Source organism: Elephas maximus, chromosome 4 (genome assembly GCF_024166365.1).
Source record: "Elephas maximus indicus isolate mEleMax1 chromosome 4, mEleMax1 primary haplotype, whole genome shotgun sequence".
Lineage (NCBI taxonomy): Eukaryota > Metazoa > Chordata > Mammalia > Proboscidea > Elephantidae > Elephas > Elephas maximus.
The window spans coordinates 28274196-28418374 of NC_064822.1; the positions used below are offsets into that span (position 1 = coordinate 28274196).

Below are 144179 nucleotides of genomic sequence, written 5' to 3' on the forward strand. Positions count from 1 at the left end.
CATAAGACTCATATAAGGTATACTATAATGTATTATGGAAACCGTGGTGGCATAGTGATGTTAAGAGCTACAGCTGCTAACCAAAAGGTCAGCAGTTCAAATCTACCAGATGTTCCTTGGAAACTCTATCAGGCAGTTCTACTCTGTCTTATAGGGTTGCTGTCAGTCAGAATCAACTCGACTGCAGTGGGTTTGGTTTTTTTGGTATAATGTATTATATAAGATATATATTGTAAAAAAAGAACCAAATGGAAATTCTGAAGCTGAAAGTACAATATCTGAAATAAACTTTAATAGATTTGAGATGCAGAAGAATCACTGAACATGATGAATCAACAAATATTAACCAATGTAAAGAACAGGGAGAAAAAAAAGATTGATGAAAAATGAATAGAGACTCAAGAGACCAGAATAACATCAAATGTTCCAAACACATGTGTAATAGAACTTCCAGAAGAACAGTGCAAGGGGGGCAGGGGAGAACTGAAGAAATAATGCCCCAAATTTGATGAAAAACATTACATTTATAGCACAAAGAAACTCAAAAAACCTCAAGTAGGGAAAACAGAGCAAGCCACACCTAAACACATCATAGTCAAACTGCTAAAAGGCAAGGCTGAGAAAAATAACCTACTACATACAGGATACCAATAATACAATTAACAGCTAACTCCTGACTGAAAACGATGGAAGCCAGAAGACAATGGGATGACACATTCAAAGTGATGAAGGAAAAAAAAAACCACCCATCAACCAGGAATAATACACCCAGCAAAACTATTCTTTAAAAACAAAGGCAAAATAAAGACATCCCCAAATAAACAAAGACTGAGAGAGAAGACGGTATAAAGCAATAATTATACCACTGTATGCTTACAATCACACAGATGATGCAGGACCAGGCAACATTCTGACCTATATGTACAACAGACCTATTTCTGTTGTACATAGGTCGCCATGAATCAGAGTCAACTAGATGGAATCTATCTTTCTATCCATCCATCCACACACCCTTCAGCTTATAGCATGTGTGGGTGTAAATATATGAAAGTAACACAAAGAGAGGAAAAGAAATACGTAAGAATGAAGTCCTACATTTTACCAGAATTAAGTCTGTAATTTTTAAGTAAATTGTGATAAAATGCATATTGTCATTCCTTGAGAAACCACTAAGACATAACTCAAAAAAAGAGAAAAATAATAGAGGGATTAAAATGGTATCCAATAAAGTATTTAACAAAAAAGGCAGCAAAGGAGGAACAAAGGAATAAAAAAAAAAAGATGTGAGACAAACAGAAAATAGCAAAATGGCAGATATAAATTCAATTATACCAATAAATATGAATGAACTAAACACCCACCCAAATGTCAGAGATTGTCAGACTGGATTAAAAAGCAAGACCCATCTGACAAAAACTTGTATCCAGAATAGACAATCTTTTACAAATTAATAAGAAAAAGACAAAAATCTCAAGTTAAAAAATGGGCAAAAGATTTGAATAGACATTTCTCCAAAGCAGATATACAAATGGCCAATAAGCACAAGAAAAGATGCTCAACATCATTAGTCACCAGGGAAATGCAAATGAAACCCACAATGAGAGATCATTTCGCCCTCACTAGAATGGACATAATCAAGGAGACAGACTGTAATACGTATCGTGCAGGATGTGATGAAGCTGGAACCCTCATACATTGCTAGTGAGAATGTAAAATGGTATGGATGTTTTGAAAATAGTTCGCTGGTTTCTTAAAAAGTTAAACATAAACTTACCATATAACTCAGCATTTCATGCCTAGAAATCCACCCAAGAGAAATGACTTGTACACCAATGTTTATAGCAGCATTATTCTTAACAGCCTAAATCTGAAAACAATTCAAATGTCCATCAACGAGTGATTGGATAAACAGATGTGGTATGTACAAACGATGGAATACTTATTCAGCAATAAGAAAAATGAAATAATGATACATGCTACAACATATGAACCTCGAAATCATTTCGTTAACTGAAAAGAAGCCAGATGCAAAAGAGAACACATTGTTTGATTCTATTTACATGAAACATCCTGAAAAGGCAAATTTACAGAGAAGGAAATCAGATCCGTGTTGCCTGGGGTTTGGGGTGGGAGCAGGAATGGACTGCAAACTAACATAAGAGAACCTTTTAGAGCAATGTTAATGTTCTAAAGATGGACTGATTGCACAAAAATCTCTGAATTGTGCATTAACAATAAATTTTATAATATGTAAATTATACTTAAATCTGTAAAAAAAATTTTGAAAAAGTCCATTAGATAAGATAGAGAAGACTCAATGTCAAATCCATATGTATATGTGTGTCTATGTGCATAGAGAGACAGGCGAGAGGAAGAAATGAGGCACGTGAAAATAATGTAATAAGCTCCTTCCAACTAGTCTAAATTCTTCAATGAAAACCATATACAGCTTAAAAGTTATTAGAAAATTGTAGGCAGTTTTAATAAAACCACTTCAAGAATATAATTTGGCTGTAAAGCCAATACAATATGCTCTAAAATAATATTTCTATTGAGTTAAATAAAAATTCACCTGTAAATCCTGTAAGAGCACACTCATATTCACAACACTTGAACTAAAAAACAAACAGGCCTTTCCATTTCAAACACAGGGTAACTCAAAAGTTCACTTTGAAGGGGACTGGGTTTTTCACTTAATTTTGCTTTTGATACCAAGCATAATTATAGTTACACAGAATTTGAGGTTTGTTATTTGCTTATTTAACAAAATACTGCTGTTCTAAAATGTTTCATTAGTCATAGTGATAGTAATATTTAAAAAAGAATATGAAAACGCATGGCACATTTTTAAAGGTTATAATCATTTAAATTTTGATTTGTATCTGTATGTCTACAATTCTCTACTCTTAGTTTTAAAAAAGACCATTTTATGTGTGGTCAATCTGGAGCATAATTAAGGGCATCTTAATGAAGTTTCAACTCACGTAGGCAATAATATGGTTTACCAACAGCCAAACTGCATTTCTTTATCGAAGACAAATGATACTATCAAGAGATAAAGATAATCCTTCAATTATCTTCGATTTTAGCTTGCAAATTAAAGTACGTCCCGGGAGCTAAAGGCACAGAGTTACTCACATCTAACAGAACAACCAACCATTGACTCATTACTTATTTTCAACTTAATAACTGATTGGCAACTCTCAAATGAGCTGTTTTCAATCCTGATAGTTCTTTATTTTCTTTAAAACATTTGCTATGTGTTGCTAATTTGCACTAGGTGTCATCATGAGAATAACCAAAATCAGATAAACGTGACAAAAGATCGACAAAGTGTTTCACACCCTTGAATTATACCAAGTCAAGGAGGAAAAAGTGTTGCATAAAGAGACTACTAAAATGCTACTTAGACTCTTGCAATAAAAAGAGCTATGCATTCATATCAAGACAGCTATCATCTCACTTCCAACTTCTTCCCCTCAAGAACAATTTGAATCTCTTTGGCATCCAAAGTCTCATAGGTTAGTAAAGCTTCTGCTAGATTCTTATGCTCTTTTGCATGAGTTTTCAAGATATGTTTTGCTCGCTCGTATGAGTCCTGAAAGAGAAAAGCAGATACGTAAGCAGCAGAAAAGTTAGGGGAAATAAAAATCATAGTCAATAGGAAAAGAAGTAAAACTTTTATGTACCCTAAAAAATGTGTAATCTGTTATTAATTAAAGATAAAGGCATTTAAACGCTTGGTACCAAAGATAAAGCTTTCATACTTTCAAATGTTCTATTTTTAACCTTACATCGATCACATTCATAGGTAACAATTGAGACCTCTTAGACAAAAAAGCTACTTTTAGAAATAGAAGCATATATTGTACTTACCTGCTTTTTAATGTAAGACCTACAAAAATAGAAATCTATTTCTCTACTCAATATATATGGTAAAAAAGACAGGTAGCAGGCTCCTTTGACTACTTGAGATTTTATCAATTTACTCCATTTAAAACCGCCAGAAGAGACTTACCTTTCCATCCTTTTACTTGGTAACCCACTCATTGACCCATTTCTGACAACTTTAACAGCATTATTATAGATGATCCTCGTTTCTATATACCTGATTTTTTCACAACCCACCTTAAATTAGTCAAACACTTCAACTGCCTTTCAAAAAATGAGTCTGGATTACTTATCAGCCCATGAGTAACAGTACTACTAACGGTTCATTTCTGACAACGTCTCAACCTTTCTCTAAACAATGTCTACGCCACCATCTGAATATCTAACCTGCACTTCCACCTTTATAAAACTGGGTGGAATTGGCAAAATAATTCTATTATGAAATCATTCTGCATCCCACTTTGAAATGTGGCGTCTGGGGTCTTAAATGCTAACAAGCGGCCATCTAAGATGCATCAATTGGTCTCAACTCACCTGGAACAAAGGAAAATGAAGAACACCAAGGCCACACGACAACTAAGAGCCCAAGAGACAGAAAGGGCCACATGAACCAGAGACCTACATCATCCTGAGACCAGAAGAACTAGTTGGTGCCTGGCCACAATCGATGACTGCCCTGACAGGGAGCACAACAGAGGACCCCTGAGAGAGCAGGAGATCAGTGGGATACAGACCCCAAATTCTCATAAAAAGACCAAACTTAATGGTCTGACTGAGACTAGAGCAATCCCGGCGGCCATGGTCCCCAGACCTTCTGTTGGCACAGGACAGGAACCATCCCCGAAGACAACTCATCAGGCATGAAAGGGACTGGACAGTGGGTAGGAGAGAGATGCTGGTGAAGAGAGGGCTAATTATATCAGGTGGACACTGGAGATTGTGTTGGCAACTCTTGTCTGGAGGGGGGATGGGAGGATAGAGAGAGAGAGAAGCCGGCAAGGAGAGACTGAAAGGGCTGACTCAAGAGGGGGAGAGCAAGTGGGAGTAGGGAGTGAGATGTATATAAACTTATACGTGACAGACTGATTGGATTTGTAAACGTTCACTTGAAGCTTAATAAAAGTTAATAAAAAAAAAAAAAAACTGGGTGGAAAAGGTAAAAACAAATTTACCAACAGCAAGAAGCATATGTCAAATAAATATAATTATTAAAACCAGAATTAGATATTCTGAACATGTCTTTATGTTAAACTGTGAAATAATGAAGAAAATATATAAACTACATCATGGAATATTAACATTATAGCTAAAACTCAAGGTAAATTAGGAATCTAAAAACCTTTTTTACTCCCCTTGAATGAAAACTGTGTTTTACAATATACTTGTTTTATAGACTACTATTAAGTTTTTATTCTTTTGAATTTCATATACATTTGAACCTAAGATGTTACTAACTGGTAATCAACTCTCCTTAGTAACAATGAAGTTTGCCACCTAGTGGGAAAAACAGCACCTACTGCCTTTCCAATCTATCCTTGAAAAGGAAAAGGATCCAATTTTTGCTATTATTTTTGAGTTTTCAGAATCTGTATTCTAGCCAAGAATAAGTACTTCCTGTGCTGGAGTTCTAGAGTATCTACGATCGTTTACATATAATGACATAAACAGTGAGGGAAAGAAAATGAAGATTCTGGGGAGGCAAACAGACCTCTTCTTCTGAAACACCTTCTTAATTTTTCCATTACACAAACTTTCTATATCCCTAACTACTCCAAGCATTCCTTCTACCTCCTTGAGTTAATAAAATCCTGCTCTCTTGTGTGGGGACTGCTTTCCATGAACCCTCTCAAAACCAAACAAAAAACCCATTGTCATCAAGTTAACTTTGACTTGTGGAGACCCCATGTGTTACAGAGTAGAACAGCTCTATAGGGTTTTCTTGGCTCAAATCTTTATGGAAAGGTGTACTGGTGGTGCAACAGTTAAGCACTCAGCTGCTAACAGAAAGGCTGGTGGTTCAAATTTACCCAGTGATCTGCTCCTATAAAGACTACAGTCAAGAAAATGCTATGGGGCCAGTTCTGCTCTGTCACATGGGGTTGCTGTGAGTCAAAATCAATTCATGGCAACTAACAACGATCTTTATGGAAACAGGTTGCCAGGCCTTTCTTCCGTGGTGCCACTGGGTGGGTTTGAACCACCAATTTTTTGGTTAGTAGGCAAAGGCAAACTACTTGCATTTGCCAACAGTGGTTATTTGTCCCCTCTTATCCCAGATACTTCATGGTAAACAGGTGAGTTCTTTGTTCCCATCTCCACTTCCAGACCATTTCTAGGAGGCGGGGCCAAGATGGCTAACTAGGTAGAAGCTACCTCGGATCACTCTTGCAACAAAGACTCAGAAAAACAAGTGAATTGATCACATACATGACAATCTATGAACCCTGACCATCAAACACAGATCTTAAGAGTTGACCTGAGTGACAGAGACTGAGAACGAACAACCACAGGGAAGCAGCGACTGTTTTCGGAGCCTGGAGCCAGTGTCCCAGTCAGAAAACCTTGGCGCTGGGCTTTGGACTGGGCACAGGAGAGCTCAGCACGGCATCCTGAGACGGCGCAAACACGGGGCACAGCCCTAGCTCCCTGAAGTGACCCCAGGGGAAGCCCAGCCAGTGCACGCAGGCAGCGCAGTGATGCGGCTGACAGGAGAAGTCACTGGGAGGCAGCGACTGGTTTTGGAGCCGGGAGTGTGGCATCCCAGCCGGGGAACCTTGGTGCTGGGTTTTGGACTGGGAGAAGAGGAACTAACCATGGCTTCTGAGACAGCGCAAGCACGGGACGGGATGTGGGCCTGACCCTCAGGGGCAATGTCTACCCAGCCAGCGCACACAGTCGACACGCCCTCCTCGGGAATCTCAGATAAAACAGTCATCCCAAGCAAGATAAGTAACTTTGTCTATATTCCGGGGTGCTACTCTCTCCTATTTATCTGAACCCTCCCCTCCCCTTCCCAGGTGGCTTCATTAACATTGGAATTTCCTGAACCAGAGAGTGAACTGTGCTTTTTCTTTCTTTTTTTTTTTTTTTTTGGTCTTTTCCTAACCCATTCTCCTGGCCTGAGAGAAGCAGCTACAAAAAACCCAGGGACCAAAAATCCTTCCCTAATTGGACTAAAAATACAGAACCAGCTCCAGCCAAGCATATGTGATCCAGAGTCTTGGGCTTTCATCCCTACAGGGAACAAGGTGGCTATTATAATGCAAAGGCATTTCTGATAGGGATCTGACTGTAATTGTTTTAGTGGATTACTGGAAAGACAAGTTTGCCAGGTCTGATATCTCTGCTTATTCAACAGGGCTCTCACTGACCCACAACAGGGAACTGAGGGCTGAAGCTCCCCCCAGACCACCTAGCCTCCTGCCTTAGGGGTCTAAGGAGGGTGACACCTACCAATCTGTAGAGGTACATGCATTGGGTGCCTAAGGTACAGCTGCAGAGCCCACCCACCAAAGTGCTTTAGGAATAGAGGCACACCTACCTCACTGGTACTTGGGGGAAGCCTGTCAACATCCTGCCCGCTCCCCCGCCCAACGGAGTGTGAACCCCTGCTGCGACTAGAATCTGGTGCACACAACTATCACCACTACTCCTCTAGGTGGATAGGTGACAGTCTGCACCACACACTTGATGACCCAAAATCAGATTCTACTCAAGAATAGTGAATGGCCTCTTAGGCTTATATATCTGGTAACAGCCCAAACCAGCTGGTAATAGGACATAAGTGATTCAAGGGCTACAACAATCAAGACAGCACAACCTAGTAGCCCATTTACATATATTGAAAGAAAACAAAACAAGACTCAGTGAGCAAATATAGAGTAAATCACTACAATATCTTAGTGATGGCTCGGAGACAGCAGTCGATATCAAACCACATAAAGAAGCAGACCGTGATTGCTTCTACAACTCCCCAAACTAAAGAATCAAAATCTTTCCCAAATGAAGATACAATCCTGGAATTGCCAGATGCAGAATATAAAAAACTAATTTACAGAATGCTTCAAGACATCAGACCATTTCTACCCTATCCTCTTGTATAAAGCACTAGTCCTTTGAGATCCATACCAGTTAACTATATCCCTACCCACCCTCCTTCATTGTGTCATCTAACAAATACTCTAACACACTCCTCATTCACTAAAGGTTTCTGGCACTCAACTCGGTCTTCCTTTTCCATCCTGAGTCTGCCTTCATGGATGGATAACTTCAACATCCACACAGAACATACATCTAACCTCTCCACTAAGCTCGAGAATCCACTATCTCCCAACTTGAAATATTCAAAGGCACCTCAAATTCAACATGTAGAAAAATGAACTCATGATCTACTTACTTCTCAGTCTTAGCTTCCAGTGTTCTCTCTCTCAATGAATGGTACAACCAACTATATAGTTGCATGAAGCAGAAATCTAGAAATCAGCATTAACTGCTCTCTCATTCCACACACCCAAACCATCACAAAGACACTGATTCTACTACCTCAGGCTCTTGAACCCTTTCAAGTTTCCTCATTTCTACTTTCACTACCTCAATCCAAGCATCCATAACGTCATGCTTGTATTACTCAAGTAGCCTACTGATCTCAACGAAGCTACTCTTACACATTCCTTTATGCTCTTTTGGACACTGCAACCAAAGGGGCCTTTGTATTCTGTATTCCCAAAATATACACACTGCTGGGCATAATGCAAATAATCAATATTTGCTGAATAAATAAATGACAGAATGGGAAAACAAGAGACAGAGAGACTCAAGAAACAACATTCCCCATTCTAAAACCTCTTATGGTTTTGCAGCGAAAGCAGAATGGAATTCTTTTAGTCACAGAGATAAACTGGTCTTAGCCATGGACAGCATTAAAATTTGCTCCACAACCAGGGGTTCTCTAATAACATACTTAAATCATGTTTGAAATGGTGTACCTATTATCTTTATCATATATAGTGGCATTTCTTATGAACAGAAAGCCTACATTTATTATCATTTTATAAATATTCAATTATTTAGTCACATTCTATCTAAATGAATTAAAAAAACATACAAAATATTATCATTACCCTTAGAAGGATTCTTATTTCTTGTTCAATAGCAGATTGAGTTTCTGGACTCAGTTTTCCTGTATCATTGTAGGTCATAACTCCAAGCTAAAAACAAAGGGAAGGAAGTATTCAACAGAAAACCCCAAAAGCACTAATAAGGGTAACAGAAAGTACTATCCTACATATTAAAAAAAGACCTGTTGCCTTCAAGTTGATTCCGACTCATAGCGACCCTATAGGACAGAGTAGAACTGCCTCATAGGGTTTCCAAGGACCACCTCGTGGATTCAAACTGCCAACCTTTTGGTTAGCTGCCATAGCACTTAACCACTATGCCACCAGGGTTTCCATTGTACATATAAGGAAACAAATACCATGAGCGGGAAGATGAAATTCAATATAAAAATGAATGTCTTCAGGGCAAAGAATTTTCATCATTCTTCTAAAAATATAAAGACTAAGATTAAAATAGTTAAAGTATGAGCAAGACAGAAAATTACAGTCACTTAGAGTCAGGTTCTGAGTAGCTTCTTAGACAGTCTTGAAAGGTCTTCCAAGTTCAGAAGTCCACAATTCAGATACAGAATTGGTGCATGGAGTCACAGTGATAAGGTGGGAACAGGAAACATACGGAAAGGGGAAGCAGAGCTCAGCAAGTAGGCACTTTTATGCCATATGAAAAGGCTAAAGAATGTATTTTCTTTTATCAGTTTGGTTGGCTCATGAGGTAATAACTGTTACTTTCTGGGCAGCTAGAATCCAAAAAGAAAGCCACCTTTCTCTTCCTCAGAGAATAAAACTTAGAACAATGCTTATAATAAACTTTTCAAATCCATTTGAAATGAGACAAAGGAAAAAGGTTTATAATGAGAAACCCCTCTGACAAAGAGGCAACTGGCAGAGCATCATAGCACAAACATCTGATATATAAGAAGAATTAAAATTAGCTATTTACCTTTTCACTCATTCCAAATTTGGTAACCATTCGCTTTGCTATTTTAGTTGCATTATCAAAATCACTGGAAGCCCCTAAGATAAAAGAATATACATAGAATTCAACTAAAAAAAATACACTTAAATCAGCAAACACAATCTGAACTAAAGCCATTCTGTACAGTCAACCTGTTGTAATATGGTCAGTTCCAAATATGAGCTCCTCTGCCACTCTTCCTCCCATACTGACATCCATTTGTGCAAGTAGCTGGGCTCTCGTTTCATTCCATCTGTCATTTTCAGGCAACAGAGACACCTAGACAATCGAAAAATAATCAGATAAAAACCAAAAAAAAGAAATTAGAGTTCTGAAATAGGTTACAAAACATAATTATTTAGCTCTCACTACAGTACTGAATACCATGGTGCTAAAACCCCAAAGACATTTAATGGAGATGGTCATCAGGTAACGGATGATAAAACCAGCAATTCATAAAGAAAAATTCTTTATAAAGCAAAAGTGTATTTCACAAATAACAGGTGGATAATGCTGCAATACAACTGCTTTATTCCCAGTTGCCCAAAAATGTTAAGCAGGTCTATAAGTAGAAAGACACAGTATGAGAACAGAACATGTACTAAATATGAACGACCTTAGAAAACCTACTGAACTACTCATTATGACACATAATTTTTTCGTCTAGGGGAGAATAGGAATTAGATATTTAAGAATTTCAGTTTCTATCATTCCTGGATTAAATTTTGCAATACAAATATCCAAGCACTAACCAGGCCCGACCCTGCTTAGCTTCTGAGATCAGATGAGATCGGGCGTGTTCAGGGTGGTATGGCCGTAGACAACCCTGGTGGCATAGTAGTTAAGTGCTAGAGCTGCTAACCGAGAGGTCGGCAGTTCGAATCCACCAGGTGCTCCTTGGAAACTCTATGGGGCAGTTCTGCTCTGTTCTATAGGGTCACTATGAGTTGGAATCGACTTGACGGCAATGGGTTTGGTTTGTTTTGGAAACCCTGCTGGCGTAGCAGTTAAGTGCTACGGCTGCTAACCAAAGGGTCGGCAGTTTGAATCCGCCAGGCGCTCCTTGGAAACTCTGTGGGGGCAGTTCTACTCTGTCCTGTAGGGTCACTATGAGTCAGAACTGACTCGACAGCACTGGGTTTTTGGGTTTTAATGCAAATATATGATAACAGAATTATAATAAAAAAATTCCTTTTGAGCACATAAATTTCACAAGTGTCTCTGATTTCAAGAAATAGAGGAAATATCAAAAACTTAAGTTGATGAGTTTTCTTTAAAAATGTTTTAATCAGTAATTCCCAACATAAACTACACTTGCTACACTTCCTACATTTGTTCTTTTCAGAAAGCGAAGAAAAAACTACAAAACTCTTACGTGTCCAAGTGTTGGGCCTCGTGGCATGATCGTGGCTTTGTTGATAGGCATTGCGTCCTTAGTGTAATATGCAATGATAGCATGGCCAGATTCATGATATGCAGTGATGGTTTTGTTCTTGTTATCAATTTCCACACTTCTACGTTCAGGGCCTGAAGATAAACATTTGAGTAAAATGATGCATTAGAAAGGATTTAAATGAAAGAAGCCCATTTCCCTTAAAAATCAATGTTAGAGTAACATGACTTAATCTTATTAATAAATATCCTGACAACAACATTTTCTTTAAAAAAAAAAAAAAAAGAGAATTCACTCTAGAACACAAGCAAACCCTAATGTTTTTTTCAATAAAAAACCAAAATTGTCAAAAATCGTCATCCTCGTCCTTATGTCAAAAGGGAAAGCTTAATTCTAATACTAAAAAATAAACTTCCAATTTAATATGAATGTCATAATTAACCTGTTGTGAAGTCAATCCAAAATTAAATGCTGAGAAGAAATAAAATTCACTCTCCTTTTATTGGCAATACAGGACAAGAGGAAATGCATGGATCTTTCCATACCCTCTGTAATCACATAAGCTACTGGAATATATTTGCTCTGTAAGAGGCCAAATTGTACTGATATCTTCAAGTTTCCACGCCTTCCTTTTTTATTGTTCTCTCTCTTCAGGAGGAAGAAAGGTCTTCTAAGACAAATCTAACGAATGTGCTATAAAACTGAGTTCTACATGGCTGACAAGATGGGCTATTGTGAATAAAATAAGTGTTAATGCTTATTGGTGTTTGACTTTCAAATTGGGAATTTGTAAAAGTATTCAGTACAAACCTTGAATACCCAGAGACTGAAGTTTTAGAGTAAGATTATATTCAACAAAGCCACAGGTTTCAACTGCCTGGATCTGCATAATGACAATATTAAGGCAGACAAACAAAAAAAACCTACCCATTAGAATTTTATCTTTGGAAAACTCTAGTTCCTTCATGGTAACCATTTCTTTTCCATCAACAGCTGCTTTTAATGCAGCTTGGTTCACAAGATTCTCCAGTTCCGCTCCAGAAAAGCCAACAGTACCTCGAGCTATGATTTCTGGATCAACAGCTATGTAAAAAAGAGAACACACAGTCTAAAACAGAACCCAAGGGTGGTAGTTTTTTTTGCTTAATAAAGACAGTAAAATAATTAATACTTGATTCTGAAGGATGTTAACAGAAAGTGCTTCACCATGTAAAGAACTCACAATCCCAAGGAAAAAAGAAAAGAACTATTCTGAACTATAATTCAAAATATTTATTTTAATAAAAGGTCAACAATAAACTTTTACTAAAATTCTCAGAGGAGGTGAAAGCCAATTAAATAGTTTTGTAAAAAAACAAAGAAACATAGAATTGCCCAAATATGAAACATAAACCTTTAAATACGGCTTTATTGTTTTTTATTTTATGAGCCTAACCACAAACTGAAAAAGCAAACTCACAGACAAGAATCTGCTCTATGAATTCCATCTTGAAATGTTTTGAACATAAAAGCTTCTCTCAAGATTAGCGTTAGAGAAAATATATATGGTTTTCTGAACTCATTCAGCTATCTTTGAAAATACTGCAGCTTTAATAGTTTTGTTTATTATCAAAGGTTTTGTTTACTACCAAAGTGGGTCCATAATTATAATGTTTTTATAATTTGCTTTTCCCACCTTTAGGTCCAAACTGGCTATATCAAGAACTACTATTTCTGGAGCATTTTCTGTTATTTTACATTATTCTTCAAAAACATTCTTATGTATATTCATCTTGAAATCTATGACCTTTCTGAATAAAGAAAGCTTTCTTTGGAATTAAGGTTCAAAATGATAGAATTTCCTGGGTACAAAATAATTAAGGAATGAACTTTTTTTTTTTAATGGACATATAAACCAACTGGTATTTTAAACATTTATTAAGTAAGGAACACAAACAGGGTGGATGGATATTTTATAATGTTTGCACTATAAAATTAGACTTACACTGATCAAACTTTATTTTGTTGAGATACCATTTCAAAATTTCTGTCCGACCTTTTACATCTGGCCTTGGAACTGTAACTTGCATGTCAAAACGACCAGGACGTATTAAGGCACTAAATGAAGAACACACACACAAAATATAAATAAATAAGCTATTTATGGTGAAGTTCAAGTTCAACAGGACTGACTCTATAAAGAGATGATGGTAAGACATTAGCTCGAAGCCAGAGAGTAGACGGCCAACCATCTGTCAGTGGAGGCTTGTGTGTTGCTATGCTGTGGAAGAGGTTTCAGCTGAGCTTTTGACTAAAGCAAACTAAAAAGAAAGCCCTGGCAATTTACTTCTGAAAATCTGCCAATGAAAACTTTATGGGTCACAACGGTCCAGTCCTGTTGTGTATGGGAGCTATCGTGAATCAGGAGATCCCTGACTCCATGGCAGCTAACAACCGAGGCCAGAAGTTTTGAACACAAACGTTCAGAGAGTTTCCTTTAAAACATGGCTCAAATAACAGCCATAATAACCTGAAGGTAAAATAAACATTCACGTGGATCTATGTTTGCATCTACGTAACAAACACCCTCAGAAACAAAAGCATGTGAGGAGGTCCACCAAGGAACAAACGAGTTAATAGTAGTCTATTATGAGAGCTACAAGGAGCCCTGGTGGTGCAGCCGGTAACTGTTTGGCTGCTAACCAAAGGTGAGTATAAGAATCTACCAGCCACTCTGGGGGAGAAAGATGTGGCAGTCTGCTTCCGTAAAGACTACACAGCCTTGGAAACCCTATGGGGCAGTTCTACCTGTAATACGGGGTCATTATAATGCAGGATCAACTTGATGGCAACGTGTTTGTTTTTACGAGCATTACATGCCCATCTCAACTGTTAAGTGCAAAATGTTATACTAGAATCTTAGGCAAAGACAACTACTAGATTAAATAAAAATACGAGTAACTTATTAGTCTATAATAAAAACAATAGCACTTTAATACAAATTTTAATTTAAAGATAATTTTAACACTGCAGCAAATTTTATTTAAAAAATGCTCTCCACCAAAAATAAATTTTTGAAATATTTAAGAAAAGTTATCAAAGTCTTTTTTAGTTTTATTGAGATATAATTAACATGTCAAAGAGTCACTCATTTAAAGTGTACAATTCAGAAGTTTTCATTACGTTCAGAGTTGTACACTCTACTCAGTTGTTTATCATTAACCTTCTTAACAGCCAAGAACAGGAATTGATATTTTTATGTCCAAAAGAATAAGACATTTCTAATTGTTTTTAAAAAGTAACAAAATGCTAGGCTAGTACAGTTCAATAAACTGCTAACAATGAATCACCAAAACATCTGTGATTACGGGCCTTCGCAATACTTATTGTACTTTAGAAGAGATGAATTAACATAAAAGGCTTGGGCATAAATGAATATAAAATATATCTGACTCATTTTAGAATACTTTCATCGCCCCAAAAATATCCATTAGCAGTCACGCTCCATTCTCCCCAGATCCTGGCAACCACTAATCTATGTTCTGTCTCCATGAATTTGTCTATTGTGGACATTCCATATAAATGGAATCATAAAATATGTGATCTTTTGTGACTGGCTCTTTCTCTTGGTATAGTATTTTCAAGATTCATCCACACTGTAGCATACTTCAGTACTTTACAAAAATCTTTTACTACTTACTTATCTAATGCTTCTGGGAAGTTTGTGGCTCCTATGATGATAACACCTTCATTGGGTTTAAAACTATTAAAAAATTAAAAAGAGAACTTTTAAAAAAATTGCTCATTAAAGCACAGCACACAAACACTCTACTCGAAGTTGTTTATCATCATTAACCTTCATAATAGCCAAGAACAGGATATGTCCAAGAGAATAAGACATCTCTAATTGTTTTTAAAAAGTAACAAAATGCTAGGCTAGTGCAGTTCAATAAAACTGCTAACAATGAATCACCAAAACATCTGTGATTACAGGCCTTCACAATACTTATTCTACTTTAGAAGAGATGAATTAGCACAAAAAGCTTGGGCATAAATGAATATAAAATAAACCCAACTCGTTTTTGGAAAACTAATTTTAAGTCTACCAATTCCAATTTTTTTGCTCCTATACTTTTAATTTGGTTCTATAATGTCTTCTAGGACTTCATGATACATTTCTGATCCATTCGAATTAACCCCACCATTTGCTTTTTGTATTATGAAAACTCATGCAAGCCTTAAATCTATTGCAGTAGTCACAAATTATGTAGGAACCAGTATCCTCCTGTTACTTCTTCAAATAGACTACTAGCCTCAGCTTGAATCACTGCTTCCTGGTGATATGTATAATAAATGAGACAAGAGGTGCTATGGACTGAATCCTGTCCCCCAAAAACATGTTGTAAATCCTAAGTCCTATGCCTCTAGTTATAATCCCATTTGGGAATGGGTTGTCTTTGTTATGTTAATGAAGCAGGATTAGTGTAGGATGTATCTTGAGTCCATCTCTTTTGAGATATAAGGGAGATTAAACAAGCGAGCAGCGCAGAGATGAGGGAAGACAGAGACCATTTCACATGAAGATCGACCGGGGGCAGAAATTCAGAGACACAGACCTTCCTCCACAGCCAGCAGAGAGAGAAAGCCTTCTCCTAGAGCTGGCACCCTGAATTTGGGCTTTTAGTCTCCTAACTGTGAGAAAATAAACTTGTTTGTTAAAGCCACCCACTTGTGGTATTTCTGTTATAGCAGCACTAGATAACTAAGACAATAGGTAAATGGCACAAATTAAATAAAGGAGCTAATACATCAAATACCCAAAGTCATGGCAACAACAGAGTACTGAGAGAAAAGCTCGCCTTGATTTCTCGACTGATGTACTTACTCTGTTACCTACATAACACTTTTCATATATGTAGAATGTTTTCAAATGCTTTTGGAAGCAATTGCTTACATATACCAAATGCTGGGAGGTATCTGTTACTAATTCTAAACAATTGTTCAAATAAGATAAATTTTAACTTAAAAAAAAAAAAAAATTCAGAAGACGCAGGACCAAGATGGTGAACTAGTCAGAGGCTTCCATTGATCCCTCTTACAACAAAGACCCAAAAAAACAAGTGAATTGATTATATATATGACAAGTTAGGAACCTTGAGCCAAAAAAAGGCAAAATCAAGGAATCGGTCTGAGTGAGAGAGAGAGACAGTGCAGAAGGAGCGACATGTTGCCACGCCCACACAGCGGCTCAGCTCTGATTCCTTGGTGCGTTCCTTGGTGTGAAGACAGTGGGGCTCATGGTAGTTTCCTGAGACATGGCAGCTTCAGAGAAAGAAGGCAAGCAGAGTGCCATACCCATGACCCTGTGGCATTTATACAGCAGAGCTGGCTGTGGTGTTTAGGGAAAGAAGGCAAGTGTAGGACACAGCCCTAACCCTTTGGGGCAATCTCGGCAGAGACCCAGCCAGTACACACAGGCTACACAAGCCCTCGGCACAAGATAAGTGATTTTGTCTCATTTACTGCAGAGCTCCTTTTTTGAAAGAATTCGCTCCTATCTATCTGATCCCTCCTCCCTCTGCCCCAGCCAGCTTCATTAGCAGTTGATTTTCCTGGGCTTGAGATATGACCTGCTGCACTCCCTGAGCCACTCCCCTGTCCTTGGAAAAGGAACAAATTAATAAACGGGAAAAATACTCTGCCGACTCCCCTAATCTGGAAGCTCAGAGCAGAAGTGATCCAGTGCAGGCACAAGTGATCCACAGACTTTGTCTTTCACCCCTGCATGGATCTAGGTGGCTATTATATTGCAAGGGTGAATCTACTTGAGGTCTAACTGTAAATGTTTTAGCTGTACGGGGGAGAGGCAGGTTTTCGAGGTCTGGTACCGTTCTGCCTATTAAACAGGGCCTTTTTTTTTTACCTACCCACAGCAGGGGCCTGAGGACTGGAGGCTCCATCCACGCTACCTAGCCACCTGGGAAAGGGGTCCAAGGATAGTGGTACCTACCAGTCCTTGCATGTGTAAGCATTGGGTGCCTAAGGTACAGCTGCAGAACCCATCCACCAGAGCGCTCTACAGAACAGAGACACTCCTTCCTCACAGACACTTGGGGGAAGGCTGTCACCCTCCTGCCTTCCTCAGAGTGTGACCCCCTGCTGCTACCAAAAACCAGTGCATACACCCATCACTACTGCTCCTCTAAGATAGTAGGAGAGAGCCTACACCACACACTAGGTGACCGACTATCAGGACACCTGAGCTGAATCTATACAAGAATAGTGAATGGACTCACAGACTCACAGGCTCATATACCTGGCAACGGGTTTGGCAATCTGGTAACAGGACATTACTGCTTCAAAGGCTCCAATAATCAAGTTAGTTCACTCTAGTAGCCTATCTGGGTATATGGAAACAAAACAAAGCAAGACTCTAGGACATAGTGAGCAAACATAAAATAAATGCAGTAACTTATAGGTGACTCAGAGACAACAGTCTATATCAAACCACATAAAGAAGCAGACCATGATTGCTTCAACAAACTCCCAAAACAGAGAATCAAGGACTTTCCTGGATGAAGATGTTCTTGGAATTACCAGATATACAATACAAAAGACTAACATACAGAACTATTCAAGACATCAGGAATGAGATCAGGCAACACACACAAAAAGCCAAGGAACACACAGATAAAGCTGTTGAAGAAATTTAAAAAATTATTCAAGAACATAATGAAAAATTTAATAAACCGCAAGAATGCACAGAGAGATAACAATCAGAAATTCAGAAGATTAACAATAAAATTATAGAATTAGATCACTCAATAGAAAGTCCGAGGAGCAGAATTGAGGAAGTGGAATGCAGAATTTGAAAGAATGAAAACACTTGGCAACATTATATTTGAAGAAAAATCAAATTAAACAATTAAAAAAAATGAAGAAACCCTAAGAATCATGTGGGACTCTATCAAGAAGCATAACTTGCGAGTAACTGGATACCAGAACAGGGAAGGATGACAGAAAAGAGAGAGAGAATTGTTGAAGGTTTTTGGCAGAAGACTTCCGACATCGTGAAAAGGATATCTACCCAAGATGCTCATTGAACACTATACAAGGTAGATTCCAAAAGAAAGTTATCAAGACATATTATAATGAAACTTGCCAAAACCAAAGATAAAGAGAAAATTTTAAGAGCAGCCAGGGATAAGTGAAAAGCCACCTACAAAGGAGACTCAGTAAGTTCGGACTACTTGGTAGAAACCATGCAGGCAAGAAGGCAGTGGGATGACTTATACAAACTGTTGAAGGAGATAAAGTGCTAGCCAAGAATCATGTATCTGGCAAAACTGTCTCTCAAATATGAAGGGGAAATTAAGACATTTACAGATAAACAGAAGCTTAAAGAATTTGCAAAAACCAAACCAAAACTATAAGAAATACTACAGGGAATTCTCTGGTTAGAAAATGAATAATATGAAATATGAACTCAACACTAGAACACAGAACAGAGCAACTAGATATCAACTCAGAAAGGGAAATCACAAAAATAAATCAGGATAAAAAAACGTTCAAAACAGGGAATCAGTGATGTCATTATGTAAAAATGACATTAAATTAATAAAAAGGGACTAAATAAAGTAGGCATAGATCTTCCATATAGAGAGGAGATCAAGGCGATATAGGTAGATACAAGTTAGGTTTAAACTTAGAAAAATAGGGGTAAGTATTAAGGTAACCGCAAAGAAGACTAACAATCCTACACTTCAAAATAAAAAACAAGATGAACATAAAGACTCAGCAAAAACAAATTTGACCACAATGAAAAAGAGGAACACACAATTTACAAAGAAAAACTTCTCAGCACAAAAAAGTGGAAGACAGAAACTATCAACAACACACACAAAAAAAGCATCAAAATGACAGCGCTAAACTCATACCTATCTATAATCACACTGAATGTAAATGGACTAAATGCACCAATAAAGAGAAAGAGAGTTGCAGAACTGATAAAAAACATGATTCGGCCATATGCAGCCTACAAGAGACATACCTTAAAGACACAAGCTAAAATTCAAAGGATGGAAAGAAATATATCAAGCAAACAACAATAAAAAAAAAGAGGAGTAGCAATGTTAACTTCTGACTATAGACTTTAAAGTTAAATCACCACAACGGATAAGGAAGGACACTATACAATGATTAAAGGGACAATATACCAAGAGGATATTACCATATTAAATATTTATGCACCCGATGACAGGGCTTCAAGATACCTAAAACAAACTCTAACAGCATTGAAAAGTGAGACACATAGCTCCACAATAATAGCAGGAGCCTTCAACACACCACTTTCAGTGAAGGACAGAAAATCCGGAAAGAAGCTCAGCAAAGACTCAGAAGAGCTAAATGTCACAATTAAACAACTTCGTCTCACAGACATACACAGAGCACTCCACCCAACAGCATCCAAGTATACTTTCTTTTCCAATGCACATGGAACATTCTCCAAAACAGACCACATATTAGGCCATAAAGCAAGCCTCAAAAGAATCCAAAACATCGAAATAGTACAAAGCATCTGACCATAAAGCCATAAAACTAGAAGTCAATAACAAATATCAAGGAAAAGAAATCAAACACATGGAAACTGAACAACACTTTGCTCAAAAACGACTGGATTACAGAACAAACTAAGGATGGAATAAAGAAATTCATAGAATCCAATGAGAATGAAAACACTTCCTGTTAGAGCCTTTGGGACACAGCGAAGGCAGTGCTCAGAGGTCAATTTATATCAATAAATATACATATACAAAAAGAAGAAAGGGCCAAAATCAAAGAATTATCCCTACAACTTGAACAAATAGAAAGAGTAGCACAAGAAACCCTCAGACACCACAAGAAAGCAAATAATAAAAATTAGATCAAAATTAAATGAAATAGGAAACAAAAATAATTGAAAGAGCGAAGACCAAAAGCTAATTCTTTGAGCAGATTAAGAAAATTGATAAACCACTGGCCAGACTGACAAAAGAAAAAGAGGACAGGAAGTAAATAACCCAAATAAGAAATGAGATGGGCGATATCAAAACAGACCCAAGTGAAATTAAAACAATCATAACACAGTACTATGAAAAATTGTACTCAAATTTGAAAACCTAGAGGAAATGCACAAATTTCTAGAAGCACACCACCTACCTAAACTAACACAAACAGAGACAGAACAACTAAATAAACCTATAACAAAAGAAGAGATGGAAAAAGCAATCAAAAAACTCCCAACAAAGAAAAGCCCTGGCCCTGGCGGCTTCACTGGAGAATTCTACCAAACATTCAGAGAAGAGTTAACACCACTACTACTAAAGGTATTTCAGAGCACAGAAAACGAAGGAAAGCTCCCAAACTCATTCTGTGATGCCAGCATAACCCTGATACCAAAACCAGGTAAAGAGTCCACAAAAAAAGAAAATTACAGACCAATATCCCTCATGAACTTAGGCAAAAAAAATCCTCAACAAAATTCTAGCCAATAGAATTCAACAACGTATCAAAAAAATAATTCACCATGACCAAGAAGGATTCATACCAGGTATGCAGGGATGATGTAACATTATAAAAACAATCAATGTAATCCATCACACAAAAGAACCACATGATCTCATCAACTGATGCAGAAAAGGCATTTGACAAAGTGCAACACCCATTCATGATAAAAACTAGGAATAAAATAATAGGAATAGAAGGAAATTCCGAAACATTATAAAGGGCACTTATACAAAGCCAACAGCCAACATCATCCTAATTGGAGACAGACTGAAACCATTCCCATTGAGAACAGGAACTAGACAGGGATGCCCTTTATCACTACTCTTATTCAACACTGTGCTGGAAGTCCTAGCCAGAGCTATTAGGCTAGATAAAGAAATAAAAGGCATCCCAATTGGCAAAAAACCAAAAACCAAACCCAGTGCCGTCGAGTCTATTCTGACTCATGGTGACCCTACAGGACAGAGTAGAACCGCTCCATAGAGTTTCCAAGGAACGCCTGGTGGATTCGAACTGCCGACCCTTTGGTTAGCAGCCATAGCACTTAACCACTACACCACCAGGGTTTCCCCCAATGGGCAAAGAAGTAAAAATATTTCTGTTTGCAGATGACATGATCTTATACACAGAAAAACCCTGAAGAATCCTTAAGAAAACTACTGAAACTAATAGAAGAGTTCAGCAGAGTATCAGGATACATGACAAACATACATAAATCAGTTCCATTCCTCTATATCAACAAAGAGAGTGACGAAAAGGAAATCACAAAATCAGTACCATTTATAATAGCCCCTAAGAAGATAAACTACTTAGGAATAAATCTAACCAGAGAAGTAAAAGACTTATACAAAGAAAACTACAAGACACTACTGCAAGAAACCAAAAGAGACCTACACAAGTGGAAAAACATACCTTGCTCGTGGATAGGAAGACTCAACATTGTAAAAATGTCTATTCTGCCCAAAGCGATCTATAGATACAATGCAATCCCATTTCAAATACCAGTGACATTTTTTAATGAGATGGAGAAACAAATCTCCAACTTCAAATGGAAGAGAAAGAGGCCCCGGGTAAGTAAAGTATTACTGAAAAAGAACAACAAAGTGGGAGGCCTCATTCTACCTGATTTTAGAAGCTATTATACCGCCACAGTAGTCAAAACAGCCTGGAACTGGTACAACAACAGACGCATAGACCAATGGAACAGAATTGAGAATCCAGACATAAATCCATCCACATATGAGCAGCTGATATTTGACAAAGACTCCAAGTCTGTTAAATGAGGAAAAGACAGTCTCTTTAACAAATGATGCTGCCATAACCGGATATCCATCTGCAAAAAATGAAACAAGACCCATACCTCACACCACTCACAAAAACCAACTCAAAATGGATCAAAGGCTAATTATAAAATCTAAAACGATAAAGTTCATGGAAGAAAAAATAGGAACAACATTAGGATCCCTAATACATGGCATAAAAAGTATACAAAACATTATCAGAACTACACAAACAGCAAAACAGGAATTAGATAACTGGGAACTCCTAAAAGTCAAACACCTATGCTCATCTAAAAACTTCACCAAAAGAGTGAAAAGATTACCTACAGATTGGGAAAAAGTTTTTAGCTATGACATTTCCAATTAGCAGCTGATCTCTAAAATCTACATGTTAGTGAAAAAACTCAACAACAAAAAGACAAATAACCCAATTAAAAAATAGGCAAAGGATATGAACAGACACTTCACTAAAGAGGACATTCAGGTGGCTAACAGATACATGAGGAACCATTCCAACAAGGTTGGCATTAATCCAAAAAACATAAAATAATAAATGATGGAGAGGTTGTGGAGAGACTGGAACACTTATACACTGCTGGTGGGAATGTCAAATGGTACAACCGCTTTGGAAATCGATTTGGTGCTTCCTTAAAAAGCTAGAAATAGAAGTACCATACAGTCCAGCAATCCCACTCCTTGGAATATATCCTAGAGAAGTAAGAGCCTTTACACGAACAGATATATGCACACCCATGTTCACTGCAGTACTGTTTACAATAGCAAAAAGATGGAAACAATCAAGGTGTCCATCAACAGCTGAATGAATAAATAAATAATGGTGTATTCACACAATGGAATATTATGCATCGATAAAGAACAACGATGAATCTGTGAAACATTTCATAACATGGAAGAATCTGGAAGGCATTATGCTGAGTGAAATTAGTCAGTTGCAAAAGGATAAATATTGTATGAGACCACTATTATAAGAACTCAAGAAACAGTTTAAATAAAGAAGAAAATATTCTTTGATGGTTAAGAAAGGGGCGAGGGAGAGAGGGAGGGAGAGGGGGATTTACTAATTAGATAGTAGACAAGAACTAATTTAGGTGAAGGGAAGGACAACAGACAATATAGGAGAGGTCAGCGCAACTGGACCAAACCAAAAGCAAAGAAGTTTCCTGAATAAAGCAAATGCTTCGAAGGTCAGCGTAGCCGGGACAGGGGTTCAGGGACCATGGTTTCACGGGACATCTAGGTCAACTGGCATAATAAAAACTATTAAGAAAACATTCTGCATCCCATTTTGGAGAGTGGCATCTGGGGTCTTAAATGCCAGTAAGCGGCCATCTAAGATGCAACAACTGGCCTCAACCACATACAGCAAAGGAGAATGAAGAACACCAAAGACACAAGGTAAGTGTAAGCCCAAGAGTCAGAATAGGCCACGTTAATCACAGACTACATCAGCCTGAGACCTGAAGAACTAGATGGTGCCTGGCTACAAGTGACGACTGCCATGACGGAGAACAACAGAGAATCCATGAAGGAGCAGAAGAACAGTAGGATGCAGACCCCAAATTCTCGTAAAAAGACCAGACTTAATGGTCTAACTGAGAATCGAGGGACCCTGGAGGTCATGGTCCCCAGACCTTCTGTTCGCCCAAGACAGGAACCATTTCCAAAGGCAACTTTTCAGACAGGGATTGGACCGGACTATAAGACAGAAAATGATACTGGTGAAGAGTGGGCTTCTTAGACTAAGCAGATACACGAGACTATGTGGGCAGGTCCTGTCTGGAGGGGAGATGTGAAGGCTGAGGGGGATAGAAGCTGGCTGAATGGACAAGGAAACACAGGGTGGAGAGAAGGAATGGGCTGTCTCATTAGGGCGAGAACAACTAGGAGTATACAGCAAGGTGTATATAAGGTTTGTATGAGAGACTGACTTGATTTGTAAACTTTCACTTAAAGCACAATAAAAATTTAAAAAAATCACCAAAATCTACAGATAAAAGAAGGCTGTCAATTACCCATCCATTTCAGCAAGAAGTTGATTTATAGTCTGCCTTGAATATGGATGCATTGGAGATTCAATTCTCTTCCCGCCAACAGAATCTAACTCATCAATAAATATAACACAAGGAGCATTTGCTTTTGCTTCCCCTAAGAAAACAGAAAAGATTCAAATAAGAAAGAAATCAACACTTTATGAACAAAAAACACAATATGGACAATTATCAAAAGCCAACAAAAAATTATAAAAGAGAAAACACATAAGAGAGATCATTTTTTAGAAGTGATTTAAGGGCATACAACAACAAAACAAATCCTAAAAAGAATAATATAAAATAAAAACAATTGAGTATTCATTCTTCTTAGTTATGCAAATTCCATATACAGTCAGATTTGAGGCTAATTATTCCTTAATTACATACTGTAGAACTGATGAATAAAATGAAAAACACTAAGAGCTTTTCAGCAACTCCCAACCTCATACAGCACTTCCCTAGCTCCACTGAGTGTTCTATTTAGAGAAACAGTACAGGTCTGTTTCAGCACACACAATAAGGTATCTTAAAACAAAACCCCATAATGGCTATATTTCAACCAACTACTAAGTATAAGTAATTAACAAAGAAAGGGTAAAGAACCCTCTTCCCCTAAAAATTAACAAAATTTAGCGTTTTTAAAAAGGTACACTAAGACATACTAAAAAGATTTCTGATCCGGCTGGCTCCCACACCCACAAACATCTCATCAAATTCTGATCCAGAAGCATAATAGAAAGGAACATCAGCTTCTCCAGCCACAGCTCGGGCAAGAAGTGTCTTTCCAGTCCCTGGTGGTCCAACTAAAAGAATTCCTAAAATAAAAAGCAAACAAGAACACTTCAAATTTTTAAAGAATCCCTTCATATCAACCTATAAAACAAATAACTATTAACTTATATAATATTTGAGCATAAAGGCACATCAAGGACAAATATTTAGAAACAACAGAACGTATTTATCTCTGCTAATGATTCACTTCAGAGACTTCTAATAACCAATTTTCCCATGTCGTTTCAGTACTACTTATGTTAACAACAGATAAGACAGAGAATCTTGAGGCAAAGGAATACTAACCCATTTATCACCAAACAACTAAGATTAAATTCAGATAAAAAGAGATTAAAAGACTAAACAACCAACCAAATGTAACGCACAAATCTAGACTGGATCCTTTTTTATAAAAAACAGGTATAAAAAAATTCTAAGAACATTTGGTGAAAAATTAAAAAAAAGACTGGATGGGTAGATTAAATTAAGGAATTCATGTTAATTTTCTTTGATTGGATAAGAAGATTGCGTTTATTTAGGACAATGTGCTTATTCTTAGATACATACATTATTTAGGTGTAAAGCAAGTTGATGTCACACACACACACACCCCAAAACCAGTTGCCGTTGAGTCAATTCCAACTCATGGCAACCCCATGTGTGTCAGGGCAGAACTGTGCTTCCCAGGGTTTTTAATGGCTGATATTTTGGAAGTAGAAAGCCAGGCCTTTCTTCTGAGGCATCTTTGGGGAGACTCGAACTTCCAATCTTTCAGTTAGCAGTAAAGCGTGTGAACCGTTTGCACCACCCAGAGATTCAACATACACATATAGTGAAAGCAAATATGACAAAATGTTGAATTTAAGTGGGTAGTATATGGCCGTTAATTACATTATTCTTTCAAGCTTTTACATGTTTCAAATTGTTCATAATAATAAAATTTAGGAAATCTGAAATACAGAATTTCTTATTTACATATAATCTTTTTGTAAATGTACAGACTATATTAAAAAGGGATCAAAACTATATTAATAATGCATTTTAACATAAAAAATCTTAATGGAGAGCTCAAAAGTAGCCTTAAGACTATCCTAATACTATTTTAGTGAGGCCTAACTGATTTAAATCATCATTCTATCAATCTTTGTACATTGTATCTTGATTTCTCAGGATTTTTCCACAAATTTATAAAATATCCCTTGTGATGAGAAACGGGAAGCACGTATTTCTTTTATTTTTAACCCTAACTCTATACAATATTTTATTGCTGATTTATAAATGTACCCTAAACTTGTATAGGTTTAGGCAAACAAACATTGCCAATCACTGTCGAACTCTTATTAAAGATACTTGGCAACATAACATAAAAATGAGCCCTCCCCCTTTAGCTCAGCAAGTCCATTTCTAGAAATTTATTCTAATGAAATAATTTAAGCATGTGGGCAAAGTCTTGAGTTATTAAGATAATCATCATTGTGCTATTTTTGATAAGGAAACATTACAGACAATATAAATGTTAACTATTAAGAGGTCTGGCTAGGTAAATTATACTATAATCTTAAATTGTAAGGATATCATAAAGCTTTCAAAAATCATGTTGAGTAACTGAAGAAACACCAAACCTAAATTTGGGTAACACTCTAGAAATAATTAGCCTGTATTCTTCAAAATGGATAAGACAATGAACCACAACTCTCCTTCCCTCCCGCCCCAAAAGAAAGCTCAGGAATTGGTTTAAATTAAAGGAAAAACTAAATGCAATGTGACATCCTGGAGAGGGAGGCCAGGACCACTGAAATTTGAATAAAACCAAAAAACCAAACATGTTGCCGTGGGGCGGTTTCCGACTCACAGCGACCCTATAGGACAGAGTAGAACTGCCCCACAGGGTTTCTAAGGAGAGGCTGGTGGATCTGAACTACCAACCTTCTGATTTGCAGCTGTAGCTCTTAATCACTGCACCACCAGGGCTATGAAATTTGCATATGAACTGTAAATTTGATAATAGTTTTATATTGATATTAAATTTCATTTTAATAATTGTTCTGTGCAGTGCCATGGATCACTTTTGTGTGGCCTTTCTAGCTTTGCTCTTGTAACTCTCACCAAAGTGATTTTCTCACCGAATCTCGGTGGAACTGTGTAGATATGGTAATTGTGGCCCACCAAAGGGAATGGTTTGTCTTGCCATCCTGCTGGGCCTGAAGTGAGTCACCCCAGAGGCAGGAAAGAAGAGAATCCCACTACCACCAAAGAAACTCAGACAGGAGCCAGCACGTCCCTTGGACCTGGCATCCCTGCACTGAGAAGCTCCTGGAAGCAGAAGACCAGAGAGACGGAGTGAGCTATAACGCTGAAGACAGTGAAAAGCAGTGGCAAGAGTGATCCATCAGCAGGAGACAGTACGGTGGGCTTCCTGGTCCACAGAGAGAGAAAACTGGGTGCCTTCAGGCAGAGGCCTACGGTCTGTGAGTTCTGTGTGGCAACTGCAATGACTTATTAAACCCAGCGGAGAACTAGAGAGTGCCGTGGGAGAGAGAGTTGGCGTCAGAATTGGTAAAGATGGCAGAGAAAGAACACGTTTGACCTCTGCCTCCTGGGAATAAGCCTTGGGCTACTGGTCTTGATTCTCCTTTCCCCTATGAAATTAGAAGGGGTCAGACACTGCTGCCGAGCCATTTCTACAAACTGGAATTTACATTTTAAAAAAGTCCTTATTTGTCAAGAAGGGAAAGTGTTGACATCTTGTGGGGTTGGTAACCAATGTCACAAAAGGGTATGTGCACTAATTGTTTAAAGAGAAGCTAGTTCGTTCTGTAAACCTTCATCTAAAGTACAATAACAAAAGAAAAAAAAAATGTCCTTATTCTCAGGAAATACACATTGAAGTTTTTCGGGGTAGAGGCATACAATGTTTACAACAACTTACTCTCAAATGGTTAAAAAAAAATACATGTATATAAAGAGATAAAGTGAATGATAAAGCAAATGGGGCAAAAAATCGTAACAACTGTTGAGTCTGGGTTAATGGTATTCAGGAGGGGGATTCTTTGTACTATTCTTCCAACTTAAAGTTTGAAATAAAAAATAAAATTTTAAATTACACAAAAAGGTTAGAGTGTATGTTCAGAATATTTTTTATAAAATAGCAAATACAGAACTAAATTTTAATCAGTTAAATCTGATATAAGTTAAAGTAGTAATATATTACAGTATTATTTTTTAGATGAAATCATGGTAAAGGGAAGATACCTTCCTTACCTTTTGGAAGTTTACCTCCAAGCACAGTAAATTTTTGTGGATTTTTCAAGAATTCAACAACTTCCTGTAATTCTTGTTTAGCTTCTTCCACCTAAATTGATACAATTTACCAAATAATTTTAAAGAATAGATCAGGTTATCAGAGTTTCTATCAAGCTCCTAAATATAATGTGGATTTTGAATTAGACTTTCCAAGTATATATGTTTTAAACACTCACACAGACAGTTCTCTCCTGACTCTTACTTCAAATCATGCAGTCTCTTTACTATCCCAACAAAAAACCATTTTGAGCTGCTTACAGTTTCTCATGACATAGTGCTTCCTCCAGTTAACAAGGAGTGTTTTATTCAAAACTCTAGTTAAATACGTCAGTAGCATTTGATATGAGCGAAAAAGACTCACCAAGCAAGTTCCAAATCCAGAATTATTTTGACTTGGTTATGAGACCTCCAAGGCAAATGTGGTTTGTGTACTTACTACGTGTTCACAATAGGTAACTCCGTGTCTTAAGTTATAACACTAATTTGTGATTACAAGGTTATTTCATCATAAGGGATTACTACGAGGTAATAAATGATTCAGCTCCTAACAAATATCATGAGACAGTGTCTAAAATTAACTCATAGTGTGCTGATATTTTGTAAAAAGTTGTAGCAAAAAAAAAGGGGATTAGAAGTCAGAAAAATAACCATTTAATCCCCATAATATGAAATTTTTCAGACTTGAAATCCCCAGCAAGAATAAAGTCAAAACTGACCAACATGGATGGCAGGTGAAACAACAGGGCAACTTAAAAAACTCTGGTATAAGATAAAGAAAGATGCCTATCTGATTTGATTTGTAAACTTTCACTTAAAGCACACACACACACACAAAAAGATGCCTATCAAAAAAGGTAAGCAATTTTTCTATTGTCACAAATGCAAACATCTATGGAGTTTGAAAGATAACAAAAATGAACATGGAAGGCCAGATGTATAACAACAGTGGTCACAATACAATGACTTGGAGAGCAAATGTCTATTAAAGAAGGCAACAACCATGACTTGGCTCTACCAGGCTGCTGTTATGTAGGACTATAGGACCAGTGGTCCAGGCATTTGTTTTTTAAGAAGGAAGGGGGAAAGAGAACCCAGAAATCTTCCAATTTAAAAATGTTAGCTACCAATTTAAATTTTAAAATGAATGTGTGTGTGTTATATGTATATTTTAAACTACACTGGCCAAATAATACATCTGTTAACCCAATTCAGCTCACTGGCAACCAATTTGTAACCTTATGTTAGACAACAACTTTAAGTAGCTCTCAGTGAGAGAAAAGAACTCATGTTTATCGGGCAGGGTTAAAAAGAAACGACTTGAGAAAGTGCCTGCTAAAACATAAAACGGTTTTGGACCAAAGAGCACTCTGAAAATCTAAAACTGAAGTCCAATTATCTTATAGGAAATTTCCCAGAAATATTTCCAGAAAATATCACAATCGTTAAAGAGTAAGCACGGTTTTCATTAGACTTCTAATGGTCTTTGAAAGTTATTCTGATTAAATTATTTTTAATTTATGAAAATTTTATAAAGCTAATGGTTAAATGCAATTTGTCCACCCTAACACCTGAGAAAAATACATACATATAGTCACCAAGTGACATGTAAAAGAATATTAACAGCAGCACTACTTAAGCCAAAAACTAGAAACAACCCAAATGTCCACCTAAAGTGGAAAGAATAAAAATACAGTATTGTGGTATTCATATACTGGGATACTACACAGTAGCGAAGCAGCCCTGGTAGTACTGTGGTTAAGTGCTTGGCTATTAAACAAAAGGCCGACAATTCAAACTCACCACCTGCTCTGCAGGAGAAAGATGTGGCAGTCTGCTTCCATAAAGATTTACAACCTTGGAAACCCTATGGGGTAGCTCTACTCTGTCCTTTAGGGTCGCTATGAGTTGGAACTGACTTGAAGGCAATGGGCTTGGTATACAGCAATGAGAATGAATGAACCACAACCCTACATAACAGTATGGATGGCTCTCACAAATATAATGATGAGTGAAAAAAGGCAGACACAAAAGAGGGCATACCACACATATTAAATTTATATAAAATTCAGTAACAGGCAAAATTAATGCATGATATTAGACAGGATATCATTATTCCTGTCATGTTGGGAGACAGTGTCTAAAAAGAGGCACTAGAGTCGCTATGAGTCGGAATTCGTGAGCAACAGGTTTGTTTTTTTAGGAAGGTTCTGGTTATGTCCTACTTCTTGAGCTGGGTACTGATAACACAGATGTGCTCACTTTGTGAATTTACTGAGCTATTATACATTTATGATTTGTGCACTTTCCTGTAAATATGTTAAGATTCAATTTTTTTAATTTATAATAAAGAGCATTTTTTAAAAAGTTTTCAAAGAAATCTATATATTAAAATAAGATCAATGTGTTTGTTCACTATAATGGACGTAATGCCAACTCTGAATTGTAGGAATAAAAAAAAAAAGAGGTTAAACATCATCTACTACTCAAATAAACTACATATTCTCTTCCTAACTTATATGCCAAGAGAATTCTTAGTTAATATAAGATCTGTGAGGGAAAACAGGGTTAGGGGATGAAAGCAACGAATATAAAAAGCCCTTATTAATATTGTTAATGCCCCCAAAACCCACTGCTGTCTAGCTGATTCTGACTCATAGAGACCCTGTATGACAGAGGAGAATTGCCCCGTAGGGTTTCCAAGGCTGTGCTCTTTAGGGAAGCAGACTGCCACATCTTTCTCCAGTGGAGCACGCTGGTAGGTTCAAACCACTGACCTTCTGGTTAGCAGCTGAGCACTTAACCACTGTGCCACCAAGACACCTTATTTTTAAGGCAGCTATACGGGGTCACTATGAGTCGGAATCGACTTGACGGCACTGGGTTTGGTTTTTTTGTCTTATATATCACATGGAAACCCTGGTGGCGTAGTTGTTAAGTGCTATGGCTGCTAACCAACAGGTCGGCAGTTCGAATCCGCCAGGTGCTCTCTGGCAACTCTATGGGGCAGTTCTACTCTGTCCTATAGGGTCGCTATGAGTTGGAATCGACTCGACAGCAGTGGGTTTGGGCTTTTTTGGTTATATATAATATGTCTATATATTCAGAAATCCTGAGCAAGGGATGAGATTCCTAAACATGTCCTTTAAGATGTGTTAGATTCATGGGAGCCCCATGTGCAACTAAATGAAATGCCGTTCCAGCATCGTACCAACCTCCACTGTGCGTGATGTACATTAGCCAGGAATGGAACTGGTCTCCCATGAGGAACGTGGGAATTCTTACCACTGAACCAATACCCTTGTAAGACTTGTTAGGATTGATCACAGGTACTACCTAGTAGTAAAAATGGCAAAACTGTTCTGGTAAATGCCGGTAAACTGAATTACTTTGCTCTATAAAAATTTAGATTTTGTAGCAATTATAATACTGATTTGTTTTAGCATGGAAAACTTTGCGAGGACCTATCTTAATTGTGATGAACTCAATTCCTTCTATAAGGTTCAGTCATCAGCAGGCCTTTTTTAGCTTTGGATTCAGAAATCCCTTCATCCCAAAAGAAATGTGATATAATCAGTGACTAAGTATATACATTGCAGGCAGAAAGAATCAAAGAATGCCCTAGCTGACTACAGCCTCAATACTGGCTTCAGTTTAGAGTAGGTGCTGATTGCTGACCTCATACAGAATAAGAAAGGTCCTCTGCACTCACTCATGTTTTCAAATACACTTGAACTTCATTGGGATATCTCACTTATAATATAATAACATGCTTGAAACAGAATTCACAATCTTCCTCCTCAAAATCTGTTCTACCCATAGTCTTTTTCATCTCAATAAATGACAACTCCATCATTCTAAGTGTTCAATCTAAAAATCTTGTGGTCATTCTTGACTCTTCTTTCTCTTATACCCCACATCCTAATCCATCATGAAATCTTGTTGAACTTACCTTTAAAATATATATTCAGAATCTAACTACTTCTCACCGATTCTTCTGCTACCACATTGGTCTATGCCACCATCATCTCTTGCCTTGACTATTGTCAGACAATAACCTGAACACCTCATTTAAAACTGCCACTGCTCTTCCAGAACTTCCAATCTCCTTTACCCTGCTCAATTTTTCCCCATAACACTTATCACCTCTTAAAATACTTCATTATTTCATTTAGCATATTATTGTTCAATTCCCAACACTAGAATTTAAGCTCCATGAAGGCAGAGTTTTCTTTTTTTGTTCTATCCCAGCACCTAAAAAGGGCCTGACACTTAACAGACACTAATAAATATTTGTTACACAAATGAATTAGTTAATTATTTGTCTATAAACTAGCATTCATTTATTCTATTTATTTAAGAAATATATATTATCTAATATGTTTTGGATATTGGAGTTACAAATAAGAGGAATAGGTGAGAGAAATACCATTATTATCTACTATGTGCCAGGCACATACATTATCTGTGAGAGTCCAAAGTATCTTGCTCAAGGTCACAAGGCCAGTAAGTGGCAAAACTAAATTTAAAACCTTAGTCTGTCTCTAAAGTTCACATTCATTCCACTACATTCAGTTGTTACTTCACAAATCAATACCAAGGCCTATCATGCTACTGTCATTTACCCAAAAATTAAAGTTCCTAAGACTTCTGGATGCAATTTTACCTGTTCTAGAATAACCTTTACAATCAAATGTTAACCTTACGCAGAATAACAATTAGATAACTGTTTAAAAAGTGGCAAGGAAAACTTTCAAACTTACTCCTTTAACATGTTCAAAGGTGACGTTTTTCATTTGGACAGGATCTACTGCAGAATCAAGCCCTGTTGTTGTCCGGAAGCGGACTAAAGGGAAGACGAGAATACTTCATATTGACAGATTCACAATACTATAAACAACTTATTTTATTGGTGCAAGAAAGCAAAGTCCAGAAAACTTAAATGTCTGAGCAAACTAAGGTCACAAAAAGTAAGTCAGAGAACTAGAAGCTACATTTTCTGGGTCTCTCAAGTATGTTTAAGGACTAAACAATTTTCATTAAAACAATACCTTTGTACTTTTCCAATAAAAACCAAAAATTATTCGCCTTTTCTCCTTATGACATCTAATTGATAGAAATCTTAAACAGTGGTTCTCAAACTTCAGTGTACATAAGAATCACTTGGAAAACATGTTAAAATGCAGGTTCCCAGGTCACGACCCAGAACTTCTAGTTTGCAGGTCTGAGACAGAATCCAGGAAAGCTTGCATTTTTAACAAGTATCCTTAGTTATTCTGGTACAAGTGGTCATGGATCTACACTTTAAAGTGCACTGCCTTAAACACGGCACAAAAAATTGGCACAGATGTTAAAAGAAAAAAAAAAAGGTGAGGCTTAACGTATTATTTTACTTTTCACGTAGCCTTCTTCCTCTGACAACTAGTATTAGTTGCTGTCAGATGATATATCAATAATGACCTCATTAAGTATAAGAAGGGTCATAAAAAGTTCAGTACAATTAAACATATGAGATCGACTTTGGGGAACTATTACAAAGCTTTCCTAAATCTCTCCTCAAGTAAAAACTTCCAAACTACAGCAACTACAAAAGAGTAATGAGAGCAATTTCTAATTTCCTTAGAAGAGGCCAAAAATATTATCTTTATGATGGATTGAAACTGAGAAGCAAAACAAACATTTAAAACATTAAAAATATGTAAGTTGGGACAACAAATTTAAAACATTAGTTCTAGAATGGACACTAATGGTTTTAGTCTATCAAGTTACTTTTAAGGATCTATATAGTCTTAATAAACGATGCAAATAAATTTGTGTGAGAACCATCTAGACCTAATAGAATATAATAATTACACAAAGGCAATGCCTTTCATAGTTTAATAATGCTTTCCCTGATAGTACACACGAATTAAAAAACATACAAAAATAATCAGAGCTCATTCCGTGCCTTCCTTCCCTGCTGATATCACTCCTATTGTCCCTAAAATGGTTCTTCTTTGGAAAAAAAAAAAAAAAAATAGGCAGGAGAAGGTGAATCTAGAAATAAAAAGCCATTTCTGGATGTTAAAAAGTCATTCCAGGTTTAATGCCTCAAAAAACATAAAAAATATCTGGGGCTACATGCAAATTCTGGGATGAATTCCTGATCCAGGTCAATTAACATTCTCCATTGTACATTTTTTTTTTTCTCTCATAGTAGCCAATCATAAAGCGAGTATGAAACATAGGGTGAAAACCAAATGGTAGTTAAAAAATTACCTGAAACCATTTCAACCTGGCATTATCACTTTGTTTTAGATGGGTGAACTGAAAAATACTAATTGGGAGTTAAATACTAATTAAGAAAAAAATTCAATATATTAATTTTTCTTTGAAATAGAAGACTTTCACTTTGTAATGCTATTGTAAAATTCTATAGAATTTTTAAATTTTATAACTGGACAGCAATCTAAAAATCTGGGAGATTAATATATTAAAGTTGAACTAACGTCTTTTATTCTAATACAATCCCTGGAATAGCAAAAAAATAATAATTTTTCTCAAAAGCCCTAAAAATAAGGAAGAATTTTTCATTTTTATTTTCAATGGGAAGTTACAATTTTTACACTGTCCAAAAGAACTGTTTTTGGAATCCAGCAAGCGATGTAAATACAGTAAGTCCTCTGATACTGGAGACTGTATGAATCATAACAGATTGAAACTTTTCTACCTCATTGCAAAAACAAATCTCAAAGTAACCCAAACTGAGAAATCTTGACTTAGGAATGAAAAGTCTACATCCTAGAACTGATTTTTCCCTCTAATTTGTAGGTAGACTAACCATGAAAAGGAAATGAGTATTTAAAAAATATATAAAAAAATAACAAATCCAATAAATAAAGAGACTTTACCAGATAAAAATGGGTTTTTTAAGAGTCCATAAATGCCAAGCAACAGTAGAACAAGGAGAAACAGCCGAGTTCGCCTTAGGGAATCTGGAGGGGGAAGCAAAAGCCTTAAATCAAATGACAATGAAACATGATAGCTCAATGAAATGCAAATATTAGGTTGTTGTGGTAATCATGTTTCTTTACATGGAACTTTGGAACTTGGTATTCTTTTGCACAACTGCCATGATTTTCTTTCAGCATCCTACTGTCAAAAAGCTCACAAAGCTACTGGGGTTAGACGCACACTCATACTTCTGTCCCTGACTCTGATCTCTCTCTTGAGAAAGTGAATGTGCCGGCAGACATTTTCTCTTCCACACCGCTTAAGTTGCGAATACAGTGGCGGACAATCAATGCAAAGACAGACTATAGTATCAAATTAACCTACCATTGGTTTTTTGTGTCAGCGCTTGAGCTTTCAGAAAACCCTCTGCAAAACCAGTTTTAAATGCATCTTGGTGAGCTTCAGGTATATTTTTGGTTTTCATGAGTTTGTCCAAACTTTCAACATCTGATCCTCTGTCCCGCAAAAGAAACCCCTAAGTACAGAAACAATGTATTAGTATTCGTTGGTTATATAGATAGTAAAACTCTTCAGCAATATTGGGAACACCCTAAAAAATTCACTAAAATTCCAGAATCTTTAATTTTTACTGTCAGAGGGAAAAATTAGATTTAAGACTCAAACAAAGAAACACTGAGTCATTGAGCAGGAAACTAACACTAGACTCATGCCTACATCAACCAGCTAACACAAAGACAGTGACAACACTCTCTGCAAGAACACTGCACTGGAACAGTTAACAGGGCAGCTGCTGACTTGAGATCCCAGTGGCGTGATGCTCACAACCTCTATCTCTGCTGAAGTTAATGCCTCATCAATTTATTAAATAAACGTTTACTGAGAGCCTTTCATATGCTCAGCCCTATGCAAGTTCTGAAGATATAAAGACAAACAGATCACTGGTTTGAAAGTTTTCATAGGCAGAAAAATTTAAACAAGTGTTTTAAATTACATAGATATTATGCTAGAATTAAGTGTGAGGTATGGTGGTAAAAGAAATGCTTCTGGGCAGTCCTACTCTGTCCAATATGGTTGTTATGAGTCGAAATCAACTCGATGGCATTGGGTAATATAGCCCCAAAATATATAAAGTAGAAACTGACAGAACTACACAGATAGAGACAAATGCACAAACATAAAGTTTAACATACCTCTTATTGCTAAAACTGCTAAAAACGAGCAGACAAAATTATCTGGAGGGATACAGAAGCTTGGAAGCCGGTTAGTGACCCTGACCAAGGACACTGCACTCAACAGGTACAGAATCCACATTCTCTGCAAGCACAGAGGGAACATTTCCAAAACAACCCGACCACTGAAGGGACCACTTACAAGTTTTCACAGACTTCAGGGGACTGAAACCAGAGTTTGTTCCTTGACCATGACACACTTAAGCTTGACATAAATTTAAAGAAAGATAACGAGAAAAGCCCTCATATATTTGAAAATTTAAAAAGAAAAAAAGAAATGCTTCCTATGAAAGTCAAGGAAAGGCCTTGCAGAGAATAAGACATGTAAGCCACAGGGAACAAACGTGAAAATCTGACACAGGAATGAAACAACAACCTCTGGTGCTCAAGAACTGCAAGCAATTTTATATGACAGAAATTCAAAATGCCAAGAGGAAAAGTCAGGGTAGAGAGTGGACGGCATATTGAAAGAGGAGGACAGAAAAATGGTAGGCAGAGATCAATTGATGAAATGCCCTATATCCCATGTCAGAAGTTTTTCAATAAAGCAGAGTAATGCAAGTAGATCACCATTTTAGAAAGGCTAGTTGGTGGCTAGACTGGAGGCAGCAAACCTAGAGGCAAAGAGACTAAAAGAGTGCTTATTAGAGTAAATGAGGCAAAAAATGGCTACAGCTTATTTATGGCAGTGGAACTGCAGATGAAGAGAAAAAAAGATTTAAGAAATATTTAGGATATTAGATCAACAGAACTTTAGTGATCAATGGATGTGGGAGTGAGGGAAGATGGCTATCATGGATTAAATAGTGTCCCCCCAAAACATGTGTCAACTTCGCTAGCCTGTGAGTCCCAGTATTGTGTGGTTGTCCATCATTTGTGATCTGATGTAATTTCCCTATGTGTTGTAAATCCTAATCTCTGCCTGTGGTTAATGAGACAAAATCAGGTTATGTTAAAGAGGATTAGGGTGGGATACAACACCCTTATGCAGGTAAGGGGATCCCTGATCCAATGTAAGGGGAAAGTCCCTGGGGTGTGGTCTGCATCACCTTTTATCTTACAAGAGATAAAAGGAGAAAGAAAGAAGCAAGCAGATAGGGACCTCATCCCACCAAGAAAGAAGCGCTGGGAGTGGGGCCTGTCCTTTGGACCCAGGGTCCCTGCACTGAAAAGCTGGCACCCTGAATTTGGACTTCTAGCCTCCTAGACTGTGACAGAACAAATTTGTTTGTTAAAGCCATGTACTTGTGGTATTTGTTATAGTAGCACTAGATAACTAAGACAATGGACAAATCTATGTTGATCACCAGATTTTGGGCTTGGGTGAACGGGTAGATGCCACTCATTAATATAGAGAACACATAAGAAGGTGCAGCTTGGTGGGGAAAAATCTGAGGGATTTTTGTGAGACAGGAAAGTCCTACACCCAGATGAGCTGTAGCTATAATGATTACACAGGTTATTAATACCTTATCATAGGTGGAAAGCCAACAACACAAAGCAAGTATTAAAGGTCCTCGTTTTAATAATTTGAAAATTACTGCTTTCTGGACACCCCTCTCCCCGCAAAGATCTAATTACCTTCACAAATGATGGTGCTATATGCTGTGCATCCGCTAATCTTTCAGAGGTGGACTGTAGACGTCGTGTTCGTGATTTCAAAGTTTTAAAACCCCGAGACTGTATAAGAACTGAATAAAACAGTATCATTTACTTTTCATTATACATTTTACAAGGAAAAAAGTACCTAAGATTCAAAGCTCTGACACCATACACGTATAACCTACTTTATAAACTTATTTTTTGACAGTTCTTTTACCTGACTCTTAAACACGCTTTACAGTTTTCTTCCATCCTTTTTATAAAAAGAATCTCAAACATCCAATTTATTCATGATTAAAGGGGGAAAAAGAAAATATAGAAGAGGATTTTACAACATAATTTGGGGGGGAAAAAGAGGTAGCAACTCTGATAAAATCATCACCAAACCCACTGCCAACGAGTCAATTCCAACTCATAGCGACCCTATAAGACAGAGTAGAACTGCCCTATAGGGTTTTCAAGGAGCAGCTGAACTCTTCACCACTGTGCCAGCAGGACTCTGAAAATTCTGACAGTTTCCCAAAAAAGCCAAGTCACTAAAATCAGTTGAATCTATACAATTAATTTTACATTTTTCTCGATAATTACAAAATCTAAAAAAAAAGGTAAAAGAGTATTAAGTTAATACTCAACTTTTCCTAATTCCCCAAACTCCAATCCCACTTGCCAAAAGTAACCACGGTTAACAATTTCATGACTATCTTCTATGCTTGCAAACACACGTTTTATACAAAAACTACTCTGGAAACTGTACATAATTTTCTGCAATTACCTTATTTCACTTAACAATATATTGCAGTCAATTTCAAAGCAGCACAAATACTGCATTTAGTTTAATGGGTGTTTATAGTTTCCCAGTTTATGAGATTTCTATAATTTATTTGACAATTTCCTTAAAATGGGCCTTAGATGTTTCCTGTATTTCATTGCTAGAATACAGCAATAAACATCATTGTACAAACATCCTTGAGAGCACATGTAGATTAAATTCCTAAAAGTGAAACTATAAGGTGCAAATTTTGTTAGACGCTAAGAAATTGCCCTGCACAAAGGCTTTTATCAATTTATGCTACCACCAATAAATGGATGTCCTTGCCAACAATGAATAATATAAATCTTTTAAATTTGAAAGGCAAAAATCTGATGTGCAAAAAAAAAAAAGTTATTTTCAATCGCACTTCCCTGATTATGAGTGAGGGAAATTTTTGAAAACTTTTTTTGTACTTTTACTGAACTACTTTTATTTCTTTAGTGAGCTGACCATTCATGTGTTTTGCTTATTTTTTCCTATTTTTATTTATTTGTATAAGACTATGGATGTTGTGGACAGTAACCTTTAGTTATATATATTGCAAATAATTAATCTTATTAAGGAAGACAAATCAGAATAACATAATAAATCTATTATTTTTTTCAAAATAAGACATACAGTTGTTGCTTCATACCTGGCCAGTACTGAAGATCTGAACAAATGCTTTGAAGAGTTCTTGGATGCCGTCTGTACAAGCAAGATGAACGTAAAGTACTGAATATGTCAAAGTAACCTGGAAGGAAATTGAAAAAAAAAAAAAACTAATTGCCAAACAAAAAATAATTATATAGGAAAGATCACAATTTTATCAAATATTACAAAAATCAAAATTTAATGAGTTTCACCTAGTATTTGCCCATGACATGACTCTCCTTCTATAACACTATCTAAAGTGTTGCTATTTAGTATCCAATCATGAACTCTCACAGTTCTTCAGTTTACTATGTCACTTGTCCGTTAGACTATGTATTTTATCTGGTATACAAATATAACTATCAAAGAAACTAAACCCAAATCAATAGAGGTAAAAGATACATATGTTTAAAGTTACTTTCAGTTAAGAACATAGAGAGATAGAAACAATTCCAAAAACTCCAGTGTAAAATGTGATAGAGCACTGCAAACCAGAGCTACTGTTATCCTTCTCTCTTAAAGTTTCCAAAAGAGTCATTTGGTATGAAAAAAGTTCTTTCTACAGCTGTAAACCACAAATACTTCGGTGATCCTTCCTAACTCCTATTCTTGAGTGATAGGCCCCATTCCACTTTACATCACTGATCCTAGAATATTAACAATAGAAAGAAACAGCAGTCAAGTGCCTAAATGTTTGCACCACCCAGGGACTCCTTTACTATCCTACAGCCCTTATGTGAAATGAAGGCAAATAAAGAGTGAAGAGTTAGTAAATGAACTAAGCTTCCACAAAATACAGCTCTGATTCAAACCTCTGTCAGAAAACTGATCAAACCTGCTCTTTTGTTCCTAGGCTTTTATAACTTGTATTGACTTTGTTTCTTAATGTTCTTACATTTCTATAAAACACATTTCGATAATCTCTAACATTCCTTGTTTTTAGTACCAGCCAAAAAGAAACTCATGAAATTGACACCCCTTTCAACAGACTGTAGTACAACCCCACTGGAGAAAGGTATCATGTTTGGTAAGGTAGAGGGTCACAGAAAGAGAGGAAGACCCTTGATGAGATGGACTGACAGAGCGGCTATAACAATGGGCTCAAACATAGCAATAATTTTAAGGATGGCATAGGAGCAGGCAGTGTTTTGTTCTGTTGTATATACGGTCGCTATGTTATTATAATACTAGATTGTTCTAAGACTCAATAAATTTGTAGACATTCCATAAAAGAAGGGTCCGTGACTGTCTCTTCATCAATGAACTCTTGGTGATTACTATATTACCTGGAATCCAATAAATGTCACCTAAATTAAAACAGAACAAAAAAAAAACACTCATCTAAATGCAGTGTGGTGTGCTAGATTGGATTGGATCCTGGAACAAAAAAAGGACACTAGTGGAAAAACTTCATTTGGTGAAATTCAAATAAAGTCTTTAGTTAAACGTATTGTACCAACGCTAACTTCTTAGTTTTGACAAATGAACCATGGCAATATAAGGTGAACATCAGGCAACATTAGGCAAAGGGTATATTGAGAACTCTCTGTATTATCTTTACAACTTTTCTGTAAATCTAGATTATCTCAAAACAAAAAATAACAAGAATAAAACAAAAAAACCCACTTCAGTAAAGAATCTGGCCCATAGCAAATGCTAATAAATGTACTACAACTATTACTATAAAAAAAAAAAAAAAAATTTTTTTTTAGCACTAAAATAGTTTGTTTTAATTGGAACCCAAAAAATGCATTAACGTACCATACTTATTTTCAAAGAAGGACTCTGCAGAGACGTGAGATGTATGCCAATGGGAAGGAATTTTTTTGCCTTTAAAAAATCCAGGAAGTAGATTGTCCACGAGTTGATCAAGCTGTCCAATTTTTAATTCAGATAATCCAAGGTCCCGTAAGTTAAGTACAGGCTGTAACATATGAAGTCAACATGTAATCATTAGTATTATTATCATATTTAAAGAGAAGTCATTATCAAATGAAATAATACAAGTTTAAAAAATCTAACAAATGCACTGATTTCCTTTCTTTTTTTAAAAAAATTAATTCATGCAAATATTTTTATGGTTCCAGTTTTACTGAAGTCAGTCACACGACAAAAGTAAAAAATGTATTGCCAATGACATCCTTAAAATAAAGAGATGATGCACGAGGAGAAAAAAGTCACTTTTTTCCATGCAAACAAAAACCACTGAATCTAAGTAAGCATTGAGGAGCCCTGGTGACTGCAGTGGTTAAGCACTCAGCTGCTAACAGAAAGGTCAGTGGTTAAGCATTATCATTCATAAAATCAAGAGAAATGCCTCATTTTTTTTCCTTCTTTTTATGTAAGGAACTCTGATCTACAGCTAGTCTACCAATTGTCAGTGAAAACATTTATAATGGTACAGTATGAGAGTACTTGCTGAGTTAAAGGGTATGTGAGGGGGCTTTTCCTAACACTGTGGAAATGATATGAGGTCAAAGGCAAGGCTCCTGAGTTGGGAAAATTCCAATCAAGTGATAATCCTCACTAGTCCACAGATGTTTAAAGCTTCCCCTTGCTCCTGATATACAAACGAAAGCCCACTTGATAAAGAAAGGGTACGCTCTGTTACTGCAGGACATCTCACTCCTCCAGCCTCTCTGTTGAGTTCTTCCTTGAATGAAGAGGTTCTAAAATTACCCATATCTAACTTCTAACAAGGATAGAAATTGAACAAAGTAAAAAATGTGTGAAAACCAGGCAAGGAAATGTAGTTACATTTAAACAGTTCTAAAGTAACTACAAACATGGGAGCTATTTTCTTATCCACATGAGTTGACAGGGAGATACTAAAGACCAATTACATGTTACTCAAGCCCCAAATGGCTAAAGCTTCAAGTACATACAGCAGAAATAAAGAGAACGAGAAAAGTATCAACTTCTTATAAATGATATAAAGAAAGATCCATGAATTATGTAAGTATGGAGTTAAATCTGAGGGTCTGTTACTTATTAGCTATGCGACAAGTCACTCATATTCTTAGAATTCATTTCCTTATTAATAAAATGTCTATGAAATATGCCCTGCCTATTTCACAGGGTGATAGTAAGGACCAAAGGCATAGACTGTGTTTTACTCATCTACATATCCTAACATATGATATGGTGGTACTCAGCAAAAGATACCTGAATGTATCATAGGAAGATACTAGAGGATAGAGAAGATCGAATGAGTGAGAGAGAAGGCTGATGGACAAGTGATGGACGGTAAGAGCCTGAACTAAGCCTTGGTCAAGAAGGATAGAAGTAACAAATCACAGGCCACAGATATCTGAAGAAACAGTGTACAGGGACTGAGAGGGAGAAGGGTTCTGGATGGCTATCAGTTATCACTATATTGCCTCTCAGTTCCTCTTCACCATTTTTGTCAGCTCCCTGAAAATGTATCTAAACCCTGTAAATATTTTCCCTTTGTCAGCTAGAACAACACTAAACTTTGTCTGTAGAGAGCACTGGAGAGACACTGTAGGAGAAGGGGTTTTGGTTGTGCTCACTCAGAAGGCTCTTGCCTACAGTGTCTAGGGTTTCTCCAGCATCTGGCTCCTGCCTTTAGTGCAGTTTCTCTAAAGCCTGGCTCCTGCAGCGAAGTGGCCAGAAGCAGCCACCAGCTTCCCCAGGCACCACTCTGCAGTGGGTAGTCCTGCAGTAGAGTTTCTTTGGCAAGACGCAGTCACATAAACAGCTTTCCTGGCTACTCTAGAGGAGAGAGTAAATGGAATACTCTGAAATTACTAAAAGTTACTAAAAACATAGAAAATGTATGGCATAACAAGTTGTTCGTAATAGACTATTTATTGAAAAAAGTGTGATCTAAATCAGTATGTACAGAGAGCATAAAAGAAAAAAAGACCTGAAATACAAATACCAAAATGTTAACGGCATTGAATGGGATTGCAGGCATTTTTATTTCTTCCATCTACATTAATATTTACCAGAATTTCTAAAATGAGCATAATTTTCCCACAGGTAGCAATTTTGGTACATGTAGTGTCTGCAGTAGGAAGGCTCACTTGGATTATAATTTGGAAGAAGTGTGTCAGGAAAGAAGAAAGAATAGATTGCCCACAGAAAGAGGCAATAGGGACAGGGCAAACAGTATAAAAGGAAGGTGTAAAGAAGACAAAGACAAATCTTTCATCCAACTAAAATTTGAGCCTAAGATTAACACCCCCCCGAAAAAAAGTGAACTCCTTTTCAACTCCTCCTGTATTGTCCTTTGCCCTAGCCTCCTGATATGAAGATTAAGAACATAGCTATTTATGAGTTAAACAGCCTTTTGAAAAACTTAACTACAGATTATTTTCTATGAAAAATGTATTCTGAGATACAACCAACTACCTTTTTATAAACCTTTTAAACACAAAGGTTCCTAGCTTTGGAATTCCCTAAATCCTAATTAACACTGATTTTATAATTCTATGAATACTCAAAGTACAGTTCACAATCAGGTACCTGTATCGTAATCGCTTAACTACATTGAAAGTTCCTCTGAGGCAGTAGATAATACTTATTATTCTATCTTCTGAGTTCACTGCTACTGTTGGAGGAACACAAAAAAATACCTTGCTGGTATCACACAAGTAGTAATCTAGGAGGTGAATACCAACTATGTCATACAGTTTTTTAAAAAATTAAATGATTAAAAAATAAAACAAAGTAATTGTTCTATATGCACAATGAAGTGGGGATTACATATCTTTAGTTGCTAAGGACATTAAGCAAAAAGTAGAAATTACCTTGTTACAAATGCCTATAGAAAGATATTATAATGAAACACGATTAAAAACTAAATAAGCCTTCTCATGCAACCAGGGTAAAAACTCTTACCTCACTGCTGGGAGGCTCATGCTCAGTCGCTACATCTCGATGCTGGTTTTGAGCAGCTGATGCACTGACAGAAATAGATATGGTTTTTGGAGAATGGAAGGCATTGATGAGATGACTCAGAGGAACTGTAACCTAGAAAAAGATAAAGGTTGAAACTAAATAGTGTGTTCTTAAAACAAAAAGAGAAACAATCTTATTTTTCTAGTCAGGATTTGGGATTTAAAAGTTAAATATATGCTATATATCAAAACTAATAAGCTCTCTGATTTACTGCTGGTACAAAAAAAAACTGGTACTCTCTGGATAATATTAAGGCTATACAAATGAAAAGTATTAAAATTACATATTTTATTGTCCCAGCAATCTAACTTCTAGAAATTTATTCTAAGAAAACAATCTGACAAATGCTTACATATGTACAATGATTTCCATCAAAGCATTTTTATAATAGTGAAAAGGTGGAAATTAGGAAAGTGGCTAAATAAATTATGATACCACCACAAAAACGAAATACTCTAAATATTTATAAAAAAAAAAAATAGTAAGAAAATATCCAGAATTTTACTACTTCCCAGTTTCTCCACTGTCACCATCCTGTTCTAAGTCACCATCCATGTATCTAGCCTGCATTTTGGCAATAGTCTCCTAACATCTGCTCTTGTCCGGCTGCAGTATTCTCAGCATTGAATAAAAGTGACTGTGTTAACGCCGAAGTCAAGCCCTGTCACTTCTCTGATCCAAACCCTCCAACGGCTTTCCTTTTCACCTAGAGTACAAATCAAAGTCCTAACAACTGTGACACATAAAGCCATGTAAGATTTTCCTGGTGGTATAGTGGTTAAGCATTCGTCTGCTAACCAAAAGGTCAGCGATCCACCAGTCGCTCCTTGGAAACCCTGTGGGACAGTTCTACTCTGTCCTGTAGGGTCACTATGAGTCAGAATCAACTCGATGGCAATGGGTATGCTTCCCTTCATCCTCTCTCCTCCAGTTCCACTGGGCTTCCTTGCTGTTCCCAGAACACACTGTCAGACTCTCACTGCAAGGCCTATTACAGCATTTGCTATTATCCCCTCTAGTCCAGTTAGCAACATAGCTTGCTCTTCCTTCAGTTTGTTACTCAAAAGTCATCTTCTAATGACTTTCAACAATCCTTTCCTAAAAAACATTTCTTATTCCATTCTCTGCTCTATTTTTTTTTCTTGACACATTTCACCACCTCACATTTTATATATTTACTTATCAGTATGTGCTTGTTATCTGTTTTTCGAATCTCCATAAAGCAAGGGATTTTTTTCTCTATTTTATTCAATACTGTATGTCAGCCTAGTAATTAAAAAAAAAAAAAAAAATCCATTGCCGACGAGTCGATTCTGACTCACAGTGACCCTACAGGACAGAGTAGAACTGTCCCACAGGATTTCCAAGGATCTGTCGGTGGACTTGAACTGCCAACCTCTTAGTTAGCAGCTAAGCTCTTAACCACTGTGCCACCAGGGCTCCGCCTGGCATATGGTGGGTTCTAAATAAATATGTTCCAAATAAATGAATAAATTAAATGGGTTCTTACCATACGCCAGTTTGGTATTATGTACTTTACTTATATCACCACATTTAATCCTCATAACAACCATATAAGTTATTATTATACTCCCTATTTAACAGATGAAGATGGTGAGGGTTTAGTTCAGCGGCATGCCAAAGGGTCACATCACCAAGTATAGAAGGATTCTTACCCAGAGCATCTAACTCTAGATTCCACATGGTTAGATTTCTCATCCCACAGTTACCGATACAGAAATAAACTCAGAGTACGTTGTAAAATGAAAAGCAGGCAGTTAAAGAATATATATACTTAAATATGCATACACATATGCACTGTTTGTATAGAGAAAAAGGATTATCCCTGAGTGACCTTTAGTTTGTTTATATTTTTCTTTATTTTCAGCATTTTTAGGAAAGAACATGTATTATTTTTAGAATTAGAATGAAATAAGAAGCTCTTCTGAAACTACAGGAATCAAAAATTATTTTAAAATATGTATTTTCTATTTTTTGAAAAAGTTTCATTTATTTTAATTAATTACAGCTCTCATTCAAAAAAGGATTTAAATTGCTAAAAGATGCTTTGATCTCTTCCCAGTGAAAAAGTTCATCATCTGTTTCTTCCCAAATTTAACAATTTAGAGTATTCAACCAAATAAAGCAATCAGGAACTCCAAATGTGCCTCCCATACGTTACAGGTTGATCTGTATCCCCCCAAAAATATGTTGATGTTCTAACCCTCTCCCCCACTATGAATGGGACCTTATTTGGAAATACATAAGGACTGGAATAGGGTGGGTCCTATTCCCCCCTATGACTGGTGTCCTTATAAAAAGAGAGAAGACACAGAGCCAGAGAGACACACAGGGAAGAATGCCATGTGATGAGACAGGGACCGAGATTGGGGCGATGCATGTACAAGCCGAGGAATGCCCAGGACGACCATAACCTAAAACAGGCAAGGATTAAAAGCTTTCCCTAGAGTCTTCAGTGAGCAGATCCCTGCCAACATCTTGATTTCAGATTTCTAGCCCCCAAAACTGTGAGACAATAAATTAATTTTTTTGAACCCCCAGTTATGGTACTTTGTTACAGCAGCCCTAAGAAACTAATACACCATCCTTCATAGTGTAAAATGTGTACAAACCAAAAAACCCACTGCCATGGAGTTGGTTCTGGCTTATAGTGATGCTACAGGACAGGGCAGAACTATCCCAAGGCTGTAATCTTTATGGAAGCAGACTGTCACATCTTTCTCCCGCTGAGCACTGTTAAGTTCGAACTGCCAACCTTTTCATTAGCAGCTGAGCATTTTAACCATTGTGCCACCAGGGCTCCTACAAAATGTGTAAGGGTTCTATATTTAAACCCAGAAACACTACCTTTGGTATACAAAGTCTCTTCATCTCATTAACATACTACTAATTCTCCGTTCAGGTGACCGTAAGTTCTAAAATCAGGCCTTCTTGATGTGAACTTAGTAGTTTAGTTCCAAGAAGCTTAATACTGTATTCAACAGACCGAGTTAGACGTTTTCAAAAAATTGCCGCGACTCCTCTAGATACTGTTATCTTGGTAAATAGCACCTGCATGCATCTACCTGATCAAACCAGAAACACCTCTCCTCTTCATCCCTCATATCTAACCCTTCATGGAATTCTATTCTTTCTTTAAAATAAATCTCACCGCTTTTTCACATAACAACTGCCACCACTTTAGTCAGGACATCATCCCTCTCCTGGGTTACTGTATTTTTATGCAAATAATGTACGGTTATATGTTTTTTGCAAACCGTGCAACCCCCCATGCGTTGTTTTCATAAGTGTGCTATACTAGTATTTGTCTACATGTTGCTGACTTCGATTTCCATTTTTTTCATTCCAACAGATTTAATGTTACTGAGACAAAACCGATCTCATGGAAATGTTATTTAAGGTAGGTATTTTCCTAAATCAAGTGCAATCAGTGGTGAACTGAACTGCCTCATGATAGAAATGGGATGCCATGTTGAAACCAAATAGTATGGCTGCATGAAGAGCTAGAAATTAATAAGAAATGATCCTGGGTTTAAAACTATAAGAACAAGATGTTGTTTATATTCTACTGTTTTATAAATCTTAAACTGAAACATAATTTTTTATAATCAATGTCTTTGAAATCAACAAATAAAAGTCACCAGAAGAAATTCTGTTTTCATCTTAAAATAGGTCATTTTAGTTTATTCAGTATCATCGGTGGTTCTCATTCTCATGGAAAGGTCATTCCTTTTCATGAATTTCGAAATCCAGGTGAAACCTGCCTTGAAATCTCAGGTTCCCCTTTCATTTGCCAGAAGTTTCGCTTTGATCTGAACTGCGACAGTAGAGACAGCTTGATTTTGTTCCCTTTGAGAAATAATCCGCTATTTCAAGTCATTCTCCAACTCAGGCCATTTCATTGTGGGCTCATGACGCATGCATTTTCCCAGACTCATTTTCTCCAACTCCTTTTTCTCCTCTTTCCATTCATGAATGGATGACTCCTCAACTTCGAACTCTCTGTTGCTTGTTTCTTCCACCCTCACAACAACTTTCAGTTTGAAGTCAGTGGTGTAGGACCTGTGTTTAATTCCTGCCGTGGCCCTAACAGGTTCTAAGATTTAGATTTATAAACTAAAAAATTAAGTGCAATATAATCGGTAACTGGCTGGTTCTAGTAAAAAGATCATGAAATTCAAATGTGAGGCGTACAAGAAGGGTCTTTTCACATGCTTGCAGGCATATGACTAAGGTGACTTGAGATAGTGATCTTAAAGACGTTGGCACTAACAAGACAGAATTAGACCATGAAATGAGCAGACCTAGCACAGTGGTTAATAAGAGTTCGGCTGCTCTCCCACTTTGGTGAACAGCATCAGGGGTCTTAAAAGCTAGCAGGCAGCCATCTAAGTGCATCAATTGATCCCAACCCACTTGGAGCAACAGAGAATGAAGAACACCCAAAGACATAAGGAAAATATAAACCCAAGAGACAGAAAGGGCCACATAAACCAGAGACCCCATCAGCCTGAGACCAGAAGAACTAGATGGTGCCCGGCTACCACCAGTGACTGCCCTGACAGGGAACACAACAGAGAGTCCCTGATGGAGTGGGAGAAAAGTGGGGTGCAGAACTTAAATTCTAGTAAAGAGACCAGACTTGATGGTCTGACTGAGACTGGAAGGACCCCAAAAGATATGGCCCCCAGCCTCTCTGTTAGCCCAGAACTAAAATCATTCCCAAAGCCAACTCTTCAGACAAAGACAAGACTGGACTATAAGACAAAATGATACTGGTGAAGAGTGCGCTTCTTGGCTCAAACAGATACATGAGACTAAACAGGCAGCTCCTGTCTGGTGGCAAGATGAGAAGGCAGAAGGAGACAGAAGCTGGTTAAATGGACACAGGAAAAACAGGGTGGAGAGAAGGAGTATGCTGTCACATTGTAGGAAGAGCAACTAGGGTCACATAACAATGTGTGTATAAGTTTTTGTATAAGAAACTGATGTGAACTGTAAACTTTCGCTTAAAGCAATAAAAAAGAGTCCAGCTACTAACCAAAAGGTTGGCAGTTCAAATCCACCAGCCACTCCTTAGAAACCCTATGGTGCAGTTTTACTCTGTCCTATGGGGTCACTATGAGTCAAAATCAACAACAGGTTTTTTTTTTTAAAAAAAAACACAGCTTAATGGTTTCACTGTCAGATCACTAAGACGATCTGATAAGGATTTTTAATTCAACTGTTGAGTCAATAGTGATCCTGTTTACCAGTTTTGCTTTGTCTACTCCCCCAATTAACCACCAGACTCAGAAGACAACTGTGATAATTAGGTCAATGCAGACTGAATTGAGATTCCTACTGATAGCTACTCCATGCCATTTAAGCCAGCGCAGGCTTTGCTTTGTTTATGCTTCCCTTCGATATAACGTGACTTATTAACAGCCTTCAGTAAATTCAAGGTTCCAACTGATGACTCAAAAGCAACACGGATATAATTATCAACTCACATTAATAGAAACAAAAGCACAGTTCCAATTGTTTACATTCCAAGTACCAGAAGACTACCAAACTCGATCCATGACTTTTTGACCATGGCTTATATTTTTATCATACAAATATGACAAAAAGTAACACTTCTGGACTATTGAATGTGAGTGAACGAGCCCAAAATTCACTTCTGGAAATGTTAGGAGACATGTGCGGTATATGCATGGATGTGCTATGCCAGAACTTTTTACATAATTTCGACATTTTTGCGAGTTACGTGTGTGCACATTATTTACATCGGCGCACTATTTGTGAAAAAATATTGTACTACAATTGCTGTTGTTGCTGTTAAACCAAAAAAAAAACCCATTGCCATTGAGTCGATTCCAGCTCATAGCAGAGCAGAACTGCCCGATAAGGTTTCCAAGGAGAGGCTGGTGGGTTTGAACTGCTGATATTTCAGTTAGCAGCTGTAGCTCTTGACCACTGTGTTGCTGTTGTTAAGTTGCCATCAAATCAATAACTGATAAGATTTCCACTCTTGCTCTCCCCACCCCACCAACATTCTCCACACAGCAAGCTGCCAGAGCGACCTATTAAAAGTGTAAAACTCCTGTTTAAAAGCCTTCAATGGCTTCAAAAATTTGAGATGAAACCCAAACTTCCTTAACATAGCCCGCAACGGACTCCTATAACCTGCCTCAAAGCTTTTTCTCCAACCTCATCTGTCCCTGCTCCGTTTAATCACCATGCTCTAGTCACTCTGGTCTTATTTTTGTTCCTCCAATCTGCTAAACTCTTTTCTATCTCAGAGCCTCCACAAATATTCTTTCCCTTCTGCATGTATGCCTATTAACTTCCTCTCGCTCTTCATCTGGTTAACTTCTACTCATGTTTTTCTTCATATCTCCATTAAGACAAGATCCTACATTTGCTTTATTCGCCTGGCACATAACTGATGCACAATAAATGATTAATCACTTCATTTTCTATTACTCAGCCATTACTAGCAAACAAAAAAGAGCGGGATGGGGGGGAGCGCTACATGAAGGAACACAACCATATAGTTAAACAAAGAAACCAAGAGTGTCAATTAAAAAAAATTTTTTTTAATTAGAATGCTCTTGAAAAACCATTTACTTGCAAAACTGAGGACCCTCAAAAATGAATCAATTATATACTGTAATCTTTTAAATAAACCAAGAACAAAACATTGTCACAATTGATCACCTCAAAAAGAGGATAATAATCAAAACCTTTGAATTAATTTTTCTCTGCCCTATCTTTTTTTTTTTTTTTTTTACAAAAGGACGGGAAGGAGGCTGAATCCAAAATTTTAACTGCAAGCAGCCAACGGCTTGAAAATGTCAGTCATTTCTAATCAAAAAGATAAAAGCATTTGTAGTAGGCTATTCAAATTATTAGGAAATTATTATAAACTAAAAAACCAAACCCGTTGCTGTCGAGTCGATTCCGACTCACAGCGACCCTATAGGACAGAGTAGAACTGCCCCACAGAGTTTCCAAGGAGCCCCTGGTGGTTTCCAACTGCCGACCTTTTGGTTAGCAGCCGTAGCACTTAACCACTACGCCACCAGGGTTTCCTCGAATTATTATAACATGTTAGAATTAAATTCCATTTAAAGGGAAAGAAAGAGTAGAGAATTGGGGGTGTAAATACTAAGGCCTCTGTTCTAGAGAGGCGGAATGATGGAAAGGAAACATTATCTGTTTCCTTTACATTTATGACAAAGACATCTTCCCCACCCCCATCCCTAGAATGCCCAGAGTGAACAATGCCTGACAGATTCTCATGCAGAAATTCCACGCAATCAACTCGATCACCCAAGGTCTCTATCACACTCACATCTCGCCTCTTCCCCCAAGAGCCTCATCTTCGGACTCTTATTAATAAGTCTCAGGCCCGGCTCCCAGCGTTGTCCCCTGACCCACTTTTCAGCCCAGGGACTCGCACTGAGTGAACCGCTTCCCTCCTACTGTCCCTTCTGAGAAACCTCTTGACGAAAACACAACTGGCACACAGCCGTGTGCGGGGACGGAGAAAAATGGACCGGATGACGTACTCACCTGGGGCTGCACCGTGCTCGACAGGGAAAACATCTCCTCAGGGCCCTCAGCGACCTCACCCGCCTGCCGAAAAGGCCCTTCTGTCCACGGCCCGGCGGGGAGGCGCTGAGCCCTTTTCTTCTCCCTCTTTTCTCCTTCCTCCTTTTCCTTCCTCTTCCCGGAACGGAAAATGGCCACCCCTTCCTACAGCTGCTGCAACGACAGTCAAATCTGTCCCGGAAGACAGGGCCTAGCGCAAAGTACTTCCGGGACAGGTGAGCGCCACCACCTTGTGGGTGTGCGTCAGAGCTCCGCCTTCTGGAGCCTCTGACGTGTCTGCTGTCCAATGGCTTTCTCGGGAAACCTCGGGCCACCACAGTAGTTGTTGTTCACATTTATTATACCTGTGCTGCGTCCCTCCCGTGCTCTTGGCTGTGGAAGGTTTGTTTTTAGGGGAGAACAGCATTCACCCTGATAAACCTCTCACAGATCTTCTACAGTGTCCTTAACGTATCTTCCAATACGAAGCCCTATTTCCGACTGGGCCTTGAGGTGTAAGGTCTTGCTACAATTTAGTCCTCTTTATCTTCCCCATAATAGATTGAAAATAAATTCTTTCTGCTGGTCCTAATCATTTCAGTCAGGCAAGTTAAACGTCGGATTACAGTATCAGCCCCCGCTTCCTACTCATCCACATTCCCACGACTTCACTAGCTTCCAAACTTCGTTCCTGTCTAACCACTTTACAGAACAGTCAAAACCAGTTTATATTACTCTCGAGTGTGGAAGGTCGCGAGGGGGGAAAAAAGCCGATCTTGACCGGAATGAGCGCAGGGTCCCACCTGCCTCATTTGGAGACCTGAAAAAATCTCTTCCAACGCCCGCGACTCAGATTAAGTAGCCAATGTCCCTTATCAAGTATGTCAACAACTATTTGTCCCTCCCCCTTATTACAAATGAAAGAAGCGGCCCGTGTCACCGCCCTTGAAGGGCCAAAAAAAAAAAAAAAAAAAAAGGCCCCTTAAGACATTTATATCAGCCCCGCCCACACGCCCTTCGATTCCTTCCGCGTCTACAAAGAGTAGTGGGAAGGGAGCGGGATTACGTTTGGCTGACGCAACGAGCGTGGCGACGCGGTGACGTCACGACAGGCTTGCGTGACGGGGGCGGAGTCTCACTTTGAACCTGTTTGGCGGGAGCTGCGGCTTGGAAAGGAGCGGTGGCTGCTGCTGCGGGGTCCCAGCCGACCCTACCTGGGATGGAACCCACCGCAGGGAGTGAGGAGAGCGGAGGAGGCTCCGCGACAGAGGAATGCCTGAATCGGGTCCTGGTGCCAAGACCGCCCTCTATTGAGGAATTCACCATTGTGAAGCCCATTAGCCGTGGCGCCTTCGGGAAAGTGTACCTGGGGCAGAAAGGCGGCAAGTTGTACGCAGTAAAGGTAGGAAATCAGTAAGGAGTAAAGGGAAAGAGACTGGCCCTTTGGCCCTCTGCTGGAGCCACTAGTCGGGGTGGTTGGGCTTCCTAAAACCTTCTGAGTCCTGCGTGCTCCCTCCACTTGGAGTGTTGGAGTGACATAAAAGCCGGGGCAAGTCGGTGTCTCCCCTCTGCCCCGCACTGTTCTCCATGCCTCGGGTGCTTAGGAGTCACCAGAACTGCTAGTGAGAATAGCGAAGTTAGCGAATGAGGAAGCTGAGGCCAAAGACAAAAGTACAAGATACACCTTATTCCAAGGACTTTGACGTCAAAACTCTGATACATAGTCTAACCCAGGCAGACTTCTATAGGGTCGCTGTAAGTCGGAATCAACTCGATGGAAACGGTTTTTTTGTTGTTGTTTTTTAAACCCAAAAAAGTTTATAAAGAAGTTGGTGGTTTTGTTTCCAGTTGTTTGTTTGCTTTGATATACATAATTGCTGAACTTCTCATACCATAGAAGAGGAATAAGTTTGTAAGTACTCACTTTTAAGTTTGGCATCCTGGTGAAGAATAATAGGATAGCAGCTTATTTGGCTCTAACCAGGAGAAAGCTGCAGTATTTTGTGTTAAATCTGTTATGAAACTTTTAGATGCTATTATTACCTACTCATTTTATGTATCTTCTTAAACTTTTTTATGATTTGGCCTTTACCAGGATTAAGTTTGAAATAGTCACTACATTTTTTTCTCATCAAACCTTCCATTATTATGAAATCTGGAATGTACTTTTATTTAAAGACTAAGCAGAAATATGTCCTTTATCCTACAGTAGTATACATCATTCTAAAAACATTTACGATCTTTTAATGTATTTAAGCAATACTGCCTCTCTTGGTTCTCATCCACTCCGATGGCTTCAGATTGCTCATATTTCAGCATTTCACTGAGTGAAGGTGATAAAGGAAAGGAAAAGCTAGCAGTCTGAATGCTAGATGCAGTTTCAACCTCCTGTTGGACATTGCCATGTACATGTCTAGCAAACACCTTCAAATTGTTCTTGCTTAAACTTGAACTTGATCTGCGGTTGGAAAATATGGCCTTGGTGATAGAAACGACGCTGGAGATCACATGATAGAATTTTGGAAGACCAACTACTTATTCATTGCAAATACTGCTTTTCAACAACATGAACTGCAGCTATACACATGAACCTCACTGGATGGAAAACAAAAGAATCAAATCAATCACATCTGCGGAGAGAGATGATGGAAAATCTCAATATCATCAGTCAGAACAAGGCTGGGGCCAACTTCAGAACAAACCATCAACTGCTTATATACAAGTTTAAGTTGAAGCTGAAGAAAATTAAAACAAGTCCATAAGATCCAAAATATAACCTTGAGCATATCCCACCTGAATTTGGAGACCATCTTGAATAGATCTGATGCATTGAGTACTAATGACCACAGACCAGATGACTCGTGGGATGACATCAAAGACATCATACGTAAGAAAGCAAAAGGTCATTAAAAAGACAGGAAAGAAAGAAAAGACCAAAGTGGATGTCAGAAGAGACTCTGAAACTTGCTCTTGAATGCACAGTAGCTAAAGCAAATGGAAGAATGATGAAGTAAAAGAGCTGAACAGAAAATTTCAAAGGGCAGCTCGAGAAGACACAGTAATGTATTATACTGAAATGTTAAAGACTTGGAGTTAGAAAACCCAAAGGGAAGAACACCTTTGGCATTTCTCAAGCTGAAAGAACTGAAGGAAAAATTCAAGCCTCGAGTTGCAATTTTGAAGGATTCTATGCTCCAAATATTGAATGACACAGGAAACATTGAAAAAAAATGGAAGGAATACACAGTCACTATACCAAAAAGAAGTGGTTGAGGTTCAACCATTTCAGGAGGTAGCATATGATCAAGAACTGATGGTATTAAAAGAAGAAGTCCAAGCTGCACTGAAAGCATTGGTGAAAAACCGGGCTCCAGGAATTGACGGAATACCAGTTGAGATGTTTCAACAAATGGATGCAACGCAGGAGGTGCTCACTCGTCTATGCCAAGAAATTTGGAAGACAATTACCTGGCTAACTGACTGGAAGAGATCCATATTTGTGCCCATTCCAAAGAAAAGTGATCCAACAGTGTGCAGAAATTATCGAACAGTATCATTAATATCACACACAAGTAAAATTTTGCTGAAAATTCACAAACGGTTACAGTAGTATGTCGACAGGGAACTGTCAGAAATTCAAGCTGGATTCAGAAGAGGTCGAGGACTGAGGGATATCGTTGCTGATGTCAGATGGATCTTGGCAGAAGGCAGAGGATACCAGAAGGATATTTACCTGTGTTTTGTTGACTATGCAACAAAAGACATTTGACTGGATCATAACAAGTTATGGATAATATTGCAAAGGAAGGGAATTCCAGAATACTTAATTGTGCTCATGCAGGACCTGTACATAGACCAAGAGGCAGTCATTCAAACAGAACAAGGGGATACTATGGTTTAAAATCAGGAAACGTGTGCGTCAAGATTGTATCCTTTCACCATACTTATTCGGTCTGTATGCTGAGCAAATAATCTGAGAAACTGGACTACGTGGCATCAGGATTGGTGGCAGACTTATTAACAACATTAGATGACACAACCTTGCTTGCTGAAAGTGAAGAGGACTTGAAGCACTTACTAATGAAGATCAAAGACCACAGCCTTCAGTATGGATTACACCTCAACATAAAGAAAACACAAATCCTCACACCTGGACCAATGAGCAACGGAAAAAATATTTGAAGTTGTCAAGGATTTCATTTTACTTGGATCCACAATCAGTACCCATGGAAACAGCAGTCAGGAAACTAAATGGTGTATTGCATTGGGCAAATCTGCTAGAAAAGACCTCTTTAAAGCGTTAAAAAGCAAAGATATCGCTTTGAGGACTAAGGTGTGCCTTATGCAAGTCATGATATTTTCAATTACCTCATGTGCATGCAAAATCTGGACAATGAATAAGGAAGACGGAAGAAGAATTGATGCCTTTGAATTATGGTGTTGGCAAGGAATATTGAATATACCGTGGACTGCCAGAAGAACAAACAAATCTATCTTGGAAGAATTACAGCCAGAATATTCCTTAGAAGGAAGGAATGGTGAGACTTCGTCTCACACACTTTGGACATGTCATCAGGAGAGACCAGTTCCTGGAGAAAGATATCATGCTTGGTAAGGTAGAGGGTCAGGGAAAAAGAGAGAGACCCTTTTTCAATTAGATGGATTGACACTGACTGCAACAATGGGTTCAAACAACAACGATTGTGAGGATGGTGCGGGGTGGGGCAACGTTTTGTTCTGTTTTACATAGGGTCACTATGAGTCGGAACCAACTCAATGGCACCTAACAACAACAAACTTAAACAATCCTCTCTACCTAACCGCCTAAATTCTGAACCTACTGTGTTCTCTCTCTCCTCCACCACCATCCCTGTCATTCAGGCTAGAAACTTAGTTATTTTAACTTTTATTTCATCCTTATGTCCAATCTCAACTACTCCTGCCAATTCTGTCTCTGTGATATCTCTCTTATTCATTCCTTTTACCCCCTCCTTTCCATTCCCAAGTACAGACCTTCCTTTCTTCATTAAAGAGTTGGGTAACCATCAACACAAGCCAATTTAAAACGTTCCTATCACCCTCAAAATCTCTCTCCTGCCCCTCTGCAGCATCTCCTCCCTTGCCACACCCAACCCCAGGTAACCACTAATCTGCTCTCTATCTCTGTGTTGCTGTGGCGTTGACTCGACTTCTAGGGACCTTATGTATAACAGAACAAAACATTGCCCTGTCTACCATCCTCACAATTTTTGGTGTGTTTGAGCCTATTGTTGTAGCCACTGTGTCAAACCATCTCATCGAGGGTCTCCTTCTTTTTCGCTGACCCTCTTCTTTACCAGGCATGATGTCCTTCTCAAGTGATTTGTTCCTTTTGATGACATATTCAAAGTAAGCGAGATAAGTTCTCGGCGTCTTCACTGGTAAGGAGAATTCTGGCTGTACATCCTTGGAGACTGATTCTAACTCTATAGGTTTGTATTTTCTAGACATTTCATATAAATGGAATTATACAATATGTGGTCTTTTACACCTGGCTTTTTTCACTTAACATGATTTTTTGAGGTTTATCAGGCCTTCATTTTCATACCTAGTCTACTGAAATAGCCCCCTAATTAGAATCACTATCTTTATTTTTCAGTCCATTCTGTAGGCTGTGATATGCATGCTAAAGTTCAAACTCCTTAAGAAAGCAGTCATGCTCTAAGATCAGGTTCTAGACTTCCACTGTACCCTTATATGTACTCTACATTCTAGCCATACCAGACATTTGACCAGTGTCTGCCATGTATTTTTTCTTGCCTCTAAGGTTACATTTATGCTCATTCCTCCTTAAGTATTTTTCTTCCACCCTTCTCTGCTCTTCTCCTATCTTATTTATGTTCATCTTAGCTCCTCTTCATACCTTCCCTATCTTTTAGGGAGTTAATTGTCCCCAGCTTCATATGCTCCTAAGATTTTTTGCTTTTCTACCTACTAAACTTAGTGTGTTGTTAGCTGCCATCGAGTCAGCCCTGACTCATGGTGACCCCGTGCAAAAAGGGATTGGATTGTTGTGATCCATAGGATTTTCATTGCCTGATTTTTGGAAGTTGATTGCCAGGCCTTTCTTCCTAGTCTGTCTTAGTCTGTAAGCTCCACTGAAACCTGTTCAGCATCACAGCAACATGCCAGCCTCCACTGGCAGATGGGTGGTGGCTGCGCCTGAGATGCATTGGCTGGATATCAAACCTGGGTCTCGCATTGTATGGAAGGTGACATTTCTACCACTCCCTTTACTAAACTTATTAATCAGTCTATATTAATTGTTGAAAACACAAATTCATCTGTTCGATCAATATTTGTTGAGCATCCCCTTTTCGTGTAGGATCTGGGGTACAGTGGTAAACAAGACAAACTTGTCCTCATAGAGCTGCCAGTCCAATGAATGATAGATAAAATCATGTTACAGCCTTACTTTGTTCATTTCCCTCAGTTTTCTTATGGAAAGGAGGTAAGGCTGGGATTGACATTATACCAATGATTTTATTAAATACGCAAATGAATCTTCAGAAGAAATATGCGTGTTTTTTTTTTTCTTGTAGTGGTCCGGAGAATTGGTCCCATTGTTACTTACTGTTCAGTGAAGTACTCCAGCTTTAATGTAGATTATAGTTTTGCTTCTATTGCAATTATCCTAAACTTGAAAAGAGTAACATTTTCTGTAGGACAGCATTTGGAACTGATAGGTTTCAGCGCTTCTAACTATTCTTGCTTAAGATTATTTTTCCCTAGGCAAACAAACTTTTTACGTTCTTCTACTTTCTAATTCTGTTAGCTTCTGTCTTACTTATCCAGTGTTGCTATAAGCAGGTGGCTTTAACACACAGGTATTTATTTTCTCACAGTTAGGAGGCTAGAAGTCCAAATTCGGGGTGCCAGCTCTAGGGGAAGGCATTCTCTCTTTGCTGGCTCTGGGGGAAGATCCTTGTCTCTCTCTCTGAGCTTCTGCTCCTGGGCGATCTTCCCTCATCACTGCTCTGCTGGCTTGATTAATCCGTCTTATCTCTGGAAAGAGATTGTCTAAAGATACACCTTACGCTAATCCTGACTCATTAGCATAACAAAGACAGCCCTGTTTCCAGATCAGATTATAACCACAGGCATAGAAGTTAGGATTTACAACATTGTCCTAGTTACCTAGTGCTGCTATAACAGAAATATCTCAAGTGAATAGCTTCATCAAACTGAAGTTTACTCTCTCATAGTCTACAAAAAAAAACCTGTTGCCATGAAGTTGATTCCTGCTCATAGTCTAGTAGGCTAGAAGCCCAAATTCAGGGCATCAGCTCCAGGGGAAGACTTTCTTTGTCAGCTCTGGGGGAAGGTCCTTGGCATCAACCTTCCCTGGTCAAGGGAAGTCTCAGTTCAGGGACCCCAGTCCAAAGGACTTGCTGTTCTTCTGGCTCTTGTTTCTTGGTGGTGTGAGGTCCCCATGTCTTTCTGCTCGCTTCTCTCTTTTATACCTCCAAAGAGATTGGTTTAAAACACGACCTAATCTTGTAGATTGAGTCCTGCCTCATTAACATAACTGCTGCTAATCCCACCTCATTAACATCATAGAGACAGGATTTGCAACGAATAGGATAATCACATCAGATAACAACACTGGGTATCATGGCCTAACCAAGTTGACAGATATTTTGGGGGGACATGATTCAATCCTTAACAAACACATATTTTGGGAAGACAGTTCAATCCACATCACCCTCTCTCAAAGAATCAGAAGTAATAAAGAAATACATTAGCTTCTATTACTCTGTGCCTAGGCTCCTGATTATCTTGAGGCTTGCTAAGAACATTAGTATATTTTTTACTTTATGATAGGAAGAGCAGAACAGAATTTTCTACTACTAACATGTACGGAGGATACCCTGGTGGCATAGTGATTGAACGCTACAGCTGCTAACCAAAAGGTCAGCAGTTCGAACCCACCAGGCGCTCCTTGGAAACTCTATGGGGCAGTTCTGCTCTGTCCTATAGGGTCACTATGAGTCGGAATCGACTCGAAGACAGTGGGTTTTAACATGTAAGGAGGATACCCTGGTGGCGTAGTGGTTAAGTGCTACAGCTACTAACCAAAAGGTTGGCAGTACGAATCCACCAGCCACTCCCTGGAAACTCCATGAGGCAGTTCAACTCTGTCCTCTAGGGTCGCTATGAGTTGGAATTGACTTGACTGCAACGAGTTCAAACGTAGGGCAGTAAGGGAGCATTTGTTTAATTCTTCTTTCCCAAAAGGGATATGATATTTTGCCACTCACCCATGCTGAGGTAATCAGTTCTATCTTGAAGATATCTTTACCATCTTAGCTATTTTTCTGGCAGAGTCTTATGGTGGCAATGTGATCTATATATTTCTTCTGGTGTTTCTATGATGGCAACTTTGAAAGCTGAGAACAGTTTGTAATAAAGAAAAATGAAAGTGTCTGTTGTCATGTTCTCTATTATAGGTTGTCAAAAAGGCTGACATGATCAACAAAAATATGACTCATCAGGTACAAGCCGAGAGAGATGCGCTGGCACTAAGCAAAAGTCCTTTTATCGTCCATTTGTACTACTCGCTGCAATCAGCAAACAATGTCTACTTGGTGAGTCAATAACTTTACTTTTTTCTTCATTCAACAATCAGTGAGGCCTGCTATTTTAGAGGATAATCCCTGGGTTCAAGTGCCAACTCTGGCACTTACTTAACCTTGGCCAGCTTACCTTGTCTGTCATATCTCAGTTCCTCATCTGTCAGATAGAAAGAAGAGTCGTACCTACTTCAGAGGTTGTTCTAGAGTTTCAACAGGTCATTATAAAGCACTTAAAACAGACTCTAGCACACAGCACTCAAAATATTTGTTTAAAAAAAGGACACATAGTAGAAATACTTTTTAAAGTTTGGTGAATCATGAGAAAGTTACTAGGAAGTGGTGAGTTTTCAGTGTGTGGGCACTAAGAGTTTTTTGATTTTCATGTAAAGCAGCAGCTTACACTCTTAACTCTAATGAGGAATTTGAGGTGGTTAGGGAATGGCGAGGTTGATAGGTGTTTTGACTACAAATTCCAGAGGTTCTTCTGACTTCTGAGATGGCCCGTGGGCTAAACGTTTGATAACTAAGTGGTTTTCCATGTATGACCTGGCACTTATCCTTCTTTTCAGCAAAAGGATCATTCCTTTCATACTTTGATTGCCTCCAAGAATGAAAGCCCTTTTTCCCCCAATACGTAAAACCTCTCTTACAGCTACCTCTGTGGAACATAATTGTACCATACTGGAACTTTTTGTTCTACCACATTTTGAGACTGAACAGAACTCTAATATGGAAAAACTTCATATCGAGCTTCAAGCTATAGACCTGAAAATTTAGGGTAGGTTGTAAAAATAGTCTAATTCAAAACTCTTTTGATACCTGGTAGTTCAATCCATTTCTTATCTTTCAATAATCCTGTGAGTATATTTGGACTGAGGTTAAATATGGTTGCAAAGATTTAATGGGAAGACCAGAAAACTCTGGAGAGTAAAAGTTTTTTTAGATAGCGGTGAGCACCTTTTTTTTTTTCATCAGGGCTCACGCAGGAAAAATAGAAGTTTTTTTAAATAAATGGTAGTTGTTTTAATGAACGGATAAAATGTGACCATATTATAAACACTATTCGTCTATGGATTTTTTTTTGTTTTTCACTTAATGATGACCTCATCCTTTTTAATCACTGTACAGAATTCCATTGCTTTATTTATGAATTCCATAATTTCTTTACAGAATGTCCAACTGATAAATTGTTTGGAGGGTTTATAATTATTGTTAGGCTTTTTTTTTTTTTTACTGTTCTAAACAGTTATACATACCTTTGCATGGATTGCAATACTGAGTTGTAATGAACTCCTTCTGTGGAAGATGAGACCTGGTGATGCTGTAGGAAAGGATTTTCAAGTAAGGATATGAATTTGCATTGGAATTCACCCTCAGAGCAAGGTTAAAGACAGCCTATCAGGAGACCCTAGGTTCTGAAAAAGCTGGGGGTCTACTTTTTAGGGTGATACACTGGGTGAGTAAAAAAGTAATACAGTGGCAGTGAAAAAGATAAATAGCAAATACTATGAGAATAATTGACTCCCCATCTTCTAAGCCGGGGGTAAACTACAGCCCAGGGCCCAAATCTGGCCCACTGTTTATTTCTGTGTAGCCTGTGAGCTAAGGATAGTTTTTACACTTCTAAAAAGTTTGGGAAAATTTTTAAAAAAGAATGTTTTGTGATACATGGAAATTATATGAAATTTAAATTTCAGTGAGTAAATAAAGTTTTATTAGAACATTTTTTTACATATTATTTATGGCTGCTCTCTTGTTACAATGGCAGAGTTGATTAGTTGAAACAGAGACCATATGGCTTGCAAAGCCTCAAATATTTACTGTCTGGTCCCTTACAAAAAAAGCTTCCTGGTCCCTACTCTGAGCTATAAATCAGTAACTAGAAGGGAACATTCTCATATGCCATTTCCCAAAGAAGGTAGGGTGCTATTTAGTCATTTAATTCTTCCTAGAGCTCTAATGCCTTCACCATATAATGTTCTTATTTGTTTGTTTTTATTGTGGTGAAAATACACACAACAAACATATGCCAATTCAACAGTTTCTACAGATATAGGTCAGTGATACTGATTACATTCTTCAAGTTATGCAAACATTCATTCTCCCCATCCTTTTCCAGATTATTCCACCACCACATAAACTCAGTGCCCCCCAAGCATAGTTTCTCATTTCCCCCTCCTACTTCTGGTAACCACTAATAATCTTTTGTTTCTATACATTAGCTTACTTCATGTAAGTGAGATCATACAGTATTTGTCCTCTTGTGACAGACTTACTTCACTCAGCATAATGTTTTCAAGGTTCATCCATGCTGTGGCAGACTCTCAAGCCCTACACCAAATCCGCTGAATTGGAATACACGGTTTAACAAGATCCCCAGGCACATTAAAGTTTGAGCAGCACTGTTTAGACAAAAAGTTTCTTAGGAATGGGAAGCTACTTTAAGGCAAAGAAATAAGGTATAAATGAACATACCTGTAATAAACCAAAACCAAACCTGTTGCTGTCACGTCAGTTCCAACTCCTGGCAACCCTACGTGTGTCAGAGTGGAACTATGATCTGTAGGGTTTTCAGTGGCTGATTTTTTGGGGAAGTAGATCCCCATACCTTTCTTATGTGGACTCCTACCTTTGAGTTAGTAGCCCAGAGCGTTAACTGTTTACACTCACATTAACAACAAATAATTGACCACTATATGCCAGGTATTATGCTAGATATTCTTGTCGTATATATGGAATGTAAAGATGAAGAGGCCTTCTTATTATAGAAACTTTCACACTTACATAAAAGTAGATAGATTAATGGACCCTGATGTACTTATCACCCAACTTCAACAATTATCAACAATTTGCCACATTTGTACCATCAACATTTCATTGAATGGTTTTCCCATCCTTTGATTTATTGCCTAGGCTGGTAATTTTCTTAACATCTGCAAGATGATGATGTTCTAGTTCTTTTATTCCTTCCCCTTTTATCAGCTGAAAATCTTCTATAAAGACTTTTCCTTTAGCATCAAATTCATTACTCTCATATAGCTTGTATAAGGAAAGCAGAATAAGTGCTTGATTCTTTCCTCTTACCAATTTTCTGACTAGGAACTTCCAAAACTTCCAGATGAGTATACTTTTCCGTGTACCTTTATAAATGAATGGATTATCACAGATTTGATGTATTTTAATCTACTGCAATTGTAATTCTTTTTTATGCTCAAATTGCTCCATCTTCAGCCAGTGGGAGCCCCTTCAGTTAGCTTCTGTGTCCTTTTGTACTATCCTAGTATTCTGACAGAGCCCTGGTGGTGCACTGGTTAAGAGCTTGGCTGCTAATGAAAAGGTCAGCAGTTTGAATCCACCAGCTGCTCCTTGGAAACGCTATGGGACAGTTCTACCCTGTCCTGTACAGTTCCTGTGAGTCAGAATCGACCCGACGGTGATGGGTTTCAGGTTTTGTAGTTACATAAGAATGTCCTTGTGAGGAGCTGTATTTACTGGTGACAGTTCATGATCTCTTCAACTTTATTCTCAAATTGGTCAGTGGGGAAAAAAAAAAAAAAACCTGAATAGTAATATTAAAAAAAAAATTTTTTTTTTTAGTTATTATTTAATTATACACATAATATGTAGAGAGGGAGAAAGCAAATGTAGCCAAATGTCAATAATGCGTGAATTCAGATGAAGGGGAGATGGGAAATTATTCTAATGTTTTTCAATTTTTCTGTCAGACTTTTTGTTCAGACTAAACAGCTTAATTAAAAAACCTATGTGACAACTTTGAGGAAAACTGGTATTAATGTGTAATGAGTGATACCAAGAAAACCTTTGTTATAGAACCATGCTAAAAATTACATAATGCCAAAATAGTTTATTTTTAAAGCAATCATATTGTTTTTATTGTATAACACTTACATTCCTTTTTGATAGGTAATGGAATATCTTATTGGTGGAGATGCCAAATCTCTCCTACATATATATGGTTATTTTGATGAAGAAATGGCTGTGAAATATATTTCTGAAGTAGCTTTGGCTCTAGATTACCTTCACAGACATGGGATCATCCACAGGTAATAACTGACTTTTCTCCAAACTATTACTAAAAAATACAAGTAATCAAATTATGTATTTTCATCTCAGATATTTGCAGTAAGCACTTACCTGTATATCCAGATTATCTAAAGTTAAGTACTAACTTGTATGGGTGTAGAAGTGTCATCAGCTCTTCTTTTGTCTCCCTCTGTTTTTTGAATATGTTGCTTTGGTGTTGAGTATAGCATTTTATTTGCTAACCATTTATTTTATGTTGTTGTTGTTGAGAATATACACAACAAAAACATGCACCAATTCAAGCTTCTACATTGTCTTAGTCATCTAGTGCTGCTATAACAGAAATACCACAACTGGATGGCTTTAACAAAGAGAGGTTTATTTCCTCGCAGTAAAGTAGGGCGGAAGTCCAAATTCAGGGCATCAGCTCCAGGGAAAGGCTTTCTCCCTCTATCGTCCTCCTCATCAATCTTCCCCCAGACTAGCAGCTTCTCTGCGCAAGGACCCCAGGTCCAAAGGACACGTTCTGCTCCCGACACTGCTTTCTTGGTGGTTTGAGGTCCCCAACTCCCTGCTAGATTCCCTTTCCTTTTTATCTCTTGAGAGATAAAAGGTAGTGCAGGCCACACCCCAGGGAAACTCCCTTTACATTGGATCAGGGATGTGACCTGGGTAAGGGTATAACAATCCCACCCTAGTCCTCTTTAACATAAAATTACAATCACAAAATGGAGGACAACCACAGAATACTGGGAATCATGGCCTAACCAAGTTGACACGTTTTTGGGGACATAATTCAATCCATGACGTACATATACAATTCAATAACATTGATTACATTCTTTGAGTTGTGCTGCCATTTTCACCCTCCTTTTCTGAGTTGTTCCTGCCCAGTTAACATAAACTCACTGCTGCCCCCTAAGGTTCCTATCTAATCTTTCTAGTTGCTGTCATTAATTTGACCCTGTATAGATATATATTTTTTTAGATAGATCTTAAAACAGCACAATGTGCCAGGCTGACATTCTTTACTAGTTAAGCTACACTATTATTTGGTTTTAAGACGACTTCAGGGAATATTTTTGATTATCTTAGGGCAGTAATTCTAGGTGTTGAGTATACCATTTTAATGTGAAATATGTTGCATCCTTTTCTACTCCTCTACGAGGAGCCCTGCTGGTGCAGTGGTTAAGAGCTCAGCTGCTAACCAAAAAGGTTGGCAGTTTGAGTCCACCAGCTACTCCCCGGAAACCCTATGGGGCAGTTCTCCTCTGTCCTGTAAGATCGCTATAAGTCAAATCAACTTGACAGCAACCGATTTTACCATCATACGAAAGTGCTATGTTTTGTAGTCCCAGATGATTTACAAAGTTTTGCTCTGTGCAAAGCAAGTCAGATTAAGTGGCTGTGCTCTATTAAGGCTAATCTTATCTTCTTTAAAGAGATAAATGTGATTTTTTACTTGACTTGAGGCTTATTTTATCTAATGAGGTTTATTTATTTTAATGGAATTGCTGATGAGTAATGTCACAGACAAGCTGGGGTTCAACAGTTTTTTTTTCTTAAAGTAAATTCAGGTATACAAGATATTTTGCTTTGAGGTTTATTTTCTGTACTTTTCAAAGCCACCAGTAAGTACCACATTTTAGAGAAAATAAATAGAGCCTGTAACTTTTCTTTCTTTTTCTTGGTGATTCTAGTATTAACATTAGCCCTTTATTAGTTATCTGCTATTTGTCTTTTTTATGTACAGGGACTTGAAACCGGACAATATGCTTATTTCTAATGAAGGTCATATTAAACTGACAGATTTTGGTCTTTCCAAAGTTACTTTGAATAGAGGTAAGAAAAATAGCCTTTATAAAATCCAACAAATTTAAATACTATATTTCATTAGATTATACTATTTGTTAGTTTATATTGAATATTATCTGATGATTATTTGTTCCAAAATAGGCTAGAGTGGCATAATGGTATTTTTTTCAATTAAAGATGAAAAATGGGAATAATTATTCTTGGATCTTCAAAGATTCTTGAAGATCCTTGGATGCTTAGAGAATAACTCTGTTCTACTGGTTTCTTTATCCCTACTGAAACTGGTTCTTACCAATAAAACCTCAGTAAAATGACTGTCCTTAACCACTGTACACCAGGGCTCCAGTAGAATGACTAAAATAGCTATAATGTGGTAAAGGGTCAGTAACTAAAGAACTTATTCAAACATACATTACCACCACCAAGACTTTGATAAACAAAAAATCAGAAAAATGGACATACAATTCATTTTATATATATATAAATATATGTTTATGTTAGTTACTGAGTACTCCCTAGAAAACTAAGAATTTGGGTCATTTCACTGTTCTTTCTTTTCAGAACAAGACTCTGTTCTATGAAACTTTTTAATGATTTCAATCAGTTGAATAGTTATATATGTTTCCCCCATGGTATGATAGCTTCCCTGGGTATATTTATCTTACATTAGTCAGTTGTAGGGTTGTAGGTTAATAATATGGAAAGAGGAGCAAAGTTTAGAACGTGTTATTATTGACTTAGCTGATGACAGCTGAGTTTTTAAAGAATTTCATATGTTTTTCTTTGCGTATAGATATCAATATGATGGATATCCTTACAACACCATCCATGGCTAAACCTAGACAAGACTACTCAAGAACTCCAGGACAAGTATTGTCTCTCATCAGCTCTTTGGGATTTGTAAGTACTTGATAAAAAGAAACTTAAATAACATGCCCTTTGTATGATTGCCACTTAAAATTTTAAATCCCAATGTTTTCTTTCATGTATTCTGAACTTTTTTTTTTTTTTTAATAAATGATCAAAAAAGATTTAAATACCAAGCATGTTGAGTTACTTTTAGCTTAATAGTCTGTCTCCTTAGGTGGTATAATGGTCTGTCTACTTTGGACATATTTTTGTGAAGGTAAATCTTTAGCATTTTTTTTTTTTTTTTGTCTTTCTCTTTTAATAGTACACGCCAGTTGCAGAAAAAATTCAAGATTGTACAGATAGTCTTTCAGCCCATGTATCTGAAACATCACAGTTTTCTCAAGGACTAATTTGTCCTATGTCTGTAGATCAGAAGGATACTACTCCTTATTCTAGCAAACTACTAAAATCATGTAAGTATAAATGAAAAGGTAGCTTTTACCATTAAGTGTTTCCTTTGAGAAACAAAATTATTTAGAATTCTAAATTTTTTAATATCAATTTTGTTGATATTAAAAATTGAATTGTGGAAACCGTGGTGGCATAGTGGTTAAGAGCTATGGCTGCAAACCAAAAAGGCTGGCAGCTCAAATCCACCAAGTACTCCTTGGAAAACCTGTGGGGCAGTACTACTGTGTCTTATAGGGTTGCTATGAATTGGAATCGAGTCAACGGCAATGGGTTTAATATCAATTTTAGTAATTAAAGTATGCATATATTTGAAGTTTCTGGCAGGGGCATACATGACCATAAAACCTCCACCCTCAACCTAATGAGATGACTAGAAAGAAGAAAAGAAAAATCAAGGCATATGGTAACAGAGGAGCCCTGGGGGTACAGTTGTTAAGTGCTAAGCTGCTAACCCAAAGGTTGGCTATTAGAACCCACCAGCCACTCCTCAGGACACAGACGTGGCAGTCTGCTTCTGTAAAGATTACAGCCTTGGAAACCCTATGGGGGGTAGTTTTACCCTGTCCTATAGGGCCACTATGAGTCAGAATCAACTCAACAGCTATGGGTTCTGGTAGTCCTGAATTTCATTATTAGAATGGTTCTGTTGTGCATGGGGTCACTACGAGTTGGAACCAGTTTGGCAGCACCTAACAAATAATGATATAGCCACAGCCAAGCTGAACCCAGAAGGACGAGCAGGTCGTTAATACTGGCAATATAGCGGAAAGAATAGTGGAAAAAGACACCTCAGGTAGAGATACTAACATGAGCAGAGGCATAGGTGCACGAAAGTATATTCCGCGTTCAGGCAAACCAAAAAACCAAACCCACTGCCGTCGAGCCGATTCCGACTCAAAATGACCCTATAGGGCAGAGTAGAACTGCCCCATAGAGTTTCCAAGGAGCGCCTGGCAGATTCAAACTGCTGACCTTTTGATTAGCAGCCTTAGCACTTAACCACTACGCCACCAGGGTTTCCCACATTCAGGCAATAGGGATTAAATATAATGTGGGGGAATGGAAAGCATGTGCAATGGGAAAGGAAGCTTGATAGGTAGATGGAGAAGAAGCAAGTATTATTACAGGGAGCCTTAGATTTAAACTGTAGGAAATAGGGAGCCGTCCAAGATTCCTAAATAGGGAATGGGCTGATCATATGAGTGGTTCAGAAAGAATTCATAGCGAATACACAGCATGCACATGTTGCCACAATACTGGGGGAATGCAGCTGAGCAGTTTAGCCGGATAGCAAGGTCAGTGCTCAGTGAGTTTCAAGAATTCCACTGCAAAGACACGTGTACCAAAATTGATTTCCTCCTAATTATAAATTGTTTCCCCTTGTCCTACTTTTAATTTTACTAATGTTGAGGGAGTTTTATTTTGTTTTAACTTTCAGAGCAGTGCTGGTATTTATAAAAATTTGTATACCTAAACATTATGGGAAGCATGCCAGAAAGACCTGCAGCCATCCATGTAGACTGAATGGTGTTTATGTAGAAATAGTTATGATATGCAATACTTTGTTCTTTGGCTAATTATCTGTAAAGATTCAGCTTAAGAACTAAGAAAGATATGACATAAGCTGCAATTTTTTCTTTCCCCCAGGTCTTGAAAAAGTTGCCTCTAACCCAGGAATGCCTGTGAACTGTCTAACTTCTAATCTACTCCAGTCTAGGAAAAGGCTGGCTACCTCAAGTGCCAGTAGTCAGTCCCACACCTTTCTATCCAGTATGGAATCAGAATACCACAGCAGCCCCAGATGGGAAAAGGATTGCCAGGTTAGAGTGAATTTAATCTTACCTAGGTAATTATGTATGTCAGACTGATACAAACACTTTTATACCTTTTCATATAAATTCTATAAGGAAAGGAAATTGTTACATGAATTTCTCGTACATTCTGTCAAATTCTTTTGAAATATTTCATTTCTCATTTAGACATGAAATTGTTCTTGCTTGACTATATAAAAGATTCCAATTTTTTTAAATTCTTGCGATAAATTGATAGATGTTTGACTCCTAGATGTCTAAATGTTGCTGCTGATTTTTCTTTTTAATCCTCTACCCAGCTAGCTATGTTACTAGTTTTTATTTTTTAAAACCTGTTTACTACTTAAAACTCATACTACCTCCATCTTTACTGTTTCTTCCCCCCGTTTCTAATTTAGTGGGATGGTAACTTCTGGATCAGAAATAACTTTTAGACCACAATGGTAACGTAGGTGCACCCTTAAAGTCTTCTGAGGAGATCACTTACCAAGTGAATAGATTTAAAGTTATTTTACTTAATTTGTATACTGTATTTTTGCCCTTAGTTATTCAAGCTAATATTTACTGACAGGAACTAAAATTTAAAGTTATAGTAATAAGGCCTCCTTCATGGAATACTGATAAAATAATATAACGTTAAAAAAACCCAAGGTTAGAATAATGATAATACAAAAGAATAAACCTCCTATTTGATAACTTGGATCATATAAGAAGCTCCTTATCCTCGGTAATATGATTTTCTTCATTATGGTTGGATAGTTGTATTTTAGGAGTAAAGTTCAATTATTTTTTAGTTAAGGCAGAGTTTTCAACCTTTTTCTTCTCTCTTTTAGACTGCTGTGTAGATAGAATACGCTGCCGGATAAACAGATTTCCATTCTTAGCACCATTATTCCATCTCTTTCCTATTCAAGAAGGTGTATTCTGTACTACTTCAAGCTATACACACCTCTACCCTCCTCCTCTCCCTTCTTCGACACTCCCGAGGAATGCAGTGATAGGATTATAGCAGTAGTTCTCAAGTCGTGACCAGAGGGGTGGCAGTGAGCCCTGTGGGATCCCCTGATGAACCTTGTATTGATCCCAAAATGCATCATTTTCTGTGCTTGCGGACCAGTAACTTATAATTGTGGGAATTTTCTCTATGATCGTAACTAAGTGCTCCTTGTTATTACTAGGTAATTTAACAGTAGTTACTAAAGCTTACTATTCACCCATCAAAATTAGGCATTATTAGAGTTTACTGAAGAACCACTTTAATTGAGTAACCTTTTTAAAATCCTAGTTACTTGTACTAGTTTACAGTATTATGTATGAAGCTATGACTATGTATGAGCACCCACAGATGGTTGGAATTCAAACACTTTTCAAGAAAAGCATTTTGTTATCAATGCATCATCAGTTCATCTTATTGACAATGGATTTTAATTCCTCTGTTGTTTTTATTTTTTAATTATAAAATACTATTAGTTTAGCTAAACCTTATCAGCTTGCTTTTACTGTACCTGTGTGAAATGGTATATATTTACAGTTTTGGTCTGTAATTTTCCAATAACTAGGCTTCAAACACCATCCTTTTTGTGACTTAAAACAGAATCATCCATACCCCTATCGTAAAACAGATGTGTGCATAGTGTAGCCTTATCCCTAAATTTGCCTGAATATGTTGCCTATTAGCATGTCCTATTTAAATAACATGTAATAACTCTATCAAAATAAATATTATAGAATAATTCATTTAAATTTTAGATCAATGTTTCGCTCAAAATAATATGTATAAACTAATACTCTAATTGTTTATTTTGCTTTTTAATTCTCTGTTATCACTGTTCTTTTCCACTGGAAAGTGGGACTACCTGTCATAGTAGTTAATGAGGACATTCATCTCACCTAAGTATAAGGGAGCCCTGTTGGCGCAATGGTTAAGAGCTTGGCTGCTAACCAGAAGATTGGCAGTTCAAATCCACCAGCCACTCCCTGGAAAGCCCCATAGGGCAGTTATGCTCTGTCCTATAGGTTCGGCTATGAGTCAGAATCAACTCAACGGCAGTGTGTTTGTTTTGGTTTAAGTATTCGAAGGCCAACAAAGTTAAAGAATTTCAGCTTTACAAAACTAAAAAAAAGTGTTTTTTCTCCTCTCAGGAAAATGATGAAGCATTGGGCTCTACAATGATGAGTTCAAATACAATCGAAGAACCTTTTTGTACAAAATCTACAAATGCCATTGAGACCAGAAATTTCAATAAAAAAGATCTTGAGTTAGCTCTTTCTCCCATTCACTCCAGCGGTGGCATTCCTGACACTGGAAGCTCTGGGAAAGTTTCTTGGGAAGCAAGAGAACTGGACGTAAATAACATTAATATGCCCACTGATGCAAGACTGTCTGGTTTTCATCAGTTGCATCAGTGGAGTGTGGATTCTGGTAATATGACTGAAGAGCACCTTAGAAGAAAAGGTCTAAAAAGAAGCTTCGAGTTAGTTGAATCTAGTCCTTGTCAGGAAACTGTACAGAATAAAAAAAATTGTGTGGAGTATGGTTGTACCAATGAAGTGATGGATTGTTACACAAATCAAAGTACAGGCTTAACAACTGAAGTCCAGGACCTTAAGATATCGGCATACAGAAGTCAGCAAAATGACTGTGATAATAAGGAGAACATTGTCAATTCTTTTACTGATAAACAACAAACACCAGAAAAATCACCTGTCCCAATGATAGCAAAAAACCTTCTGTGTGAACTGGATGAAGATTGTGAAAAGAACTGTAAGAAGGACTACTTAAGTTCTAGTTTCCTGGGTTCTGATGATGACAGAGCTTCTAAAAGTATGTGTGTGGATTCTGATTCATCTTTTCCTGGGATTTCTATAATGGAAAGCTCATTAGAAAAGCAGTCCTTAGATCCAGAGAAAAGCATCAAAGAATCCTCTTTTGAAGAGTCGCATATTGCAGACCTACTGAGTATATCACCAAACCATCAAGAAAATGCCTTACCAAAAGGTGATGAGAATCCTGCTGTCCAAGACCATGAAAAAATGTTAGCTCCTTCTTCAGATGCGCTGAAAACATTAACCGTCTCTAAGAGAAATGCCGTAGCTTTTCGAAGTTTCAACAGCCATATCAATGCATCCAATAACTCAGAACCATGCAAAATGAGCATTACTTCTCTAGATGCAATGGATATTTCATGTGCTTATAGTGGTTCGTATCCCATGGCTGTAACCCCTACTCAAAGAAGAAGATCCTACATGCCATACCAGGTATGTGATAACTTTTCTAACACTGTGTTCTTTGAATTTTGAAAAAATAAACTATGAAGGCCTGCCTCTCAACTGGACTGTGCCTAACATCATATATTTTTGTTCCCTTTGTTGAGAATCTATGGGTTTGGGGAGTTTTAATGCAGAAAGATAAAGCTGGGAGAAATAACATTTATTATTATTACTAAGTACAATGCCTTCTATTTGTCTAGCTCTATATCCTTGTCTAAGAAAATACAATTACATATTTTCACTTGATCCCAGCAACACTGTGATAAAAAATTTAAGTCCACTTTACCTTACTGGCTTCTAAGGACTTATTCAGGTGATCTCTTTTCTTTATCCAAAAAAAATTTAAAACTATATACTTCAAATCTTACTTTGTTTTTATTTTCTACACTTTTACCTTTATAAACACATAGTTTCTTTTTTTATTTTTCCTTTGGAGAAACATCATAATATAAAAAATGTAAAACCCTGAAGTTAAGGTTACAAGACTTGGGTTTTCGACCCAAAACTTGCTGAGTGACTTAGAAGGAGTCCCTTAACCTAAGAGCTGCTGTTTTTCCATCTGTCAGGGATAATGGTACCTGTCCTGTAGATTCCACAGGGTTGGTGTGAGACAACAAAGTATCATGAAAACTCTTAAATGCCATTTAGTACAAGAGGTTGTTTAGATTTAGTTCTATCTTGTGTAATGTCCTAATAACTCGATCATTTGTTAGCCACAACTTCCCTTAGGCTTATATTAATCCATGCTATCAAGAAATTCTTTCTTGTGAATTTTATTCATTGTTTCTTGTATATACAGATCTCATTGAAATGACTGGCGTTATGTAAGCTATTGAACTTCATTAGCAATTAGGACTTTTCATAATTATAAATAGTTATGAGTTCATATTCAAAACTGACCAAGGAAGGATTTGAGTATGTATTTTATACTGGCAGCCCTTTCCCTATGTTTTGTTTCAGCATTTATATTCCCTGTCAAAGGAATTAAGATATTTGTTGTCTTTCAAACTCTTTGTGAATTAGCAGATCCCAAGTCAGAACAAGTCAGGAACTCCATATCGAACTCCAAAGAGTGTGAGAAGAGGGGCAGCCCCAGTGGATGATGGGCGAATCCTAGGAACGCCAGACTACCTCGCACCTGAGTTGTTATTAGGCAGGGCCCACGGTAAGAGACGTATGCATGACTTGAGTTTTTGAAGTGTTATCTATGGCTACATTTCCTTTTGAGGTAAAACTGTTTTCAATTTCTTTGATATTTAGATTGCCCAAGTGAAATAAACTCATGCAATACTCTTTTCCTATATATATGACATTTATCATAGGAAAGGAAAAAAGAAACGGCCATGGCTGTCTTGTTCTCTGAATGTGAAAGATCAAACATTGAAGAATATGCAACCATTCGTCCTTTGCCGTCTGAGTCAGTCTCAGGGATCCAGAGAAGCCCCACCTCCTACTGCCTTTGGTCCTTTCTATATTTCCTTCGTTCTTATGTTTCCTCAGGTCTGTTCTAATCAGCATTCAGGAATACATAGTGGATCTAAACTTCTGTTCAATCTTCTGAAACCTGTTCCTGTCTAGAGTTTACTGTCATTTATATTCACACCAAAAGGGTCAAACCAGAAATGAACCATCCTTAAAAATGGAACATAAAAGAATAGAAGGATGACATTTTACCTGTCTTCCCTTCCTACATTCTGAAAGGAACCCCTTCTCCTACATCTTGGTATTCATTACTTCCCCTTTCTTGGGCTCCTTTCGTGATCATCTATCTCATCCTCCCCACTCCACACACACTCCTTCTTCCGTTTTTACTTCTTTGCTGGCTTTTTTCCTCAGCCTGAAAATGTTACCAACCTTGTTTTCCCCTCTTTGCCTAACTTTTCAAAGGTTTCTTATTTTCTTTGCCTGATCGTTTTTGCTCTGACAATCTTTTTGTTACCATTAGTATGTAACTAAAACTGTTTTCTTTAAAGTCACCAATGATGTCCTTATTATCCAGTCTACCAGTCTCTTCTCAATCTCATTCCTCTTACCTCTATTGCTTCTCCTGAGTTTCCTTACTAAATACAGAAGTTCTTCAAGATTCTGCTCCTTACCCTTTTTTTTCCTTACAGATAAACCCATTGCTGTAGAGTCGATTTCAGACTCATACTGACTCTATAGGACAGAGTAGAACTGCCCCATAGGGTTTCCAAGAAGTGGCTGGTGAATTCGAACTGCTGACCTTTTGGGTACCAGCTGAGGTCTTAACCACTGCGCCACCAGGGCTCCACATGCACCCTGTTAATCTCACCACTCTCATGACTTCAGTCGTCACCTCTATGTTGTTGATTCCCAAACCTCTCTCTCTAATCCTGACTTTTTCTAGGTGGCAGACTCATGCCCAAACTGCCTACTTGATATTCTATTGGTCTTTCAAATGTTGCATCTCAAAGCTGAGCTGATCAAGCTTGCTCAGCCTCTGTTCCCAATCTCAGTTTCACTATCTTCATAGTGACAGTCACCCTCCCCACATGCAGGCATATAAATCCAGTTCATTTCTATGTTAAGAATTTCATCTTTCACTCTAATTACTTTAACAGCCTTCTAACTAGTCTCTTCAGTTTCAGCTCATTGTCTATCATAACTGTCATCAGATTTCTCTTTCTGAAACAAAGTGGTTCCTGCCACTTCCCTCCTCAGAAAGCTATGCTGGCTCCCTCTTACCTGCAAAATAAAATCCAAATTACTGAGCATGGCATTCTAGGCTCTAAGCTCTCATAGTAACCTCATCTCTCGAAAAGTCCCTTTACATGCCTTGTTTCCCCATTCTGTTTCTTAAACACACTTATTCCCAGGTCTTCCTTATTTTGCACATGGATTTTGCCTTAGTTTAGAAAACTCAATCCCCAATAATTTTCAGTTAAATTTCTTCTCATCTTCTCATCATCAGCTTAAATACCACCTCTTCCATAAAGCATCCCTTGGCCAGCTATGGACAATTTGTTATTCATTCCTATATCACTTTTTTAGAAACTGCTTAAAACATGTGTCATTCTTCCTGTGTTGCAATTAGTAATAAATATCCGTCTCCACTACAAAAGTTTAAGAAATTTCCTTAAGAGCAGAATCTGGGTTTTCTGCCTTCTATGTAGCACTCCAGGAAAATTCCTTAGAAGTACTCAATAACTGTTCTTAACAATCTTTGTAATTTTAGAAATGAATTGACTTATTTAATATTCCCCTTTCTTTATTAGCCAAAGCAACTAAGTTCATGTGGGCACTTAACTGTTTTTTATACAGCGCCTCTTTGCTAAGTCACGGAGTTGCCAGTTCAGAGCTCAATTCTACTAAAAGCCTGCCTCTTTCCTGTATTTTAATTTGTATCCCATCTAACTTAGGATACAATATGAAAAACATAGCAATCATTGTGAGTATGTGCAGGACTGGGCAGTGTTTCCTTCTGTTTGCATAGGGCCACTGTAAGTCAGAACTGACTCAACAGGACCTAACAACAACATGAAAGTCAGCTTCAAATGTAAGCATTTACTTTCTAGAACCTTGTCGCTATTTTAGTGGACATCTAGTTACCTCAGATATTTAGTGATATTTTTAAATTTTTATTTTCTATAAAAGTAATATGATATATCATTTTTAAGACAACAAACAGTTTAACACAATTTATAATAAAAAAATAGCAATTCCCTGTTCTCTACTTCTTTCCCCAGATCCTACGCCCCAGGGACAGTCATTTTCAACTCCTATGCATTTCTTCTATATTTCTAAATAGCATGCTGTACTGCTGTATCTTGATTTTTTTATGTTAGATACTAACTTTTGACCTCCAACTATGGAAGATGCATGTGTAGTCTGTCTCTCAACTCCTTTGCCCATATATATCACACTTAGGTCTACCATCTTAAAAAAATACTGAATCAAGTATACCTCCATAGCCTGTCATACTCGCTGACTTGACTTCTCAGCCTTTTTTGATCCGGCCCTATCTGCCTTTCCAACTCAGCTCTTCTTGTCCCCTATGTGCAACCAAAACTCTAACCATGAGAACCTACGTGCATTTCCTCCAATGCACCTTGTTCTGTCTTACCTCTGTGCCTCTGCTTCTGCTTCCCTCCTGTCTGATATGCTTTTCCCTACTTTATTTGCATAACCAACTCCTAATTCTCCTTCAAGCTGAGACTCAGATATAACTTCCTCTGTAATGCTCCCCATGGTCTGTCCCCCTCAGCCAAGCTGACTTAGGTACTCAGTCCTGACTTCCCACAGCTTCTTGTGCCTATTTTTGTTTCAGTTCTTAACATTGGGTTATAATGATCTGTTTGTATCTCCCAGCACAGGCTGTTTTCTCCCTAGGAAAAGATCTTTTTATTATTCATTTTGGTACCCCTGAGTACCTAGTTCAATGAATAATGTAAGAATAAATTCCTAATATTAATATAATACCCCTAACAAATTTTTTCTTATATGCAGGATTTCTGACTTCGGGTGAGTGAGCTTCTCAATAAAGTAATATGGCAAAGCATGTGACACTGAACAGTCAAAGTATAACTAGATCACATTGCAGAAAAAAAAAATTCTTTTTCCTTTTCAGCTTACTTATGAAATACGGAAATAAGCTGTCTTCTGGGAAGGAAGACAATCCAGAAAGGTCGATCTTCTCTGTGAGAAGAAATGTAGGCATGTGATGTTTTTTATAACTTTTAAGGGTATCGGAGTAAATATACAGCTTCTTTATTGCGACAGAGTTAATTAGGCTTGATAAAATTATTAAAATTAGTAGTTAAAAAAGATCTAGAATTTTCTAAACCATAATTCCATTAAGAAGATGTAAAGGTATAACAATATTAGTCTATCCGTACAGATTGTAGACGTAGGTTTAAATTAGCAAATAGTGTAAAATATGTTTGTGTGAGTTCTCTGGCTAATATTATTATATTACAATTACTAAGATTCTTCAGATTATGTGATCTTATTAGACTTTGACTCAAATATATGGGTATGTGTGACATATCCATGGAGAAATTACGTATATTTTGGGCATGAGTACATATTGGCTGAGCTGGGAAAAAGGTCCTAATTTCTAACTTAAGTAAAACACATAAAAATAAAAGTTTTCTTCTGATTTGTCTCCACTTCCTCTGTTATTTGGCTAAAGTCTTTTCGTTTTATCTCATTGATTGGAATAATTCTCTCTCAGTGCTCCTTAAAAGGTCTACTAACCGAGGTGGCTTGTATGTTTTTGTAGTGGTTACTATGTACAGAAGCCTGTGGTCTGGTTGCATCTTATATTCGTTAAAGGGAAGATGGGATTATGTGGCTTGCAGGTAAAGGGATGCTTAATGCATGCACTCAGTTTTCCTATGGGCAGATTTCACAATGTTTGCCGACTTGTTTTAAAATGGGATGGTAGCAATTGCTGAATCACAATAATGAACTTTTTGGAATTATAACTTTTAAGACACTTTTAACATTAGACTAGAATTCCTATTCTAAATTTGCAGTGAACTTAACCATTCTGTGATTGAAATTAATCTTTGCTTAGGAAACACTTTTATATAGACAGAACTAATCAAAAGTATAAGCCAGATCATACAGTCAGGTTTAAAATAACCACTTAAACATCTTTGTATATAAGTGACGTTTCCAATAAAGATGTCGTTTAGAAATCAGTTTTCTCTATTTATTAAAACTTATCTCCTAATTACTTCTTCAAGCCATGGTTTAAGTGCATATTTATTAATTTGTACTCTGTTCTTAAAAGGAATAAAATTACATTAAAACACTCTGTAATTAAGGCTTACATGGTTGTCAGGATACCCTCCCGTTAGTATAAATATTGCTACATCATCTCATACGTTGTAAGGAATAGGTAGAATAACGTGTTACTATCTCCTGATTTTAAGTTGAGAAGTAGGCAGGTATTTTAGAGAATAACGTATAGGATAAATGTATCCTTTGGTTGTGTTTTAGGGTAGAGAACACATAAGAGTATCCAGACTATCAGAAATTATTAATAAACGACAAAAGATGGCTTTAACTTTTCATTAACTAGCAGTGGTAGTTGCTAATCCAAACTTCTTGGAAAATAGAGAAGGAAGGTAATGACAACATTGCTAAATGAAGATTATTTGGGCTTTTGTACCTTATGGGCACCAGAGAGGAGGCCTGGTGGTACAGTGGTTAAGTGCTCAGCTGCTAACCAAACGGTTGGCAGTTCAAACCCACCACCTGCTCTGCAGGAGAGAGATGTGGCAGCCTGCTTCCATAAAGATTATAGCTTTGGAAACCCTATGGGGCAGCTCTACCCTGTGCTATAGGATCGCTGTGAGTTGGAACTGATTTGATGGCAGTAGGTATAACACCAGAAGAAAGCCTTAAGAAATGAATGCCTAGACTACGCACAAATATCCATGTGTTAATGTTTCCGCTGATGAAACATTTATAGAAAATGTCTGCAAGCTCTTCAACTTCCTCTTAAATTCTAGGTCCTGCGGTAGATTGGTGGGCACTTGGAGTTTGCTTGTTTGAGTTTCTGACAGGAATTCCCCCCTTCAATGATGAAACACCACAACAAGTATTCCAGAATATTCTGAAAAGAGGTGATTCTTTCTATCCTATCAAGATAGATTCATTTATCACTTATTTATTTATCACATATTATTATTTTGAGCAATGATTAACAAGCTTATTTCTATATGTTTGTAGATATCCCTTGGCCAGAGGGTGAAGAAAAGCTATCTGATAATGCTCAAAGTGCAGTAGATATACTTTTAACCATTGATGATACAAAGAGGGCTGGAATTAAAGGTAAGGTATTGTATTAATGAACTCCTTTGCCCCTGATTTGTTCCAAGCAATGGTTTTTAATAACAATATCAAGTTCTAATATAACACTGCAGGTAATCTGACTGGTAAAGTGGTAAAAAGATAATTCAGTTTATTTCTGTCTTCTAGGTATGCATTGAAATATTTGTTCTCATTTTACATTAAAAATTCAGGGCAATCTTGTCAGTCTTAGGCTTTTCAAAGTCTGATAAAGTTAGCCACCAACAAATACAGGAAATCTTTATCAAAACCTTCCATTCTGTAACTTCTTGCTCATTCTGATACTGTATACAGAGTACCTATTGTACGTCAGATACGGCCTTACAGATATTCTCACTTAATCACTCTCAAACTGAGCAAAAACTGTTATGAATAGGACTTGAGACATCAGTGATTTACCTTATGACTCTCTTGGTTAAAGAAAGTATTATATCAGCATGAAGCATATTTGAAGCAAAAATAAGTTTCAACTTAAAGGAGAGAAAATTAAGGATACTATCTAAAACTTAATTCATGGTATCAATAGTTTTAAGAACTAAAAGTTTCAGCCTATAGTCATATTGTAATGGGCTATGATATGTGTTGGAATAATTTTCATTTTTTTCTGCTGGCAGGTACATTTGATGAGGGAAAAAACTTACAACATTAACTCTTAAACTATGATATTTAGATATGATGGAGAACTTAATGTTGCTCTTGTCATAACTTTCTTAATTTCTATTTAAATGCATCCACAAAGGAATTCTAATTTAGTTTGAATGTTGAAGTAACTGTTTTTTAAGTGAAAAATACCCCTCTCATCTGCTTCACTGTGTAAATTGTTCATCAAACAAAGTGTTTTTGAGATGTCGTTTGTCATGGACTGAATTATGTCCCCCAAAAAGTATGTGTCTATTTGGCTGGGCCATGATTTCCCTTATTGTGTTGGTTGTCCTCTATTTTGTGATTGTAATTTTATGTTAGAGAGGATTAGAGTGGGATACTAACACCCTTACAAGCTTGCATCCCTGATCCAACGTAAAGGGAGCTTCCCTGGGGTGTGGCCTGCACCACCTTTTATCTCTCAAGAGATAAAAAAGAAAGGGAAGCAAGCAGAGAGTTGGGGACCTCATACCACCACGAAAGCAGCACCAGGAGCAGAGTGCGTCCTTTGGACACAGGGTTCCTGTGCCTGAGAGGCTCCTCGACCGGGGGAAGATTGAGGACAAGGACCTTCCTCCAGAGCCCACAGAGAAAGAAAGCCTTCCCTTGGAGCCAGTGCCCTGAATTTAGACTTCTAGTCTACTGGGCTGTGAGAGAATAAACTTCTCTTTGTTAAAGCCACCCACTTGTGGTATTTCTTTTATAGCAGCACTAGATGACTAAAAAAAAATCATTAATAAGAATTTTTTCATCTGGAACTAATAGAAGGATTCAGCAAAGTGCAGGATACAAGATAAACATAAAAATCAGTTGGATTCCTATACACCAACAAAGAGAACTTCAAAAAGAAAATCAGAAAAACAATACCATTTATAATAGCCCCCCAAAAGATAAAATACTTTGGAATAAATCTAACTAGGGACATATAAAACCTATACAAAGAAAACACTACTACAAGAAACCAAAAGAGACCTACATAAATGGAAAAACATACCATGCTCATGGATGGGAAGACTGAACATTGTGAAAATGTCAATACTGCCCAAAGCGATCTACAGTTATAATGCAATCCCGATCCAGATTCCAGCAGCATTCTTTAACAAGATCAGAAACTAATCACCAACATTGTATGGAAAGGAAAGAGGTCCTGGATAAGCAGAGCATTACTGAAGAAGAAGAAAGTTGGAGGCCTCACACTACCTGATCTCAGAACTTACCACACAGCCATGATAGTCAAAACACCCTGGTACTGGAACAACAACAGACACACAGACCAATGGAACAGAATCGTGAACCCAGATATAAATCCATCCACCTACGGGCAGCTGATCTATGACAAAAGGCCAAAGTCCATTAAATGGGGGAAGAGACAGTCTTTTTAACAAATAGTGCTGGCAAAATTGGATATCGGTCTGTTAAAAAATGAAACAGGACCCATACCTCACACCATATGCAAAAACTAACTCAAATTGGATCAGAGATCTAAATATAAAACCTAAAACTATAAAGATCATGGAAGAAAAAATAGGGACAATGGTAGGGGCCCTAATATATGGCATAAATGGAATATCAAACATAACTAAAAATGCAGAAACAGCAGAATATGAACTAGATAAAATGGGACCTCCTAAAAATTAAACACTTATGCTTATCAAAAGACTTCTCTGAAAGAGTAAAAAGAGAACCTATACACTGGGAAAAAATTTTTGACTACAACATACCTGACAAGGGTCTAATCTCTAAAATTTATAGAAAACTTCAATACCTCAACAAGAAAAAGACAATCCAGTTAAAAAATGGGCAGAGGATATGAACAGACACTTCCACAAAGAAGACACTCAGGTGGCTAACAGACACATGAGGGCATGCTTGCAATAATTAGCCATTAAACCCAAACCCATTAAAAAAAAAAAAAAAACCCCATTAGAGAGATGCAAATTGAAACTACAATAAGATACCATCTCACCCCAACATTAGCGGCACTAATCAGAGAAAGAGAAAATAACAAATGTTGGAGAGGTTGTGGGGAGATTGAAACTCTTATATACTGCTAGTGGGAATGTAAAATGGTACAACCAGTATGGAAGATGGTATGGTGCTTCCTTAAAAACCTAGAAATAGAAATACCATATGCTCAGCAATCTCACAGCTAGGTATATACCCTGAAGATATAAGAGGCTCTGACATGAATAGACATGCACAGCCATGTTCATTGCAGCATTACTCACAATAGCAAAAAGATGGAAACAACCCAATTTCCCATCAACAGATGAATGGATTAACAAGCTGTGGTACATACACACAATGGAATACTACACAACACAACAATAAAGAATAATGGCTGATTTGCGAAACATCTCAAAACAAGGATGAATTTGGAGGACATTATGCTGAGTGAGATAAGTCAATCACAAAAGGGCAAATATTGTATGAGACTGCTATTATAAAGACATAAGGTTTTCTGTGTGTAAACAGAAAAAAAAAATTATTTGATGATCATCAGGGATGGGAAGGGGAATGTAGGAAAATTACCAAATAGATAAAAGACACGTTAATATTGTTGAAGGGAAAAGCAATACACAATGTGGGGAAAATCAGCAAAACATAAGAAAAAAATGTTTCTCTTCTGTCCTCACTTAACATTGTATAAGCGGGGGGCCATCCTGTGCATTATAAGATGTTCAGCAGCATCCCTGGCCTCTGCCCCATAGACACCAGTAGCACCTTCCCCCAGTTGTGACAACCAAAAATGTCTATAGACATTGGCAAATGTCTTTGGGGGCAAAATTATGCCAATTGAGAACCTCCGTCCTAAAGTAATTTTTAAATTAATTCATGCTGAGTTACTACAACAATTAATAGAGAAATGAATTCTCTGAATGTGTTATTTTTGCTATTTTATCCCTTTTCCTATCAGTGTCTTAGTTCAGTGAAAAAACAATTCAGCGACATATTAATCTCCTAACCCATCTCCCCCAGTACAGACACACACAAACACATAATTCTTTCCTGTCTGTGTAGTCTTCTCCCAGTATTTTTCTTAAATTTGCTTACTTCTTTTTGAGCTATTTATTGCCTTAATTGTCCCTTCATTGTTTGCTGATTCTGAAGTTTAGTTTGCCTCTCAAGAACCTTTATTGTTTCTTTATGAAGTGAAGGGTTAAGGATAGGGGAAGTTATGCCTAGCAACTAAATAGCAGGGTGTGGTCAAAGAGCATACTTCCATTTTAGTAGGATCCGAGAGGGAAGATGACAGGTAACAATAAATGTTAAATAGGAGGGCAAAGTTTGAGATCTTTTAAGTGTAGCAATACCGTGATACCAAGATCCAGGATGTAGTCATACTGCTACATAGTCAATGTGTTGTGGAGATTTAAGCCAATGAAATCAAGGAAGTCAAAGAACCATGAAGAGAATGTGTCAGAAGTATCATCAGTCTATATGCATGAAAGATAAGCATCAAGCACAGGGAGGAAAATGAGGGAGTAGAAAATGAGCTTCATGCTAACGTTATCTAGGATTGCAGTGATATAAACAGGTGGCAAGAACTGGAGGAAAAATGCAGCCGTAATTATGGAAGATTAGTGATAAGGAAGCTGCCTTGGAGAGCAAACAGTAAGCCAAACTTCTTTCATTGAGTCAGGAATTGTGTGAGAAAATGCAGGCAGTGAGAAAGCCAGGCTTCTATTAAGGAGAATCATTCACAAATTTAACAAATACAAATCCAAGCACATTTCACGTTCAAGGTGATATACAAAACAACCCAGTGTGTGCCTTTGTGAAGCATGTGGTCTAGTAGACATTCAACAAATGCCTGAAACATAATAAAGTAGGATGAGATATATGTGTACATGAAACACTCTCTTCAATCCCTATGAAGCAATACTTGGGTAACGGTGTCATGACATTCTGTTTCTTTTTTCCCGAAGAGCTGAAACATCACCCTCTCTTCGGCGATGTAGACTGGGAAAATCTGCAGCATCAGACTATGCCTTTCATACCCCAACCAGCCGATGAAACAGATACATCCTACTTTGAAGCCCGAAACAACGCTCAGCACCTGACTGTATCTGGGTTTAGTCTATAGCACATACATTTTCTTCTTAGTCTACCCTTATGTTGTAGGATAAGTCTGCGTAGGTCCATACTCCTCAATGCTGGACTGACCTAAGGAAAATAAATTATTTTACCCGGGTCAGTGAGCTTTCAATGTGTTAAATCTACCACCAACTTAAGAAGCTATAAAGAATGTCATCAGTAATTTGTCTTAATCTCAGAACTGTATATAGATCTTCAAAGCTTTTTAATCTTATTTATTTTCTGTTGCACTTTATGAAAATGAATGTCTCATTAGACTAGAATGACACTATCGCTTTAGAGAGCGAGCGAGCATGAGTGCACTTCATTTTCTTTCTCCTTGTCCACTGATTTCTGTCCATTTCTAGATTTGTCTGGTGTTAAAATAACAAATACTATACAGTTTCTCTTGATTGTGATTTATTTGCACACGATTGTCTGCAAAAGCTATACTCTCAAGGGCAGTCACTTAAGGCTGCATTTGTGGTAAAACTAAGGTCTCAAAAATGTTGCCAGAAAATTCCTTCACTCAGTTGTGTAACTCCTCTGGGAATGAAGAATAAACAAAAGGTCTAAGTGTGTTTTAACTTACTTTACTATGAATACGGTTGAATATGAAATTTTGCTACCATGACAGTTTCTGGCCTTTCTCTATAATAGTATTTGTTTAAAATGTTACTGGAAAGCTTAATTATAGCACTCTTAATAGCTTGTTCAATATTAGTAGAAAAATGTGATGTTTTAAACATACGTGACATTATCAGAGACGGCCTAATCCTTAAAAAACAAAAAATAATTTACTGTGCTTAATAAATACAGTTGTAACATATTTCAGGTAGATCATCTGTCAGCATCATTCAGAGAATTCCGAGCTACTGATTGTTCACCTGTATAATGGAAATAATAAAGGTAACTTTGGAAAGTTGGAATAAGTATAGCCAGATTAAGGAACAAGCAGAGTGGCTTCCCAGAATACCAATCGTATCAGGGACTTGAAACATTACTGATTAAACAGAGAAAATGTACGAGACTATTCCCAGTGCAGGAGACAGTGCTCCTGAGTGGAGGTCAAAAAACAGTTTGCTGTTATACATCTAGCATGTGAAGAAGCTACAGTCCCCTGAAATTCTGCAGCCAGGTAAAGCATACCATAATGATGTTGATTGCAAACAAGTGATTTATTATCCAAATTTAAATAACCTAATACACCTCTCAGGATGATGTGGATTCAGGTATTGCTAAGGAAAACCTAAAGGGGACAAGAATAATGGGAAAATGGGAATGGTTTTGACAGTTTGTGTGTATGTGTGTGTACACGTCTTTAAAGAACACTGACTGCCTCTGCCAGTAGAAATTAAAGTGCATCTGTTGCTATATATAATTTTTATTAATAGGAAATAATTTTCATCCCTACTAAATGTTAATACAGAAAACGTTTGAAGAGGTATCCATATGCCTTGGTCTGTTAGAATTAAATAAGGTGAAGTGCATAGCAAACAAAAAGGTGTTTAATAAATGATAATTGGACCCTAAGTGGCCTGCAACTTCTTGGAACACGTGTCTTAATTTTGGGTTTGGGAAATGGTCACTATAGAAAACTTTGCCATTATGCTCCAAAACATCTTGAAAAGCATTCAGATGCAATTGGTCTACTTACCAGAAAGAACCGTCTTACTTTTAGCCAATAATAAACATGCTCAGAATCCAGAAGAGAGTGCAAACATTTACTGTTTTCACAGGGCTCCTTTCAGTTAATACCAAGTCAGTGATTGTTCAGATATGGGCCAGTAATGGTGAAACTTGTCTCCAAAAATGGAGGGTGCCAAGAGACCCCAAAGAAAGAGGTAGGCAACTCCAGTGTGGTAGCAAAGGAGTATTAGGAGACTTATATACAAGGCCAAGTCCTGGGTGGCAGCAGAATCAGAACAGATCTCTGCATCCCACAGTGGGAGGGCAGAGGTTTTACAGAGGTGGTGGGCAATTGTGGCTCCATGCCAGGGGCTCCCACAAGAATGCAAACTGTAGTGAACTAACGGCCACATGAGGGCGCTCATGTTCGGCCTCGCAAAGTGTGTCCTCTTCAGCCATGGATGAGTTATTCTTAAAATTGGAAGATGGGTTGGATTGGGCAATATTTAAAGGAGGGAGCACAAATGGACTCAAGGTATATTGTAGAGGTAGAATCAGTGGGATTTACTGATGGATTGACATGGAGGTTGAGAGTAAGGAGGAACCAAGTTTGATACATAATTTCTGGTTTAGGCATCTAGGTCAATTGTGGTGGTATATCCAGAAGTGGAGGGTTGGGGGACATAATGGGTAGACATATTCAGTTTTAGATGTCAGTTAAGACATCCGAATAAACAATTCAAGAAGCCAGTTAGAGACTTCTAGGTGAAAGTCGTAGATATTTTCCTTCATGAAACCCCTCAAAAAAGAAGATATGAATTCCTACTATTTATTCTCATTTAATTCTTAGTACATAATCAAAACATACTTCTAAGAGCAACAAATAATAAAAACCATATCATTTCTCATTAATCTTTTATTTTTGTTAGTTTTACATTAAAGAAACAAAAAAGAAATAGATCATTAAAAAAATACCATAGCTGTCAATTTAAAATTTAAAATGTACTTGTTAACCAAAGCAGTAACACTATACCCTATAATTATATCTTTATTTTTATATACAAGAACTGTGTGCAAAGTGCTTTTCAAACTATAAATAAGACTTTGGAACAGATACAAACAGTTATCCCTAGAGTTTGTTACCCCGAACTGCTTTTAATGAATTACAACTGCTTACATCCTGAATCTGTACTTTATTTATATACTAAGAGAAGAGCCACCATCTTCTGATACCAGATAGATAGCTAATTTTTGAAAATAATGCCTGATCCACAGGAATAAACGTTATTTTTTACGTACAATTCAGTTACTTGCTTAATTTTTTTTCTTAATAAGTAGAGGACAGTTTTTAAAAAGCAAGTATCAGTAGATCCCTTTAGACAGAAATTTTAATCAAATGGTATTAAAAAATAAACATCAAGTTACATTAAAGAAAAAATGAGAAAAAAAGAGCCTTGGGAAAAGCATGTATTCTCACACTTTTTTCCTCAGGCAAAGAACCTCCCTATATACTAGGGATTGGTTACTTATTTTACTCTTATTTAAAATACCCTGAACACATGATGCTAAACCCAACACTGTACATTATCAAGAATGCTTGAAAATTATTTGCTACAAAGCCTTTGGATCAGAGAAATCTTTAAAGCACAAGATACATCTAAGTGAGCAGGGAGTTTTATAAGGTATACAGGAAGAATAATTTTCTAAACAAGGTCTTCAAGGATCTAAATCAAAGTCATCTTAATCTAAATGTGGGGGTGGAGAGGGAAGGGACTTAAATTTCCATTAGTTGGGTATGCTTTATTCATATGGAAGCTTCTGGCCTGCTAGCTTGGCAAATCCTTCCAGTACCCCTGTGAAGTAGGTATATCTCAAATATTATATCCCGAAGGAAAAACTGAGGCACTAAGAGGTTAGAAGTCTAGTCTGTGTAGTTTTCCAGTTGCAGAAAAGTGATCTTCATGTATATTCTTTTTGACTTTTGTAAAAACAGTATAAATAAGTTTTTATTGTATATTTCAAAGCACCCTATGAAGCAGATACTGATATCCTCAGTTAAAGAAAAATGATTACTAAGAAATAAATGCGTATCACTGAATAAAAACCTTATTAATGGTTTGCAAGCTCAGAATACACTTTTACACCTACATTAACTCCATTCTCCATTTCCATCAGCAGGTTATGTCTGTAGTGGTGACTCATCTATAAAACCTAAGCCTAGTACATAGGGCTCTGCTTTCTAGTAGTGATGCCTGCATGCCAGAGTCAGAGTTGTGAATGTCCAAGAAGGATTATGGAAATGAAGTACTCTGGGCAGCCCACAAAGTGAACTATGGAGAAGATTCTTCCAGCAGTTTTCTATTCCTTGGCATGGCAATTCAGTGACTAAGATATAAAGTCAATTTAATCTCATTTGAAATTCACTCCTGGTTTGCATTCTTTCTCATATTTAATTTAGGAAATTAAAATAATACCCACTTATAAATCTGATCTCATTATTACCTTGGAAAGTAGCTAATATTTCCATATAGGAGATAATCAGGTAAATGTATTACCAAACAATAATAATGTCCTTCAAGTTTAAGGGTAGGGTAAATCTATGTATGCTACTTATAACATACTTAAGATTGATTATTCAAGTATCAGCAAAATTAGTCCTTAAAATATTATTTGCGTAGTGTGAAATATATATATATGTACACAAACTACTGGACAACAGAAAAGATGTAATAATCATCACAAACTAAGCCTTTCTTGTGAATTCACAATCCATTTCATTCCCAGATCATCCAGGCCCAGTAGCCCTCTTGAGTTAAACACCATTTTCTTCAGTTCAGTTTTCTTTAAAAAGGAAATAAAAAACAAACTTCTATGAGTATAAATGCAACCTAAATATAAAACAAATTCATACCAAAGAATTCTCTGAATGATAATATAGTAACAATACTGATATTCAAAATAACACCTTAGAAATTGTCATTACGAAATTACTTCATGTGACTTATAGTCCAATAGGAAAGATCAAGCTTCAAGTGCTGAAATTAACAAATAGCTTTAATAAATAATTTAAATGAATATTCTTCCACTCATATCTTCTAGATTTTTTTGTTTTTGGGCTTTACAAAACTTATTTATTGATGAGCTACCTTAATATAAACAAAGAACAAGAATGACTGAAATGATCCACCCAAAATATCAGATATGTTTAGTTTATCTACTAATAGTTGATCTATTAGTAGTATAGGTTCCTGGGTGGTACAAATTGTTCGTGCTGAGTATTCATCTAAAGGTTGGTGGTTCAAACCCATCCAACACACGGCAGAAGAAAGGCCTGGCAATCTGCTTCTGTAAAGGATACAGCCAAGAAAAGCCTACGGACCAGTTCTACTGTGTAACGCATGGGGTTGTCCTGAGTTGGAATCGACTCAATGGCTCCAGGTTACTAACAGAGTACTTGGGGCACTTATACTAGAGTGCCACTTATCCCTTTTACATACAGAAGGATAAAATGTTCAGTTTCTGCTTTTGTTATCCAGCTTAGGTATTAGTAACTTGGGTTCTCTGGTACAGGAAAAACATACTCGTAAATATCTAAACTTGTAGATTTTTAAAAATGTGTTTCTATTGCACATATTTAAGAGAGCAGTTAAAAGCTTAGTAGCAAGTGCCGTGTATCTTCTCCCCATCTGTCGTTACTTAATGGAAAATGGTATGAAACACTGAGAAAGTGAGATCAACAGATAGGTAAACAATGATAAAAAATCTGCCCATGCACGGAAAGCGTTTCAGTGTACATAGTGTCCATAAAGAACGCTGTATGGATTTTTTTGAACCCATGAGTTTTGGCCTCAGATTAATTCTAATCCAGACAGTCTCCAGGCACCTTGAGGGATCACAGTCTATTGTCAGACCTATCTGAGGTTATTTCCTGGCATCCCAAACAGGACCTCAATTAGAGTAATCCCTAATTACTGGACTGAAAATTTTCTGAAATGTCAATGTCTATATTTCAAAGGTACAGAAAAGCATGCAGACATTCTTAGATTGATTCTATGTTTTCTTTTAATATTAGCAAAAGGCCTAAAAATAAACATTATACTTTTAGAACATTTTTTCCTCGTAAGTCATAAAATATAAGAAATGCAGTCATTTTCTTGTTCAGTCAGATGTTCTCAGGTAAAAGTTGTTCAAGTCTAACAAGTCCCTACTAATCCAGGAGATATCACTTCCGAGGTAGTTTCAGCCTCAGGGTCAGCACAGAATGCTCAGTTATGACAATGTATCTACAAAACAAACCTACCCGCTAACTGCTGCTGAAAGCTGTAGCTACTGTGTATAGATTATAAGCCTTTAGACACCATTCTGAATTGTACAACTTGGCAAATAGTATTACCTTCTCCTTCTTTGATAATATATATGCACCAACCACTGGGCAATAAAAGGCCATATAATAGCAAAAGTTAATGTACCCGGAGACATCTCAAATGGCCACCAACATGGTCTCTGCGAAAATAAAATAAGCTGGTTACCAATCTAGCCTATATTGTATGTCTAAGCACAAAAACATATCTAATTCATAATTATAAAAACATATAAATAATAACAAATCTCACTCCTACTAAAGGGAGGGAGATATTCTGCATTGGAAAGCATAATTCAGTAAGTAGACTTGCTGGAGTACTTCAGACTTCAATAAACACAAAAATTATTTTTTAACCTCTAAGCTCTAAAGGGTGGATTCATTAGGAATGCTTTAAGGGTCACATATAATCTGAATTAGCTGTAACTTATCCGAAACCCCGGCATTTAGAAAAAATCTCTTACCGGTGAGGAGGGCTGACTACTAGTCTGTAATGCTGATGATTTTGCCTATAAATACAAATGAAAGAAATAAAAATTAAAAAACATTAATTTTTCTATTTCTAAATATTACTTTATTCTCTCTTTTTCTGAAAATTCTGCTTCAATTATTCTGAAATCCATACCAACCAAAAGACAAGATCCCTAAAATGGCTAGTCCAATAAATACTTTTGCCACTTTATATTTTATAGTTCAAATTATACAAAGTTATCTAAATAAGGCCTCAAATTAATCTAAACTCTTACTGCTTTCATATTCTTATTAAATTTCTCACTCAACTTTTCTTAATTCCTTTGTTTCCATAGAAATTACCCATTTACAAACACATTTGAGGACTGCAGTCTTGATTATTAAATAAAGCTATAAAAATTATGTGCCATAATCTGGGAAATTCATGATAAGTTATAGCAGAGGAGGTATAAGATACAGAAAGGAATGATTAGTGTAGGTTTTTAAATGAGAAGTAGCATAAACTAAGCAGAATATTTTCAGAATAATTTAGGAAACTCTGGCTTCCAATTTGGCTCATTCCAAACACAAGTTTTTGGTTTGTTATTAGAAATGTATTACTCCAGTTTTTTCATACATTATAATCTTAGAGAAATGCTATGAAGATTAATGAGATCTTTCATTCAATCATTCAACAAATATTTTCTGAATGCCTATTATGTACAAGTCACTATTTCTGGGCACCAGGGATACAGCAGGAAGCAAAATGACAAAAACTCCTGGCCCAATGGAGCTTATATTCTAGTAGAAGGATAAAAAACCAAACCAAACCTGTTGCTTTCGATTCTGACTCATAGAGACCCTATCAAACCAAACCAAACCTACTGCTGTCGAGTCAATTCTGACTCATAGCGACTCTACAGTACACAGTAGAACTGCCCCATAAGGTTTCCAAGGAGCTCCTGATGGATTCAAACTGCCGACCTTTTGGCTAGGAGCCGTAGCACTTAACCACTACGCCACCAGGGTTTCCAGAGATCCTACAGGAAAGAATAAAACTGCCCCATAGGGTCTCTAAGGCTGTAATGTTTACAGAAACAGATTGCCATAGGTTTCTCCCCCGAAGGTGCTAGTGGATTTGAACTGCCGACCTTTCGGTTAGCAGCCGAGTGCTTAACAACTACACCACCAGGGCTCCTTAGTGGAGCAGTACAGGTAATAACAAATCAGTAAAACCTACAGTATGTCAGGTGATGATAAATGCTACAAAGAAAAATAAAATAGGGAAGAGGGATGAGGTATGCCAGTGAGGGGGGAGCTTGAGATTTTAAATAGGGTGGTCAGGAAGGCTTCACTGACACTTAGGCAAAAACCTCAACAATGAAAAACTGTTAAACTGTGTGACTAACTGGGGGTATAGCCTTCTGCACAGAGAGAATAGCAATCCCAAGAGACTGGGGTGGTAGGGGCCCTACTGGCAAGTTTAAGGAAGAGCAAGGAGCTGGTGTGCTGAAGTAGAGTGAGAACAACAGGAAAGGAGGAGGAAGGGCTTTTCAATATCTATTTAAAATTATTTGGCAGTAAAGAGGATTTCAGGGACACCAATATAACTACAGGTTATAGGTAAAAATAAATTAGTCACCTCTGGATATTGCATTAGTCCTTAGATTCACTTAAGGTATTAATAGACACGTTACAGTTCTAGTATACTGAAGCTGTGTACTCCCAACTGCCCAAGGAATCAATACGTGGTAATTATTCTTATGCTACACGTTGTGATAGTGCCTTGTAGGCATAATAATATTCAACCAAGAGATTTACCTTGTGGCATTTTTCCAGACTAAATGGAATAAAGAATTCATTTACAAAATTGGGCTCCCTGGTATCTAATGACTTATCCAGGTCACATTAGTCAGTGTACTTTTGAATGGAACTCAAGGTGACCAAACCCAAATGTGAAAGACACTACTTCTCCCCAGCAGCTACTAACAAATGCTAAGGTCAAATCAAGCTATTACATGGAACTATAAATGGATTTTACAAAGTAACAAATGGTCTGAAAGGGCAAATAAAGAACCCAAAAGACTCCTGCTTACAGCTAAGAAGTAACCAATACTACCCGTATAAATAGCATGATAGTTTTTTTGCTTAAAAGATATTTATTCATATATGCCAAACAGCTCTTACTATTGTAATGTGAACACATATGCATGCAAACGTGTATATACACACATACATAACCCAAATCCAATCATTTTGTTATTCTATGGCCAGAGAAATATAGTCACTAAATTTTAAAAAATTCGATTTGAGAGAAAAAAATCTCATACAATGGTAACCATTGCAAAAGAATATAAAAAACAGAGACTTACTTAAATTAGGCCCTCTCCAAGGCAGTGAGCCTCCTGAGGGAAGGAACCAAGCTGTCTTACCCTCACCAACATCATCATCGTTATCATCTCATCTATTACTTCAGGCCTACTGTGTTGTAGGCGCTGTACTAAACACTATTTAATCCACTGAATAGCTCCAGAGGCAGGCACTATTAATATTTTCATCTTGTAGATAAGGAAACTGAGGGACAGAGAAGTGAAGAGTCTAATCGCAATGTTAGTGAGAGGCGGAGCCCAGATTTGAACCTGCAGTTTACTCCAAGGTTTGCTACACTATACTAGCTGCCTTTTCACATTTGTATCTTTTGCCTAGAAAAGTACCTGGGACATAGCTGTTCAACAAATATTTACTGAATGAGTAAATCTAAGGAACCATTTTATATCTCAGGTGCCTTACTGTGGTAGAAAGCGTATTATTTTAGAAATCAGGAGACCTTAGTTATAGTCCTGGCTGTGCTGCCAGGTTAATGTTCCCTCTCAGAATCTCAGTTTTTTCATCTGTAAAGGTGTTGAACCAAGTTTCCTTCGGTTCTATGTCATTACTGTTCTACTATCAATTTATTTCTTTTATGAGTCACCCGAATGAATTATGCAAGCCTTAAGGAAAAAAAGTCTTTAACACATCAGAATTTTTTTAAATTTCTTTTACATGAGACAAGAGGGAAAAAGTAAACTTTAAAAAAATCAAAGGAATTTTAGCAGACTTCTAGTGCCATTAAAGACAGTGAATATATACAAAGTACTCTTTAAAAAAAATACAGAACAAAAAAAATAGACTGCCAGCAATAACAATGTTTAATACTCAACTAACAAATGAGGTTTCCTACACATTAGCTCTGTTTTGCTTTCTTTAAGATAATTCTGTATTACTTATTTTATTTTATTTTTTTTAGGGATAGTCCTGATGGGATCATGGACCTTAAATACTTTTCATTTCTTAAACAGAAAATAGTAGAATTTTATTATTAAAAGATACAAGTGAAATTTTTTATTTCATATCAACAACCTACATTTACCTGTATAAACAAGTTAATGTCATTTAAGACACTGTTCTTAACCTCTTTTGCAACCTCTTTGTTGAGGATTTGATAAAGGCAATAAACCCTTTCCCTTCAAAGATGCAACATCATGTGAAAGTTTGCATATTATTTTAGGGTTTTCATAGGCTCCCTAAAGCCTAAGAATTCACATTCTAATTGATCATAAAATGTAATCGAGAAGCTTTGAGATAACTTGAGTAAGTTACTGTTTAGAAAGCCTACATTATCACTTTCTTTATGTGACTCTATATTTAATGACAGGAGCCCTGTGGCGTACTGGTTAACAGCTTGGCTGCTAACCAAAAGGTCGGCAGTTCAAACCCACCATCAGCTCGGCAGAGAAAGATGTGGTAATCTGACTTGGAAACCCTTTGGGGCAGTTCTACTCTGTCTTTTAGGGTCGCTATGAGTTGGAATGGACCCAATGGCATCGGGTTTGTTTTTTAGGGGTTATATTTAATGTGTTCATCTTGCAATGGAAGCACACTGAGGATGGGACATATTTTCTTTGATTAATCCCTACAAATCCTTTATATCTGTTATGGCACGGTAATGAGATGTTGTGACATGTTTGAGCCTATGTCATAGTCAATGTCACTCAAGGAGAGACAAGTCAGGGGACAAATGGGGAAGATCACTAGTAGCCTTGGAAGCCTCTGCAAATAACTCCAAACATTGTCACAGCCCAGACCAAACTGTGAACCTACCTGATTTTTCTTTTCCTTTGAACGCTTTTCCCTTCTTTTAGTACCTCCTCCACAGCCAACTGCCTAGCTTTTGTCAACACAGGAAAGCAGTCTAACATAGTACAAGGAGCACTAGACCAGGACACAAGCATCTGGGTTCTGCTCAAGTTTCTGCAACTAACTAGCTGTACTGCCTTTTCAAAAAGTTGAATACTCTTGGATCTTTCAGGAAAATGGAGGCCAAACTATAACTTTAGATTCCTTTCTGGTTATACTAAAGAATTAGCTGCTGTTGTTGCTAGGTGCCGTTGAGTGGATTCCTACTCATAGCCACTGTATTTATGTATAATTAACGGTCTGTTCCAAAAGTCGTCCCTGGTCGTGTTCTGACTGATAATATTGAGCTTCTCCATTGTCTCTTTCCACAGATGTAGTTGATTTGACTTCTGTGTATTCCATCTGGCAAAGTCCATACATATATAGTCACCGTTTATGTTGTTGAAAAACGGTATTTGCAATGAATAAATCATTGATCTTACAAAACTCTACCATGTGATCTCTGGCATCGTTTCTACTATGAAGGCCATATTTTCCAACCTCCAATCATTCTTCGTTTCCAACTTTTGCATTCCAATCATCAGTAATTATCAGTGCATCTTGACTGCATGTTTGATCAATTTCAGACTGTGGAAGCTGGTACAAATCTTCAATTTCTTCATCTTTGGCATTAGTGTTTGGTGCATAAATTTGAATAATAGTTGTATCATCTGGTGTTTAAAGAATTAGTAACAAAGTATTCCCTCTACCAGCATTTTAAAAGGAAGACAATGCTTACGACAAAAGAATGACTAATTATGAACTCTAGGCCATTAATTCCTCAAATTGCACTATTTAACCGCTCTTCCGCTAATAGCAAACACCCTACACCCATCTCCAAAATAGCAGAGCCAATTTTATACTCTGAAAAATATACATTATCTTAAATGCTAGGTATTTGGCTTTTAAGGCAATCTTTTAAAAAATAACAGTTTCAAAAACGGGTCCTTTTTATTTAAAAAAAAGAATCATTAAAATACACTGACTTGTGAAAATCTGATTGATAAGATCATACACTAATTTACAGGATCAACAAATGGAAGAAGATAAGGCAAATTAAGAAGCTTACTTGCGAAGCAGCCAGTGTTTCCAGTTTATGAAGTCTCTGGAGGACATGCTGCATGTCTTCCTGCAGTCTCATGAGCACTAGAGCAATCTGCTCGTTGAGGCCGCCTCTCGACCCTCTGTCGGAGCCCCAGCGTTCTCCGTCACCTCCACTTCCCACTTGCCGACCTTTGGCTCCTTCACCCAAATGTTGCATCCTGTGCCCTATTTACAGGGACCAAAATAAGTTAGTCTTAAATAATTTTTGGAAAGTAGAAACAATGTACTTTATTCATTTATCTCTTCCTGCTATTTCTTTGAGATCTTGAGATCTAGATCTCCAAAACAAAGTGTAAGCAATCAAGGAGTACACAAAATAATTTACTGGATAAATGAAGTAAATACATAAATGTCTGTTTATATTGATATATTTAAATTTTTTTATTGATAAGGTTTTATATGTACCTACCATACTAGTACCTCACTATATACATATAATTCAGTAATAATACACTTGTTAGGGGTACATGCTTAGAAATTCTTTACTAATATGGTAATAAAATTAAAAAAAATTGAAGGTTGTTTCGTTACAGTATTAAGGCTGCTAAATAGCTATGTTTTCCTTTTTGGTCATTTTTGGTTTCATTACAGTGTAATTTTATGTTACGTATGCTCTCTGTATGCTCGCAAATCACATCTGATTCTATAATGTTCTTAAAACACATAGTGGAAGTCACTATTATGTATGCCTCTATAATGCTTTTACACTGTTATGAAGTTTTTACAATTCTTTTAAACATCTAAGTCTAAGTCACTTATAATGTGAAATTCTAAATAGAGAATACCTGAACTTAGAAACATATATATTTCTATAATGCTCTCTAACCGTTAACTATAAGTTGTTGAAAGTTGTCCTAACCTTGAGAACAGACGATAAAAGTATGTGAAGTGGGTTGTAAACACCTTTCTGAAATTGGGCTGTGCACCTGCATTCTATGATAATGAGATAAAACATCAAATCTCTATAAAGTAAAAAAAATAAATAAAGATGTCACTAAACAATTCCTGTAACTTTAATTAATTACTTTGGCCTTGAAACTTCATGTAGTGACAAGAACATAAATATGTCATGTCCTAATTGGCAATAATTCAAATCTTTATAAATTAGCAAAACGTAAGTATGTCATAGAACAATGCTCTGAGCTGGCAAAAAAGCATCTGATTATAGTTGAACATGACAGCACACAGGGTATATAAACTTATGGATTTCTGCTCATTTGGGGGGAATTAGAGAGAAGTAAAAGATCTCTCTGAGTCTCCATCTGACGACTGAGATGGCTGGTGAGACACTGTGCGCCACAACCAACCTTGAACCCTAGGGACAGGGGACCTCCTGAGTTTGAGGGGTGGTCAAGTCTCCTCCTCGAGACCACTCATTAAAGGTAAAGCCTAAAGTCTACAGATTTGGACTGTAACATAAACTAACATGATAATTGTTAATTCAGGTTCTCCAATGGTAAAATGAATATCTTGAGGTCATACCTGCGTGCCTTGTCATGACTACCTTGCAATAAACTAAACGAGTTTATGCATGACAAGCCTGAGCACCTTTTAAATTATTCTTAAAGTAAAATCTTCCAGGACAGTTTACTAAAAAGTTTCTTAAATACACTTTTCTTATCATAAATTCTATGATATTTAGAGAGATATTGAAATCTCAGTACTACTAATTTTTTGTTATATAGCCATCCATTTTTTCCTACATGTATATTTTTGCTGTTGTACACTGACGAGTGAATTTTCAACTCATAACGACCCCATGCGACAGAGCAGAACTACCCTATAGGGTTTTCTAGGTTGTAATCTTTTAATCTTTGCAAGAGCAGATCACCAGGTCTTTCTCCCACAGAGGTGCTGGGTAGGTCTGAGCCGCCAACCTTTCGGTTAGCAGCCTAGCAGCCTAGGGCTTAACCATTGTACCACCAGTGCTTACAGAACTGGTATGACACTTTATATATGATTTTCTGTCCTGCTTTTTAAATCATTTTATGAATATTTATCTGCATCAATTTTTATCCCCCAAACAGATAAATGGCTATATAAATTCCTTAATATGGCCATAAGGTAAATTACTCAACTATTCTCTACTTTTTGGATAGTTAGGATGGTTCCAAATCTTTGCTATTTCAAGTAACCTCACAATGAATGTCTCTGTACATCAACCTGTAACCAAATTTCTGCTGATTTCACTAGGACAGATTCCAAGATAAAAGCTTTGTCGGGTTCCTACTGAGTGTTGCCATGTTAATTTCCAGAAAGGCTGAAATATTTTTATATTGTTTATAAAAGGTGCCACCATGTTACCCTACCTACCGTTGTGGGAAAAAAGTAGGGAGTCCAGCTTGAACTTTAGTTCTTTCCCACATCCTTACGAGTTTGAGCTATTATGTAATGGACTGTCAGTGGGTACTGATGGCTTGAGAGAACCACTCCTGCTTCTGCTCATTTTACTATATACATATAATAAACAGCTTTCAAACCAACCTTCACAAAGAAGAGGATTAATCAGACTATTCCCACATTATGGTAATCCCCTTCCTCTAGCCACTCTATCCAATTGCCTGCCCTGTTTTATTTTCTTCAGAGCGCTTACCACTATTTGAAACAGATCCGGTTTGTTTATTCATTTTGTCAGTTCCCTTTTACTAGAATGCAGGCTCCACGGGAGGGACTTTATCTTGTTTACTACTGCATCCCCAGCACCCACAAAACCCGCTGCTGTCGAGTCCATTCCGATTAATAAAAAAAAAGAAAAAATTTTCTTTTTTTTTGTGTGACCCTAAAAAAGGACAGAGGAGAACTGCCCCATAGGGTTTTCAAGGCTGTAATCTTTATGGAAACAGACTGCCACATCTCTCTCCCATGGAGCAACTGATGGGTTCGAATGACCGACCTTTTGGTTAGCAGCCATAGCACTTAGCCATTACACCACCAGGGTTTCCAATGTATCTATAAGTTTTGTAAATAATATTACTTATGCCCCCAATTTTTCCCTTACCTATGCAATTTCCTTTTTTCAGGTCAATTTGATGCCTTATCATCTCTACTTTGATCTCTTATTTGTAAGGGTTTATATTCTTTTTCTTTGAACGTGAAGTATTAATTATCTAAAATGTTCTGTTTTCTGGGATATATGTTCTTCCAAAACAGACCATTCACTTTTTGTTTGTATACTATGCTCACAGGAGATGTAAGGAAAAATAGAGAAAATCACATTAGTCATAGGAAATGTAAATGTACAGTTAATAGGATTTTCTCTATTTCTTTTATCTCCTGTTACTTTGGGATGTTGATGTTATGTTCTTTGTTGTAAAGCTACTAATCTTTTTTGCATCTTTACTGTACAGTTTAGTATTATAAATGGCTCTTTGTCTTAATTCTTCTTGCCTTGAAATTAATCTTACCTAATATCAAGTTTACAAACTTTTGTAAAAAATTTGCGTTTGCCTGATATACTTTTGTCTATCCTTTCATTTTCCCCTTTCTGAATCACATATGTATGTGATATATATATATATGTATTTTATATGTTATACCATGAAATGCTTTGTAAACCAACATGAACACTTTTTTGTTTAAATAGCTGAGTACAGTTTGCTTAGTTTTACTGGTATCAGAAATATATTTGGTCTAAGGTCTTTTATATTAAGCTTTTTGTTTTATGAGTTTTAAAAAATATTTTACTATGTGGTTTGTCTGCATAACTTTTTTTTTTTAATTTTACTGTGTTTTAGGTGACAGTTTACAGCGCAAATTAGTTCCTTGCTCAAAAATTTATACACAAATGGTTTGTGACATTGGTTGCAATCCCCGCAATGTGTCAGCACTCTCCCCCCTTCCCTTTCCACCCTGGGTTCCTCATGTCCATTCACCCAGTTTCCCTGTTCCTTCCTGCCTTCTTGTCTTTGCTTTTGGGCATGTATTGCCCATTTGGTCTCATACACTTGACTGAACTAAGAAGCAGTTCCTCACTGTGTTATTGTTTGTTTTATAGGCCTGTCTAATCTTTAGCTGAAAGGTAGACTTCGGGAGTGGCTTCAGTTCTGAGTTAGCAGGGTGGAGCTACTGGGGACCTTGCATAGCTTTTTTAAAAAATGTGTCATATGTGTATTTTCTGATAAATGAGGAAGGTATGCATTTTGTTTACATGGTTATTGTCAAAACCATAATTTCCTCTAATACCATTCTCTTTTTTTTGGATAGTATCTATTCATTCCCTACACTAAGTCGAAATTAATATATTTCCTTTACTTTTGCACTCCATTCTCTCTATTACCTAATCAAATTACTATTCTTAATGTTTACCTTTCTATTATTAAATGTTCTTATATCTTTACTGGAAACCCGCGTGGCGTAGTGGTTAACAGTTCGGCTGCTAACCAAAAGGTCAGCAGTTCGAATCCACCAGGTGTTCCTTGGAAACCCTACGGGGCAGTTCTACTCTGTCCTGTAGGGTTGCTATCAGTCAGAATCGACTCAATGGCAATGGGTTTGGTATATCGGTATATCTCTACTACTTGATTTGTCAGCTTGAAATGGCATCTTTTGACTGAAGCAGGGAAATGTAAAAGAGATAAAGAATTCAGATTTTTACTTATATGGGGGAAAAAAACAGCAGCACAGTTGGAGCACTTGGTAAGCGAATGTTCAGAGGAGTGACAGAATATAAATTTGGTGACCTCAAAAAATTGCATAAAAGATGTAGGACTAGAAATGTTTTCCTCTATTGTTTTAGAGAATACACTACTATGCCCAGTGGACTCAAAGGAGAGAACCTGACATAAAGAAAAACTATTAGATGTTATATAAGGATAATTTTTAACATTCCCTTTGCAAATTCACAGTCCTAGTGCTTCCCTATCTAGAATACCTCGTTTCGCCAATTTATTTATAAAGATACCCAGAGAGAGCAAAAACAAAAAGTAATACACACCTCTCCCTCTTCTGACATTAGAGAGTTCCTCATTTTCTCCACCCCGTTTCTCATGGGGTGGCGCTCCACTATTGCTTCTGCCGTCTTCTCCTCCACGCTTTACTTCACCTTTTCCTTCGACTGCTACCACCTGCATGTCCCCAGTGTTGCCATTTGCAGGAGACACCTGAACATCTTCGGGAAAACCAGAACTTTCCAAGCGCTGATTGGGATCAGCATTCAAGTGACATCGAAATGGCCCACTGTTTGACGAAAAGTTGTCTAAAGACTACAAATTTAAAACAAAATTTAGTTAAGAACTATAAAAATAAACAAAGTTTTCATGTTAACAGAAGAAATACTGGTTTTCTAAAACGGTTTCTATTGTTATTATAGGAAATAATTTTTTTTGAAAATTTCTCCAATTCATATTCTGCTTTCTATATTCAGGGAAGAAATGGGATAGGAATGATTTGACCATGTGCAAAGAATTAAAAAGTTTTGGTAGTAAATTGTTTTCAGTGAGTTAGTCATACATCTAGTAAACATTTACTGTGCTAACACACTAGGGAGTAAAGATAAAATCCTGGTCTGCCAGAACCTCACAGGCCTAGCAAGGGAGTCTGATAAGTAAGATTATTATAGGGTAGTTTGGTAAATGTTATGAAAAAGATGTGCATAGGATGCTGTAGGAGCTCATTGAAGGGTTATCTAACCCATACTGGGGTTAGCTGAGGCTTCATCAGGACAGGCAGGCTTCCTTGAGGAAATGATATGAACTAAGACTTAAAGAATAAAAGAGTGTAACCTAATTCAAAGATGTGGAAATAATGACGGCATGTACCAATAATGTACTAGTGGAACAAAGGAGAAGGAATGATTTGAGAACTATTGAGATAATAGAATCAACAGGACTTGAAAGCTGAATGTGGGGAATAAAAGAATGGAAAGACTCTGGGTTTCTGGACTGGATGGTTTTGGGATACTCACCAAGATAAGAAATATGGAAGGGAGGTTTCAGGGGAATAGAAAGAGATAATGGTATATTTACAAATAAGTAAAAATAGATGTTTAGTAGGACAATTAAAATTTAGAAGAGAGAGAGAGTTTGGAGATAACACATTGAGAGTCATCAGCATATAAGTTATGGTTGAAACCAAGGAAGTAGTAATTAGGGCTGTACGCCAAATTTAAGGAGCGAGAGAGGAAGAGAAACTCACAATGGAGGCTTGTAAGGGGTCCAAGAGGTAAAGAAGAAACCATTAAAAGGATGGTGTAATGGAAGCTAAAGGAATATTTTCAAGGGCAGAGTGGCCAATATTATTTAATGATGCAGAGAAGTCAAGTGAGATAGAAAATGTAAAGCATCCACTTAAATTAGCAACCAGGGCATGTTGGCATGTATGGCAGAAACCTGACTAATGTGAATTAATTCAAACAACAGGAAGCCTGGCCACAAAGTGAACAAGGACGGTAAGGCAATAGAGCGTTTCATAAGATTAAGGAAATGATTTTTTTTAAAAAATAGAAATGATATGCACATGTTTATTGCTTGAGAAGAACCAGGAGATAACAGTTGGGAATAGGATCTACAGGGTATAAAAGAAGTTCCCTAAAGAGTAGGAGGGGATATGATACAGAGCAAAGGTACAGAAATGGCCCTTAGATGGCAAGAAGAACGTGTTTTCCACTGAGGTGAGAAGAAAGGTGTGAGATGTAGATGGGTGGAGCTTATAGTCAGTAAGTTAAAGCAAGTGCCAAGATAAGAAGTTGGAGTAACGATGTAATGGCTTCTATTAGAAGACAAAATTATCTGACAAAAAACAAGGGGAAACGTGAAATGGGACTAGTATCAGCCCCTTCCCACAGCACGAATTCTGGTAGAACTCTAGCTTCTTCAGGCAGGTGTGGCTCTGAGTGTGGACTGCAGGTGAGGGGCATAAGCATCAACCTGGAGCTTGTCAGAAATGCAAATTTTGCAGGTCCTACCCCAGACTAAGGGATGGAATCGACTCGATGGCAATGGGTTACCCCAGACCTACTAACTCAGAAACTCTGGGGTTGAGGACAAGGAATCTATGATATAACAAACTACTCAGAGGATTCTTATGTACATTAAAGTTTGAAGAGCACTGCTTAAGAGATAAGAAGGATGTGAAAGAAAAAGAAAGGAAAAAAGAAAAAAACTAAAACTTTTATCTCCCTTATCCCTTTACCTTGAAAATCTCACCCACCAGGCAAAATTCTAGGTCTAGCAGTCTGCATTGGTATACTAGTTTGAAATGATACCAGAAGCAACATATAGGCCTTATGGCCAATAAAATAATACGGATTTTATAGGTATCTAAAACACTATGTGTATATATAACATTTCTTATCTCCCAGTCTCTATTTCAGTAGTCAGAATGATACTTCCAAACCATCATCTATTCCACTAAATGGTTATTCTAGAACATGACTCATTTTTAGCTTCTGCAAAGCAATGTTGTTGTTGTGCTATCAAGTCAGTTCCGACTCAGAAAATGCTCCATTGAGTTTTCTAGGGAGCCCTGGTTGCTCAGTGGTTAAGAGCTCAGCTACTAGCCAAAAGGTCAGCAGTTTGAATCCACCAGCCACGCCTTGGAAACCCTAAGGGGAAGTTCTACTCTGTCCTATAGGGTCACTGTGAGTTGGTATTTATTTGATGGCAATGAATTTTTTCAGTCTTTATGGGAGCAGATCACCAGTCTTTCTCCCATGGAGCTGCTGAGTGGGTTCGAACTGCCAGTCTTTCCAGCTAGCAGGCCAGCACTTAACCGTTATGCCACCAGGGCTCCTTCTACAAAGCCATAATTACTAACTATTCAATCTTTTAAAACCTCAACCTTTCGAAAAAGGATCTATAAAGTACTCAACTTATTTAAACTGGACTAAAAACAAAAACTGTGAATTAAGAAAAAAGATGACTTCCTTTCGAACAGTATTTGTTGAGGGACATGAAGTCCCCTATCATCTGAGAGCTTTAGTAAAACCTAGGGATGCCATCCCTTTGTCCATAGAAATGACAGAAGCCAGGTAATACAAAGAGCAACAAGGTAAAAACATTATTGTGTTTAAAATGCATTACAAAAATCCTAAAAATAAAATTCTCATATTTACATGGTTTTTAAAATATGATTTATTATAGGTCATCTGTCATGAAGAAGTTGAGAGTGACATTACTGAGGATTGAGTGCAGATAAAAAATAATTACATCGCGTAATAATGAAACAAAGTGCTAAGATTGCTTTAGTTTAGAAACAAAATACCTTAGAACGGGTAAAACTAGACGTCTTAAAGTACAGCAGGGAAGAACTTTTTATAGAATGATAACTGAGCCACATGGCAAATAGGATGATGACACAATTGTACACATAACATAACTAAACATTCTGATAGAGGGAAAAAAAGTAAAAAAAAAAAAACCACATAGACAATATTAGTTAGAAAAAAATACAAGGAAAAAGTATTCCACAGAAAGCTACAAAGCTCACTTTTAAATGTTTAACTATAGAAAATTTTAAACATACATAAAGTTTTTTGGGTTTTTTTGATACAAGTAGAGTACTAATCACCCAGTTTCAACAATTATCACTTCAGGACCACTCTAATTTCACTTGTTATCCTTATTTGCACTCCCAGTGAATTATTCTGAAGCAAATCCCAAGCACCACATCATAAGGCTTTTTTAAAACACTTTATTGGAACAAAATAAATATATACCAAGGATTAAAAATTACTGCTTGCTTGTGGAGTGTGTGGGGGTATGCTTAAATGACAAATTCAAGAGGCTATTATAGACTTTTAAAAATACTTTCACAGGTAGAAAACAATGAGAAAAGGAAAATGTTCAAATCAGTGCAGGTGAACTACAAATGTGCTATTAGCAGCCCACAAAAAGGACTTGAAAAGCACCTTGATTCTCAGGGACTTCAGAATTGATAATGGAAGACTATTTACATACATTTTAGAAAGAACCTACGTAGCAAATTAGTGGACGCCAGCCTATAATTAATCTAGACCTGGTGATGGTGGTGATTAGGTGGGGCTGTATCTTATCTGAAAAGATTTCCTTCAGGATAAGTTAGGGTTTAAGGGCTGTGCAGGAGTTAACTCAGTATATGGGGAGGAGGTATGTTCCAGGCACAATAAATGTTAAGATTCTGGGGTTAGGAGATGGGGAAGGGGAGGGACATGACATATTAGCGGAACAGAGAGAAGGCTAGGGTGGCTGATGAACAAAGAGCAAAGAGAAGAAGGTTGTAAAAAAGAGGCCAGAGAGGTGAACCAAGGAAGTTTTCAAAGGCTACTGGGTTTGTATCAAAAGGATTCAAAAGCCAACTTGAATAGACTTCTACAGGCCAAATATGGGACAATTTGAGCATCATAAGGACAATAACTGAAGCACATTAGAACAAATGAAACAAATTTAATTCACAACTTCATAATGACTGCCCTAAAATATTCACAAGGCCCAAATTGAAGGATGCCAGAAAACTCACTCATTACTTTGAAAACAATAAATAAAGGAAAAGAATTAAACACACACACACAAAGCCAGAAAGGTAGGCAGGAAGTCAGATCAGGGCAGAGCCCTATGAGGGATTTTAGTCTACTAATCAACGATTGATTAATAGAGAACACAGGAACAAACCAAGAGTTTAGCAGCCAGACACCTACTGAGATTAATTCCTAAACTGTCCTTTCTCAGCAATCTTCTCTAAACAAATCTTTTTAAAAAGAAAAAACAAAAGGGGATCTGGGCTTTTATCGTTTTTCATTAATTTCAGCTCATTCTCAGTTTGGCCTCCTCATTATTTTTCCCCTCTACACTGTTCATTTGTGTCTGATCTTAGCTTTAAAATATTTTTTCATGCCATTTATAATAGCCCCTTAAAAAAATAAAATACTTGGGAATAAATCTAACCAGGGATATAAAACACCTCTACAAAGAAAACTACAAAACACTACTGCAAGAGATCAAAAGAGACCTAAATAAATGAAAAAAACATATGCTCATGGATAGGTAGACGCAACATTGTGAATTTGTCAATTTTACACAAAGCAATCTACAAATACATGCAATCCCAATCCAAATACCAACACATTCTTTAACGAGCGGGAAAAACTAATCGTTAACTTTACACAGAAAAGAAAGAGACCCTGGATAAATAAAGCATTATTGAAGAAGAAAAAAGTAGGAGGCCTCACACTACTAGGCCTCAGAACCTACTATACAGCCACGGTAGTCAAAACAGCCTGGTTCACCTGATCTTTGACAAAGGTCCAAAGTATATTAAATGGGGAAAAGACAGTCTCTTTAACAAATGGTGCTGGCAAAACTAGATATCCACCTGTAAAAAAATGAAACAGGGCCCATACCTCACACCATACACAAAAACTAATTCAAAATGGATCAAAGACCAAATATAACACCCAAAACTATAAAGACCATGGAAGACAAAATAGGGTCAACACTATAAAAAAAAAACAAAACCAAATCAGTTGCGGTCAAGTCGATTTCAACTCATAGTGACCCTACAAGACAGAGCAGAACTGCCTCATTAGGATTCCAAGGAGGGCCTGGTGGATTAGCAGTTGAACTCTTAACCACTATGCCACCAAGGTTTCCAGTTAACTTGAGAGGCCCTAATATAAGGCATAAATAAGATATAAACCATAACTAACAATACACAAACACAAGATAAGCTAGATAACTGGGACCTTCTAAAAATTACATATGCTAATCAAAATACTTCACAAAAAGAGTAAAAAGAGAACCTAAAGTCTGGGCAAAACTTCTTGGCTATGACATATCCAACAAACATATAATCTCTAAAATCTGTAGGAAAACCCGACACCTCTACAACAAAAAGACAAAAAATCCAGTTCAAAAATGGGCAAAGGATATGAACAGACACTTCACCAAAGAAGACATTCAGGTGGCTAACAGACACATGAGGAAATGCTCGAGATCACTAGCCATTAAACAAGACTACAATGAGATACCATCTTACCCCGACATTATTGCCACAAATAAAAAAAACAGGAAATAAAAAACATTGGAGAGGCGGCAGGGAGATTAAATTCTTATGCACTGCTTGAGGGAAAGCAACATGGTTCAATCATTTTGGACAACAATATGGCACTTCCTTAGAAAGCTAGAAATAGAAATACCATATGATCCAGCATTCCCACTCCTAGGGATACATTCTGGAGGAATAAGAGGCGTCGCACGAATAAATATATCCACGCCCATGTTCACCGCAGCATTATTCATAATAGCAAAAAGATGGAAACAACCTAAGTGCCCATCAACAGATGAATGGATAAACAAACTGTGGTACATACACACAATGGAACACCATGCAACAATAAAAAACAATGGTGAGAGGGGCCAAGATGGCTAACTAGATAGAAGCTAACTTGGATCACTCTTGCAACAAAGACTTGGAAAAACAAGTGAATCAATCACATACATGACAATCTACAAACCCTGACCATCAAACACAGATCTAAAGACTTGCCCTGAGTGACAGGGACTGAGAACGAGCAATCACGGGGAAGCAACGACTGTTTTTGGAGCCTGGAGCCAGCGTCCCAGTCAGAAAACCTTGGCGCCAGGCTTTGGACTGGGCGCAAGGAAGCTGAGCACAGCATCCTGAGACGGCGCAAACACGGGATGCAGCCCTAGCCCCCAGAAGTGACCTCGGGGAAAGCCCAGCCAGTGCACGCAGGCAGCGCAGTGACGCAGCTGACAGGAGGAGAAGTCACCGGGAGGCAGCGACTGGTTTTGGAGCCTGGAATGCGGCGTCCCAGCCAGGGGAACTTGGTGCTGGGCTTTGGACTGGGAGTGGAGGAACTAACCACCGCTTCTGAGACAGCACAAGCACAGGAAGCAGGCCTGACCCTTGGAGGAAATCTCGACCTAGCCAACGCGCACAGACTACACACCCCTCAGGAATCTCAGATAAAACCGTCATCTCCAAGCAAAATAAGTAACTTTGCCTATATTCTGGGGTGCTACTCTGTCCTATCTATCTGATCCCTCCCCTCCCCTTCCCAGGCGGCTTCATTAACATTGGAATTTCCTGAGCCAGAGAGTGAAGTGCTCTGTGGGGTTTTTTTTTTTTTTTTTTTTTTGGTCTTTTCCTAACCCATTCTCCTGGCCTGAGAGAAGCAGCTACAAAAAACCCAGGAACCAAAAATCCTTCCCCGACTTCCTGAAATTGGACTAAAAATATAGAACCGGCTCCAGCCAAGCATATGAGACCCACAGTCTTGGGCTTTCATCCCTACAGGGAACAAGGTGGCTATTATAATACAAAGGCAATTCTGATAGGGATCTGATTGTAATTGTTTTAGCGGATTACTGGAAAGACAAGTTTCCCAGGTCTGATATCTGTACCATTAATCAGAGCCCTCACTGACCCACAAAGGGGAACTGAGGGCTGAAGCTCCCCCCAGATCACCTAGCCTCCTGCCTTAGGGGTCTGAGGATGGTGACACCTACCAGTCTGTAAAGGTACATGCATTGGGTGCCTAAGGTACAGCTGCAGAGCCCACCCACCAAAGTGCTTTAGGAATAGAGACACACCTACCTCACTGGTACTTGGGGGAACCCTGTCAGCATCCTGCTGCCCCTGGAGTGTGACCCCCTGCTGCTAGTAGAATCTGGTGCACACAACTATCACCACTACTCCTCTAGGTGGATAGGTGACAGTCTGCACCACACACTTGATGACCCAAAATCAGATTCTACTCAAGAATAGTGAATGGACTCTTAGGCTTATATATCTGGTAACAGCCCAAACCAGCTGAGATTCCTGAGGGGTGTGTAGTCTGTGCGCGTTGGCTAGGTCGAGATTTCCCCCAAGGGTCAGGCCCGCTTCCTGTAGGACATACGTGATTCAAGGGCTACAACAATCAAGACAGCGCAATCTAGTAGCCCATCTACGTATATTGAAAGAAAACAAAACAAGATAAAACTCAGTGAGCAAATATAAAATAAATCATTACACTATCTTACAGATGGCTCGGAGACAGCAGTTGATATCAAACCACATAAAGAAGCAGACCATGATTGCTTCTCCAACTCCCCAAATTAAAGAATCAAAATCTTTCCCAAATGTAGATACAATCCTGGAATTGCCAGATGCAGAATATAAAAAACTAATTTACAGAATGCTTCAAGACATCAGAGATGACCTCAGAAATGAAATAAAGCACTTTACAGAAAAAGCCAAGGAACACACTGATAAAGCAGTTGAAGAAATCAAAAAGATTATTCAAGAACATACTGGAAAAATTAATAAGTTGCAAGAATCCATAGAGAGACAGCATTCAGAAATCCAAAAGATTAACAGTAAAATTACAGAATTAGACAACTCAATAGGAAGTCAGAGGAGCAGAATCGAGCACTTGGAATGCAGAGTGGCAGACCTGGAGGATAAAGGAATTGACACAAATATAGCTGAAAAAAATCAGATAAAAGAATTTAAAAAAATGAAGAAACCCTAAGAATCATGTGGAACTCTATCAAGAAGAATAACTTGCATGTGATTGGAGTCCCAGAACACGGAGGGATAACAGAAAATACAGAGAGAATAGTTGAAGATCTATTGGCAGAAAACTTCCCTGACATCATCAAAGACGAAAGGATATATATCCAAGATGCTCATCGAACCCCATATAAGATTGATCCAAAAAGAAAATCACCAAGACATATTATCATCCAACTTGCCAAAACCAAAGATAAAGAGAAAATTTTAAAAGTAGCCAGGGATAAAAGAAAGGTCTCCTACAAAGGAGAATCAATAAGAATAAGTTCAGACTACTCAGCAGAAACCATGCAGGCAAGAAGGCAATGGGACGACATATATAGAGCACTGAAGGAGAAAAACTGCCAGCCAAGGATCATATATCCAGCAAAACTCTCTCTCAAATATGAAGGTGAAATTACAACATTTACAGATAAACACAAGCTTAGAGAATTTGCAAAAACCAGACCAAAGCTACAAGAAATACTAAAGGAAACTGTTTGGTCAGAAAATCAATAATATCAGATACCAGTACAACACAATGTCACAGAACAGAACATCCTGATATCAACTCAAATAGGGAAATCACAAAAACAAATTAAGATTAATTTTAAAAAGAAAAAAATGCTCAAAACAGGGAAACATTGAAGTCAATATGTAAAAGATCACAATAATCAAAAAGAGGGACTAAATACAGGAGGCATAGAACTGCCATATGGAGAGAAAAGCAGGGCGATATAAGACAATACAACTTAGGTTTTTATTTAGAAAAATAGGGATAAATATTAAGGTAACCCCAAAGAGGTCTAACAATTCCATAACTCACAATAAAAACCAAGAAAAACATAACGACTCAGCAAACATAAATTCAACTACTATGAAAATGAGGAACACAGAATTTACAAAGAAAAACATCTCAGCACAAAAAAGTAAGAGGAAAAATGAAATTGTCAACAACACAAACAAAAAGGCATCAAAATGACAGCACTAAACACATACTTATCTATAATTACGCTGAATGTAAATGGACTAAATGCACCAATAAAGAGACAGAGAGTCTCAGACTGAATAAAGAAACACGATCCATCTATATGCTGCCTACAAGAGACACACCTTAGACTTAGAGACACAAACAAACTAAAATTCAAAGGATGGAAAAATACATATCAAGCAAACAACAAGCAAAAAAGAGCAAGAGTAGCAATATTAATTTCTGACAAAAGAGACGTAAAAGTTAAATTCACCACAAAGGATAAAGAAGGACACTACATAATGACTAAAGGGACAATTGAGCAGGAAGATATAACCATATTAAATATTTATGCACCCAATGACAGGGCTACAAGATACATAAAACAAACTTTAACAGAACTGAAAAGTGGGATAGACACATCCACAATTATAGTAGGAGACTTCAACACACCACTTTCGGAGAAGGACAGGACCTCCAGTAAGAAGCTCAATAGAGACACGGAAGACCTAATTGCTACAATCAACAAACTTGACCTCATTGACTTATACAGAACACTCCACCCAACAGCTGCAAAGTATACTTTTTTTTCTAGTGCACACGGAACATTCTCTAGAATAGACCACATATTAGGTCATAAAACAAACCTTTGCAGAATCCAAAACATCGAAATATTACAAAGCATCTTCTCAGACCACAAGGCCATAAAAGTGGAAATCAATAACAGAAAAATCACGGAAAAGAAATCCAATAATTGGAAACTGAACAATACCCTGCTCAAAAAAGACTGGGTTATAGAAGACGTTAAGGAGGCAATAAAGAAATTCATAGAATGCAATGAGAATGAAAACACTTCCTATTAAAACCTCTGGGACACAGCAAAAGCACTGCTCTGAGGTCAATTTATATCCATAAATGCACACATACATAAAGAAGAAAAAGCCAAAATCGGAGAACGGTCCCTACAACTTGAACAAACAGAAAGCGAGCAACAAAAGAATCCATCAGGCACCAGAGGAAAACAAATAATAAAAATTAGAGCTGAACTAAATGAATTAGAGAACAGAAAAACAATTGGAAGAATTAAAGCCAAAAGCTGGCTCTTTGAAAAAAAATTAACAAAATTGATAAACCATTGGCTAGACTGACTAAAGAAATACAGGAAAGGAAACAAATAACTCGAATAAGAGACGAGATGGGCCATATCACAACAGACCCAGCTGAAATTAAAAGAATCATATCAGGTTATTATGAAAAATTATACTCTAACAAATTTGAAAACCTAGAAGAAATGGATGAATTCCTAGAAAAACACTACCTACCTAAACTAACACAATCAGAAGTAGAACAACTAAATAGACCCATAACAAAAAAAGAGATTGAAAAGGTAATCAAACAACTCCCAACAAAAAAAAGCCCTGGCCCGGATGGCTTCACTGCAGAGTTTTACGAAACTTTCAGAGAAGAGTTAACACCACTACTACTAAAGGTATTTCAAAGCATAGAAAATGATGGAATACTACCTAACTCATTCAATGAAGCCACCATATCCCTGATACCAAAACCAGGTAAAGACACCAAAAAAAAAGAAAATTACACACCTATATCCCTCATGAACATAGATGCAAAACTCCTCAACAAAATTCTAGCCAAAGGAATTCAACAAAATATCAAATGAATAATCCACCACGACCAAGTGGGATTTATACCGGGTATGAAAAACCATTAATGTAATCCACCATATAAATAAAACAAAAGACAAAAACCACATGATCTTATCAATTGATGCAGAAAAGGCATTTCACAAAGTCCAACACCCATTCATGATAAAAAGTCTCAGCAAAATAGGAATGGAAGGAAAATTCCTCAACATAATAAAGGGCATCTATACAAAGCCAGCAGCCAACATCACTCTAAATGGAGAGAGCCTGAAAGCATTTTCCTTGAGAACGGGAACCAGACAAGGATGCCCTTTATCACCACTCTTATTCAACATTGTGTTAGAGGTCCTAGCCAGAGCAAATAGGCTAGACAAAGAAATAAAGGGCATTTGGATTGGCAAGGAGGAAGTAAAATTATCTCTATTGGCAGATGACATCTTATGCACAGAAAACCCTAAGGAATCCTCCAGAAAACTACTGAAACTAATAGAAGAGTTTGGCAGAGTCTCAGGTTATAAGATAAACATACAAAAATCACTTGGAGAGAACACATACTTTTCTGGTTACGAGGGGGGGAGGGAGGGAGGGTGGGAGAGGGTTTTTTATTGATTAATCAGTACATAAGAACTGCTTTAGGTGAAGGGAAAGACAACACTCAATACATGGAAGGTGAGCTCAATTGGACTGGACCAAAAGCAAAGAAGTTTCCGGGATAAAATGAATGCTTCAAAGGTCAGCGGAGCAAGGGTGGGGGTCTGGGGAACATGGTTTGCGGGGACTTCTAAGTCAATTGGCAAAATAATTCTATTATGAAATCATTCTGCATCCCACTTTGAAATGTGGCGTCTGGGGTCTTAAATGCTAACAAGCAGCCATCTGAGATACATCAATTGGTCTCAACCCACCTGGAGCAAAGGAAAATGAAGAACACCAAGGCCACACGACAACTAAGAGCCCAAGAGACAGAAAGGGCCACATAAACCAGAGACTTACATCATCCTGAGACCAGAAGAACTAGTTGGTGCCCGGCCACAATCGATGACTGCCCTGACAGGGAGCACAGCAGAGGACCCCTGAGGGAGCAGGAGATCAGTGGGATGCAGACCCCAAATTCTCATAAAAAGACCAAACTTAATGGTCTGACTGAGACTAGAGGAATCCCGGCGGCCATGGTCCCCAGACCTTCTGTTAGCACAGGACAGGAACCATCCCCGAAGACAACTCATCAGACATGAAAGGGACTGGTCATCGGGTGGGAGAGAGACGCTGATGAAGAGTGAACTAATTATATCAGGTGGACACTTGAGATTGTGTTGGCAACTCTTGTCAGGAGCGGGGATGGGAGGATAGAGAGAGAGGGAAGCCGGCAAAATCGTCACGAAAGGAGAGACTGAAAGGGCTGACTCAGGAGGGGGAGAGCAAGTGGGAGCATGGAGTAAGATGTATGTAAACTTATATGTGACAGACTGATTGGATTTGTAAACGTTCACTTGAAGCTTAATAGAAGTTAATAAAAAAAAAAAAAATCACTTGGATTTCTCTACATCAACAAAAAGAACATCGAAGAGGAAATCGCCAAACCAATACCATTCACAGTAGCCCCCAAGAAGATAAAATACTTAGGAATAAATCTCACCAAAGATGTAAAAGACCTGTACAAGGAAAACTACAAAGTACTACTGCAAGAAACTAAAAAGGGCCTACATAAGTGGAAAAACATACCTTGCTCATGGATAGGAAGACTTAACATAGTAAAAATGTCTATTCTACCAAAAGCCATCTATACATACAATGTACTTCCGATCTAAATTCCAATGACATTTTTTAATGTGATGGAGAAACAAATCACCAACTTCATATGGAAGGGAAAGAAGCCCCGGATAAGTAAAGCATTACTGAAAAAGAAGAAGAAAGTGGGAGGCCTCACTCTACCTGATTTCAGAACCTATTATACAGCCACAGTAGTCAAAACAGCCTGGTACTGGTACAACAACAGGCACATAGACCAATGGAACAGAATTGAGAACCCAGATATAAATCCATCCACATATGAGCAGCTGATATTTGACAAAGGCCCTGTGTCAGTTAATTGGGGAAAAGACAGTCTTTTTAACAAATGGTGGGGGCATAAATGGATATCCATTTGCAAAAAAATGAAACAGGACCCATACTTCACATCATGCACAAAAACTAACTCCAAGTGGATCAAAGACCTAAACAGAAAGACTAAAGCGATAAAGATCATGGAAGAAAAGATAGGGACAACGTTAGGAGCCCTAATACAAGGCATAAACAGAATACACAACATTACCAAAACTGACGAAGAGAAACCAGACAACTGGGAGCTCCTAAAAATCAAACACCTATGGTCATCTAAAGACTTCACCAAAAGAGTAAAAAGACCACCTACAGATTGGGAAAAAATTTTCAGCTATGACATCTCCGACTAGCGCCTGATCTCTAAAATCTATATGATTCTGTTAAAACTCAACCACAAAAAGACAAACAACCCAGTCAAGAAGTGGGCAAAGGATATGAACATGCACTTCACTAAAGAAGATATTCAGGCAGCTAACAGATACATGAGGAAATGCTCATGATCATTAGCCACTAGAGAAATGCAAATCAAAACTACGACGAGATTCCATCTCACTCCAACAACAGAAAAAAAGGCTGGCATTAATCCAAAAAACACAAAATAATAAATGTTGGAGAGGCTGCGGAGAGATTGGAACTCTTATACACTGCTGTTGGGAATGTAAAATGGTACAACCACTTTGGAAGTCTATCTGGCATTTTCTTAAAAAGTTAGAAATAGAACTACCATACAACCCAGAAATCCCACTCCTCGGAATATACCCTAGAGAAATAAGAGCCTTTACATGAACAGATATATGCACATCCATGTTTATTGCAGCTCTGTTTACAATAGCAAAAAGCTGGAAGCAACCAAGGTGTCCATGAATGGATGAATGGGTAAATAAATTGTGGTATATTCACACAATGGAATACTACGCATCGATAAAGAACAGTGACGAATCTGTGAAACATTTCATAACATGGAGGAACCTGGAAGGCATTATGCTGAGTGAAATTAGTCAGAGGCAAAAGGACAAATATTGTATAAGACCACTATTATAAGATCTTGAGAAATAGTATAAACTGAGAAGAACACATACTTTTGTGGTTACGAGGGGGGGAGGAAGGGAGGGTGGAAGAGGGTTATTTACTGATTAGTTAGTAGATAAGAACTTCTTTAGGTGAAGGGAAGGACAATACTCAATACACGGAAGGTCAGCTCAACTGGACTGGACCATAAGCAAAGAAGTTTCCGGGATAAACTGAATGCTTCGACGGTAAGCGGAGCAAGGGCGGGGGTTTGGGGACTATGGCTTAAGGGGACTTCTAAGTCAATTGGCAAAATAATTCTATTACGAAAACATTTTGCATCCCACTTTGAAGTGTGGCGTCTGCGGTCTTAAATGCTAACAAGCGGCCATCTAAGATGCATCAGTTGGTCTCAACCCACCTGGATCAAAGGGGAATGAAGAACACCAAGGACACAAGGTGATTACGAGGCCAAGAAACAGAAAGGGCCACATGAACCAGAGACTTACATCATCCTGAGACCAGAAGAACTAGATGGTGCCCGGCCACGACCGATGACTGCCCTGACAGGGAGCACAACAGAGAACCCCTGAGGGAGCAGGAGATCAGTGGGATGCAGACCCCAAATTCTCATAAAAAGACCAGGCTTAATGGTCTGACTGAGAGTAGAAGAATCCCGGCAGTCATGGTCCCCAAACCTTCTGTTGGCCTAGGACAGGAACCATTCCTGAAGACAACTCGTCAGACATGGAAGAGACTGGACAATGGATTGGAGACAGACGGTGATGAAGAGTGAGCTACTTGTATCAGGTGGACACTTCAGACTGTGCTGGCATCTCCTGTCTGGAGGGGAGATGGGAGGGTAGAGAGGGTTAGAAACCGTCACTAAAGGAGAGACTGGAAGGAGGGAGTGGGCTGACTCATTAGGGGCAGAGTAAGTGGGAGTATGGAGTAAGGAATATATAAGCTTGTATGTGTCAGACTGACTTGACTTGTAAACTTTCATGTAAAGCACAATAAAAATTATTAAAAAAAAAAAAGATGAAAAAGTTAGACATAGAAGTACCATATGATCTAGCAATCCCACTCCTGGGAATATATCCTAGAGAAATAAGAGCCTTTACACGAACAGATATATGCACACCCATGTTCACTGCAACACTGTTTACAATAGCAAAAAGACAGAAGCAATCAAGGTACCCATCGATGGATGAATGGATAAATAAATTATGGTATATTCACACAATGGAATACTATGTTATCGATAAAGGACAGTAATGAATCTGTGAAACATTTCATAACATGGAGGAATCTGGTAGGCATTATGCTGAGTGAAATTAGTTGCAAAAGGACAAATATTGTATAAGACCACTATTATAAGAACTCAAGAAATAGTTTCAACAGGGAAGAAAATATTCTTTGATGGTTATGAGAGGGGGTAGGGCGTATTCACCAATTAGATAGTAGATAAGAACTACTTTAGGTGACAGAAAGATAACACACAATACAGGTGAGGTCAGCACAACTGGACTAAACCAAAAGCAAATAAGTTTCCGGAATAAACTGAATGCTTGGAAGGCCAGTGTTGCAAGGGCAGGAGTTTGGGGACCATGGTCTCAGGGGACGTCTAAGTCAATTGGCATAATAAAATCTATTAAGAAAACATTCTGCTTCTCACCTTGGAGAGAGGCGCCTGGGGTCTTAAATGCTAGCAAGTGGCCATCTAAGATGCACCAATTGGTCTCAACCCACCTGGATCAAAGGAGAATGAAGAACACCAAGGACACAAGGTAATTATGAGCCCAAGAGACAGAAAGGGCCACATAAACCAGAGGCTACATCAACTTGAGACCAGAAGAGCTAGATGGTGCCCAGCTACAACCGAATGCCCTGAGCTGGAACACAACAGAGAGCCCCTGAGGGAGCAGGACAGCAGTGGGATGCAGACTCCAAATTCTCAGAAAAAGTCCAGACTTAATGGTCTGACTGAGACTGGAAGGACCCCAGTGGTCATGGCCCCCAGACCTTCTGTTGGCCCAGGACAGGAACCATTCCCAAAGCCAACTCTTCAGACAGGGGTTGGACTGGACAATAGGTTGGAGAGGGATGCTGGTGAGGAGTGAGCTTCTTGGATCAGATGGGTACTTAAGACTATGTTGGCCTCTCCTCCCTGGAGGGGAGATGAGAGGGTAGAGGGGGTTAGAAGCTGGTGAAATGGACATGAAAAGAGAGAGTGGAGGGAGGGAGCAGGTTGTCTCATTAGGGGGAGAGCAAGTGGGAGTATGTAGCAAGGTGTATATAAGTTTTTGTGCGAGAGACTGACTTGATTTGTAAACTTTCACTTAAAGCACAATAAAAACTAAAAAAAACAAACAAACAATGGTGAATCTGTGAAGCATCTCACAACATGGATGAATCTGGCAGGTATTATGCTGAGTGAAAACAGTCAATCACAAAAGGACAAATACTGTATGAGACCACTATTATAAAAGCTTATGAAAAAGTTTGGAAACCCTGGTGGCGTAGTGGTTAAGTGCTACAGCTGCTAACCAAGAGGCCGCAGTTCAAATCTGCCAGGCGCTCCTTGGAAACTCTATGGGGCAGTTCTACTCTGTCCTATAGGGTCACTATGGGTCGGAATCGACTCGACGGCAGTGGGTTTTTTTGGGTTTTATGAAAAAGCTTATACACAGAAACAATCTTTGACAGTTACCAGGGAGAGGAAAAGTGGGAAGAAACAGCACTAACTGGGCAACAGACAAGTGTTAACTTTGGTGAAGGGTAAGACAGTACATAATACTGGGGAAGCCAGCAAAACTTGACCAACGCAAAGTCATACAAGCTTCATAGACACATTGGAACTTCCTGAGGGACTGAGTTACTGGGCTGAGGGCTAGGGACCATGGTCTCAGGGGACATGTAGTATAACTGTCATAACATCATTTATAAAGAAAATATTCTACATCCTACTTTAGTGAGAAGCACCTGGGGTCTTAAAAGCTTGTGAGCAGCTGTCTAAAATACTTATACTGGTCCCACCCCATCTGGAGTGAGGGAGAATGAAGAAAACCAAAGACACAAGGAAAATATTAGTCCAAAAGACCAATGGACCACGACTACCACAGCCTCCACCAGACTGAGTCCAGCATAGCTACATGGTGCCCAGCTACTACCACTGACTGCTCTGATAGTGATCACAACAGAGGGTCCCAGACAGAGCTGGAGAAACATGCAGAACAAAATTCTAACTTACAAAAAATGACCAGTCTTACTGGTCTGACAGAAACTAGAAAAACCCTGAGAGTATGGTCCCCGGACACCCTTTTAACTCAGTACTGAAGTCACTCCTGAAGTTCACGCTTCAGCCAAAGATTAGACAGGCTTATAAAACACACAATAACAAAAGTAGTTCAACCATGTATACAAGACTAAATGGGCACACCAGCCCAGATGGCAGGAAGGGACAGGAAAGCCAGACAAACAGAAATGGGGAACCCGAGGTCAAGAAGGGAAGAGTGTTGACACATCACGGGGTTGGCAACCAAGGTCACAAAACAATATGTATAATAACTGTTTAATGAGAAACTAATTTGTTCTGGAAACTTTCTCCTAAAGCTCATTTTATACATGTATATATATATATATATATATATACACATATATACACATATTCATGTGTTTTTAAAATTTGAGAAAACAAAGGGATAGATTTAATTGCATTATGAGAAGAATACCCGGGAAAAACACAAAAAGAAAACATTTCAACCATTCTTTTAGGAAGGCAAAAGGTAAATGATTTTCTTTATGACACCCCTAAACTGTGTTAGAATAGGGAAAATGTAGAAAAATCACGCATAAATACAGCTGTCAAGGCTATCCTAGTCATTTATTAGAAAAACCTGTCAAACAGGAAAAGAATTACGTATTTTTTATTAAAAAAATGTTTAATGTTAGCTTCTAATACTGAATCTTACTTAACTGAGATTTGAATATTATTTCCACTCAAGCTTTCAGTTCAATGTATTAAAGTCAATGTAAAGAAGAGATTTGTTTGAAAAAATTATTCAATTTTCTTGAAGGTTAATGTTTCAAACACAGAGACTAGCATAAAGAATTTCCCATCTCCTTTCCCATTCCACATCTCCCAGAATATTTATAAATACAAACATATATATATTATGCTATAACATATTTAAATATCATTAAAATTTCTTACAATATGCAGGAGTTTTTTTAATTCGCAAAAAATAATTAAAAGTACAAACGTTTAAAGATTTTAAAGATGTTTTCAAAGAGATGGACAGCATGTATACCTATTAACAGAGTTGTGTATTAATTCTGATATACCACTTTGAAAACTTGCCAATTAGAAAATGTAATTTCTTTTTTTTTTTTTTTACCTCTTCTTGTCCAAATTGCTCCATAGAATCACAGTAAACTTCACTGTCTGAATCACTGGTCAAATGCTGAATTCCTGAAACATCTTCAACATGATCATCAGTTGTATCTAAATATAATTTAAAAAGTGTCCAGGTAGAATATGCTCTAATACAAGTAGCGTGCATTTATTCCATTTTCAAAATTCGTCAGTTCTAAAATGTTTTCATATTGGGAGACAAATATGATTTATGCTAAGTCAAACTTTTTAAAATTTACCAATACTTTAAGTTTAGCTGGTAATTTTTCCTTGAAAAGATTACAAACTATTTTATCATTGAATTATAGGAAAATACTGTCCAGATCAAACATTACAAACCTAATATCCTTATAACAGAAAACTATCAAGATAGGAAACCTAAATCTGGGATTCAAGTACTCAAGTTTGGTTGTTAAATTAAGAAATGATATTCTTGACTGAATTATAGCAAAGGCATCATATTGTCAGAGGTTTAGCTTAAATAAATGTAAAAATTTCAAACATTTTATTTTGTAATGTCATATAATAACACAATAAAAAATGTCCCAAAAAAAATATAACCCTGACCCTAATTCACTGTCCTTCTAAGCTAAAGCCCTCACACTATTAATAAGCCCTAAGATACTACTTGATGAGAGTACTTTATCCTAAATTGCTCCTAAATATCCTAAAACTTAGTAAAAGAATATTATTGCATTCATAGGAAAAGGACTGGATGAAGAATTATTATGGGACAGTACCTTGGTGAATGCAGATGGTAGTTTTTACAGTTTCTTCGAAGTTTTGCTCTACAGGTTTTACTTCTTCTGTGCTTTTGCCATTCAGGGAAGAACTAGCATGAAGGTCATTCTGTACATCCTGAACAAAGCTGTCTTTATCGTAGCCATTAGTGACAATAATTTCCAAATTGTTATGGTCTGCTGATTTCTTCATCATTTTCTTATCTTTTACGAGAAAAATTGAGAGATTCATGAAAGTTCACAATGGTCAACTTCTGCATCTTCTACAGCTTCTGTGTTTTCTAACATCCATGAGTCATTTCCTCAACCTATCAAAATCCCTTTGCAGCATTTCCTACTTGGATCTGATATAGGGTGCTCCGTGAAAAGGGGTTTATCATTTGCTGCAAACTCACCCAAACTTTGTTGACTTCAAAACTGCTTCAGTTCCCTATGAATCTTCTAGAGCCCTTTAAGAGATAAACTCTCAAGGTCTTTAAACTCTCTCAAGCATAGGCAAGTTGCTCTATAAAACCTAGCAGTGCAATTGGATCCCCGTAATTATAAGAAGATCCATCAAAGAAGGTATCATTCATCACATCTTACTGAAAATTGAAGGCGAAACTAAGTTAACATTTGCTTTAGTGTCTTCCTGCCTCCTCTTTCTAAAAAAGTCTTCCCATTAATCACTGGTACTCTTGACCTTGGTTAACAACCCCACGACAAGTTAACACTCTCCCTTCTCCACCCTGACTTCCCTATTACCAGCTTTCCTGTCCCCTCCTGCCTTTAGTCCTTGGCCCTGGGCTAGTGTGCCCCTTTAGTCTCGTTTTGTTTTATGGGCCTGTCTCATCTTTGGGTGAGTACCCTTAATACAGTACCCTATGGTTCCAATCTTTCCTCTTCATCAAAACATCTGCCTTTATCCTATTCTCTTTTTCCATTCTATTCTTGATACCATATTGAGAGTTTAGCTTGTCTTCCCTCTTTGGCTGCACATGCATATTCATAATGAAACGATACCTCAGACTAATAAATTTCTTGACTCCCTGTGTGGTACAAACAGTTAACAAACTCAGAGCTAACTGAAAGGTTGGCAGATTGAGTTCACTCAGAGAAGCCTTGGACGAAAGGCCTGGAGAGCTACTGAAAATCAGCCATTGAAAACGCTATGAAACACAGTTCTACTCTGACACACATGGGGTTGCCATGAGTAAGAATCAACATCAATGACAACTGGTGAATAAAATGCTAATGTAACATCTCAGGCACCACACATGGCACAGTAGCCTATTCTTCTCAGCCTTCGGTTAATACTTATTTTCCACCTGTGCATAAGGCTGACTGTCCCTGTATCAGCAAATCTGGCTATAGGATCAACAGCTAACATCCCATCACATGCAGTAATCTCCTTCAATCCCAGAACAACCCAAACCCTTCCATATCCTTTTATCTTAATGTAAAATTATTAGCCCATTGTCCAAGTATTACCATTATCACTTTGTTCTGCTCCTTTCACTTCTTCTCGGGCCTCTTCTTCCTCTGACTCAGCTCCACTATCACTGCTCTCAGCTTTACCATTCATGGTTTTGGCATTTGTAGTAGTTAGAACATTACCAAGATCTGAAATACAAAATGACTACTTAATCTCTAATGCTGCAATATATACTCAGTAATACTGTAATTAACAAACAATGCTATAATCTATAAATAACTAATAAAATCATTTTGAAAGATACTAAAATGTTAAAAGTTTGATATATAATAATATACTTTTCTTTAACTATAAATATACATGTATTACACAAATACATAAATTCCTTCAATTATTGGTTTACAACAAAAATGACAAAGCTATCCTAAATCCTTTTTGAACAAGGCAAAGAATAAGTTATTTTTAAGGTAACAGCAATCAAAATCGTAAAGTTAGAGAGAGATGAGTGCTCCTTGGCATAAATGGTAAATGAAGAGCCAGTTGCTATATGCTACCATAATGAAAACATAAATTTTTATGGCCTGAATAACAATCTCATCCAACAAAAAAATGTTTTGGACTACATTTTGAAATTTTTAACTTTTGATTATCTTTAGGACTTCTTTGAGTCCGTTCAAGTGCACAATTTATTACATTTTTTGATACATTAAGTTTTTTTTAAGCATCAGTTATTATTATTAATCACTTAAAGAGGCAAACTGTCCTATTTCCCAAAGTTATACCCTGAGAATAAATACATCAGAGATTCTCAAACTAAAATGTGCATGTGAATCACCTGAGATCTAGTTAAAAATGGAGATTCTGTATGAGTAGGTCTGAGGTAATCTGAGATTCAGCATTTCCTTAAAGTTCCAATGTGATACCAGTGCTGCAGCTCATATGACCACATTTTTAAAAACAGAGAGTTATATTCCCATTAACTCTTTTTAAGATTCTATAAGCCCCCTAAGTAGTTAGTGCCCCAAAAGAGTGGCCTTCCCCCATGAACTTTTGGCCTATACTTTCACTGATACAAATGCATTTTGGATGCTTTCATGTATTCCAAATATTAAATTCCAAAATCGCCATACATCTTGAACAGTCAGGCCTGTATCCTTTTTTTTTTTTAATAATTTTTATATTGCTTTAAGTGAAAGTTTACAAATCAAGTCAGTCTCTCACATATAAACTTATATACACCTTACTACATACTCCCACTGACTCTCCCCCTAATGAGTCAGCCCACTCCCTCCTTCCAGTCTCTCCTTTCGTGACGGTTTTGCCAGTTTCTAACCCCCTCTGCCCTCCCATCTCCCCTCTAGACAGATGACAACACAGTCTCAAGTGTCCACCTGATACAAGTAGCTCACTCTTCATCAGCATCTCTCTCCAACCCATTGTCCAGTCCAATCCATGTCTGATGAGTTGTCTTTGGGAATGATTCCTGTCCTGGAAGGCCTGTATTCTTACTTAAGACTACCTAATTAAGGAGCACTGGTGGTGCAGTGGCTAAAGCACTCGGCTGCTAACTGAAAGGTCAGTGGTTCGAACCCAACAGCCACTATGTAAGAGAAAGATATAGCAGTCTGCCCCCATAAAGATTACAGCCTAGAAAATCCCATAGGACAGTTCCACTATGCCCTATAGGGATGCTATGAGTTGGATCAACTCAACAGCAAGGGTGATCAACTCTTTGATGTATGCTATAGGATAAAGGAATAAGTAAATATTGTTATTAAGAACCATGATTTCCAGTGTAAGAGAAAAAAGTATACAGTAATTCCCCCTCATCCGCAAGGGATACGTTCCAAGACTGCCATGGGTGTCTGGAACCGTGAACAGTACCAAACTCTGTATACAAGTCAACCCTCTTTATCCATGGGTTCCAAAATGCAAAACTTGAATTTGCTGCACACCCAGCACTCATGTGAATGAAGTGGTGTACATGCACACCGTGCTGTAGCCTCCTGCCATTTCACAGATCCTCAGCTCTCTCCAGCACTAGTTGTTTGAGCATTGTTTACCTCACGTGTTGTTATTATTCCCAAAACAATACAGTACTGTGTAACAACTGTTTACATGGCATTTACATCATATTAGGTATTATAAGTAATCTAGAGATGATTTAAAGTATACAGGAGGATACACATAGGTTATATGCAAATACTATGCCATTTTATATAAGGGACTTGATTATCCTTGGATTTCAGTGTTCGCAGGCATCCTGGAACAAATCATCTGGAGGTACCAAGGGACAACTGTATATTATGCTTTGTCCTATACATACGTATCTATGTAAAGTTTAATTTATAAACTAGGGACAGTAAGAGATTAACAATAATAACTAATACAGTAATTATAACACTTTACTGTAATAAAAGTTATGTGAATGACGGAGCAGGACAGCAAGATTTCATCATGCTATGTACTCATTTAACGTTTTCAGACCTCAGTTGGCTGCAGGTAACTGAAACCATGAAAAGCAAAACTGTGGGTAAAGGGGAATTACTGTAAATATTAAATTAAATTAATTTAAATGCAAATGTCATTTTAAATGCAAATATCAGCATGACCCTCTTGCTTTTTCTAAAGTAACAAAACACATATTTCCTAGCTCAGGTTCCTAAAAATGGCCTAGAAGCAATAAATGTCTAATAGCAGTGAGCATAAATGGTGTCCAGATTATCCTTCTAAATACCATTTACCATTAGGAAAACAAAAATCGGCCTGCTTGGAAAAATGTCCGATTCCAAGACAGGCATGAAAAGAATAAGATATACCTGAGACGAGGCGGGGCCGAGATGGCAGAGTAGTCAGACGCTTCTGGTGTGTCTCTCTTACAACAAAGATCCGAAAAAACAAGTAAGTCAATTATATATGACAATCTAGGGGCCCTGAACATCAAAGGCAGAGTCGAGGAACTGGACTGAGTGACAGGGGAGGGAGAGATGGTTAAAAAGCAGCAAGGCGTCGCCACACCTGACCAGGTGGGAACCGGCACCCTGAAGGCTGGAATGGCTGGCATCCACAGTGAGGCAACCAGTGGCGTGCGGGATGCATTTTCCACATTGGGAGAGGCCGAGCCGGCGGAGAGTCTACTCAAGCCTCCAGAACCAGTGAAAAGCGGCGCTTGATCAGCAAAAGATAAGTACATGTATCTAACCTACCACATGGATCAAAAACACCCCGTTTGGGAAGGATCCGCCTCCCATTTACCTGCTCCTTCCCTACCCTGTACCAGGTCTGGACCGGCTTCAGTGACTGCCACTTCGCCTGGGCCAGAAGTAGGACTCGTCAAGCGTTCTGAGTCATTCTCCTGGCCTTGGAGAGGGAATAAATTAACAAGCAGGAAAAAATAATCTGCCAGCTCCCCTAAGCTGGGAACTCAGAGCAGGCACAGCTCCTTTACGTAGCCACAGGGATAAGAGGATCACAGAGTTAAACGCCTTTCGCCCCTCCACAAAACTGTGTGGGCCCGTTTCGATAGCACGGGAGCTCACAACAGGGTATATACGTGTGAGGTATATACCTCACAACAGGGTATATACGTGAAGCCTAACTTCACTGCCTCAGCTATATGGTGAAGTGGCAGTTTCATGACAGCTGACACCACTCTGCCCATTATGCAGAGTCCTCACCTACCCACATCAGGGGCCTGAAGACTGGTGGTTCCACCCATGCCACCTAGCCACCAGCAACAGGGGTCCAAAAAAAAGTAGGGCCTCCCAGTCCTTACAGCCAACAGCATCGGGTGCCCATAGCCTGGCTCGAAAACCCACCGACCTACACACTCTAGGGAACAGCGATACGCTTTCCGCCCAGACACTGAGGGGCAGTCATCAGCCCCCTGACTTGCTCAGCGTGTGACCCCTACTGCAGCCAGATACCTGTGCCGACTCCAACCACCCCTGTCCATCTAGGACTGTAGGCAAGAGCCTGCACCACACACTTGGTGACCAACAACCTGGACACCTGAGCTTAATTCATACAAGAAAACTAAATGGACTGCTGGGCTCACATACCTAGTAACAGATCTAACCACCTGGTGACAGGAGATTAGAGCTTCAAAAGCGCCAATAATCAAACCACCTCACACAACCAGCCTATTTGGGCATATCAAAATAAAACAAAACTAGAAGCTGGGACACAGTAAACAAACATAAATAAATATAATAACTTATTGATGGTTCGGAGTCAACAATCAATATCAAATCACATAAAGAGTCCGACCATGATGGCTTCAGCAAGCTCCCAAAACAAAGACTCAAGAAATCTTCCAGAGGAAGATAATTTCTTGGAATTACCAGAGGTAGAATACAAAAGATTAATATACAGAACTCTAAAAGAAATCAGAAAGGAGATCATCCAAAATGCAGAACAAGCCAAGGAACACACAGACAAAGCAACAGAGGAACTTAAGAAGATTACAGAAGAGCACAGTGACAAATTTAACAGGCTGCAAGAATCCACAGAGAGACAGTAAACAGAAATTCAGAAGACTAACAATAAAATTTCAGAATTAGACAACTCAGTAGAAAATCATAAGGGTAGAACTGAGGCAATGGAAGTCAGAATTAGTGAGACTGAAGATAAAGCACTTGACACCAACTTATGTGAGGAAACATCAGATATAAGAATTTAAAAAAATGAAGAAACCCTAAGGATTATATGGGACTCTATCAAGAGGAATAATGTACGAGTGCTTGCGGTACCAGAAGCGGGGGCGGGGGGGACAGAAAATACAGAGAGGATTGTTGAAGATTTCTAGGCAGAAAACTTCCCTGATATTGTGAAAGGTAAGCAGATATCTATTCAAGAAGCTCATTGTAACCCATACAAGGTAGATCCCAAAAGAAAGTCACCAAAACATATTATTATAATCAAACTTGCCAAAACCAAAGATAAAGAGAGAATTTTAAGAGCGGCCAGGACTAAACAAAAAGTCACCTACAAAGGAGAGTCAATAAGCTTGGACTACTCAGAAGAAACTATGCAGGCAAAGGGGGAATGGAATGATATATATAAAGACTTGAAGGAAAAAAAACAGCCAGCCGAGAATTATATACCCAGCAAAATTGTCTCTCAAAATCATGGCGAAATTAGGACACTTCCAGAAAAACAGAAGTTTAGGGAATTTGTAAAAAACAACCCAAAAATACAAGAAATGCTAAAGGGAGTCTTCCAGTTAGAAAATCAATACCATCAGATAACAACCAAGACTAGAACACAGGACAGAGCAACCAGATATAAACCCTGCTAAAGAAGTTGCAAAAATAAATCAAAGCTAAAACACCGAAAATAGGGAAACAGAGACGTCAATACGTAAAGGATGACAACATTAAAACAAAAAAGAGGGACTAAAAAATGTAGTAATATATTTTTCGTATGGAGAGGAAGTCAAGGCAACATAAAGAAATAAAAAGATTGGTTTAAACTTAGAAAAACAGGGGTAAATATTAAGGTAACCACAAAGGAAACTGGCAATCCTACACATCGACATAAGAAACAGGAAAAACATAAAGACTCAGCAAGTACAAAGTCAACAACAATGGAAAAGATGAAAAGGAAACACATAAAGAAAAACAGCTCAACACAGAAAATTAAGTGGAACAAAGAAACTGTAAACAATACACACACAAAAAAGATGTCAAAAATGACAGCACTAAACTCATTCTTACCAGTAGTTATGCTGAATGTAAACAGACTAAAGCACCAATAAAGAGACAGAGAGTGACAGAACAGATTAAAAAAACACAATCCGTCTATATGTTGCCTACAAGAGACACACCATAGGCTTAAAAACACAAACAAACTAAAACTCAAAGGATGGAAAAAATATATCAAGCAAACAACAACCAAAAAAGAGCAGGAGTGGCAATATTAATCTCTGACAAACTAGACTTTAAAGTAAAATCTGCCACAAAGGATAAGGAAGGACATTCTATATTGATTAAAGGGTCAACACAACAGGAGGACATAACCATAATAAATATTTATACACCCAACAGCAGGGCTCCAAGATACATAAAACAAACTCTAACAGCACTGAAAAGAGAGAGAGCTCCGCAATAATGGTAGTAGACTTCAACATACCACTTTCGGTGAAGGACAGAACATCCAGAAAGCAGCTCAATAAAGACATGGAAGATCTAAATACCATAATCAACCAACTTGATCTCACAGACAAATACGGGAACTCTCCTCCCAACAGCAGCCATGTATACTTTCTTTTCCAATGTACATTGAACATTCTCCAGAGCAGACCACATATTAGGCCATAAGGCAAGCCTTAACGGAATCAAAAGAATCAAAATATTCCAAAGCATCTTATCTGACCAACAACAAAAAAAAAGCCCTGGCCTTCACGGTTTCACTGGAGAATTCTATCAAACTTTCAGAGAAGAGTTAACACTAAAGGTATTTCAGAGCATAGAAAAGGATGGAATACTCCCAAACTCATTCTATGAAGCCAGCATAACCCTGATACCAAAACCAGTAAAGATACCGCAAAAAAAACAAAATTACAGACCAATATCCCTCATGAGGATGCAAAAACCCTCAACAAAATTCTAGGCAAAAAAATTCAACAACATATCAAAAAAATAACCCACCATGACCAAGTGGGATTCATACCAGGTCTGCAGGATGGTTCAACATCAGAAAAACAACCAAGAATTATCTTAGGTGAAAGGAAGGACAACACACAATACAGCAGAAGTTAGCACAACTGGACTAAACCAAAAGCTAAGAAGTTTTCACAACCAAACACTTCAAGGGAAGAGTAGCAGGGACGGCGGTCTGGGGGCGATAGTTTCAGGGAAGATCTAGGTCAATAAGCATAACAAACCTTATTAATAAAATATTCTGCATCCCATTTTGGTGAGTGGCATCTCGGATCTTAAAAGCTAACAAGTGGCCATCTAAGATACATCAATTAGTCCCAACCCACCTTGAGCAAAGGAGAATGAAGAACACCAAAGACACAAGGAAAATATTAGCCCGAGAGACAGAAAGGGCCACATAAACCAGAGGCTCCACCAGCCTGAGATCAGAAGAACTAAATGGTACCTGGCTCCCACCAATGACCGCCCTGACAGGGAACACAACAGAGAGTCCCTGACGGAGCAGGAGAAAAGTGGGGTGCAGAACTCAAATTCATGTAAAAAGACCAGACTTAATAATCTGACTGAGGCTAGAGGGACCCCGGAAGACATGGCCCCCAAACTCTGTTAGCCCACAACTAAAACCATTCCTGAAAGCAAATCTTCAGACAAAGATTAGACTGCACCAGAAGACATAAAATGATACTCATGAAGAGAATCCTTCTTAGCTCAAGCAGATATGTAAGACTAAATGGGCAGCTCCTGTCCAAAGGTGAGATGAGAACGCAAAAGGGGGCAGGTGAGAAGGACACATGGGGCTGCCATTCAGGTGTGCCAAGGCGATGGGGCCTCCACCCAAAACTGAGGGGATGGGGTTGCCATGAAAAATAGGCAGAAAAACAGGGCCTGCTGGGGCCAAGGGGTCACCCCTCAGACTAGGAGAATAGGGTTGCTCAAACCTGAAGGAGAATTGCTACCCCAGCGGGCCTGGAAGTTGGAGCTGAAGCCCAGGGTCAAGGGGTCACTACTCATAATCTAGAGGGCACTGCCAACACCCTGAGTCTGGAGGACACAGGGCCATTGTCCAGATGGTCCAGGAAAGCACAGGATTATTTTCAGGGCTTGAGAGCTAATGTAATTTGTTCTGCTGCATTTCGGACCCGTTTGGTGGCTGTTATTCCTTTTTTCCCCCTAAATTCTCCCATTTGTAATGGAAACATCTAAGTTGTTCCTGTTCCACCACTGTTCTTTGGAAGCAGATGGTTTGCCTTTCTAGATTTCACAGGTTCATGAAAGAAAAGAAATTTTGCCTCAGGCTGGAATATGCCTAAAGTCTCACCCATATGTTATTTATATGATTCAGAAGATGAGATTTGGGGTTTGGAGTTGATTAAAGACTTTTGGGATGATGTGATGGGGTAGATGTGCTTTGCATATGAGAAGGACATAAATGTGGGGGGACCAAGGAGTGGAATGTTTATGGATTGATGTGCGTCCCCCCAAAATATGTGTTGTAAATCCTAACCCCTATATCTGTGGTTATAATCCCATTTGGGATTATAATGGAATTGTTAGTTAATGAGGCAGTATTAGTATTACAGTGTGTCTTAAATCAATTTCTTTTGAGATATAAAAGGCCAGATTAAGTAAGCAGAGATGGAGGAAGATAAATTCCATGCCACATGATTGCCAAGGAATAGAAGCTGAAGAGACAATGGTCTTCCTCCAGACCCCACAGAGACAGAAAGCCTTCACCTAGAGCCCGCACCCTGAAATCAGACTTCTAGCTCCTAACTAAGAGAAAACATATTTCTGTTAAAGCCAAAAGATAAGAATTAATATAGAAATAAGCCAACTGACTAAAGCAACTTGAATATATAAAAATGAAGGCATTAATAATATTTAAGAAAACATCACAAAACAAAACTAAATAAATCATTGGCTGCTCTTGGAGATAACTTGGCCATCAATCCATTTATGGGAAGAATGTAAGTACTGGACAAGAATTAAGCACGTATCTTGCCTGTCCTGTATAGACAGTATTTCAGAGTAATCGAGTGGCTCTGGTTGATGAGGGAAAGTTCTTCATTACAGAATTCCAGCTAATAAATGTGGCAGTAACAGATTTTTTAAAAATCACCATTTTGCAACCATTAATGAAATAACTGATTCAGACAACAGTCATTTAATGAATGCTAAAATCATTAGGAGAAATGGTGGTGGGGAATTTTATAATGGCTCAATCTTAGCATTCCTGAAAAAAGAGACCACAAGACATTACAAGCCGCCTGATATGATGCAATATGAAATGGACAGGAACCATCTAGGAAATATTCATGCCAAAAAAATTCATTTTAAATTTAATCAAGCTTTTGGACCTAACTTTGTTGTTGTTAGTTGCTGCTGAGTCAATTTCAATTCATGGCAACCCCATGTGTACAGAGTAGAACTGCTCCACAGGATTTTAAACGCCGTGACCTTTTAAAGGCAGAACACCAGGTTGTCTTCCGAGGCGACTCTGGGTGGCTTCGAACTACTGACCTTCCAGCTTGTAGTCTAGCACTTAACCATCTGTGCCACTCAGGGAGTCCTACTGGACCTAACTTTGTTGTTGTTGTTCTTAGGTGCCATCAAGTTGGTTCTGACTCATAGCAACCCTGTATACAACAGAACGAAACACTGCCCCATCCTGCACCATCCTCATAATCCTTTTTATGCTTGAGCCCATTGTTGCAACCACTGTGTCAATTCATCCCGTTGAGGGTCTTCCTCTTTTTCACTGACCCTCTACTCTACCAAGCCCAATGTCTTTCTCCAGGGATTAGTCCCTCCTGATAACATGTCGAAAGTATGTGAGACGAAGTCTCATCATCCTTGCTTTTGAGGAATATTCTGGCTGTACTTCCTCCAAGAGAGATCTGTTCGTTCTTCTGGCAGTCCAAGGTAAACACGAAACATGGGTGAAGGGAACAGTTCCCAATACATTTTATGAGACCAGTATTTTTCTGATACTACAGCCAGATAAAGACATCCTAAAAAAAGAAAACTACAGACCAATATCTTAAAAACAGACACAAAAATCCTCAGGAAAATACTAACAAAAACAGTCCAGTAAAGTATAAAAAGAATTATATGTCATGACCAAGTGTGATTTATACCAGAAATGCAATATTGGTTCATCTGAAAATCAAATAATATAATACACCATATTAATAGACTAAAAGACAAAGGTCACATGAATAGACTAAAAGACAAAGGTCACATGATTATCTCGACAGACACAGAAAAAAAGCACTTGAAAAAATCCAATGCCCTTTCACGAAAAAACACTGAAGAAATTAAGACTAGAAAAAAAATTCCTCAAACTGATAAAAGTCATTTACAAAAAAACTCACAACTAACATCATATTTAATGGTAAAAGTCTGAATAATTTTCCCCTAAAATAAGGAATAAGGCAAGACCATCTGCTCTTGCTAATTCTATTCAATATTGTAGTAGAGGATCTAGCCAGGCAAATTAGGCAAGACAAAGAAATAAAGGGGTTCAGACTGGGGGAAAAAAGAAGTAAAATCATCTCTGTTTAGAGATCACATTGTCTTGTATATATAAAACCATAAAGAATCTTCTTGATATAGTCCAGCTTCTTGGATTATTTGCTCAGCATACAGGCTGAATAAGTATGGTGAGAGGATACAACCCTGATGCACACCTTTCCTGATTTTAAACTACACAGTATCCTCTTGTTCTATTCACACTACTGCCTCTTGGTCTATATACAGGTTCCCCATGAGCACAATTAAGCGTTCTTGAAGTCCTCTTCGTGATGTTATCCAAAATTTGTTATGATCCACACAGTTGAATGCCTTTGCATAGTCAATAAAATACAGGTAAACATCTTTCTGGTATTCTCTGCTTTCAGCCAGGATCCATCTGACATCAGCAATGTCATGCCTCGTTCCCCATCTGCTTCTGAATATGGCTCAACTTTCTGGCAGTTCCCTGTTGATGGACTGCTGCAACCATTTTTGAATTATCTTTAGCAAAATTGTACTTCTGTGTGATATTAATGATATTGTTTGATAATTTCTACATTCTGTTGGATCACCTTTCTTTGGAATGGGCACAAATATGGATCACTTCCAGTCAGCTGACCAGGTATAGGTGCCTTTCAAATTTCTTGGTATACGCAGGTGAGCACTCAAGTGTTACATCCATTTGATGAAACATCTCAACTGGTATTCTGTCAATTCCTGGAGCCTTGTTCTTCATCAATGCCTTCAGTGCAGCTTGGACTTCTTTCTTCAGTACTATCTGTTCTTAATTATATGCTACCTCATAAATGGCAGAATGACAACCAATTCTTTTTGGTACAGTGACTCTGGGCATTCCTTCCATCTTCTTTTAATGCTTCCTGTGTCATTCAATATTTTGCCCATAGAATCCTTCAATATGGCAACTCGAGGATTGAACTTTTTCTTCAGTTCTTTTCAGCCTGAGAAATGCTGAGCATAGAATGTTCTTCCTTTTTGGCTTTCTAACTCCAGGTCTTTCCATGTTTCATTGTAATACTTTGATTCATCTTATCGAGCCACCCCTTGAAATCTTTTGTTCAGCTCTTTTACTTCATCATTTCTTCCATTCACTTTAGCTACTCTATGTTTAAGAGCAAGTTTCAGAGTCTCTTCTGACACTCATTTTGGTCTTTTCTTTCTTTTCCATCTTTTTAATGACTTTTTACTTTATTCATGTATTATGTTCTTGATGTCATCCCACAACTCATCTGTTGTTTGGTCATTAGTTTTCAATGTGTCAAATCTGTTCTTGAGATGGTCTCTAAATTCAGGCAGGATATACTCAAGGTCGTACTTTGGCTCTCATGGTATGCTTTTAATTTTCTTCAGCTTCAACTTGAACTTGCACATGAGCAATTGATAGTTTGTTCTGCAGTCAGCCCCTAGCCTTGTTTTGACTGATAATATTGAGCTTCTCCATCATTTCTTTCCACAGATGTAGCAGATTTGATTCCCATGCATTCTATCCATTGAGCTCCAAGTGTACAGTTGCTGTTTATGTTACTGTAAAATGTTATTTACACTAAATAAGTTGTCGGTCTTGCAAAATTCTATCATGCAATCTTGGGCATCGTTTCTATCACCAAGGCCATACTTTCCAACTACCGATCCTTCTTTGTTTTCAACCATCACATTTCAATCATCAATAATTATCAATGTATCTTGATTGTATGTGTGATCGATTTCAGACTGCAGAAGTTGGCAAAAATTTTCAATTTCTTCATTTTGGCATTAGTGGTTGGTGCATAAATATGAATAGCTGATTTCCAATTTTCCTAGATTCATACTTCATACATTTCATGTTCTAATTATTAGCAGATGTTTCCAGCTGCTGCTTCTCATTCTGAGTCATGCCACATCAGCAAATGAAGGTCCTGAAGGCTTTACTCCATCCATATCATTAAGTCAACTCTACTTTGAGGAGGCAGCTGTTTCCCAGTAGTATTTTGAGTGCCTTTCAACCTGAAGGGTTCACCTTCTGGCACTGTATCAGACAATGTTCCCCTGCTATTCATAAGGTTTTCACTATCGAGTTTTTTTAGAAGTAGATTACCAGGTCCTTCCTCCTAATCTGTCTTAGTCTGGAAGCTCCACTGAAACCTCCCACCATGGGTAATCCTGCTGGTATTTGAAATATTGGTGGCATAGCTTCCAATATCACAACAATACACAAGCCACCACAGCGTGACAAACTGACAGATGAGTGGTAGTCTAGCCTCCTAAACTCTGAGAAAATAAACTTCTGTTTGTTAAAGCTACCCACTTGTGGTGTTTCTGTTCAAGCAGCACTAGATAACTAGGACATAAGGGATCCAGAATAGCCAAAACAATCCTTAAAAAGAACAAAGTCAGAAAACTCAAACTTTCCGATTTCAAACCTCACTACTCATGTATATTCTAGAAAAGTCCACGTGACACTGATGCATCTATTCTACTGGACCTAAATGGCTACTTTTAATAAGACGCTTTGTTTAAAACAAACAAAAAAATCAAGATTGAAACTGTCTTGCAATTTGGCAATATTTTACATAATCACAAATGTCCATGTCCTTTGATCCAGTAATTGTATTTCTAATATTATTTCTCACAGCAAAACCCTATGGAACAACTCTACTCTGCACACCTGGGGTCACCATGAATTAGAATCAACTCGATGGCAACTGACAATAACATACTTCTACATATGTAAAATGACACGTACAGGATAACTTTCAGAGGCATTTTTCGAAGATCAAAAGAAGAAATAATCGAAATGTCATTAGAATGGTCCACAATCCCTTACTTACAATCTTTGGATCCAGAAACATTTTGAAATTCAGAGTTTTCTAATTTTGCAAAGGTCATACAGTACGTATAATGTATATTATGTTAACGCTTTTATCAAAGTCAACAGCTGCTTATTCTTTAAAAAAAAAAAAACCCAAGATTTTAACAACGAAAGATATTAATATTCACACTAAGTAGGATAAAGACAGACTTACAATAGCCTTATGTTATTTCAGGTCAGGTTTTGCTTCTAAATTTGTACATGCCAGGACAGGTTTTACTGCCAAGTGACTTCCAAAAAACCTTTGGTTTTCAAAGCTTTTTAGATTTGTGAATTATGGCTTAAGAGACTGTTCACCTGAGCTTTTACTAGTATTCATTCTTCCTTGTTTTACCACTACTTGTTTAAACATCTGCCTCTGGCCAATAGGCTGTACACTACTAAAGCAGGTCAAGAGAAAACATGCAATGTCTTTTCTGGTTGAAGAAACATAAATTATAGGGAGGATTATTTGTTAATATTTGACTCCTCTAACCAAGTCAGATACGGACTGGCGTGGCACGAACTTATGCCGACACAGCAATCACTATCAGTACACATGTTTTGTTCCCAGGGCAGACAGGAAGATTCTTGGTCTGAAATGGTGCAATATCCATCTGTTATTAAAAGATGCCTTGTAAAAAAGAACTGTGAGGGGAAAAAGGGATCCATGCTGTTTTTTATTTAAAGATTATACAATTTTCACTTAAATTGCCTCTTGTGGGCTTGTTTCACTCTGCTTTCTAAAAAGTTTTAAAGAACAAATGTTTACAGTTAATACCAGGAAATCTTACATATTATTCAACTCTCGCTAGTATAAAAAACATAAGCCTTTCAATCTTTTACTGAGAACATGAAAACAGAATTAAAAAAAAAAAAAAATCAAGCTAACTGAATTCACGGTCTTGTTTTAGCTTGCTAGACTACAGTTAAACCATACTGAAAATACATGCATTGCAAAAGCAGCTGGAAATTATTTCAGCTACAATACTGCTAACATAACCCCTAAAACAAAACAGAAAACATGATACATCAAAATAAAACCGTGAATTCTGTCACAATTTTACATTACTAAGTGAATCATCTGTAATGTTTTCATAACTTAATATTAAGGTTTAAACACTTAAAAGTTTATGGTATTTGCACAGATGCCCTGGTAGCGCAATGGCTAAGCGCTCAGCTGCTAACTAAAAGGTCAGCGGTTTAAATCCACTGGCCGCTCTGCAAGAGAAAAGACCTGGCAATATGCTCCTGTAAAGATTATTGCCTAGGAGACCCTACGTGGCAGTTCTAGTCTGTCCTATTAGGGTCACTATGAGTCGGAATTGACTCAACGGTACACAACAACAACAACGTTTTGGAGTGTCATAAAATGGGTTTGTTTTGAAAAAAAACTCTTCGGTGATAAGCTTATAAAAAAAAAAAAAATATATAGGTTACATAAATTGATGTAGAATTCTTTCGGCATGCAAACCAATACAAAGAAAAATTTCCATGGATTTCATTATTCCTACCTTCTAAATATTTAGAGATTTTCTCCAGTCGGACTGGCATGAGAAAAAAAAAAAAAACAGATACATAAATATTAATTCAGAATAAAATCAATTGCTGAATTAAAAAATTAGGTAAACTAGTCCTACCTGAGGTTAAATCAGAACTCCTGCCACTCTTTTTGTCCTCAACAATTTCATAAAATGGACCTATGACATGCAGCAATTCCTCAACTTTCTCAGTCATCGGCATAGTCTCAAGAATCTGTAATCAAAACAGAAAAATCTTGTGAAATCACAAAATATTAATCTGATCTAAACTAGTATCAAATAATCTAACATTTCCAATTTATAAATAAATTTTGAGATCTGAAGTGCATTTACAGATTCCTTAAAATACCTGTATCAATTACATGCTTAATGTATATACTCTCCTAGAAAAGTTTCAAGCATATTAAAGATTTAACTGTGTCTTCATTTTGAAAACTATTTTACACATGCTGCATGTAAATTTTACATAATCCTCCATAAACCGTGCATCAAAAACTAGGAGAGTTAATGTTAATGTTAGAGTCAAGTTATTACATCTGTTTTTTAACACTAAGGTAGTGTTTCTAAAATGGCACACAAGTAAAGTAGGAAATGGTAACCACTTTCAGCCCTCTTTATAACTGCTGGCTAATTTAGGATCATCAAATTTAAAGAGTGCCATCAATTGGTGACCAATAAAAGATAATTCTGAGGATGATAAACTGAGAACTCTGAGAATTAGATGCAAGCAAAAAATTGAAACTGTATGATAATACTCTGAAGTAACCAGTCAGTTAATAAGTGGCAGAGAGAATTCAAACATCAGCCAGCACGCTTTACACTATGCCACACTGACATGATATAAAAACTTGACTTAACAGAATCTGGTGACCTAATCACATGTCCCAACATGATGCCCACTCAACATGTCCCAACATGATGCCCACTCAACATGTCCCAACATGATGCCCACTCAACATGTCCCAACATGATGCCCACTCAACATGTCCCAACATGATGCCCACTCAACATGTCCCAACATGATGCCCACTCAACATGTCCCAACATGATGCCCACTCAACATTTCCTTTAACCCTCCTGCAAGCCAGATCCCTTTCAGTTATCACTCAATTACAGCTCAGAAAAAATAAAAAACTTTTTTAAGTGTTTGGGTTTCTCATATCCCACTGAATTATGGACTTTCAATGTCAGAATAACTAACTAAACGTAGTATGTGCTGGCACTAAACAAATATAAACAGAGTGTTATAGTTCTTTCAATAAGCTAGAATTTCAGTAATCAACATACGCAGAACACAAATTAAGAGTATATACTCTGCAGAAGAAATTCTCAAAATACAACAACCAAGAATACTTTATAGGTTCCACCCCATCTAGAGTAAGGGAGAATGAAGAAAACCAGACACAAGGGAATGATTAGACCAAAGGACTAATGGTCCACAACTACCACAGCCTCCACCAGACTGAGTCCAGTACAACTAGATGGTGCCAGACTACCATGACCACTGACTGCTCTGACAGGGATCACAACGGAGGGTCCCTGGCAGTACTGGAGAAAAATATAGAACAAAATTGTAACTCACACACACACACACAAAAATGGCCAGACTTACTGGTCTGACAGAGACTGGAGAAACCCCGAGAGTAGGGCCCCTGGACACCCTTTTAGCTCAGTAATGAAGTCAGTCCTGAGGTTCATCCTTCAGCCAAAGATCAGACAGGTCCATAAAACAAAACAAGACTAAATGGGCACACCAGCCCAGGGGCAAAGACAAGAAGGCAGAAGGGGACAGGAAAGCTGGTAATGGGGAGCCCAAGGTCAACAAGAGGAGAGTATTGACATGTGGGGTTGACAACCAATATCACAAAACAATGTATATTAATTATTTAATGAGAAACTAATTTGCTCTGTAAACCTTCATCTAAAGCACAATTAAAAAAAAAAATCAAAGGCATTGCATAAAATAAATAAATTCTATTGTTTCTTTGAGAAAAGTATATAAATATAAAGAATGATCTTAACCATTTGCAAAATTCTATCCCCTACCTCCAGTGCTAAAATAATACAAGAAATAGAGCATGCATGAATGCGCACAAACACATACACATTGTAGATACAGAGAAACACACACAGAGAGATACAGGGAAATCCCAGTCTCCCTAAAAACTAATCTTCAGAGAAGATTTTATCTAAAGTTATAAGTTATGCAAATGGTTAAGCCCTGGACTACTAAACAAAGCGTTGGTGATTCAAACCCACCCAGAGGTGTCTTGGAAGACAGACCTGGCGATCTGCTTCTGAAAGGTCACAGTCTTGAAAATCCTATGGAGCAATTCTACTCAGAACACATGGGGTCACCATGAGTCAGAATCGACTTCATGGCAACTAACAACATAAATTAAGTTAATTCAATGTATTATGACCCTAGTGTCATGGATTGAATTATGTCCCCCCAAAAATGTGTGTATCGTCTTGGTTAGGCCATGATTCCCAGTATTGTGTGGTTGTCCTCCATTTTGTGATTATAATTTTATGTTGAGAGGATTAAGGTGGGATTGTAACACCACCCTTATTCAGGTCACCTCCCTGATCCAAGGTAAAGGGAGTTTCCCTGGGGTGTGGCGTGCACCACCTTTTATCTCTCAAGAGATAAAAGGGAAGCAAGCAGAGAGCTGGGGACCTTGTACCACCAAGAAAGCAGCACCAGGAGCAGAGCGTGTCCTTTGGATACGGGGTCCCTGCACCTGAGAAGCTCCTCGGCTAGGAGGAGATTAAGGACAAGGATCTTCCTCCAGAGCTGACAGAAACAGAAAGCCTTCCCCTAAAGCCAGAGCCCTGAATTTGGACTTGTAACCTACTAGACCGTGAGAAAATTAATTTCTTTTTGTTAAAGCCATCCACTTCTAGTATTTCTGTTAGGGCAGCACTAGATGACTAAGACACCTAGCCAAATGGAAAACGTATTAACAGAAATATATTGATAAGCTACATGGACTCTACTCTGTCACATGGGGTTGCTATGAGTTGGACTCTAGAAAAGGAATATTTAAAGCATAATAATTTTTCTATGTTTTTCAGCACTTTTCCTGGCTGAGGGACACCTTTTATGAATGACAAAAATGTCATATAATCCTAAGAAGCAATGGTACAGTGATCTGTGAACTATATCTAAGAATATAACAACTGTTTCAATTAGTAAAGCATTATGGCAATTAGAAACAATCCCAAAACCAGTAATCAAATCTTTGGTACAAAGTATTATAGGACACACTTACTTACAAACATACAGTTTTATCTACCAATATTCATAAAGCTAAACTCTGGAAATAATTCAAGACAGTAATCAAACTTTGAATTTATGAATATCCTACTACTTTTAGATTTACCTCTAAAAATTTACTGTAAACTTTGTTACATTCACATATAAAATGAAGTTTTAAAAGTCTGAATGAAAATAGTATATTAAAATTAGAGAAGTAGAGAAATCCACAGGCACAGCGGGAATATTTTAAGACAGCTAAAAGGCAGCAGTAGTTTTAATCTCTCTTCTGGGTTAGGAAAAAAAATAGAATACACATTGTTCCATCCCACTCCCACTTTAAGCTGTGGCTACACCATCAATAAATAACACTGGATAGGAAAAAATACATAAATTTTACTTAATGTGTCAATTCAACTTTATATTATAAATGTGTGTCCCAAAAATAATAGTGATATTTACCATAAAGGAATAGTTATCAAACCAAAAAGGCTTTAGATTGTCTTTCTCTCTCCACTTCTGAAAGGGCTCTTTGTTGTTGTGTTACTGATACAGTTAACAGCCAAAAGAACTAAACTCTGCCCTCTATTACAGATAAACAAAGTCCACTAAATAAAAATTACGAAAAGGTAACAAAGGGCACAACTTTAAGGGTACAGAAGAGATTTAAAAAACAAAGAAATAAAACAAAACAAAGAAAGTGAATCTACCAAATAAAAATTATAACAGAGACCCCGAGGGACTGAATTACTGGGCTGAGGGCTGTGGGGACCACAGTCTCGGGCAACATCTAGCTCAACTGGCATAACAGTGTATAAAGAAAATGTTGTACATTCTACTTTGGTGAGTAGCATCTGGGGTCTTAAAAGCTTATGAGCAGGCATCTACACTACTCTACTGGTCTTACCCCATCTGGATAAGGGAGAATGAAGAAAATCAAAGACACAAGGGAAAGATTAGTTCAAAGGACTAATGGACCACAACTACCAGAGCCTCCACCAGGCTGAGTCCAGCACAACCAGGTGGTGGTCGGATACTACTACCGACTGCTCTGACAGGGATCGTAACAGAGGGTCCCGGACAGACATGGAGAAAAATGTAGCACAAAATTCTAACTCACAAAAAAAAAAAAAAAAAGGGACCAGATTTACTGGTCTGACAGAGACTGGAGGAAGCCTGAAAGTATGGGCCCCAGACACCCTTTCAGCTCACTCCTGAGGTTCACCTTTCAGCCAAAGATTAGACAAGCCCATAAAGCAAAATGATACTAAAGGGGCACACCAGCCCAGGGGCCAAGACTAGAAGGCAAGAGGGGACAGGAAAGCTGGTGATAGGGAACCTAAAGTCAAGAAGGGAAGTGTTGACATGTCATGGGGTTGGTACCCAATGTCACAAAACAATATGTGTCCTAACTGTTTAATGAGAAGCTACTTTGTTCTGTAAGCCTCCATCTAAAGAACAAAAAAAGAAAAAAAGAAAGAGAAATTATAATAAATTAATAATGTTATACCATCTGGCAAAACAACTATTTCTTTTTACAGGTTTTTCTTTTTGTTCAAAGAAAATCTACTTAAGACCAGATTATATTTCACAACTTCTCATCCATCCTCAACATAAAAATGGTCTTTTATAAAAAGCCTATAAGGTCATCTTCATAAATTTGTCCCTCCAGAATATAGCAAAGTTGCAGTGTACAAGGTCAACACACTAAAATCAGCTGGATTTCTATACTAGCAATGAGAAATCTGAAAAGGTTATTTAAAAAGTAATTCCATTTACTATAGCATCTAAAAGAATAAAATACCTAGGAATAAACTCAACCAGGGATGTGAAATACTTATACAAAGAAAATTATAAAACACTATTGAAAGAGATTAAAGAAGACTTAAATAAATGGAAAGACATTCCATGTTCATGTATCGGCAAATTTAATAGCGTTAAGATGTCAATTCTACTGTCATGGATTGAATTGTGTCCCCCCCCAAAACAAACACTGTAAATCCTAACCTTGATGCCTATGTGGTTATAATTCCACTTGGGAATGGGTTGTCTTTGTTATGTTAATGAAGAAGGATTAATGTAAGGTGTATTTTGAGTCAATCTCTTTTGCAATATAAAAGAGATTAAACAAGCAAGCAGAGATGGGGAAGACAGACACCAAGCCACTGGAAGATCTCCAAGGAAACAGAAGCTGAAGTTATAAGGATCTTCCCCCAGAGCCGACAGAAAGAGAGAGCCTTCCCCTAGAGCTGGCACCCTGAATTCAGACTTCTAGCTTTCCAAACTGTGAGGAAATAAATTTCTGTTTGTTAAAGCCATCCACTTGTGATATTTCTGTTATAGCAGCACTAGGTGACTAAGATAACTACCTAAAGCAATCTGTAGATTTAACACAATTCTGATCAAAATTCCAAAATCCTTCTTTACATAAATAGAAAAATCAAGTCCCAATTTTACATGGAAAGGCAAGAGATTCTGGAATAGCCAAAGCAATTTTGAAGAACAAAGTAGGAGGACTCCCACTTCCTGATTTCAAAGCATACTATATAGCTAAAAAAAAAAAAAATTTTTTATAGCTAGGTAATCAAAACAGTCTGGTATTAGTGCTACAACAGATACACAGACCTAGGAACAGAATTCAGAGTCCAGAAATAAACCAGTACGTCTATGGTCAACTGACTTTTGACAAGGGTGTTAAGTCTATTTAATGGGAAGTAGGAAGCCCTAGTGGCATAGTGGTTAAGTGCTACGGCTGCCAACCAAAGGGTCGGCAGTTCAAATCCGCCAGGCGCTCCTTAGAAACTCCATGGAGCAGTTCTACTCTGTCCTGTAGAGTCGCTATGAGTCGGAATCGACTCACCGGCACTGGGTCTGGGTTCCTGGGTAGTGAAACGAGCTCTTTACATAGCTTTTGCTTTGGTTCTTTGGAAAAACAGCTTGAGAGGCTTTTTCCCCTAAACACTGAGGAGTTACCTGTGTCCTGGTTTTCCACCAGATAGGGCTTGTTACTTTTGTCCAGGTTGATTGACATTTCCTGGGCAAGCTGTAAACAACTTGACTTTTTGTCTGGCCCTCCCGATGCAGCCTGCCCTGTGATTGGTATGCACCTTGCAAGGATTGGTCAATATGCTCATACAAATGAAAGGACTATGGACTATGCAAATGAGATAACTATAGCCTACTATGCAAATGAAGCCTGTGGCCTAACAGGAGGGGATTGCTCAGTTTGTGGTCCCCTGCTAGGAGGGGCCATGCCTTGAAATTGACAAGAAGCTGTGTATACATGCAGCCAACCCCACAGAGGTTTTTCAGGCAGAAAGAAGCAGAAAGAGAAGCAGAAGGAAGAAAGAAGAGAGAAGAAGCAGAGAAAGAAAGGAGGCAAGGAACCTCCTAAAAGAGCTGTAACATGGATCAAAGACTATAACATCGAAGAGAGAAAGAGTCTCAGAAGGGGCTCAGCGGCAGAGTTGGTGACAACAGGCCCACAAAGGGCCCTGCAGCAGTCAGTGGTGACAGACAGGAGTCAATGGTGACAGACAGCAGAGCAAAGAGGAACCTGTCCTGAGGGGGCTGAGAGGAGGTCGTGCTGGGAGGATCTGAAAAGAGCCTATCCTGAGGGGGCCAGGAGAAGCCTATCTTTAGGAAGCTGAGATGAAGCTTGTACTGAGGGGGCTGAAAGGAGGCCTACAAGGCCAAGAGAAGCTGAGAGAGCGGTCCTGCACTGAAGAAGGGAGACTTTGCCTGTATGCTTCCTTATCCTGATTCTGAGTTGTAGCCTATTGATCCTAATCCTGAGCTGTGCCCCGTTACTTCTGTGAGTTCTGTGTGGCTACTGCAGTGGATTATCAAACCTAGAAGAGAAGTAGAGAGTGCCATGGGAGGGGCGGCTGGTGTCAGAACTGGTGAAAAGGTTAGAGAGTGGAGGTATCAGCCTTGGGCTAATCTTAATTCACATTATCTCCTCTGAGGTTGAACAGGTTCTGACACTACTACTACTCTCATTTTACAGGTAGCAAGAGCCTCTTTAATAAATAGTGCTGGGAAAATTAGATTCCATGTGCAGAAATTATGAATCAGGATTCATACCTCACACCATACATAAAAACCAATTCAAAATAGATCAAGGACCTTAGTGTGAAAACTAAAATCATAAATTTCATAGAAGAAAACATAGCGATATGGCTCTGGGATCTAGTTTTTAATAACAATTTATTAGATATTATAACAAAAGCCACAGGAGCAAAAGACAAAATAGATAAATGGGACCTCATAAAAATTAAATACTCTTTTTCATCAAAGAACTTCATCCAAAAATTGAAGAGACAACCTAAAGATTGGGAAAATATCATCAGGTACCATATATCT

General features: G+C 37.7%; 3 protein-coding genes across 8 annotated transcripts in view; 1 reads left to right on the forward strand and 2 right to left on the reverse strand.

Annotated features, from left to right (window-relative positions):
* Window positions 1–3213: 3213 nt before the first annotated feature.
* YME1L1 (YME1 like 1 ATPase) lies at window positions 3214–52273 on the reverse strand. The gene is made up of 19 exons (XM_049881778.1): window positions 52020–52273; window positions 44379–44510; window positions 41274–41436; window positions 39514–39612; window positions 38048–38157; window positions 35601–35751; window positions 35174–35257; window positions 33047–33129; window positions 28245–28335; window positions 24875–25027; window positions 24195–24327; window positions 15036–15098; window positions 13341–13453; window positions 12284–12439; window positions 11339–11490; window positions 10116–10242; window positions 9949–10022; window positions 9012–9098; window positions 3214–3598 (listed from the first exon to the last, which is right to left on the reverse strand). Exons 1-19 carry the CDS (start codon window positions 52050–52052, stop codon window positions 3455–3457), a joined length of 2148 nt encoding a protein of 715 aa, XP_049737735.1. The 5' UTR covers window positions 52053–52273; the 3' UTR covers window positions 3214–3454.
* Window positions 52274–53217: 944 nt separating this feature from the next.
* MASTL (microtubule associated serine/threonine kinase like) lies at window positions 53218–84726 on the forward strand. Of its 2 annotated transcripts, none has more exons than XM_049885219.1 (12): window positions 53218–53439; window positions 60527–60664; window positions 64577–64716; window positions 66450–66538; window positions 67305–67411; window positions 67686–67836; window positions 69482–69654; window positions 71788–72903; window positions 73939–74080; window positions 79398–79511; window positions 79618–79719; window positions 84309–84726. In XM_049885219.1, exons 1-12 carry the CDS (start codon window positions 53257–53259, stop codon window positions 84464–84466), a joined length of 2613 nt encoding a protein of 870 aa, XP_049741176.1. In that variant the 5' UTR covers window positions 53218–53256; the 3' UTR covers window positions 84467–84726. The 2 variants fall into 2 exon arrangements, with proteins under 2 accessions (XP_049741176.1, XP_049741177.1); XM_049885220.1 differs by having other exon boundaries at window positions 73942–74080.
* Window positions 84727–87056: 2330 nt separating this feature from the next.
* The window catches only part of ACBD5 (acyl-CoA binding domain containing 5), a 71578-nt gene continuing 14455 nt past the window's right edge, over window positions 87057–144179 (reverse strand). For 4 of the 5 annotated variants that reach the window (XM_049881793.1, XM_049881796.1, XM_049881794.1 and 1 more), the window contains exons 5-14: window positions 136655–136769; window positions 136529–136561; window positions 122051–122182; window positions 120581–120784; window positions 119824–119930; window positions 101148–101415; window positions 96180–96379; window positions 90910–90954; window positions 90479–90588; window positions 87057–88926 (exon numbers count right to left, since the gene is read on the reverse strand). In XM_049881793.1, coding sequence (XP_049737750.1) covers window positions 88914–88926; window positions 90479–90588; window positions 90910–90954; window positions 96180–96379; window positions 101148–101415; window positions 119824–119930; window positions 120581–120784; window positions 122051–122182; window positions 136529–136561; window positions 136655–136769 — 1227 coding nt within the window. In that variant the 3' untranslated portion in view covers window positions 87057–88913. The remainder of the gene's footprint in view (window positions 88927–90478; window positions 90589–90909; window positions 90955–96179; window positions 96380–101147; window positions 101416–119823; window positions 119931–120580; window positions 120785–122050; window positions 122183–136528; window positions 136562–136654; window positions 136770–144179) is intronic. The other variant, XM_049881792.1, reaches the window with a different exon arrangement.

Excerpts from the sequence above, each read along its gene's own strand:
- MASTL (XM_049885219.1), top strand. The coding sequence starts at position 53,257 with ATGGAACCCACCGCAGGGAGTGAGGAGAGCGGAGGAGGCTCCGCGACA. Across the intron at positions 64,717-66,449 it reads AGACATGGGATCATCCACAG|GGACTTGAAACCGGACAATA; the intron begins GTAATAACTGAC and ends TTTTATGTACAG. Across the intron at positions 67,412-67,685 it reads TCATCAGCTCTTTGGGATTT|TACACGCCAGTTGCAGAAAA; the intron begins GTAAGTACTTGA and ends CTCTTTTAATAG.
- YME1L1 (XM_049881778.1), bottom strand. The coding sequence starts at position 52,052 with ATGTTTTCCCTGTCGAGCACGGTGCAGCCCCAG. Across the intron at positions 28,336-33,046 it reads CCTTTGAACATGTTAAAGGA|GTGGAAGAAGCTAAACAAGA; the intron begins GTAAGTTTGAAA and ends GTATCAATTTAG. Across the intron at positions 9,099-9,948 it reads AATTTGGAATGAGTGAAAAG|CTTGGAGTTATGACCTACAA; the intron begins GTAAATAGCTAA and ends CTTTGTTTTTAG.